The following is a 132,517-nucleotide window of genomic DNA, read 5'->3' as shown; positions in this document are numbered from 1 at the left end:
GAAGTCAGGAAAATGTGCCACTTGAGAAGAAAAGCCAGAGTCTTGATGTTAAACAACCCCTCAGCGCCAAACAAGAACTGCTATCGGAAGCTGAACAAAGGGGTCAAATATCAAGTGAAGCAGTGGAAAAGAAAACTTCTTGAAAATACCGTTCAAGAAATGGTAGAAGCCCATGCAAAGAACTTAAGCCATGATCTCTTCAAGAAAGTCACAAAACTAGCAGGTGATAAAACCAAAGTTCAAACTGCAGCCAAAGACAAACATGGTTCACTGAAAACAACACCAGAGGAAGTAATGAAGAGCTGGGAGGAATACTTCAGTAAACATCTGAACACAGAATTCCCCAGAGACTGTAATATACTTAACTCCATCCCGGAGCCTATCAACCCTGCTACAGCAAGTTTGCCCTTTTCAATAGATGAAGTTGAAGAGGCCATCAAGAAGCTTAAAAACAACAAAGCGTGTGGTTGGGATAAGATCTCAGCAGAAGTGTTGAAAGCAGGAGGACCCATGTTGAAACAAATGTTGTTGAAGATCATCAACACTGCCTGGGCTGAAGGAAAAATCCCTGAAGACTGGAGTAAAGGTCTAATAACCCCTGTGTACAAAAAGGGCGACAAACTGGACCCAGCCAACTACAGAGCTATTACCCTCCTGTCAATCCCGGGAAAGTATTCTGTAGGATGGTTCTTAACCGAATTCAACAGACTGTAGATAACCATCTGAGAGAGGAACAGTGTGGGTTCAGGAGTTCCAGAGGCACCTCAGATGCGGTATTTACAGTACGCCAAATCTTCGAAAAGGCTAAAGAAAGACGCATTCCAATACACTGGAACTCTGTAGACTTCAAAGCAGCATTTGACACCATATGGAGGGAGGCCCTTTGGAAATGTCTGCGATCAGTAGGAGTAGACGACAAACTGGTGAGCCTCATTGCAAAAATGTATGAGCAAACCAAATGCTCAGTCGTGGTAAATGGAAAGATCACCGATTGGTTTGAAGTCCTAGTTGGTGTTAGACAGGGATGTCTTCTCTCACCATGCCTATTCAATCTATATCTGGAGTTTGTCATGAAGGACATCCAAAATCTAGGCTCAGGTGTGCAGATGGGTGACATGTGCATTAACAACATCCGATATGCAAATGACACCACACTCATGGACTTTGAGAACCTGCAAATCTCCACTAATGAATTGGAAAAAGCATGCAGCAGCTGGGGAATGAAAATTAACCCCACAAAATGCAAGATCATGTCTGACGATCCAAGAGATATCATGCTGAACCAAATGCCCATTGACAAAGTAAATAACTTTGTCTTTCTGGGTAGTAGTGTGCCCTCAGTAGAAGAGGATATTAAACGTCGCACAAAGTTGGCAGCCTGGGCATTTGGTAGATTAAAAAATACCATCTGGTCTAACCATGACATCACCAGATCGCTGAAAGTAAGGATCTACCAGTCGCTCATCCTCCCTATTGCCACCTATGGGTCAGAATCCTGGGCGTTACGTGAATCCGATCGACACAGACTGGATGTTTTTGAAATGCGATGCCTTAGGGCAATGCTTGGAGTTTCACTACTTGACAAAATCCGCAACAATTCCATCAGACAGAGTGTCAACATCACTAGCTCCATCAATGATGTTATCTGCCGGAGACGTTTGATATGGGCTGGGCATATCTTCAGGATGCCGCTACATCGGCTTCCCTACCAAGCCTACATTAATGACTTCAGCAAGAAAAGACCACTAGGTCGTCCACCAACCAGATGGAAGGACCAAATTCAGAGGGACTTGGGAATGACCCCAAATGAAGCAAAGACACAAGCAACAGACATAACTGGATGGAGGAGGCTTACTCGGCAGAGTGCAAGGGGCCACACCGGCCTGTGCAGTTAAGTCAAGTTAACAAAAAAATATTTCAGCGAAATCCGGCCCACTCGGCTATTTTATAAAGATAATCAGATTTCCCTAGAACATGCAATAATTAGCATTAAAACCAAGTTGTTTTTACGCATTTTAAAAACACTTTGGCCCGATGGCGAAGGCCGCTGTGGTCGTAAATGTTGTTCCAAGAGGAGGAGCCATAATGAGAAACCCCGATTTTAAATTCCTGATTAGAATACCTTTCCGTGGGAATCTTACAACCAGTTAAAAAAAGCCACTTGACAGAGAATATTTGGCAAAATTATTGAAAATAAGCCAACAATTAAAGATACAGGCTGTATCAAAATGATTGATACCATCAGTATTCAATGGCTATGAAGAAGACCACCGAATAAAAATCCAACACAAGACTTAATCATTTTGAGGCTCATGTTATCAAAAGACATACAACCTTAAATTCAAGCATTTTTAAGAGGATCTATGTTGCATTTGAAAGAAGCAGAGTTTTTAGTAAATATCAAAACTGATGAGTACCGATCATTTTGATACAGTCTGTACGCTCAACGCGCTTGCCTGACTTTTGACGTATTGTTTAGGACAATTTCCGGCTCTATTCGCCCTCTTTGCGGAGAGCGAGATATTCCTTTATGTGATAGACTACTATCCTCTTTGGCATATATGGTCAAATAACATGAATTGGTTCTGGTTCCGACTGTGTGCTTTGCGCATGCGCAGCATTGGTAGCAACGAATCATCTTGTCAAAAGCGTCATTTTAACAATTCACAAGTGAAAACCTCTTTTATGTTGGACATGTGAAAGGCGGATTTTAACCGATCTACACGGACTAATTTGTGAGTATGTCGTTAGCCGCAATGTTTATTGTTTTCACGTTAGTATTAGTAAGAGATTTGGAATTTGTTTGGTGGATGATATTTAAAAAAGAAATACTGCAAATACATGACCGTTAAAATTATTGGAAGCCCCTAGACATTTTTTACTGATTCTGTAACATATTAGAGTTAAAAGATGTTACTTGATATTTTGGCAAATAAGAAGCAGTCTTGGTACGGGATATAAATTGTTTTTAAAAGGGCGCTTTCTGATCCAAATCTTCATCCCTCCACTTTTCTCAAAAACAAAAATTGAGATTTTTAAACCTGACTACATAATTTTCGTTTAGCACAAATATAGCCAAATTGAATTTCATTCTGGTGTACCAGAAAAAGAATTTCTACACATTTGCATATGTACTAGCGTTACACACATAATCATGCATAACTCGCAAACATTAGAATCAACTGAAATTTTGGGATTATAATCTATGTTTTTTGGATTTCTATTGAAAAATATCATAAAAGGATCCTAGGATCGCGGCATACTCTTTAATGAAGGCTTAAATATTAATATTTCATATTTTAATAACTAAAAAGCTTGTTACACTTATTTGTAATATATAATGTAAAAGACATCATTATACTACTGACTGGATAAACAAAGCATGGCCCGTGCCGATGTTTTTATACCATAGTGAATTAGATGGGTGCCTTACTTTTAATTTTATGATTTAGCTCTTATTCAGTTATTGTTCGTATTGTTTTCCATTTCCTCGTGTTGTTCATTTAATATCGTGATCGTTGCTGTTACGCAACAATAACATAAATAAAAACTTTAGTCTAAATCACAAACCCATTCGAAAGCTACTTCCAACCGTTATCCTAAAACAATGAATGCCACAAACCTCAAATCTAACCCGTGAACACAGGGTGCAGATCGAGAGTATTCCGGCGTTTTATGCTTCTTGTTGATTTCGAACCTCAACAACAAGAAACAGCAACAGCAGTAAATACAATTATTTACTACATTTGCTGTCTATTCTAGTTGTTGTTACAGCTACTTGTTTGTATCCGTTATTGTCATAGATGCTATTGTTACTACTGTTGTCCGTCTTGTTGCTACTACAAGATCATTATTTGGTTCTTGATTTTTTGTTATTGTTGACTACCTTGTTCTGAATTATTACTAGCATTATTGGGTGATTGGTGTCAACCTCAATGTAATTGATACCGTACTCTATTCCATTTCAATATCAAGTTTACTAACAAAAATCAATTCTTTGGCGTATTTGCTGTCTGTCATAATTGTTGTTGCTGCTTTTTGTTTGTATCCGTTATTGGCACAGATGATACTGTTACTAATACTATTTTGTTCGTCTTGTTGCTGTTACAAGATTATTAATGTGGTTTTTGATGCTTTTTGCTGTTGTTGAATACCTTGTTCTGAATTATTATTAGCAATAATTTTATGATTATTGTCTTTCTTAATTTAATTGACATTTTATTCCATTTCAATATCAATTTACTGACATAAATAAATGACATTTCATATTTCAGATCATAAAATCATGTGGGTGTCCCATGTACGGAACAAGTACAACATAATACTGATGCTACAGATTCTGTGTATTCTGCCGGGTAAGTACAATAATCTGTAGAATAGAAACTCTGTGGTATCTCATATAATAGTCATATTGTGTAAACGGTATGCTTAGCCTGAGTCGCTCGGCCTATCTCGAACAAAATCGCCATGCGTAGCTTTTGAAAAACGAGAGGATTAGCCGTACTATCACGGCAATTTTTGACACGAAGATATACATGATATAGGGATGATGACGCTGTGTGTCATCGACCCGAACTCAAATTGTAAAATGTACATAATAATACACGTTTAGCAATCAGATAATTTTAAGCTATGGTTATTTATAGGTGTTTACAGTTACTTAACCAAAGAACTATATATATCCTGTAACACGGTAAAAAAAAGGGGGGGGGGTTGTTGTTGCTACCCCCTAAATTTCAATTATAAACGTCAGATATCGTTATGTTTGCTGCCAATGTGTAGTTATGGGTCTCTTCTATTCAGTGATATATATATATATGAAAAGCTCTGTTGCAAAAGCCCTTACATCCACTTTTGGCCAAAATTGAGTTATTGACATGACATTATAGTGTGGGTAAAATGCACATTTTGGTGGTTGTTTGACCTTCATACCACTTTCCCTTCCTGAGATATCGTATATTTCCCGTTTGGGATATCTTAGGGAATTTCCGGAAATATGAACTTAAACTGAATATAGAATTGTTTTGTTTTCATTTTTTTGATGTATAATAGTAGCCTGGAATGTTCTTTACCTATTAAAACCAAAAGGAACTGTTTTTGGGTCACTATGCTTGAAAAAAATGTAATTAACAAAAGGTATAGCTTCGGAAATACTCAAAAAATGCCATTTTCCCGAATTTAATTAAAAAATCATAATTAAAAAAGTAAATGAGATATTTCAATAATTTTTCTTTTTGATTTTGAAAGCATTAGTCAAGTTACATAAAGTAGTGCAAACAAACAAAATAAATAATAAAATAAATAGGAAGGCTTGAAAATTGTACCAAGCCTATTCTTTTAGTTTCTATTTATCAACACTTTATCCAATCCAAAATTGAATCAAATCGAACAAGTAATACTTGCACAATTAAAAAAATCATAATGCATTTTGATCCCTTGTATCCCAGGGCTCTCCTAGCAATAGGTCTATACAAATCGCTACTCTTAATATGCCCCAAAATATGTAATTATTTCTCGTTCCTCTTACAATTACATTTAGAGTAACATTGCTTCTCATAATGCAATTATCACAGTCCATTGTGCTATCAGGCAGATTTCCCAGCAGCTCCCAGCACATTATTAAAAGACCTAACTGACTTTCTTGTTGTTGTTGTACTAGAATAAATTCGCATTTGTCATGTATTTATATGTAATCAAAGTAAATGATTACATTAAAACTCAGGTACGCCACCTAATGTCGATATAATGTCATACAATTAGAGCGCCCTCGCAAATACATTTTAACGTGTAAATTAATTTGCACAAAAGTAAAGATAAAAAAGATTTCACTGAATATAAAAGGAAATACCAATATTAAACTAAATATCAACTGCACAAGAGCTAAAAAAACAAGTGGTGGAAATTGTGAATTTTACTGTAAAAAACAAAGTAGTAATAGGTGAAAATTATTCGGGTCTTGTTACTGTGCGCGTCAATAAAGTCCCACCTTACGCTCGCGTAAATTTTCGCAAGTCAAGCATTACGCAAAGCGAAAGTAGCATTCGTACTGCCGCCAACTGGGTTCATGCCATTTTACCGTATAATATTGATACACACTGATTCTTTTTATTTTTCTTCTTTTTTTTTTTGCCTAAATAAATTTTAGCTTAAGTCATTTTAAAGCGTTTTTAGTAAGTCTGATGAAAACCATTATTGGGTTGGTACCAATCCCTTCTCTTAGTAGGACACGAGTCAAAGCTCATATAAATGACAAATGCATTTATATGCAAGCCATTCTGTCCTTTTGAAAAGTTATTTGGAAAATGTATAAATAGAATGTCTTCTTTAGCAATGCCGTCTTGAAATTAATGATTCATTTCAATCGTGTTGCGCTGCTTCCCCGTGGTATAGAATTTCTCTCTTTAAAAAAAAAATATAATACATATTTATTAAATATTCAAAAGGCTTATATCAACAAACAGTGGAGTTTAATATATTTTAGCCTTTCAGCAAAATCATTATCTGGCCACGGCGAAGAACCACCACGATGTGTTCAATTCCAGGAGTCGTATCTTAATGTCTTGGAAAGAACCACCATTTATAACATACTGAAACGGGAAAAGGTTGTTTTGATGTACGAATGTTTAGCTCGTTAGCGTCTTTTATAAAATAATAAAAGGGATAGGCCGCTGATATAGCAGCCGCTGATATAACATCCGCTGATATAACATCCGCTGATATGAATAATTAATTATAATCCATTATCCGAAGCAATAAAACATTCGATAATATCAAAACCTCTCACGACTATTGAAGCATTACACATAGACTTATGTACTTGTTTGTAATAAGTCATATTTTATTCATGCAATCACATCCTGTCAATTACAAATTTAAAATTAATATTAAATTGCTCGTCGGCTGGCTTTACCGAGGCAACTCTGTTCATAACTCAATACATTAGTGTATAGAAATGTACATATTTTCAAACTGTAAAATGTTTCAATATATTATGATTTTTTTTAAATCCAGAAGTTGAGGGGCTGTTTATCTTTCCAAGGTGATCCCAAGTATATCAGCCACCGAAAATCAATGTTTTGTAGTAAAGTTGTGCAAGTAAAAAGCACCTTCTTTGGTAATTCGAAAATACTGTTGTGACATGATGCTTACAACGCGTCAAGGGCGAAGTCTTAGTTTGCAAATGCCGTTTGTTCTGTTCAAGTTCCTTGTTGTAATCTCGAGATATGTTTAGTTAACAGCGAAAGGGTAAAATACATGATAGCGTCAAGTTTATCAAGAGTTCCTTCGTGAAATCAAAAGAATGCATTGATTACACAACAATGCAATTTTTTTACTGTTTTATCATGATACAGGTGTAATGATTCTCTTTTGCCACTTGAAACAGATTAAAGATAAATAAATATTTCACATTCTGCTGTAAAATTAAATACATGTACATGTCAATGATTTTATCATGGTAAATACTGTTGTCACTCACGACATGTTAAAAGGCAAACAAATAGTGCACACCCTGTTGTAAAATTAAAATCATGTCAACGAAATATTGCATATCGTATACGTTTGAAATTTGACTTAGCAATTGTTACATAATCATTTCTAATCCAACAAATGAATGTTCTTTTATTAACTGCACTGCATATGTAGTTGGATATAACCATGATAACATTGTATTACATTTTCTAAAAAGTGGCACAAAGGGGTTTTCATACATTTGTGTTTAGTGAAGCAGATCTCTGGATTGCCGAAACCAAAATGAATGAAACAAATGGTATTTGAAAGCTAGGACTGCTTCCTTGACGTTGATATAAGCATCATTTCACAACAGTATTTTCTATTGCCAAAGATGGCGCTTTCCACTTGCACAATATTTGAGACAGGCTGTATGTTACAGCTGATGTTAGTATATAAAAGATATGACCCCTCCACACTCTCATCTTAGCGATCCCCCTTCCAATGAAAATGGCAGTGCCCCAAGTAATATAAGAAAATGCAAAGGGGATGGGTGACAAAATGCGACAATTACCATTTATTTTGTTAGTTTTGCATATCAAGTCATATTTTTATTGTAATTTTGAAAACAAAGTACAAAATATGGTTCAAGCATGCATCTAAATATATTTATTCACCAATAATTTCACAAGAAACAAATGATAATGAGACAAATTAAAAGGGAATAATCAGATATAATTAGGGTGATCACCTAACTGGTGCATGCTTGAACCATGTTTTGAAGCTCGTAGCGCGTCTATTAGTAGGTTACATAGTAGCAATGAGATGATCATTTTATTCCTAGCTGACTTCTGACAGATGAGTTGACTTATGGCCGAGAAATTTGAGTTGATGAATCTTGACTCTAGCAGGCAGTGGAGTGGTGTTGGTCAGATTGTAGATGGTTTCATTTGGAATCCGATCCACACGCTTGATTTTTAACATGACTCTGTAGCAATATGTTGCAAAGGCATTGATCTTGTTTTCCATGTCCTTGGTGATTACCTATGACTCGCACCCGTACTGAAAGACAGTAACTCAGGTTGTCTCAAACAGCTTGATTTTTGTTCGCGCTACTTATACGTAAACTGCTATTCCATCTGCACAATATACGTTATTTTCACGTGAACAAAAAGTTAAACACACAATATAACACTTCTCCGGCCAACTGCTTTATGGGCCCAGCGGTAATGGATAGGATTAATAAACAACAAAGTAACGGTCCCAATGGAGCCGCGGAAACTAATTTTCTTTTTATAAGGCAAACGAAATTGTTGTTTTTTAATGATGATTTTTACAGATTTGTTCCCAAAATCAATGTTTTTCACTTAAAATTAATATTTGGTTGAAAGACTAGTCTTAAGTTGATTGTCTAATATGTCTAACAAGTATCCAGAAGTCAAAATTGACAAATGTCCCCTAATTGAAGAAGCATTATTTAATATTTAAAAAAAAATCCGACCGCCCAACCCAACTTTTCTATTTTTCCCACTTGAGGACAACACAACAATTTTTTTTTTGCCTAATGCATAATTGCATTCCGAAAGGAGTCTCTTGTCGGTAAATCGTGTATCGGTACCCTTGAATATTTTAATCACTTAAAAATGTTAATATTGATCCTGCCATCCCAGCAAACACAAAAACGTTTTAAAAACGTTTTAAAAAAGTTATATTTCGGCTTTTGGTTTTGGTAAAAACGTTTTAATAACATTAAAATGTCGGGTTATATGAAGGTCATGATAACGTTTTAAAACGTTTTGTATGAAAACACCCTACAACAATATTTTTAAATGTTTTCAAAACATGTTATTGTAAACTATTTTTGCAAAAATTTTTGCCAAATATTGTGTCAATACTTATGGGAATTGGAATGAGCGTTTTGAGCGTTTCGACAGAATTTTTTGTGGGACATGAGAGCACATCAGACATATCGAATTGAATTCTGAATACGAAAAATGTCTTTCTGATATCAAATAATTTTCATTTTTTTGAAATTCACGATATAATACAAATTTTATGACAAATTTGCTATTTTTCACATTTTTGATATATAACAGTCCCCGAAGTAAATTTATAAATCTAATGATATATTCTTAAAGTGTATGTAGCTGGGAGGAAAAGTTGACGATCAATTGAAAATTTTGACCTTTCATATTGAAGATATGGATTTTTTCCCCAAAAAGACGTAATTTTTTTGGGTGTTTTTGGAAAAAATCCATATCTTCAATACGAAAGGTCAAAATTTTCAATTGATCGTCGGCTTTTCATCCCACCTACATACACTTTAAGTATAAATCATCAGATTTATAAATTTTACTTCGAGTACTGTTAAATATCGAAAATATCGATTTTAATCATTTGCCATAAAATGTGTATTACATTGCGAATTTCAAAAATCAAAATTATTTGATATCAGAAGGACATTCTTCGTATTCAGAATGCAATTCGATATGTCTGATGTGCTCTAATGTCCCACAATAAATACTGTCCAAACGTTCATACCACATCCCTTAAATAACATTATGTTAAAATGTTTGAACCCAGCAAACACAGAAATGTTCTAAAAATGGTGTGTTTTTTTTCAAAAGCTTTTAATAACATTTAAATGTCATGAAAACGTTTTTAAAACGTTATTGAAAATATTTTTGGCAAACTTTTTTCGCAAAATATTTTTTCAACCTCAAAATTATGTTTAGAATGTTTTGTATCAAGTTTTCAAGAATGTTTTTGGAATGTTATTAAAACGTATTTATACCCTTTATATAACCCGAAATTTAAACGTTTTCTGTAAAACATTTTTGTTTGCTGAGCAGTAGATTATCAAAAAATGTTTTTTAAGGTTATGAAACTGTTTTATACTTTTAATACCTTTATATAACCCGACAGTTAAACGTTTTCTGACAACATTTTACGAATAGTGTCGAAAGCGTTTTGTGTTTGCAGGGATTTCACTTGTTATTACTGTTATATTTTAATGCATTGGAGATATCAGATGTTCCTTGATTGAAGGTAGCCCTTCTTCTCCGCCACTATCTCTCTTCAAGAGAATCAAACTATTAATCTACAATCTAAAATAGAATTCTTATTCATTTCCATGCTTCTTTATTTCTTTTGATATTAATAAAATATTGTTTGTAAAACATCCAAGAAAATTGTTTTTTGTTATTCTCATTGTTAATTTTTCTTGTTATGCATTGTTAATTTATCAATCAGAAACTAACGGGTATCCATGCAATTTGATGAAACTTTATCAACATTCACACCTTCAATCGCGTACGTGTGGAGACGTTAGACAGGATAAAGATGCACGCCAAAATTGGCGTTGGATTTTGCCGTACTTCGATCCTTGTCAGTGCACCAGTGTCATATACGGTGGATGGGGCCCGAACACAATCACACCTAAGCGACTCTTTAAACCGATTTACGTCGACGAACCTTTAATAACGGATAACGTCAACATGATCAGGAAACATTATAACTTGAACTGCACGGGTAAGAATATAAATTTACCCCCAGTATATTCATGACCCACCCCTTTTGAAAAACAAAATGACAGCCCTACGTGACAGCGTCAATTATACTAAAATGGTCTATAACATTGGTTAGCGTCTCTCTGTAAAGCGTAATTATCTTACATGTAATGGAGAAGGAATCACGAAAACATGTAATTTTGACTTTCTTTCTTTTCTTTCTTTCTTTCTTTCTTTCTTTCTTCTTTCTTTCTTTCTTTCTTTCTTTCTTTCTTTCTTTCTTTCTTTCTTCCAAAAATATATTTTCTATAAAAATTATTATCCTAAAAAATATTTTCTTCGAAAATCGGCAAAACGTAAACCAGTGCATCTCTGAATCTTTTTACCATATACATTACATTTAACATTACAGAATGCTAAAAGGGTTGGTGTTTTTTTTTACTTTAGTAATAGCAACAATAAAATATCAACCAACATGTTTCACTAGAAATTATTTTATATTTGCTAATCAGGTAACGAATACCCTGCATCGGCGTCCTGGCTCTGCCCTGCAAACCAAATAACCAACACAGATGCTGGCCAGCCAACCGCTATGATTGTATGGGAAGACACAGTGGCTTCCGATAACTCGGGTAACATGCCAACAGTTACCTGCAATCCGCCATCGGGAACACATTTCATCATAGGACAAACATCTGTGACGTGCACAGTTTTGGATGGTTACGGGAACAGTGAAAGTTGCTCATTTTATGTTTATGTGCATGGTAAGGTTTTTGTAAAGATTATACATCAAGTTCAATCAAAATAAAATAACATAGGCAATTTTGTTGTAAAAACAATAGCAAACGAAACATTAGCGCCAATCCGGCGGGTGGGGGGGGCAATGCCCTGAATTGCCAAACATTGACGCCCATGAAACCAAATATCTCTTTACTACCTCTTACTGTAATCGTTAATTTACTACTGGAAAAGTCCATGATGAGTTGAAGATTCCAAAAGTAATACCTATCTATAAGAAGGACATTCATCACGTGTTTTTCAACTATCGACCTGTTTCTTTTCTTTCATGTTTTCCAAAGATTCTTGAAAGACTAGTGTTTAACAGATGCATGAATTACATTAATAAATATAATAAATGAAAAACAATTTGGCTTTAGTTCTAATCATTCTACGTATAGTGCAATTATGGAATTAGTTTATAAAATCAGTACTTCAGTTGAAAATAATAAACCTACAGCAGGAATATTTCTAGATTTGCCTAAAGCCCTCGACACAATTAAATACCTGAATTAAGAACCCACCCAAGTCCATGGAAAGTGGTTTTGAAAAAGAAAAAAAAATGTATATCATTGTAATTCCTTCAGTTAGATTGACATGGTCGATATGATTGATTGATTGATTTTATTTAGTTCCATATAAAATAGCATTATAAAAATACAAAATACATACATATATAATATAGGAAGTTTAAAATACATTACATATGACACTTGACAAAATAAAAGAAATACAATGTGAAGATATAAATACACTAGGAACCGGGATAACCCATAAAGTCAGTGTTTCAGGCTTATTTCAAATGGGGTCCCTATTATATAGAAAGATTCTCTGTTTGCCAAATGCTGGAAGACAAACACACTGACACTAACCTTCCGAATTGCACACAGAAACAAACACAGGAATTAGGAATAAAGAAACATAACAAAAAATATAATAGTCCTGTATAGGACTATACTCGGGGACAACTCGTTGGCACCCAGCATTTGAATGAATATGAACATAGCAGAATATTCTCAGAAATATTCCCGCAGCGTCGAACTTTAAAAAAGGATTCGTTTATTTAATAATTCTCTTTGGTGTTTTTTACTCTGGTATTGCAACACTAAATATCATCCAACATTTTTCACTAGAAACCGTTGGGTTAAATCAACAGCGTCTTCTATTGAATCTATGTGAATGTTGTATGTTATTCTGTATCATTTTGCTAATTAGACAACGAAGACCCTGTATTGGTGTCCTGCCCTGCAAACCAAACAACCAACACAGATGCTGGCCAGCCAACCGCTATGGTTGTATGGGAAGACCCTTTGGCTACCGATAACTCGGGTAACATGGCAACCGTTACTTGCGATCCGCCATCGGGAACACATTTCACCATAGGACAAATACCTGTGACGTGCACAGCTTTGGATGGTTACGGGAACAGTGCAAGTTGCTCATTTTATGTTCATGCTCATGGTAAGGTTTATTTAATTTCTGATTCTAATCCCGTGGCTAGGGACGCACCATTCGATTCTCGGGGGAGTTTTGGTCAGGTGGATTATATTTTTCGCTACCTTTGGCCGGATTTTAAAAAAAAATTTAATGTATACCTTGATATAATAAATGAAAAACAAGTTGGCTTTAGGTCTAATCATTCTACGTATATTGCAATTACGTTATTAGTTGATACAATCAGTACTTCAGTTGAAAATAATAAAACTACAGCAGGAATATTTCTAGATTTGTCTAAAGCCCTCGACACAATTAAATACCTGAATTAAAAACCCACCAAGTCCATGGAAAGTGATTTTACGAAAGAAAAACATGTACATCATTTTAATTCCTTCAGTTAGATTTACCTAGTCGATATGATTGATTTTATGTAGTTCCATATAAAATAGCATTATAAAAATACAAAATACATACATATATAATATAGCAAGTTAAAAATACATTACATATGACACTTGACAAAATAAGAAATAAAATATATACAATGTGAAGATAAAAATACACTAGGAACCGGGACAACCCATAAAGATTCTCCGTTTGCCAAATGCTGGACGACAAACACACTGACACTAACCTTCCGAATTGCACACAGAAACAAACACAGGAATTAGGAATAAAGAAACATAAAAAAGAAAGATATAATAGTCCTGTACAGGACTATACTCGGCGACAACTCGTTGGCGCCCAGCATTAGAATGAACATGAACATAACAGAATATTCTCAGAAATATTACCGCAGCGTCGAACTTAAAAAAAAAAAAAAGATCCGTTTATTTAATAATTCTCTTTGGTGTTTTTTACTCTGGTATTGCAACACTAATTATCAACCAATATTTTTCACTAGAAACCGTTGCGTTAAATCAACAGCGTCTTCTATTGAATCTATGTGAATGTTGTATGTTATTCTGTATCATTTTGCTAATTAGACAACGAAGACCCTGTATTGGTGTCCTGTCCTGCAAACCAAACAACCAACACAGATGCTGGCCAGCCAACCGCTATGGTTGTATGGGAAGACCCTTTGGCTACCGATAACTCGGGTAACATGCCAACCGTTACTTGCGATCCGCCATCGGGAACACATTTCACCATAGGACAAATACCTGTGACGTGCACAGCTTTGGATGGTTACGGGAACAGTGCAAGTTGCTCATTTTATGTTCATGCTCATGGTAAGGTTTATTTTAATTTCTGATTCTATTCCCGTGGCTAGGGACGCACCATTCGATTCTCGGGGGGGGGGAGTTTGGGTCAGGTGGATTATTTTTTTCGCTACCTTTGGCCGGATTTTTTTTAAAATTTTAATGTATACCTTGATATGTATATTTTTTTACTTATCAGGGAGGCTTTTTTTTCATCTCACTAGTGGCAATTTTTTTTGCTCACTAGTGGGCGAAGTTTTTTTCAAAAAACTCCCATGCCACCCCTCGAAATATAATGGTGCGCCCCTTACCTAGTCTTAAACTTTAACAAAGTATCGTGTCAATAACTGAATAACGTTACACGCGAAAGTCTTTCCTTTGCTGACGCTTTGGAAGGTTATAAATATTATATTATATTTATATATACTGCGCCAAAACGTATCCTTACACTTTTTTAAATCTAATCCTGCACATTATGACACCACATTGAATACAATGCGACCTCAGATAAAGTTACAAGCAATTGAATAGACGAATGCCTATATTTTAGCGTTATTAATATTTTGTCATCCATTGGCATCTAGTTTTGGCCTAAAAGGCTGTTATTACAATTTTTAGTGCACATACACACTTGACATGTGGAATTGAATGTTTGTTTTGCAAAATTCCACGACTGGTCTGGACAGAATCTGCATAAACCGCACAGGCTAAATATTAATTGGGGTGTATCAGGAGATGGTGTAAAATAATGGTTTGATAGAAAATGCGCTTTCCATAAGTTTACATATAGTGCTCATAATGCAATGAATTTGCCTAAAATGGCGGATTCGGGATCCTGAATTTGAGCTTTGGTTGCGACACAATTTCGAACGTTATGCAACATTGTTCTGTTATTATCAAATTTATAGGGGTTTGGGTTGATATTTCGTAAACTAAATTGTCGAAGCAACTCGAACCATTAAAAATTTATTAAATTGATATTTTATTAAATTAATGATCCATTGAAATATCTCCTCTACGTAATCGTTTTTGTTTTATACCCAGTTATCAACATCCGCCGATAAATCGCGTAGTTTTCAATGGACGGTGTTACTATGTAATGCACCAAACGAAATGCTTAATTATTAAACGTTAGCTCTGTCAATTTGATATCTCCATTTGTAACACAAAGCATAATGAAACACCATTTTTTCTTTCATTCCCCTGGCCTCCTTCTTAGCCTTTCTCTTCCCTTACCTCCTGTTCCCCTCCCCTCCCTTCTTCATATTCTCACGCCCTTCTCCACTCCATCTATCCTTGTTCTCTCAAACTTAACCCCCTCTTTATAATACTCCAACTCCAACTCCAGGACACTCTAGTTTTCCCCTCCCAATGGCGTTGTCAGGGTTGTTCTTTTATGAGGGGGGGGCGAATTTCAAGGGGAAACATTATTGACATACATGGGTTAAAAATGCCTAAACCTTAAAATATCAAGGCGGCCAGCATCCAACAGGGGAGGTCGAGAATAAGGAGAAGATGTCCCATGGGGGAGCTGTCCCTCCCCCTTGGTTACCGCCACTGCACCTCCCTGTCCACTTCCAATGCACCCTCCTCCTCCCTACCCATTTCTTACCAGCCACAACCAATGACATGTTCTATTTAAAAATATATGTACCTACTTTACTCTTCCAGAAGTATGCTACTCAATTTAGTAAATACAGACCATTTTACCGGAATCGCCGTTGAACTTTTTTTAAGCATTTCGCAAAGTGTTTGTACGCCGTGAGCACTAATGAGAAACATCCTACCGTCGCGTCCTTTATAATATGGGTGTCTATCTACGGTGTACCATCTTCGCCAATTTCCTTTTTTAATTTCCCTTTTTTTAATTTCCCCTTTTTTAATTTCCCCTTTTTTAATTTCCCTTTTTTTAATTTTCACTTTTTATTTTAATTCCCCTTTTTTAATTTCCCTTTTTTTATTTTTTTAAATTTCCCCTTTTTTTAATTTCCCCTTTTTTTAATTTCCCCTTTTTTTATTTTTCCCCCCTTTTTTTTTAATTTCCCCTTTTTTTTTAATTTTCCCTTTTTTTTTAATTTCTCTTTTTTTTGATGTGCGTATAATGTTGCAGCTAGTGGATTCATGTTAGTATACCGCGGGGAGCATTAGCCTTAGTCAAAGCTTCGTCCGTACTTTATATTTGAACACAGCTGTCCAACATGGATAGCGCTCGCATAGCTTTCTATTTTTTTTTATATCTTGGCCTATAGTGAAGACAAAAATTAAAAATTAATGCTAGAATTGATTGTTTAATGGTTGATTACTGCTGTTTTATTTTACAAATCAACACAAAAGTTAGACATTTTATACAGTTTTTCACTATTTGGTGGCATTTTCAAATTTCCCTGAGCAAACCCCGACATAAGATGAGTTTTAACATCTTTTTAAACATAGTTACATTTTTAGCAGTTCTAAAATATATAGGCAATTCATTCCATAGACGTGGAGCTGCAATTTCAAATGACTCATGTGCTCTTATTTTGTTTCTTGAAGAAGTTGCATGTTTCCATTTCGAAGAGTAGGCGTACGAGTGGGAACATAATTTGAAAGATTAAGTTCAGATAAATATGACGGTGCAATAGGCCTATCATTATTACATTTATATACAATCAACATAAGTTAAACAACAATTCATTGGAACACATGAAGCCAATGCAGTTCCTTACCAGTGTGTTATTAGTTTGTGAGAAAAATGCAAAAATAGTCACTTAGGCCTATAATAGTCATAAAATAGCTCTATTAAATAGTACGAATATGCCGTCCCTTTACATGGCAATTTTAATGGCAATTTTAAAACATTTGGCATGTGCAAAGGAGGGGGGGGGGCGAAGATTTTGTTTGGCAGGCCGAGAAGGGAAGCAACCAATTTCTTTGGCACGCCTTGGGAAAATTACACCCCCCCCCCCTCACGGGCCGGGATAAAACCACTGCGATTTATATACTAGTATTCTTATGGTTTTCCCGTGACTTGAAATAAGTCTACGGCCCTAGCACACAGGCAGGGCTATGACACTCTATTCACGTGGTTTCTTTTCCAACGCTAAAAGATTACGAATTTTGGTGGTTTGTAAATGAAAAGTGTCCGCACTATCGATTGATTACGTAACTGTTATGAATAATTTATTAGTTTTTCAATGCAATCGCCTCGACCCATTAATACATATTATCTGTATTTATCAAAGTACTTGGAATAGCAATCTGGTGAGTTCACTGAACTACGCCCAAATACTGATGGAGTTTTAATGGCGCTAATCCTCTCCATACACAGATGAACAAATACAATAGGAGAAGGTCAACACATATGACCTCCTATAAGACATGTTATATGAGATGTACAACAACCTGAATATCATAAAGATCAGTGTTCGTTTGTGCATATGAACTGCATATTTACAATACTAAATATTACTCGTTATATATTATGTCAAATATTGGTATTATGACAACACGGTATATACATTGTATATAAAACGACTAATAGTATACATTGTATATAAAACGACTAATAGATCCTACTATCATGGCGTCAGGTCATTGGTTCATCATATCCCGTATGTTTCTTAAAATTCATTCATATTTGAGACAAATTTCTGTGCCCATTTTATAGGCGTACAGGTGGATCCGGTTTTTTTTGTCATTTTCATTTCTTTTTGATGAAAGAATTAAGGTTTTCCACTGCACGGAGGCCACTATGTGATACTAATTTAATGCTATTTGTAAATGAATGCGGATTCCCGGTTGTTGTTTTTCCACAGTGTGACATCTGTCCACCCATCCAGACAACATCATCACATAATAAAACGTCTGTATTTTTACGATGAGTAAATATTAAACCGAACTTTGCCTTGGAACATTGTGTAAGACGGTGTAAGATTTTGTGGGCGCCCTCAACATTATTATCCTCTTTGTATTCGTAAATGACATGGCATAGACTGTGTGAATTCTATGAAGACTAGGGGCCTACTTATACATGGGGTCATATCCATGGACACAAGTAACGATAATTGACAACACGATACGCGACTGTATTTAGGGAGGCTAACCACTAATAATTAATAATGCCGGGTAGGGCCTACTCCTGGGCGACTCGTGTGGGCAAGGACGCTTAGGACGGTGACCAAATGAGTCTCAAATTTCACCGGGGAGGGGGGGGGGGCACTCAAGTATGATAATGTAGGCCTATACGCATGTGTGGCCAACTTTTTTAAACACCCCCCCTAAAACGAGTTTTACCCTACCAGCAAATTTAGGATCAATAGGCCTAAGCTAACTTAATACACTAAAGGAAGTTTTGGATGAGAAAACGGACATTTTGATGAGAAACGGCCAAAATGGTGAGAATTTAAATTTTCTCATTCTTTTGGATGAGAAACTTCCTGGTGTGTGTGTCAATCATTATTGTCTTATTAAAATCCGGGACTTTGGTTGACCTGTGCTAGACTCCAGCACATGTTAATGACGCAAAGACAGTTGTGGTAACACCATGGTCGCAGACCTGCAAAAAGCTCAAAAACAGATAGTAATGAAACCAGTTTTTATTTTCCTTGCTCTAGCGAGTTCACAGAGAAGGTGTTTCTAGTACAATGCAGCGTCGGACTCTAGCTGAGAGCGTAGCCTGAGTCCAAACGGACTCCAAGAAGGGCTCTCCATACACAAATGAACAAACACAAAGGAAAGTAGTCTCCTCCGTGACCAGCTTGATTTCGATGGAGCGAAACCAAATTGGCTGCAGAGGAGACGGGTAATTTTGCCATGCAAATGAGGTGAGTGCCCTCTCAAGAATAACTACTCTCTGACACAGGCTCCGGCACGCGTTATTTCTTTCTGCAACCATAATGGGCCGCAATGCGATAACACATAGTACATACATGTAATTATAGGCCTATGAGGCTAGATATAACACGAGTTTATTACCATTATTATTTCCTCTTACTTAATAAAATAAAAGCAATCGATAGAATTAAAATTCTACAACGGTTTACCTGGGGTTCGAACCCACAATCTATGTATCCATAGTCTAATGCCTACACGACTGTGCTATGATTCGTTGTGCCAGAAAGGTGTTTGTTTATGATACTTATTGATTACGGAATAAAGTGCATACACACAATATACTATTACTAGTATATTAGTACTAATAAATACGTATATAATCCTTACCCTAACCCTAACCCTAAACCCTAACCCTAACCCGAACCCTAACCCTAACCCGAACCCTAACCCGAACCCTAACCCTAACCCTAACCCTAACCCTAAACCCTAACCCTAAACCCTAACCCTAACCCTAACCCTAAACCCTAACCCTAACCCTAAACCCTAACCCTAACCCTAACCCTAACCCTAACCCTAACCCCTAACCCCTAACCCGTACCCTAACCCTAACCATAAGACCCTAACCCTGACAATAATGAACCTTGCCTCGGACTATGCGGTTAGTGATATATTGCGGCCCATTATGGTTGCAGAAAGAAATTAAGCCTCCGGCACAGGCTATATCAGTGGTGTAAATAATACACACACTACACAGTGGGTCTGTCCATATACTATATCCATGGTCTGTCACACGTATGAAGACTACAGTGCGTAAAGACCAGCATACGCAGCGGGAAGCGAGCAAATTCTTGGACAACTACTGAGTATGTGTCTCGGCCAAGATTCTGCTTTTGAGAAAATAAAAGGGGAATTAAAAAAAAAAGGGGAAAAGAAAAAAAAAAAAGAGAAATTAAAAAAAGGGAAATTAAAAAAAAAGGGAAATTAAAAAAAAGGGTAATTAAAAAAGGAAAATTGGCGGAGATGGTACACCGTACTATCGCACTACATTTATTATAGTCCAGGAGCAGCAACCTCAAAAAAATGACTTCGTTCATCCCCCACTACATACAAGGTTTGACACCATAGGTAGTTAGTATGGCCCCTCTAGATCACTGCTAGGTAGGTAGTGGTCTCAAATTGTGGTATCACTTTTTTTTACAGGTAATTTTATATATGGACGTATAATCGTATAAAATCACAAAAACAAGGACAACATTAAGGGGTAGGGGAGATATAAATTCCCATTACTCAACTTTTACTCGTGATTTTGAATTCATTTTGGCATCAATATGTAGCTAAATGATTTTACTAACTTTCTAGTATTATTTTTAAACAAAAACAGTATATAGTCCATAAATGAGTGGTAATTTGATTTTTTAAAACCATATGTGTAAAGTTTGACATTGGCCTCAAATCTCACAGCTATACCACTTTATATTTTCAAAAATAATTCAGTTTCCATTTTTAATTTTTTTAATTTAAATGTTAATGTTTTATTTTGTTTTTAATGTTAAACATATCAAGGGAAATATTATTGTAACAGTTCCAATCATTATAATATGTATGAGTTCGTTGCGGTGTCTGTGGGACGAGGTGTGTGGGGGTGCTGGGTGTACATAGGGTATGTGTAGGGGTGAGGGAGGAGTGTGTGTGTGTGTACATGTCTTAATATGTCACTGCACTGCACCAACTTCCATTTACAAAATCCGTTTAGTTTCCATTGATGTAATATTTTGAATATTTATGTGTAGGACGTGAGTAACCACTGGGAAAAAGACCAAAAATGTTTATAAAAACCAAAAAAATCAACAAAAACTGATGTTGATTCCCCTCGTATATCAGCATAACATAGAAAAATATTAAGGGGTAGGGGAAAATAAATCATCAGAACTCAATATTTTACTCATGATATTGACTTCATCTTGGTATTAATTCTATTCAATTCAATTCAATATGTACAGGGTGTCTCAATAAAAATAGGCCCTGTAGATCGGGGGACATAACTTAAAACATCAGCAGTAAAATTAAAACTTTCTTGCAGATTCACAATCCATGAAGTGTCTTATATAGATTGGTGCATAAACCATCAAAATCCGTTCACTCGTCACTGAGATAATTGGAAAACTACAAATAGACTCATTTTTGGACCTTTCCAATGGGAATACACATTGACAATAATGTGCTGTATTGTTGATTAGAATGGAAGAAATTAATGAGGTTTAGGGTTGACTAAGTACTCTCTAAATGTGAAAGAGTGAAAAACAGCTCAAAAAGAGTGTTTTTTCCACTCCTCCTTGGAGCTGTATGAGTGACCACTCCTTTTAGAGTGAAATTCACTCTTCAAAAGAGTGAGGAAATTCACTCGGGAAAAAGAGTGAATAAAATCACTCTTTAGGAGAGTGAATTTCACTCCAAAAGGAGTGGTCACTCATACAGCTCCAAAGAGGAGTGGAAAACCACTCTTTTGAGTTAAAAGCTCTGAAATAAAGAAGTAAATGAGACTGACAAAAAATAATCACAGAAATAGGCACAAAATGTTCATTCATTCATGTATTTTTGTGAGCAAAGGAATTACAACACAATAAGTGTTATTACATGTTAATTAAGATTAAAATGGTAATTTTGGCATGATTAAAAGCTTAGTGACGTAGAACTATAGGCCTAGCATCACACATAGTTGCTAGATTTTAATAGTGGGTAAATTTCCTAACCATAAAGAAACTTTTTTTTTGCTTAGTTTAGAAATAAATAGACCAAGTCTCTGCTTATATTTTATCAAAATAAAATGCTAAAAGTAGCTACATTGATTGAGAAGAACTCCGATAAGGAAAATCAATTATTCCTATTGTACTAAATTTAAATAGAAATATCAACTTGAAATCACTCCACTCACTCACTCGGTGATACCAACCGGCCATGTGAACCAGGGTGTGACGACATACCTCATTACTGTATATATTCCCGTAGACCTTAATAAGCGGACGGAACCGGCGGGCAACCGGCGGTCGAGTTTTGATTTGATCCCTTAAGTACCTAACAGATATTTGATAATGGTTTGTTTAACTGAATTAGACAATTGTTTGCATCAACTTGGTATGGAAGATGAACACATTGAAGACGGGCAAATCACGGCGTCCAGTGCGTGGCGCATGTTTGATGACTGGAATTGCGAACCTCAGAACGCAAGATTGAATAATGAAGAAAGCCGGGTTTCAGCACAATGGTTTGCAGGATCATGGGTCGCTGCAACTAATGACGCCAACCAATGGATCCAAGTCGACCTACGCGCCGCAATGTGGGTTAGCGGTGTGATGACTCAAGGAAGATATAGCCAAGAACCTTTTCAGATGGTAACCAAATTCAAAGTGGTATATTACATCTATGGATCTAAATGGAAACACTTTAAAACGGCTGATAACCAAGAAGAGTTGGTATGAAATATAGAGTAATATATTTACCATTATAACAAAAAAAAATACATATGAAAGAATATCTTTTTGTAAGAAAGTCTTTATAGGAAAACTAATCACATTCATCAGCATCAGCATTGATAGCATACCACTGTCATTTGCATACAATTTGGCAGCCCACTATCATTGTATTGATATCAATTGAGATTCACTGTTAATTATTTGAACACAAGTGGTTTATATTTTGAAAAGTAGTGTGGGTAATCTATCGGAATTGTTCAAAGTGTATCTTTATTCATTATGATTCATTTAATTCACTGAGCAAAGTGCATTAGTCAAGATAACCACACGAGACCGTGGAGTAATCGCATTTACTGCATTGGTATTGTGAACATCTAGGTACAAATATCTTCAATTAAAACGCAGTCAATCCAATGACTTGTCAGTAAAAACAATCACTGCATAAGTTAACTACTGTTTACTTACTGTATTGATATAATCGACTGCCTTTCAAGTATTATGATGCGCAATTCAAATTAGGCTCTTCACCGAGTAAACCAGGCTTCTAATTTATTGAGTAAAATATGTGTCATACGACGAAGCAGTTTTGCCGTTAGTATTTATAATGCCTTTCAACGCCTGTTCAAAGCATTACTTTTTCTATTCAGGTATTTGATGGGAACACCGACCAGGACACCGTTGTTACCAACCTCTTTCCTTCATCTGTTCGAGCGACTACGATCAGAATAATACCCACTGAGTGGATCGTCCATATCAGCATGCGATTTGATCTCTTAGGATGCGAAGGTGAGTCAATATGGTTTGTGGTGATAGCTCAGAAAGATTCTGATACGCCTGGAAAATATTGACATGTTATATTTGTTATTTAAACACAAGTGTCATTTAAACGAAATAATGTCATTTCATATCACTTAATGAAGAAATTAAATTAAGGATTTTGTAGTTGCTGATTACCGTTATTTATTTTTTATTAGTATTGCTATTATTATTATTATTATTATTATGTCTAGTTATCAGCGGTATACCGGACAAAATGCCAAGGTGGGCAAAATCAAAAGTTCAAACCTACCCACTACCAAAAATGACTTTACCAGGAAGTATGCGCTGAAATGGGCTAAAAATAAGGATGAATGTGACCTAAAACAGGCCTAACGAAAGATGACATCAAAATTGGTCAATTTGGTCCCGGTATCTGGGCGGCCGGTATGCCATTACTAGTTATACTTATGTTGGCAACATTTCAGGGCGTTCGTCGGACTGGCTTGTTAGGAATCTGTTCATATCTTAAAACAAAGTAGCCCGTCTACGACGTTTGGACGTTCGCCATGTTTCACACTGCATAACTTAAAGTGTCAATGTTCCTTTTTTTCCAGCACCTCAAGAGTGTTATGACATATTGAACACATATGGAAGAAACACGAGTGGTATTTATTGGATCTATCCCATTATAAACGGTACCTCAACACCAAAACATATTCAAGTATGGTGTGACATGGACACAGATGGGGGAGGCTGGACGGTGAGTCTGTTGTGTTAATAATTTAAATCAAAATCGCATTTCAATGCAGATTCATGAATAATACACTTCTGAAGTGTCGCGTTCCAAGTTTCAAGATTGTAATTTTACCTTTTAACAATAAATATAGGAGGAATGGTTTTTAGAATGAAAGATATTATTCTGATTAAATTGTATACAATTCATATTCACAATACAGTTTGCAATATTCCAGGGAATATTTCATACGCCACTCCACTTTTTGACCCCACACCCCACACACACACAGTTTGTCACTTTTAAAACTGGACCTTCGTGCTGGTCTAATCAACTGAATATATGAATGCAAAACCCACCCAAGTCCATACGTTGGCCAAATTGAGTTAAGCATGGGAAACTGTTGCTATAAATAGGCATGTCATATGTATGAAAGAACAACTCAAAATCATCCTCTGTGTCTATTGAGCATGTGAAAAATAGCATGTATGAAAGAACCACCCAATTCCATGATTTGAGTCTTGTAACACATGGATTGAAATCCAGTATGTATAAAAGTCCACTTGTAACATATTCATTGCTGGAGAGTGACTTTTGAAAAAAAAATGGGTTTAATAAAGGAAAGTGTGTGGTTTATATTACATGGCAGAATGCTTGTCAACATTATACATACCGGTGTGCTTTATTTTGTATTATCTTACTAGTGGTAATCTCATTCCAACATTGTTGTCTTTGTATATGATTCAAAAACCACCCAAGTCCAAAATTTAAAATGAACCCCACGAAGTCCCTGAAATGCTAATCGTCATACCTAATACAGGTTATTCCACTCATTTGCACGTAAAACCAGGTAAATCTAACTGAAGGAATTAAAATGATACACAGGTTTTTCTATCAAAATCACGTCCCATGGACTTGGGTGGGTTTTGTATTCATGTATTCAACTGCTTGTAACGTTGCTTCTTACAATCACATTAGATTCAACATGTTCAACGGGGTGTCAAAATACGCTGGATTAGATGGTGAATCTTTTAAACAAATAAGTTTACCCAAACATTGTGTGCTTTTAAAATTAGAATTTATTTTTTTCCAAGTAAAATTTTGGCGCAGTATAGATTCCTGTAATGGGATAGCTATAACATTAACAGGTTACTGAATACGTCAGTGTCCATATCAGTTCAGATGGAAAGGTTGTAGTTGCACCTTATTCAGCAATTGTACCACGTGTTTTTTTAAGGCATTTTGTTTAATACAATCAAGAAGGAAATTATTAAGTGATGAGCTTGAAGCTTCTGCTTTGGTACAGTGCAATATGTTTATACTTTAATGTTTTGTTTAAAATTCAGAACTTTTCCATTCACTATTCATGGCAATATTTGACATTTTGTCCGAGAAACCTGTGATATATGCAGTTTAAAGTTGCCCAGCTTTAATTCCTTATATGCTGTGCAATATGTTATAAGTATTTTAACTTTGCGAAGAACATTTGAGCCAAGATGACAAGATGACAATGATTAACATGTGATTTTTGATATCATGCAACATTATTTTGACATTTAAAAAGATTTAATTTATGCATTGCCTTTTTTTGGAAATATTCCACGAATATTCAACTGAATTTTTTTTAGCCAATAATTATTTATGCAATAATTACAAATATTAACATAAAGATATTTACAAGTTCTGAGTATCATCTTTGCAAGGTTTCGTGTAGTATTTTCTCATTTGAACAAGACCTAATTAATTAAACGTTTTGTAAGAAACAGATTGTTCAAGAAGAATGAAAAGGATTTCTCTAAACAAAATAAAAAGCCCATTAACATGTTAACAACTGGTGCGAATTGTTTTGAAAGATCTCTCTCTCTCTCAAACTTGGAAGTTAATTGACACACGCGTTATGCAATCGCTCATTTCTTCGCAATCAGTCAGTCGATTAAAGTAAAATCACCCTAAGTGCAGAATAAGAAGGACCACACGATATAGTTTTTGCATTCTAATGCATATTTCTCAACTTATATCCAAATCCATATATCCTGTAAATTTTTGCTGGGACACCCAGTACATATTAGTTTGGCTGTTGTGGAATCATGGAATGTATACATATATTTGTCTAATTCCAAATGGATGATGGTAGTCCAGCTATATTTTCTCCATCGTGTCGTCTGTGGCGTGAAACTCAGAGTAACAACTACTATTCAGTAAAGTCTACAACGTATACTTAAATGGATACTCTAAATAGTTTCATGTGTAGATTTGTTCGTGTGATTATCCAATTTTTGATAGACAAATCCAAAGTTTTAAAACTCTAAATTCGAAGATTTAGAACAGCACCTCAATACTATAGACCCCAAAATGGATCCATCAAATTATTGGTGTACCGTAATACACACACACCAATATTTGAGCTTTACCTCGAAGCATCCGTTACACCAAAACCTCGGCGTAATAAGAACACTCTTATACAGAATGCACAACATAGTGACTGAAGACATCTTCAAAAATGAAGAGGATAAAAGAAAAAGAAGAGCCCTTGCAAACTGTTGTTACCCAATTGACAATCGCAAAGGTAAAACAAAAAGTGCAAAATAAAGCAAAGAAAGGCATAAACACCAGCAAATCAGATAGCAATCCGTCTAAAGGAATGGTCGTCATCCATACATAGAAGGACTTTCAGAAAAACTTCAATACCTTAAAGAGCTTTATAGTCCATCCCAAAGATAAAGGAGCTCCCAACGGGACATTTGAGGTAAGCATACAAAAAGTATGTGGACTGCATACAAAAAGTATGTGGACGAAACAAGCAGGGCCTTTGCAACAAGACCTCAAGAACAGATGCCGATAAGGTATCAAGCAGCAGAAATTACACCAGAGCAAAGAGGAAAGAATCAATGACAGAACGAAATAAGTCCACCACATTTCTCAAGAAAACCATGATATCCACTGGGAGGGGACACACATCATAGACAAAGACTCAAATCAGTACACCAGAAAGATCCACGAAGCAATATTGATTCGCAGAAGAGGTGAACCATGAACAGAGACATTAAAATGTATTCTTTTGATCACGTATTTAACTCACTGATCAAGCACACATCACATCGTAGGAACGAGGCCTACCAGTTCCCGCATAAGATGCAGTGGGCATGGAAAGCACATGTGATCACGGTAGCATACACCCTGCTATCAAAAGGTAAGAAACGTGAGTTTTAAATTTTACTGCGTTTAAAGCGATGTTTCACTTTGTGGTAATTTCATCTCCTTGATATCTAAAGTCAGGTGTTTCAGCGACGTGTTGATGGTTCAGAGGATTTCTACCGTGGATGGGTAGATTATAAGGCTGGGTTTGGTGACCTTGCAATAGAACATTGGCTTGGTAATGATAACATTTATTCCCTAGTTAACAATGGCAAGACTTACGAGTTGAGGTTAGACTTAAAAGACGGCGTTGAATGGAAGTATGACTTGTATGCGTCATTTGTCATCAGTGACGAGGCGGACGATTACACATTGACGCTTGGAGTAAATATTGGCGGAGGAGGTAAGATGATGTGAACCTTATTTGTTTATTTGTTTATTTATTTATTTATTTATTTATTTATTTATTTATTTATTTATTTATTTATTTATTTATTTATTTTTTTTTTTTAATTATTTATTTATTTATTTATTTATTTATTTATTTATTTATTTATTTATTTATTTATTTATTTATTTATTTATTTATTTATCTATTTATTTATTTATTGAGCACTTTTTTCAAAAGATAGTCTTGAGTAAAATGTTGTTATTTATTTATTTATTTATTTATTTATTTATTTATTTATTTATTTATTTATTTATTTATTTATTCAATAATTTGTTTATTATTTTGGCAAGGTCTGGCAGACCCAATATTGAACAAGCCAATAAATTGACAGGATTGCCCTTACAATTAAATCAAAACATTAATAGAAAAACATGTACAAGCAAAACATTTATCAATGGTATAATTTAGGGAAAGACGTATCTTTTCTGGTTACTAAACTAGAGCCAAACGGAGAAAATGCAGGCTGCTCTGTTTGGCTCTGTTTTTTTGTTTTACTCTGTTTGGCTCTCTGTTTGGAAATAAAGTTATTGTTCTTCTCTGATTCACTCTCTGCTATGAATAAGCATCCATTTTGTGTTTCAATTTTCTTTGTAACGTATTATTTATCTCTGTTATCTCTTTAGTTATCGTTATTTCGTTTGTAACTTTTTTGATTCTCTCTTTATTCAGAAATAAAGGCCCAAAACATTTTCAATTTCTATATGAATTATTTTTTCCGCTTTGTTTCAGTCTTTGTTATGAAATACCCCCCCCCGCCCCATTTAGTTAGTAACTAATTGTTTCTCTCTGGTAATAAAATATCCAGATGACAGCGTATTTGCATGTAGGGGTGGTGTGTATGGTACCTGTGTAATTTCTAGTGTTACTCATATGAATCAGAAAAATAACAACAATGACATGGCAGAAAGTGTAAAAAGTTGCAAAAGAAATAGAAAACAATGGATGGCAGGGGGACGTTAAGCAGTTATTACTCTTCTATAATTCACTCTCTTAGGAAATAAGGGGGTTTCCCCTAGCCTTATTTTTAACACCATAGGTGCGTGTTTGTGAGGGTCTTAATTGGGTTGTCCTGTATCGTACAAAGACCGCAAAAAGTCAAGAATTAATTAATTAAAGCACACAGATGGAACTGTTACATCAGACAGGTCAGAAATTCTGCAAATATGTGCAGAGTTCTACCAAGACCTGTATACTTCAACAACAACTCAAGAGAAAGGCAAACCAAAAGACACCAATACAAGCGTTGAAGCAACAGAGGTACCTCCAATTCTACACAATGAGGTAGAAGAGGCCTTAAGACAAATGAAGGACAACAAGGCACCAGGCATTGATGATGTTACACGTGACATAATCAAAGCCGGGGGAGAGGATGCAATACTACAGCTCACAAAACTTTACAATCAAATACTGGAAACAAAGAAGATACCAAAGAAATGGAAAGAAGCTAAAATTATTTTACTTCACAAAAAGGAGGACAAGGCAGATATCAAAAACTACCGCCCAATCAGCCTTCTTTCTCATGTATACAAGATATTCACAAAAATCATCCAAAGCAGAGTAAAAGCTACATTAGCTACCAAAATCAACCCAGAGAGCAAGCCGGTTTTAGGGGAAGATTCTCAACCACAGATCACCTACAGGCGATAAATCAACTGATTGAAAAATCAAATGAATACCAGCTCGATTTATGTCTTGGTTTATAGATTACCAGAAAGCATTTGACTCCATAGATCATACGGATATGTTTGATGCACTGAGGAAGAGCGGAATAAACGAAAACTACATCTGTATCTTAGAAGATATATACACAGATGCCATCGCCAAAATACACATAGATGATGTTTCCAAGAAGGTGAGAATAGAGAGAGGAGTGAGACAGGGAGATACATTATCACCAAAGATTTTCACAGCAGCACTGGAAGAGGTTTTAAAAAAGTCTAACCTAGAGAGAAAAGGAATCAGCATCGACGGGGAGATATTAACAGATCTTAGATTTGCAGATGACGTTGCACTAACAACAACATCGGTGAAGGATATGGAAGACCAACTGAACAGCTTGTGCAAAGAAAGTATACATGTGGGACTACAAATGCACAAAGGAAAAACACAGTTTATGACAAACTTTGAGACAAAAGAAACAATCACAATAGCAAATCACCAGATCAAGAAAGTGCACAACTATAAGTACCTAGGACAGACCTTGAGAATGGATACCAACACAGCTGAAGAGATCCTAATCCGTGTAAAGGCAGGTTGGAGATGCTTTGGTATGCATAAAGAACTGCTGACAGATAAAAACATACCACTGTCACTGAGGCGAAGAGTTTATGACCAGTGTGTGCTAATAACTATGACCTATGGTGCAGAGACTTGGTCAACAACAAAAGAAATGGAACAGAAATTGGTAACAGCACAGAGAGCTATGGAAAGGAAAATGCTCCACCTCTCATTGCGTGAGAGAGTCAGACATACAGAAATCAGAAAAGTAACCCAAGTCAAAGACATCTTGCAAAAGATTAAAGAAACAAAATGGAGATGGGCAGGTCACTTATCAAGAACTGACGATAACAGGTGGACGAAGAGACTTACAGAATGGCAGCCAAGGACTGGAAAAAGGAGAAGAGGAAGGCAAAAAAGACGATGGAGAGATGACATCACCACCTTCATGAGTACAACAGCTTGGGCATCAGCGGCTAGGAACAGAAGGAGATGGAAAATGCTGGAGGAGGGCTTTACACAGCAGTGGGTGAAACAGCCTGATGAGTATCGTACAGAAGTGATGTTCTCGGTGATCCTGTGCTGTTATTTTACCAAATGCTTGAATATGTTCAGTATTTGTCACAATGTATGGGTGTGCGCCGTTCTGTTTTGTTTGTTGATGCTTGTTTGTATATATCAGAGTAAACATTCGACTATGGTGCGAGAGGTTGCGGGTTCGAACCCTGGCGGTGCCTAGTACGCTCTCGTGGAAAAATTGAGTCAGCTTGAAATTCCCCTGGACCAGGAACTTACTGCTAATTTGTCTCGTTATAACCCGTACGAAACTCGGGGAGCTGATCCTGGTTGCGAAGGATATTTGTGGAATGTCTAGGGTGTGCGCTCTTGAAGCAGCAATGTCCCTGAATTGTTGTTTAATGGTGTATGGAATGATGTGGGGCCGTAGTGGTCAGCGGCAACATGTAAAGTGTGCTGAGGCTTGTGGATCAACGTATAGGCGTTTTTTTATATAATTGTGGGATTTGTCTTGACGTCATCTGAGATTTAAAATTTATGACATGATGACACAATTCGTCGTCCGTATTCCATAGTGGCGTATAGTGGGGGCACCGCGAATAAACAACTTTTCGAGAAAATCGGGTTTGAAGAAATGCCAATTTAAAATCGAGTTGTGTAAATCAGACATTCATTATATTTTGTAAATGATGTGAAATTTCTGTAGTAAACTAAATAGATTTTATTGTTATATATTTTTCAAAAGAAATAAATACATACTATTGCTGGCAAACTGAAAATAAAACTATACGTCACTATGGAAAACAAACAAAACGCAATACCCTAACCTAACGTTAACCGTACGCCACCTCGGTCGCCGTGTAATCCATATGGCGTTACTTTTCGTCGTTCGTATTCCATAGTGGCGTATAGGTCCGATACGTGTACGCCACTATGACATACAATGTGTTTCATTTTTGCCGATATTTCATAATTATAAAATGTGTATAAAAAGTGGCGTATGGTCGATACGCCACTATGGAATACAAAAAATGTCACTTTGTAACTATACGCCACATTTAATTAATTAATTACTAATTAATTAGCTAATTATGACTGATGAGACTTAGAAAAATGAAAGAGAACATCATTAAAAACATATGTGCTAATTTTCAAAAAAATGACCAAAAATCACTATACCGAATTAACCGAACTTTTGTGTAAGCAAGTGAACATAATAATAACACTACCACCACCACCGCCACCACCAACACCACCACCAACAACAACAACAACAACAACAACAACAACAACAACAAGACTTCAAATCTCGTTCATATGTTTCCCTTTTCTGCATTGTTGGGGTCCCTTGTGATTGATAAAGGTTCATTTTTCAAATCCAATAAAAATGAAACTCGTGCAGAAGTATTTTCATTCCTTCTCAGGAATGTTGTTCACTCTGGTACTGGTGTTTCTAGATGTTTTTAGAACCGGTAACACTCTTGGCTGGTTTTGATGACGTCACCAAACATTCTTGTTGCCCAGTATTTATGACCTGGTCATAAATTTTGCCCAGTCTGTAAACCTTCTTGTTCATGGTGTATTTCAATTTATTTCGGAACCAGATTGCTTCCTTTAGCTTCCAATGATATGAGCCTCCTGCCACACAATAACGTGATTTTCTCGAGCAACATGTTCTGTAATGGCTGATTTGTGAATTTCTAAAGCGGATGCTTTTCTTTGAGACCTAGTGAGGCTCTTGCACTTACATGTACTTTCTCACTTTCTGATTTCTGATTTGTTAATCTAGTCTCAAACACGCGGCCTGTTTCACCGATATAAGTATTGGAGCAGTTCTTGCGAGGCATCTCGTACATAACTTCAGCTGATTCTAATCGCGTTTGTCTTTGGGATGCACTAACATGTTACGTATTGTGCGGTGAGCTTTTATGCTGGTAGATAAGCCATGTTTCTTAAAAACTCTAGAAATCGATCATGACAAAGGGCCGCTCCATATACAGGATGCCCACTAGACCTTTACTCATCTCCTTACTGTCTTTGGAGGGCCTTTTCTTTGTTTAAGGATTCTCTTTGTCCGCTTTGACCACGCAGGGCAACCGCATCTGGTAAGGGCTTGTTTTTTGTGTAACGCATCCTTTATCTGATCTTCAGTTTCAGTTACGATGGTGTATTTTCTATTGCCAGATAACTTTGTGCCATACTCATTGGTATCCATAATTACAGTGGCACGTCCTCTGTCTGCACCTATAATCTTGACTGATTTTTCTTTCTTGGTTTAATTCGAGTCTTTCCTCTTATATTAGATTTCGGGGGGGGGGGATTGGTTGATTTTATTGCACTTACGACCTCCAATCTGAGTCGTGCCGCAACTCCACTAGACAACTTTCAGCACGTTCTTTCACATGCTACTATGTACTCGCTTATTATGGAGCGATCTATACTGTCCAGGGGTATGGCATAATTGAGGCCAATACTAAGAGATTTATCTTGCCCATTAGTAACTGTAATTTGTATTTAGAGAAAATAACTACCCACCGATTCACCTGGGTTCCGCTGAGGTCTAATTCATCAAGGGGACTTACAGACTGGACAAAATGTATGACCAGGTCATAAATACTCGACAACAAGAAAGTTTGGTGATGTCATCAAAACCAGTCAAGAGTGTTACCGGTTCTAAAGACATCTAAAAGATAAGTACTAGGGTGAACAAGATTCCTGACAGGAAGTGAACTATTTCTGCATGAGTATCATTTTATTTGATCTAAAAAAGAACCTTAATCAATTAAATGGACTATGAACAATGTTGATGAATCCGTTTCAAGAAGCGTCGTTTATTATTATATATGTATTCTAGTACTAGTACAATGGACGAATGTGCCTTTCATATTGACTTGAAGTTGTATTTAGTCACATTTTATAATATGTTTGTTTTCTCCAGCGGGTAATTCATTCGCTGCTCAGAATGGACAGGCATTTACAACACATGACGCAGATCACGATGACTATGGTAATAATTGTGCCGTCGAATTCAAAGGTGGTTGGTGGTACGGGTCCTGTCATAAAGCCAACTTGAATGGACTCTATCTTAATGGACCGTATTCTAGCTATGCTGATGGTATTGCATACGTGTCATGGAAGGGTCTTCAGTACTCATTAGCTGTAACGGAGATGAAGGTTCGCCCCGCAGCACCTTGAAACCACCCCGCTACAGAGCTCCATATTAATTAAAAAAACACAGAAATATGATTATGTCAAAGTATTGTAAACAATTTAACACTTACCTCTAAATTTCTTAAAATTAACCTAAGCTATTGCGAGTAGGACAAATCCAAAATATAATTAAAACAGTTAATTCCTAAGTCATTTTAGTCCCCATTCTTAATCTCAGAAATTTAGAGAATACCAAATTCCCAAATTGAATATCCAGTTCTACTCCTGTTGAAATGTATCAGTAATGGCGCTGTTTAATTGTTGTGGGAACTGGGGATGGCCGTATGCAAATGTTGTGACGCAAACGACTCACTCCACAACACAAACGACGCATTTTACGAAGGAAACGGTGACTTGAATCTGGCTTTTAAACGGATATTTTTTTTCCGGAGATTTTCATTACTAATCAAAAGAAACGGGACAATTTCATGTTACTGAGTTACATAATCAGTCCGGTCCGACTGCCTGATCATGAAATACTGCCGAATTTGACAGACTAAGGACTAAAATTGTTCATAGTGATTTTATAAAAGATCGGTGGAAATTTTACTTTGACACACATGCGCTACACGTAAGCTGACAATTTTTCACCGGGTGAAAACAAATTCCACCGGTAGGGAAATAATATAAATAACAAAATAATTTCTAAAGGTTTTTAACAATTTGATTTAAATATGCAAATTACCTTTATTTTAACTAAAATTTATGAAAAATAGTACTGATTGTACATCCATTGATAATTTTATATATTTTACCTACTTCTTTACTCTAAACCAATACATAACGGTATATTAAAAGATGCTCTATTTGAAATAGAGCATTGCATTGTAGGATACGATGTTGCCTGCGCAGGCAACATGCTGCCTGACTCGTCAGTATTTCCTGATCAGGCAGTCCTGACTGATAATGGTCACCTCGTTAGCAAAAAAAACAAAACAAAACAAAATAAGTTAATGCATTCCGTGAAACTGGGGCTCGAACCGGGGGCGCATTGGTGCTACAGACTTCCACTGAGCTTCACGGGGATATAAAAAAGCTCACTTCCTTTATCATTTTTTTTTACTTCTGTAAATATGACTTTTAACCGTTTAAGCAATATTGCAACAAGTCTATAAAAAATATATTGATTAAATATTGTCAATGACTGTATCAGTCCATCGATCGGTAATAAGGTAGATGATGGCCACATTTTGCGAATTATAGATACAAACTGTCAAACTGCAGTTAGTCCTTGCAAATTCTACCAGCTTTATGCTGGTTTCATACTACTGCGCATTGCAGACAAACGGACACAATAAAGGCTTGGCATTGGTTAAAACCCTTGCCGCGGCAGGAAAGTATGCTGGAGGCTTTATGAGTTGAGGCAACATATAGGAAAACATCGACAAAAAGTGCATTTCCGTTCGATATGCGAGGTAAATCACACAACTAGCCCGTGAATAAATCTGTATTTTTTTTGGTTTAAGGTGCGTGACTAGAACACATTCTTAAGGCCCATCAGTCAATCATTCCTATTCAATGTTTAGAAGTCAATTGCCGTACAATTTGGATTCAAAGATAAAAATGTGTGTCCTAGTTGCACTACATTATACTGGAGAAGAGAGGAAGGGTATAGATTAAACATAACACACGTATTCAGATCAAAAGCATGTGTTTATACGTTTGTTGATATATCATAACACAAGTGTAGAGATCAAGCAAGCAGATCATGATGCAGTCATGTCTACAGTAGAATTCATCTCGACCTTTGCAGGACTTAACCCCATTAAAGGCTATTAAACCAAGATAACACTCATTGGAACAGCTCAACTGATTAAATCGGATCTTCTCTGGTTGTGCACAAGTGTCTGTTTTCATGTGCGATATCGCAATAAAGCTGGTATTATAGCTTCAGTTGGGTAACCGATTATAAAGGAAACGAAAGGAAACAATGGTATGTGTACCTTTGTTCACGAAATGAGACAATGGTCTGCTTTTTGTAAACCAGCATTCTTGAAAATGAGCAACATTATGATTGTTGACTTAACACGGTTTGGAAATAATTTCTTCATATTTTTGGTGTTATCTGTCGTTTACAAATCCTTCCTAAAACACAAAAGTGCGACCCTCTCCAAACACCTAAATTAGCTAAAAATTTAGGACATGTTACAAAACTATATTGTCTAGAATTTTAGAAGAGTACTTTTAATATTGGCCGGTTATTTTTCACACAGCGACATTAACTAGGCAATGTACTATTACCTATAACATTAACTAAAACACCAAAGTACGAATATTTCCAAACATCTAAATTAGCTAAAAATTTAGGACATGTTAAAAAACTATATTTTCTGGAACTTTAGAAGAGTACTTTTAATATTGGCCGGTTATTTTTCACACAGCGACGTTAACTAGTCATATCCCCATACTTTTAACGTAGGGCTATTTGTAGAGGTCACGCGTCAATTGGAAAGAGCACTGTGTATTGTGTATAGGAAAACGGACAGTAACTGCAGTATGTCACACATGTTTGGGGTTTCTGTAACACTTTTCAATCTCAATCTAAATACAGAGGTCCTAAACACTTGATTTTTTTAATGAAATACATGTAAAGTGATAGAAGAAAAAAGGTGATAAACAAAGCATGAATGACATGTAAATATTCTGTGAAATAAATATACTATTGCGATATACAATAACAAAATGTGTGTCTGCCGATAAAAAGCCGTCTTCAGTCACCCCTTCATCGGCTTCAACGGCCCAACTCCTGCATTTCACACAAAATAATTATTAACAACAATACCCTAAAAGGTTGGTGTCCTTGATCGCGTTGATATGATGAATAGTTCGAACATATTACATGTATATATCTTACAATGACAGCAAGAATCGTTTTACATTAAATGTTTTACTGTTTTTAAACAGTAACATGTTTAATATTTACCTTTAGTAACGTTACCCATAGAAAACACATGGACATTATTGAAATTGATGTAAAAATAACAGTTCACCAGATTTGATCTTCATATTTTCCAGAATGAAACTTAGAAGGACTGCCTTTGATTTATAAATAAAAAGTAGTTTGGAGATTTTTTTATTTTTGCCGATTTTTCAATTCCAAGTACTGCCAATTTATCGGTTTTGACCCATATTATAGAGCTAACCCAAAGCGTCCACAAATATGACCTTTTGACTTTTTATTTTCTTTTTCACTATTCAAACATGTGTACAAGTTGTCAAATATATACTAGTATTTATCATGTTTATATAAACACATCCATTGCGTTTTTGGTTGAGACTGTCAGCAAGGCGCTTTAGTAATTAAATTAAGATTTATATTGTAATTGTATATTATCATATAATTGTAATCAATCAATTTTGATATGTATTGCATAGTAATGTGCTCATATTGTGAGTGTGAAGTTGTTGTGGTGTTGCTCATTTTTGGTGAGTGGTTTGAGAGGTTGCTCATTTTTTAGGTCATTTGAGATGTTGCTCATTTAGATAGGTGTTTTTAAAATAGATACTGATCACTGCATCCGATGCTTTTAAATTATCTTCTCGTTGCTCATTTCTTGGGTGAGTTACATAATGTAAGGTGAAAGATAATACTCGCTGTATGCAAGTTGAAACAGAAGATATAAGTTGCTCCTTTTGGTGAGTGTTTTGCAGTTGTAGACATATACTATGTATTCTCTGATGCAATACAATACAAGTTGTATCAGTGAGAAGCAAAGGTGAAAAAAGTTAGTTTATGAATAAGAATAGCGCAAGAGTACAGCCAAAAATAGCTTTAGTTCATATATCAATCATAGCTCAAGCATAAAAGAAAACAAAAGAAAAAAAATATAGATGTTTTATTATTCATTATTAATGATTTATGTCTCTACGAATGTATGTGTGCAGTAAACAAAAAGAAAATATTTCGAATATGAATCATTACAATTGAAATGTTTTTAAAAATGGTAAAGTAAATGTATTGAAGTGCAATAAAACAAAAGAATATGTAATTGAATGGTGTTGATATACACAAGAAAAGATTTTGATTATATAAGGTAATTATATAAGGTATTCCAATATTTCAGTGTGAATAAAAATAATGTCGGTGTTTTTCCAATACTGACTTATCAATGTTTTCAATTTATTATGTTCAATGTCAATATTTCTTAATGTTTTTGACATGAAAAGCGAATCCAGTTGTACTTTTCTGACACGTCATAATCTGATTGAAAACGGACACACAACTACATCCATATCGGTGTGATCATATAAGTTTTAGTATCACATTACCTAGTAGTACCAATGCAGGTTACCAAAATGATTGATACCACACAATATTACAATAGAAAACTGAAGGCTAATAAATGTCGACTCGAGTCATCAGATTGCAAATATTTCAGTTATACCTGCATACTATAATGTGCCAGTATAACTGTGTCACCACAGCCCGTGATTGGTTAGTACTCGCGTATCTGGTGCCTTCATTGGAGAAAAGGAATCGCAGCAAATTGCGAAAAATTAGGTATATAAGATTGATTATAATATTATGCAATAACTGTGTCAATACTGAAATTGACTGGTACATGATAGGTACATGGTAGGTACCTGCTAGGTACATTATAGGTATGATGTTTGCAAAGTCATTATGTTGACTTTGTGTTCAGTGTTTCTTTTTCATGGTGTCAGTACGGTGTCTTAAATCTATCGATATTGACGACACTGAAGTCAAATTGTTAATGTTACAAAAGCTTAAAATTAAAAAAATCTTGAGAAGGAAACTACTATTTATATTGTACATATCTCGTCTTGTAAGAAAGAAAGTGTTATGTTATTCATATGAATATGTTGTTAAAAGATTGAACATGTGATAAGATTGTAATCAGACAATGTGTATCAACTAACGCTAATATTTTCAGTTTTATTTGATAGACACCAAGGGAAAAAACAAAACTCTCACAATTTGTTTAAACATTTCAAAGCAGACTGTCTGCTATGTAAGACCCAATGTTTAATGAGGACATCCTCTTGAATGAAAGGGACCTATGTAATAGTACAGAATGTTACCTGGGGAGAGGCCTTCTTCGGCGCGAAATACTTGGTCACAAAATAATCCACGACATATCCATCAATTGCATTATGAGGTAATTGCCTAATACGCTAGACTTGGGTTGTTTTGTTGGAATGGGAGTACCACTAGTATGATAATACAAAACATAGCACACAGGTATATATTTATGTTGATAAGCACCACCCTTTAAGTGTGTTTATTGGGCATGTGAAATCCAGCATGTATGAAAGAATATCCCAAGTCCAGGACTCGTAATACAGTAACATATTCATTGAAATCCAGCATGTATATATGAGAGAACAACCCATTTCAAGCACTTGACACATTTATTGCTGGAGAGTGACTTTTGAAAAAAAAAATGTGGTTTATTAAATGAAAGTGTGTGGTTTATAATACATTTCAGAGATTTAAGTAGTTCTTTTATATATATAATAGGTCTATGTATAAGGAACAATTTCCCATGCTCAATTTGGCCAATGTATGGACTTGCGTGTGTTTTGTATTCAGTTATTGACATTTTAAAAGTAAAAACACAAAAATCTAAATAGAAGCGAGCATCAAATCAATCAAATATGTTAAGTTATAATAAGTCATTAAGTAAAACGTTGAGTCGTTATTTACATTTCTCATACATTATCACAAGATATTAAACATTCTGAATTGATTGTGGAATGCCCTTTGAATAAGTTTAAGCTGTATTTCATTAACCTGATATGTTGTGGCATACTATAAATATTATTCAAAAGAGGCGAAAATACAGTGAGAATTTGAATAACTCTCCGTAGGAATCTTTCAAATAACATAGAAACTCACTTTCAGAGAAAACAGGCCAAACATTCAAGATACGCTCAACACCCCAGCAAACACAAAACGTTTTCGACATCATTCGCAAAAGGTTACAAAAGGTTGTCAGAAAACGTTTAAATGTCGGGTTACATAAAGGGTATATTAAGAGTATAAAACGTTTTCATAACCTTAAAAACATTTTTTGATAATCTACTGCTCAGCAAGCAAAAATGTTTTTTCATAAAACGTTTAAATGTCGGGTTATATAAAGGGTATAAAACGTTTTAATAACATTCCAAAAACATTCTTGAAAACTTGAAACAAAACATTCTAAACAGAATGTTATTTTGGGGTTGAAAAAATATTTTGCGAAAAATGTTTGTCCAAAATATTTGCAATAACAGTTTAAAAACGTTTTCATGACCTTTATATAACCCGACATTTAAATGTTATTGAAAGGTTTTGAAAAAAAAAATTAAAGACATTTCCATGTTTGCTGGGTGAAAAGATTTTAACATAATGTTATTTAAGTATTGACAACATATTTGGCCAAAATGTTTTCAAAAACATTTACAATAACATTTTTTGAAAACATTAAAAAAATATTGTTGTAGTGTGCTTTCATACAAAACGTTTTAAAACGTTCTCGTGACCTTTATATAACCCGACATTTTAATGTTATTAAAACGTTTTTACCTAAACGGAAAGCCAAAATATAACTTACTTAAAACGTTTTTAAAACGTTTTTGTATATTTGTTAATGTATTGAGTAATATAAATGCTTGGTACATTCGCCCTCTTTGACAAAAGTGAGGTATTCCTTGTTATTAGCGACAGATTATACCATTTATGCCTAAATAACATGTATTGGTTTTGGTTCTAGTTATTATGCTTCGCGCATGCGTGGCGAATCATCTTGTTAAAAGCGTCACTTCAGTGTTCTGCTTAGAAACACTTCACAACTGAAAAATATATTTTATATCATAAATTAGGAAGACAGATTTCAGCCGATTTACATAGCTTGAATAGCTTGAATATAATTGTAAGTACCGTATATTCAATGTATTCAAGCTGGTATAAGCAGAAAGAATTTAGACATTTGTTGGTGAACGACATTGTTAGTTTACCAAAATGTTGTTTGATTTATTATACCATGGTTACTGATTGTAATGTAAAAGTGTATGTTTTGTGTATGTGGTGGTGTGTGGGGGGTGTTAGGGGTGGTTAGGGTGTGGGGTAGGGGTGGGTGGTGTTGTGTGTGGGGGTGTGTTTGTAAGCTACGATATGCCCGAACGTTTGTCCTTTTTGTGTTGCAATATTAGCATGAAATTACATAGGGTGGGGATTGTGGGTGTTAGGAAGAAATAGTATTTCATGAAATTCTTTTAACATGGTAGTCATGTAAAGAGCTCCTATAAGTCCGAGATGACAATGACCATTATTCAAAATCGAGTGATTGTATTACAAATCTGTAAAATGCGTTGGTAGCAGAATTTATTTCTGCACATTTTGATACCTCATTTGTAGCAATTGGCTAAATTTTATTTAGGAAACAGATTCGAATTTATTGTTTTGTCTTATTTTACCTACGTGCCTTCACTCTTATTTCGCCAATTAAAAAAGTCTTAAACAATCTTAATCAATCTTAAACTCGTGTTAGTTACGTGGTCCTCTCGTCGAAATATTGGTTAAGGGCCCTTAATTTTCTTGTTGTTTAAGGCTCAAATCAATTGTTGGTTTAAACTTTTAACCAATAAATGCATATAGCACTTTAACCAGCTTCAAGTTTAAGTGCTTAACCAACTAGGTTGTTTAAGGTCTTTTAATCAATATTTGCTTAATAACTCTAAACAGATAATGATTTATATGTTCTATTTTATCTAAGGATTGTTTAAGAAATACAACTGCTTAATCAATGGTTGTATTGGATTTAATATGCTAATGGATGCCCGGAATGGATGCAAATATCATAGCACGATACAATTATGCAATGGTATACAAAATGCGTCCGTTTATAGGGCCTATTTGGCAGTTCTTGTGATTCTTTAATATCAGCGTTCGCTCTCTAACATTAATAATAGAACTATAACAATTAAAAACATTCTCTTATCTTCAAATTTCGGCACAAGTTCCAGGAGTCCCCAGGACTCCAGTGTCGTTGCGACCCACTCGTCCGTCATGCTTGATTAGTTAAAACAAGTTAATTTGGTTGTCGCCGCCGCGCCGCGAAGGTCCGGTGGAAGGTACGGAGTAATGAACAAAGGATCGTACTCGCAACTATTTGATGCAGCTTTTTACTTATTTACATATTTTGAGGTCAAAAACGATTCAAGTTTGTTTGCTTAAAAATTAATTTTTATTTAATTAGGGTTAACAAGCTTCAATATACATTTTATTACATTAAAATGCAACTCGGATACTCATCAACAACGGCATACATTTGTTTCCGTAACGCCGGCTGTTAAACAGGTAAAGTACAATTCCACTAAACATTACACAGTTTAACGCCTTTTAACGTAACAAAAAAAAAGTTTAACAGTTTTTTAACATACGTTAAATTTTTCAGATTAAGCGCAAAATCACGCCTTTGAACATTAACTGTTTAAAATCTTAAACCTTTCTTCTTATACTTGGCGACTGTTAACTGCCGGAACAAGAGTGTTAATACAGATGAGTAAGACCCAAGTTGACGAGAATCATACCCGTAATGACATTATCTCCAGAACTACTGAGCCGTATTTTATAATACGGATTAAGGGGGTGCACCCCTAATTTGACAATTATAAACGTCCTATACTGTTATATTTTGATACCAACGTGTATCTACGGGATTCTTCTATCCAATGATACCAAACGAAGTAGGCTACAAACAGTCCGCACACTGACATCATGTGAACCGGAATTTGACTCAAAATGTGCCCCTGGGGAACCGGGTGTTGGCCGGGACGCTTAATTTCCTTCTGGGTTAGGGTTAGGGTTAGGGTTAGTGTTAGGGTTTAGGGTTTAGGGTTTAGGGTTAGGGTTAGGGTTTAGGGTAAGTGTTAGGGTAAGGGTAAGGGTTAAGGATTAGGGTTAGGGTTATGATTATATTCGTATTTATTAGTACTAATATACTAGTAATAGTATATCTACCAAAAAAACGTTGACAACGTAAAGAAAGCAGCAAGTTTAAAAAGCCCCACCTCGGCTCACTTTTTGAAACTTGGTCCCATTTGTAAAACGTACTGAATTTCTGGGACTGATTTAAACTTGATCATAATATTATCAACTTCAAACATTTCCAGATGTGTTATGTGTCTTTAATGTGCCGATGCGATATTAATTTGTAAGATCAGAAAGGTTATAATCTTGCTCTTGCATGGTAAGCCAACATCCTATATATGTTTTGTTTTAGAATATTAATTTCATGATTAATGATCGAATTAAATGAATAACCAGTAGGCATATAATGCCAGTCATGCTATTATTAAAACGTTATAACTTGTTGGAAACGCTGTATTTTGTTTAAAATAAATAAAATAAAAACGCCGATTTTGCTGTTGATGTTCAAAATGGGACCAAGTTTCAAAAAGTGAGCCGAGGTGGGGCTTTTTAAACTTTCTTTTTATGAATGAAGCCGAGTAGCTCCAAGCTTGAAAAGTCATCCGGTTACGAAGTTCTCCATAAGACGAATAAAGCGAAAAATAGAAGTTTGAATAATATTATCCTTGATTTATGACAATAAAAAATACGAGTTTATGTAGCTAGACCTATAACTAAAATGTACGTGGTTTTTTGTAGCCCTGGGGCAATCTAGTTGGATATCCAAATTTCGCCGTTTGTGGTTCTTTGTAGCCCTGCAGGCAATCTAGTTGGATATCTCTATTGAGTATTCCTTTGGTATTCCTTTATTCTTCAAGCCCTGTCCTCTATCGGGGCTAATTTATTGTTTAAGCTTGTTGGATATCCATATTTCGCGGTGCGTGGTTCTTTGTAGCCCTGCGGGGCAATCTAGTTGGATATCCAAATTTCGCCGTTTGTGGTTTTTTATAGCCCGGCGGGGCAATCTAGTTTGATTTCCAGATTTCGCGGTTTGTGGTTATTTGTAGCCCTGCGGGGCAATCTAGTTGGATATTTCTATTTAGCGGCAGTTGTTGGCGGTCTTTCGCGGTTTGTGGTTATAATTTTCCGTATCCTTCAAGCCTTGCCCTCTATCGAGGGCTAATTTATAGTTAAAACTTGTTGGACATCCATATTTCGCGGTGTGTGTTTTTTTATAGCCCGGCGGGGCAATCTAGTTGGATTTCCAAATTTCGCGATTTGTGGTTCTTTGTAGCCCTGCTAGTTGGATATTTCTATTTAGCGGCGGTTGTTGGAGGTCTTTCGCGGTTTGTGGTTATAATTTTCCTTATCCTTCAAGCCTTGCCCTCTATCGAGGGCTAATTTATAGTTAAAACTTGTTGGACATCCATATTTCGCGGTGTGTGGTTTTTTATAGCCCGGCGGGGCAATCTAGTTGGTTTTCCAAATTTCGCGGTTTGTGGCTCTTTGTAGCCCTGCGGGGCAATCTAGTTGGATATTTCTATTTAGCGGCAGTTGTTGGCGGTTTTTCGCGGTTTGTGGTTTTAATTTGTAGGATATCCATATTTCAATATTTGTGGGGCAATCTAGCTGGATATCCAAATTTCGCGCTTTGGGGTTCTTTGTAACCCTGCGGGGCAATCTAGTTGGATATCCCTATTGAGCGGCGGTTGTCGGTGGTCTTTTGAGATTTGTGGTTTTAATTTTCCCTTTAATTTCGGGCCGCCCCCTCCTCTAAATCCCGAGGATGCTTTTCAATAATTTAAATTATACGGTGTCAAAAATTACTATTACTTGGTATGATAATTTATCTTACCATGTTGACTTATATTGTTTGTTAAGGCAACTTTCGTGGTTTGTGGTTATAATTTCCCTAAATCCTTCAAGCCTTGCCCTCTATCGAGGGCTAATTTATAGTTAAAACTTGTTGGACATCCATATTTCGAGGTGTGTGGTTCTTTGTAGCCCTGCGGGGCAATATGGTTGAATATTTCTATTGAGCGGCAGTTGTTGGCAGTTTTTCGCGGTTTGTGGTTTTAGTTTGTTGGATATCCATATTTCAGATTTGTGGTTCCTGTCCTGGGGGCAATCTAGCTGGATATCCAAATTTCGCGGTTTGTGGTTCTTTGTAGCCCTGCGGGCAATCTAGTTGAATATCCCTATTGAGCGGCGGTTGTCGGCGGTCTTTTGAGATTTAATTTTCCTTTAATTTCGGGCCGCTCCCTCCTCTACATCCCGAGGATGCTTTTCAATAATTTAAATTATACGGTGTCAAAAATTACTATTCCTTGGTATGATAATTTATCTTACCATGTTGACTTATATTGTTTGTTGAGTCAACCGGACGTGACAAAATATCCTGCTATGTAGACATTAATTTGTTGCTAAATTTGGCATAATAATTTATTTCGCGAAGACGACATCCATTTTGGTATGTCGACTTAGCATGATAATTTATCTTGCCATGTTGACTTGTTTGTTCAGTTGTCTTGGCGAGATATTTTATATCGTCATGTTGACATAATGCTGATAATAAGTCGACATGGCAAGATAATTATCTTGTCAAGTTGTGTCACATAGACGCTTCCGTACTATATATGCTTGATAAATGTTATTTGGATATTTTTTCCTGCTGGCCTTCCATACTAGCGGAGCAATTTTCCACACCTACAGAGTGTTTGTAATCAACCTACCGGGACGGTATGACAATTGTCATGTTCTACGATAGCTGAAGACGACAGAGGGTCAGGTCTCTAAATCGATTCAACAACCATTCATACATATCACAATCATGTTTTATTGTCCTATTATTATGCGAATTTGCCCGTGGTGGGACAAAATATATTTAAATGAGAATAACAATGAGTAAAGTCGTATTGCATATCATATAATACCTGATCTAGTTTCTTGTGTTATTCAGATTTCTTTTGATCCTTGATGATGTTGTATCACATTATGCTGTGTGTTTAAATAGGCCCTTAACACAATAAACAATTTCCCTGAGGATCAAACAACTTTATTATATAAATGGATGCGTCGTCCGATAAGAACAAAAGAATTGTGAAAAACTTGATTTTTTGGCTAATGGGGCTCAGAATTTGTATGTAGGGTATTTCAGAAACTGCTAGGGTATATTTGGAAGTGAATCTGAAAAAGTAGTGTGAAGGTAATAACCAGGTAGACCCGTAGCAGTGTCCAAAAATTCTGGATCAGTATGATTTGCAGCTAATTTTCGCTATGAAATACCGCGTGAAATGGAAGCAAAAATATTTGTTTATTACGAACAATGATTGACTGTAGGATTGGTGGCCCTTTTGGAATTAATGAGTTGTCAAGATATTACATATGGGACTGTAAATAACATTTAGCATGGTTTTAGATACATTTTGTACCCAGCGAAAAATAACATCGAACAATAGAAGTCAAGTGTTTTAATGTTAGGTGTAAATATAGTCTCGCGGGAGCATCTGTTATTAGTCTTCTTTATCAGTCTTTTTTTTTTAAACTTGCTGGTCACGGCTACCGCGTGACTCTAATTGTGTGTATGCACTTTATTCCGTAATCAATAAGTGTCATAAACAAACACCTTTCTGGCACAACGAATCATAGCACAGTCGTGTAGACATTAGACTATGGGGACATAAATTGTGGGTTCGAACCCCAGGTAAACCGTTGTAGAATATTGATTATATCGATTTATTTTTATTTTATTAAGTAAGAGGAAATAATAATGGTAATAAACTCGTGTTATATCTAGCGTCATAGGCTTATAATTACATGTATGTACTATTTGTTATCGCATTGCGGCCCATTATAATAATAATAATAATAATAATAATAATAATAATAATAATAATAATAATAATAATATTTTTTTTTTCACAACTTTATTCCCTGTACTTGAGTCCGGTGGGAGGAGAAAAACATACAAAATGACCACCGGACCCCTTCACAAAATATTAAAATTATACAGTATATTTGTATATATCTACTTTTACAATTAGTATAGATTTAATAAATTCCATTTTGCCATATCAAATTGGGAGAAACATTTCTCAATTTCTTGATATAGACGTAACTTACTCTTGAAGACATTTAAATTAGGTTGCGATTCATTAATTTTTGCCCAGTATAAATAATATTTACCATATAAAATTAAAAAGTTAAATCTGTCTTTCTTCCTATCCAAGATGCCAAACAGAATCTCCTGTTCTGAAAATGATATATCGAGATTCAAAATTAATCTTTCAACATCATTCCAAAATTGATAAGAAAAATTATAATTCCAAAAAAGATGATGAATCGTTTCGACGTGAGATTTGCAAAAGGAACACAGATTTGACTGAACAATACCCATACGAGACAATAGTCCATTTACTGCTAGATATCTATGTAAAATTTTGAATTGAAAATATCTGAACTTAATCGAAGGTGTACAGAGTTTTGATATAGAGTTTTTTTTTTTCCATTCTAAATTAGCAACATTAAAATCTTGTGCCCATTTATTTTCTGATATTGGCTTATTAAATATTTTTTTGATACAAATATTGTGTATCAATTTACACACTTTGTTACTAGTTTTTATTTTGTTTAATAAATCGTCATTGCTGGATTTGAAATCAACATCATATTCTACCCTACAATTTCTCTTCCAAGGTATTGCATGAATCAAGGAAAAGTAGAAAACAAAATTACGGTCGGGTATGGTGAACTTTCTTTTAATATCTAAAAAGCTTAGAAAATTGCCGTTATTATCATATAAGTATTTTACACGTTGTATACCACAGTTGTGCCAAACAGAAATATAGATGATGGTATCATCCATTCGAATAAAAGAATTATTCCATAAAATTTGGTATGGTGATTTTGAAACAGAAATGTTAGAATCGTATGTGATTTTTAATTTCAGTTTGGATCGATTTGTCTTTCGGATTAATATTGCAATGAAATACGAAGTCACCACCCCTTGGTTTTAAATAAATGTTAAAAAATAATTTCCATTTTCCTTTATTATTAGAATCCAGAAATCTTTTAACCCATGCAAGTTTGAGACCTTTTATTACAGAAGGGATATGGCACATATTTAAGCCACCTGCTGAAAAGTCACCGATCAAGGTGTTCCTTCTAACCTTGTCCGGTTTATTGGACCAAATGAATTTATAGAGTGTTGATTCTAAATCTTTTAAAAACAATTCTGGAGGATTGGGCAAAACAGACATAAGAAAAATAAGTTGCAACAGACCTAAAGATTTCACAATAGCAATTTTTCCTGCCGGAGTTAAATCTCGGGCTGACCAAATTCTGAGGATTTCCTTTAACTTCTTAAATTTAGGTATAAAGTTTAATTCAAAAATATTTTTCAAATCAGGAGAAAATAATATACCTATCAGCCTAACTGGACCAGTACAATACTTTACTCCTGTTTCATCAATGTTGGGCTTGTCATTGCGATATTGACCGAGAGGAATCAATTCACATTTATCTACATTAATTTTTAAACCAGAGAACGTTTGGAAGTTTTGAAGAACACGTAAGCTTTCTTTTAACGAAGAAACATCTTCAATGAAAATAGTGGTATCGTCTGCATAGGCACTTACGGTAATAACATTATTATCAATTGTTATACCTTTAATTAAAGGCTGATTTCTGATAGACATATCAAGAATTTCGCTACATAAAATAAACAAATAAGGACTGAGCGGGCATCCCTGGCGCAAGCCGCAAGTAAGTTCAAAAAAGGCAGAGGCATAACCATTATTCATTACACATGAAGTTATTCCAGAATAAAATACATTTATCCATCGGATAAAATCATTACTAAAATTGAAATATCTGAGAACTTGATGCAGAAAGGTCCATTCTAACTTATCGAACGCCTTTTCAAAGTCAATCATTAGAACAAAACCTGCTTTATTATTTGAATTTATATAATCAATTATGTCGAGAGTAAGTCGGATATTTTCCCCAATGTATCGTCCTTTCAAGAACCCTGTTTGATCACTATGTATAATACTTGGAAGAACATTTTTTATTCGAGCAGCTATGCACTTTGAGGCAATTTTATAATCAGTATTTAAGAGCGAGATAGATCTCCAATTTTTTAAATGCATGCGGTTTTTATCTTTCTTGGGGATAAGTTTGATCACCCCCCTGCGCTGATCAACTGCAAATGCACCATTTTGAAAACCATAATTAATAGAGTTTAAACCCATTTCATGAATATCATTATGGAAAAATTTGTACCATTCAGCTGGAAAGCCGTCAGAACCAGGTGATTTATTATTTGGCATTTGCTTCAGATTATCAGAATATTCTTTCACCGTTATCATACCTTCACATGAATCCCTCTGATGTGCACTTAGCTTAGGACATACAGTATAAGGAGGAAGAAAATCTTCAATGTTGCATGAGGGTGGATTACATGTAGAATAAAGTTGCCTGTAAAATTGCATTTCCTCCTCTAAAATATCTTTTCTGTTAGAAAGGATAACCCCATTATTTGTTTCAAGTTGTGTAAGAATACCTTGCTTCTGGTTTCGTTTTTCAAGATTGATAAAATATTTAGAGTTTTTCTCCCCAAATTCAAAAGCTTTAGCACGTGATCGAATCATGCAACCTTTTACCTTATTTTTATAAATATCTTCTAGATCATTCTTTGCAACATCAATCTGCTGTTTCAAAATTTCCGATGGATTTTGAGAATATTGTTCTTCTAAACCATTTAATTTGATCATGAGATCGTTTTCCAACCTTTTACGATGTATGTTTTTACGGATAGAATATTGTATTGTTTCTGATCGGATACAACACTTTAAATACTCCCATGATAGACCAGGATTGAGGTTTTGATTACATTGTTTATGATCATGTATACAGTTCTTTACAATATCAATATATTCTTGCTCATGTAGCAGTGATACATTAAACTTCCAGAATCCCTGATCTCTAGCTTCAGTAAAGGGGCAAATGGATAAACTAATCAGAGAATGGTAACCATTTATATTTATTTCTTTATTTTTTTATATTTTTTTTAATATTTTTTTTTCCAGTGTACATTTTACAATCATAGTTTACTCAGGTAAATACAGAAATTTGATTTTTATACACCAGGTATTTTTAAATATTAAACAATACATAAACAGTACCAGCACACACACACACACTCTCACATACATATTTATGTAGCATTTGAATTGTCTAGCTTTTACAATAAGAACAAAATGTTTAGTTGAAAAGTCCCTTCCATACCTGCCATTTATTTTGATAAACTCGGTATTTTGAATCTTTTAAAAGAATGAATCTTTCCAATTTATGATAATATTCTATTTCCTTCTGAAGAGGGATAAAGGAAAGGGTTGAATTTTGGCATCTTGTTCTGTATATATATAACTTCGTTAGAATGAGAATTAAATTGATAGCACTATTTAGTTTTCCTAAATCTGTCCCGAAAAGAATATGATTTCGGTTGAATGTGATAGGTATACCGAGTTTTTGTAAACACCAGGTTTCGAGCTGAGACCAAATTGGTTTAACCTTTTTACAATCTGATAAAAGATGAATTATCGTTTCGGGTTCCTCGTTGCAAAAAGTACATATATTATCATTTCTTTTGCCAATTTTAAACATAAATGTATTTGTGGTAAGAATTCCATTTAAAATTCTGTACTGAAACCACCGTAATTTTGTATCCATTGTACATTTAAATGGCAACAAAAAGTATATCTTCCATTCATCATCTGAAAAGCTACTATTTAATTTTACTTCCCATTTTCGTTTTGCTCTTGGTATCTTTGAGGACATAAGTTGTTTACATATTGATCTGCAACCTTTTTTATCTTTTAAAATAAACGGCTTAGGATTATTGCAATAAATGTAGCGTTTTCCTGAAATAGATGCTCGAAATTACTCTTAATTGCGCAAATTACACTGTTGTATTCCAAAAAATTTAGCCGCAATCCATAATTTGTTTCAATTTCATGAAGAAAGAGAAAACGGTTTTGGTTAACATGGACAAGGTCAGAGACAAAATCAATACCTGCTGTCCGCCATTTTTTATCATTTATTTCTTTACCACCAATCTTAAACCATTCGTTTTCCCATAAACATGATCTTAACATATCATCAATTATATTAGGATTGTGTTTTTTCTTTACCTTAGACCAAGATAAAAGAACTTCTTTCCAAAAAAACATTTTGGGAATTTTTTGCTACTTTTAGTGTATAATTTGCGCCCTTTTCAAGATCATTAATATGTATACCAGTTAAAATAGAAAAAAAACATCAATCCTTTAGCATCAATACTTCCATTTACAATCCATGTACATTTCAGTGCTTCAAAGAATAAATCTACTTTAACCAATCTTAATCCACCTTCAGAATAATCATTTGACAATTGATCTCTACTTATTTTATCTCTTGTAACTTTCCAAATAAAATTATAGATTTTCTTTTGTAAATCTTTTATAAAGTCTTTTGACGGGTTAGGAATTGAAAGAACAAGGTGGTTAAACTTTGGTATCAGTAGGGATTTGACTATAGTTATTCTTCCAAAAACTGTCAAGTTTCTTTTAGACCAATGATGCATTACCTTTGTCACCGACTCCATAACCTTATCATAGTTCAAATTAACCATTTCAACCAAATTGGTTGAAAATTGTACTCCCAATGCAGAGAATTTTCCGTCTTCAACCCACTTTAGATTTTTATTTGTAATGCCAGGGTTTGGTTTTCTACCTCTAAGTGACCCAATATACACAACATTTGTTTTATCCTCGTTTATTTTCAACCCTGACAAACGCTCAAACAAATCCAGTGTTTTTAACGTTTGTAGTAAACTTTCATTACTTCCATTTAAGATCACAGTCGAGTCATCAGCGTATTGGGTGATTTTACAATTAATATTTTCAACTGTAATACCACATATATCAGTATTTTTCGTATGAGACAGCCCAACATTTCAGCACAAATTAGAAAGATATAAGGGACAAAGGGTCCCCTGTCTGCAACCTCTACCTAAATCGAATTGTTTTGAGGAATTTCCATTTACCAAAACTGAGGATTGACTTTTATTATAAAAAGTTTGATCCATTTTGTAAAAGATGGACCGATATTTAGAAAATCTAATGTTTTAAAATGAATTTATGAGAAACGGAATCAAACGCTTTTTCAAAATCTATAAGCAATAGCATACCTGGTTGGTCATGTAATTTTGTGTATAAAATTAAATCATAAAGTAATCTTATATTTTCTCCAATATACCTTCCTTTCATAAAACCTTTTTGATCATCATTTATTAGGCTTGGTAAAATCTGTTTCATTCTTTCAGCAATACACGATGAAGCTAGTTTATAGGTTATATTTAACAAAGTAATAGGACGCCAATTCTTTAAGAATTGTTTTGGTTTGTTTCCTTTAGGAAGGAGGGTAATAATCCCTAATCTCTGCGTAACTGATAATTCCCCTGATTCATATGAGTAGTTCAGAGAACGTAAGAGAAATTCTCCCAAGTCTTGAAAAAAAAAACTTTCCAAAATTCAGTGGTAAACCCATCAGACCCAGGACTTTTATTGTTTGACATTTTCTTCAAGGCAGTTAAAAGTTCGTTGTAAGTCAAATGCCCTTCGAGCTTTTCTAATTGATCTTGAGTTAATTGAGGTAAATCTGATCTTGAAAGATTTTGGTCGAATTCCTCCAAATATAAATTGGTGTCTTTACATTCATACAGTTTCGAGTAAAACTTAAAAGTTTCTTCCATTATTTGGTATTGATCTTTTATATCATCCCCGTTTGCATTGTGTAAATGAACGATTGCTTTATTTACACAGTTTCTTTTTTCCAAGTTCACAAAATATTTAGATAGTTTTTCTCCGTGTTCTATCCATCTTGCTTTGGATCGTAACATTACGCCTTCCATTTTTTCCTTCCTCATCTCCTCTAATTCGGACTTTTTAATTTCAATATTTTCTAAAACTTCTGTATTGTTTGAATCATCTAGCTCTTTTTCTAAAGTTTCTATATCTCTTTCAAGTATTTTTTCTTTCTTTTTTTTTTTTTTTCTGATGCATATTTGATCGTTTCCCCCCTTATCTCCATGAGCAATACTTCAAGAAACAGTTGTTCATTTATCGTAAACTCGAGGTCACTTGCAGGGATTTGATGTATATTATTTATGTTATATGGTGATACTGCATATTGTTTTTTAACATCACTAATTTTTTTCTTAATCCTATCTATATAATCAATATCTTTTAATAGCGTATTATTGAATTTCCAAAACCTTTCCCACGTTTAATAGGAGACACGTCGAGCGAAAGACTAATAAGAGAGTGGTCTGTTCGATATCCAGGGTCTATTTTAGATTTCACTAAAGATGTTGTAAGCTCTTCCGATATCAGAAAAAAATCTAATCTGGACTGTTTTAAAGGAGTTGGTTGACGCCATATCTGCGAGAGTTTGGGTTTTGAAGTCGCCACGGGTCTATCAATCCAAGTTCATTTTTCATTTTTAAAACAGTTTTTCTCGCTTTTGGATTATTTACGCGAATATAATTCGAGGTATCTAATTTTGGATCTTGAACCAAATTCCAGTCACCACATAACACACAATGGGCATTATCAAATGCTTCTATTACCCTTTTAATGTCGTGATAAAAGTTTGGCTTGTCATCATTTGGACCATATATTGATATATCTGTTATACGAACATTGTTAATAGATACATCTAAAGCTACCCAATTTCCTTCTTCATCATTTTGTGTTGTATGGACTTTAAAATCTAAATTGTTATTGAGAAAATGGCAACTCCTCTTGAATTTGAGGCAAAAGAGCTAAAAAAGCTTCACCTCCCATTCAGCTTTTACCATTATTTCCATATTCTTATCAAAATGAACATCTTGCAAACATAATATTGAAACACCTTTGTTACGCAAATAATGTAAAACATCTCTTCTTTTTTGTTTAGCATTTAAACCCCGGCAATTCATTGATAGAATGTTAACATCATTAGCCATACTTCAATATCTATAATGGTATCATGGAACACGTTTCATGAGGTAATTGTACATAGAAAACTCTAGACATACATATAAATTATACTTTGATAAATATGGCCACTCACCCGCACAAACAAACAGAACATGTAAAAAAAACAAAGAAAATTGGAACAAAATCTTGGTAGATACCCAAAAAACAAACATAAAGAAACTAAAAAAGTATCTACACACCGCACTCATCTCCGAGCCGACATGGAAACAGCATTTAAGAAAGGCACACTTTTTTTGTCTGATTTTTTCAGAATAGTAATTTGTAGCATGTTTTGTTTTTATCAATCAAGCTCCAGATATTACTCATTTTGTTCAAATTATTGTTTTTGTTCAAAATCATACATAATTTAAAGTTGCATTTTTGGAATTTGTAAACAGTAGTATGTACAATTGTACATAGGTTTCCTATTTAAACAAAATTTACCAGCAAATGTTACCTTTCTGCAGTAAACTATAAATGCATTTAAACCACTAACGTGGTGGTATGAAGCTATAGTATGAAACGGCCAATACATATCATAAAGTGGATAACATTGGAAACTAATTATATTACACAAGTACTTTCCTTTCACCAAAGGCATTCAGACAAGAATGGCCTATGATTTCATATTTTATTTTGTTTACATAATAATCATAGATTGTTATAACATAAACAATACATAATTATCATAAAGTGGATCCATTGGAAGCTATGTGACATAAGTATTTTCCTTTCACCATTGGCATTCAAACAGAAAATGATTTTACATTTTATTTTGTTTACATTATATAGATTGTTATAACATAAACAATACATATCACAAATTGGATAACATTGGCAACTATGTGACATAAGTATTTTCCTTTCACCATAGGCATTCAAACACAAAAAAGGCCTATGATTTCACATTTTATTTTGTTTACATATTTAGATTGTTATAACCTAAACAATACATAGAGTAGATAACATTGGAAACTATGTGACATTAGGTATTTTCCTTTCACCATAGGCTTTCGAACACAAAAAGGCCTATGATTTCACATTTTGTTTTGTTTACATTATATATTTTTTTATAACACAAACAATCCATATCATAAAGTGTGTGATGAGTATTTGCCTTTCACCATAGGTATTCAATCAAACACAAAAAGGCCTATGATTTCACATTTTATTTTGTTTACATATTTATATATAGATAGGTATTCAATCAAACACAAAAAGGCCTAGGCGTTTACATATTTGTTTTTGCATGTTATTTTGTTTGCATGTCATGTCTCCACCTGCAAATTCATGTCCAAATGTGCCAGCGTGCGATGCGCAACCCCTCCCTCCCCTGCACATTGATACATCAAGAATAACGATCAAGCATCACCAATTTGACCTCGTGCGCTAGTTGCAATGCCTGAATGCCTACATGTTCCAGTGCATGATGCGCAGGCATCTTCCTCTGTTTGTATTTATATATAGATTGTTGTAAAATAAACAATCCATATCATAAAGTGTGTGATGAGTATTTGCTTCTTTTATTTATTTATGGCTGCAGAAAGAAATTACGCGGCCGGGACTGGTATAAGAATTGACTTCAGCAAAATCCCCGGGAATTTAGGCGGGTAATGTACCCGGATGAGTCCTGGGAATGAATCGTAACTTACCCGGGGTTTTCTAATCAGTAAAATGGCTCGTGAACATTGCCGCGGTTTGTTTATAATGGACCGAGAAATGCCATGCACTTGGCCGTACTAGAGCCGAGGTTTGCCGTGGATATTAATAATCCACTGAGATTGATATAAAAAATGAATTGAATGTCTTGTGTTAATTTTAAATTAGAGCATTTCAGCAATATCAATCACACATTGATACATTAAAATGTGTATGCCTACATGCAAAGATCGAACATTCGCCACTCCCGTATTCTTAATAGACGTAATTCCATTGATTCGTTTCATTTCACATCTTGTCTAGGCCTACATATTTTTTTTAACATATAAACGCCGTGTCAGACAAAAGTCTTTAAACATGGCAAGTTACAAGTCAGCAAGAAAATATCTAAATCCGGCGATTCTGAGATCATCTTCAGTATCCAGGCCCCACATCATATAATTTAAGAACCGGGTGATCTACAGTATAATAGCTACGAGATCTGCCATGCTTTTGGTGACGAAGCCTCACTCCGTGGAATACATACCTGCCGAATTTTGAACCCGCATAACCAGATCGCTGCAATATTAAACCCAAGAGATCTAGGTGCCCAGGGCCGGGAACGTGGGCCGTGTATGGGTTTGCATCGGTTAGTATCAGCAATTTCGTCGGCTTCATTCCATAGTGGCGTATAGGTCCGATACGTCACTTAGGGATTCAATCATGTTTCACCGTTGTTCATCACCGTTTAACAACGATGCGGCCGCGTCGTCTGCGTGGTTTACTTCGCGCTGCCCGAGCGAAGTAAACCACGCAGACGCGCCGAAAAGAAAACAACGAAAAGAAGCTAAAGATCGTATAATTCACGATTATTTCACGGGGAAATGTCAGTTAATCATTGTCACTGAGCCTTACAAAAACTTCGATGATTTCTCTGTGAATATCATCAATAAAACTACAGAATAAAACGGCAAAATGTAGCCGCTATCTGAAAATACTGAATTCAACTTGTAAGCTTGCATACGCACAAAGGTTCCAGGCATGACGAATTTTACGCGCTCTCGCGTAACGCGTAGTCTCGCTCGCGTTCGCGTATACGCTACAGTAAAAGTGTGGATTCATCACGAATTAACAACGGTTGGCTCCTGTACAAAGGTATAGGAGGCGTTGTTGAATATGACATGTAGCGAGGTGTACGCCACTATGACATGCAATGTTTTTCGTTTTTGCCGATATTTCTTAATTAGAAAAAGTGGCGCATGGTCGATACGCCACTATGGAAAACACAAAATTTCACTTTGTAACTATACCCCACATGTAATTAACTAAATACTGATTAATTGGATAATTTTGACTGATGAGACTTAGAAAAATGAAAAGAACATCATTAAAAACATATGTGTCAATTTTCAAAAAAAATGACCCAATATCACTATACGCCACTATTGAATACAGCCGACGATTAGTCCTAGGGGGCAGGGTAGTGGGTTAATATTTTTCTCTGGCCAGATGTTTACACGGGACATGCACTTTTATACCTATAGTCCCCGTCCTACGTCCCGGTCATTCCCGGTTACCCGTGGGCCGGGGTTGCAGTTGGTATGTTTTTTTTTGGGTTTTTTTTTTTTTTTTTTTTTGCTTTAATATGCCTGAAACCCATTTTTCTTTTCAAACAAAAAATATGATGCATATCTCGGGTATTTAATTACCTAGGAAACAAAGAATATAAGTCAAGACCCATTGCAGCATTTCCAATATGAACCTATTTTGTGTTGTTTCTTGTGTACCAATTCAAAAATTTGGCCGATTTGCAGGAAACATTTTACACCATTTTAACTAAATTGGATGTATTGTGTAGGAATTATTGCTCTGTTTGCCCTCTATGACGAGAATAGGGCAATGGGGATCTGGTTGTGTTTTTTAATGCGCTTAACGCATGCGTAAGCGTTCGTAGCAACGAATTGCCTTTTAGCTTTGCTTGGTAGCACTTCACAATTGGAACCACCTTCATGTCTGAAATGCGGATATATTCCAATTTACACGGAATCGCTTCAGAAAATTGTAAGTATATAGATAAAAATAATATCCATTGTATTTACGTTAGAAATAATCGCATTAATTTTTATCTAAAGATTTAGACATTGTTCGTGATAATGTTAATTACCAAAAACATAAATGTTGTAAAGACACGAGTGTTGAAATTAATATGGATTTTCGGAAAAAAAAGTTCATGTTGTTTGAATTTCATGTTCTTGTTTGCTTTTATCTGGTTGCATGATTATTCTTGACGGATGGTCTGATCAGTAGCCCCATTCCCACTTTTTCCTCCATAAAAAATATAGAATTTGGTACAAAGGATCCCATAGTTAACTCATTTACACGGTGGAAATAAAACTTGATTGATATTTTAATTGTTTGAATTTGGTATTTTTGAATACTAGCGTAAAATTTCCAAGGGTGGGGGATGGGATCTTAGGCAGAAATAACATTGGATGACATCATGATGACCATCTTTTTATTATAGTAGTCACGTGAGTAGGTCCAATTCCAAATTATCATATTTTGGAAAATTAAAAGTCTTGGTATGGAATACAAGCGATCGTTTTTAAAATGACTTACACAGAATACCTTTTATATATGAACGAATTAATTTGATATACTTATTTAAGAAATTAAATTTTACCAATTTTACCAATGTAAATGGAATCACAAAGCATAAGATAATGATTAAGTTTATATTTAGCCGTTGTTTTTTTACCAATTTTACCAATGTAAATGGCATCACAAAGCATAAGATTATGATTAAGTTTATATTTAGCCGTTGTTTTCGCACCTGTTTGGTGATGTTACCTCTTGTTGCGAGACTTTAACCTTATATCAAAACATTTTCCTTAAATCCCAAAACCTATTGCATGTTAATTCCAATCTTTATCCTCCAATAATCAATACCGCAAAGTTAACCCTTCAATATAGGGTGCTGATCGCAGGTATTTCGTTGTTTTGGTGTTGCCATTTGGTTTAAGGTTAGCAACTATTTTAAACTGTTGCGATTTGGTAGTTCACAACATCATTCGAATGATAGTGAACTCTGGCAAAAAATGCAATGATCAATGCATAGCAAGTGTGTAGAAGATATCAAATATCACAGATATACTTTTGTAGGTCATGTGGTTCTAGTAAAGGGGACTGAAACAACAAAACGTACATAACTTACTAACAACAATAAATCAAGCAGGTTTTCAATTATATGATTTGTAGAATGAACCTTTGCAAAACATCAAAGTGTTATTCTTCAATAATATATTGGTTAAGATAATGAAAATCGATATTTTGGCAGCTTCGACCGCGTCTACCCTTAAAAACTATTTTTTTCTCAACGTAATTAACTTTGCAACATTTGCAGTTATTTTAAATTCGATATCAAGTAATTAAATTAATTGCATTTATATTTCAGCCCCTAACTATGTGGGTGTCTCGCAACATAATACTGATGCTACAGCTTCTGTGGCTTCTGTCAGGTAAGTAGGGCTACGACTGACAACTGACACACCTCTACGAATAAAAATAACAAAAACACAATCAAAATATAAACACCAACAAACCTTTTTTTAATGTGGATTCAATATCATTTTACTTATAGTTTGGTAAGTTATGCCAATTCATTTGTACTTGAATCTTGTGTGATGCATTTATTTGTCTATACCTCTATGTCGGTTTTATTATAATGATTATATAAGTATTTTATTAACATAACATGCAAAAAAGTACACACAATTTGGCCTTTGATCTTACCTTATTCTTGAATCAAATTATTATTATTTAAAACAATATATTGTGTGTTTTTTTCAATTAATAATACGCGTTAAGAAGTATCTTCTTAATATTTAATTAGCCCTAAAAGCTTTTCTATATTCTTCACCTTTTATTGCTTCAGAGCAGCGGTTGCTATGTCAACTGCCTACCAGCTTATATCAATAAGAACCTAAAAAGAAATATTTTGTATATCAGAAAAACCTTTTCCAGCTTGTTTTAAAGTAAATTTTTAGTCGTAACTAACGAATGATTAATTAATTCGTCGATGAAATGGGTCATGCTTTCCAAAAAAGTACAGTGCAAGTTTATTTTACATATTTTATTAATGAGTGTTTTTCTATAAATGGATTTAATTTGATTATAATGATTTGATTATAATGATGAAATTTTTCATAACAAACAAAAAATAGAAAAAAAAATAAAATGACCGGCTCTTAAAAATGCAGGGTTATTTTTCTTATAAAAGTGAACTTGATTTTGTTTTCAATGAAATGTTAATCAATACATTTCGATAGATATAAATGACAAAATTAATATAGACTATGCTTAACACTTCATTAGTCCTTAAAGCCCTTTATATTCTCCACTCTGTATTACTTCCGCAGAGAGGTTGCTATGTCAACGATCTATTAGCTATTTTTTATTTTGAAAATGATCTTAAAACCAAGCTTAATTATATTGTGCACCAGAGCAGGGTTTCTTTCAGTTAGTTTTAATAGTAACTTTATTCTTTAGTCGTAACTGACGAGCGATTAATGATTCACCAATGGAATGAATCGTTCTCTAATTTCTCTATTTGCTCACATCGTGGTGGTTTTTCGCAAACGAGTTAATCTACTCGTACTAGCTGGTGAAAGGTTGCTAAATGTAAATTCTGTTGATTGTTGACATGAAAGCCTTTTAACTGGACGTTTGAAACATCTTTTTTACCGGAAATAACACTTTAAACACGATAAATGCCAAGTTTACAATATAAAGGAAATAGTGTAACATGAATGAAACACATTTTTAATTTCGAGTTGGCATCGAAAATAAATTTAGTTTTTACATTTTCCAAAGAACTTGATCGACCATTGGTTTTCAACAGGAAAAAACATGTCCACACATATAATAGGCCATTTATATGAGTCAAACTATGGTTTTACAAAAGGGGAAGAGTTTGTGTCAAACAGCTACCCTTTAAATGTTGCTACGGATAATTTAGTTGTGAACAAAGGGTTAAACCGTTTGTTCCATCTTGATGCTACGTAGGCCTACTTTGAATAAACCTGTATACATACAGGGTTAAATTCGGTGGAAAAGGGCGGTACTTTTTCTTCCATTTTTGCTAGGGGGTACTGCTCTGCACCCCACCCCCTTCCAGCTGGCTACGCTACTATAGTTTTGATGCCTTATCTGGAGATTAGGATAAAAAACGCATGCTTTAATATGTCCCCGCATGTTACGGATGTGGTTATTTTTGGCAAGCTGAATTTACATGCAAGACAAAATATCAAATAGTGGGAAGTGGGCACTTTTAGATTATTCCTTTAAGCTGTAATGTGCTTTTTATTTGGTTCAAATCCGACATCCGGTTCCAATGCTACAGACAATAATAGTGACTTGGGTAACGCAAAATCTTGTCCTCTACCGTTTCGCCTATGTAAATGCATGTATGGCATTTGTTATGTATTGTATTGTTTTTACTCTGTGATATTTAAGGTTTTCAAGAATAAAACTCAATAAAACATATGATATCATTAGGATTTTTGATTTATTGGTGTTTTTGACTAAAATAATAATTATGTTAATAAAATTATGATTTGATGACCCATTATTTGCATAATTATGGCGTTAATTTAAAAAATCAGTGTTTCTATATATTAAATGCAGATTTCGCACAAAATTGTGAAAAATTGATGACTTGGCACCTTCCGCATATGTTTTGAAGGACTTCCAACCATCAGAATATATTGACATTTTGTAGAGAACACTTAGTTGATAAACCAAATGAAGAGTTTTTTTTCTATTACGAATTTTGCATTTTAACGATCCCGTAATCCTTTAGTAAGATTTTTTTTTAAAAGCTCCTTGTTTGAGTTTGAAGCTAGTCTAACACAATACACATGGAATTTGGACCACCGGAAGTATAAAAAGACTGCTCGCTAACTTTAACTTTTAAATCCAAGATGGTGACCGTTTCCATGGCCACCGATGTCCAATAACATATATTGAATCCATTTTTCAAAACTATTTTACCAGAGGAACATTTTGACCAAATATGAATAATGTCATGTGATCACTATTTCTCAAAGTCACCCATGTTTTACATGCATCACCTTAAGTTTGGAAACGATGATGCATCAGCACGGGCTGAAGCTACAAAGAATATATCGTTTTAGACCTTGAGCAACAATGTTTACCTCTTTTGTCTAACATGCAGTATGTACCAGCCGTGCATACTGCATGCGGTTTGCTGAAATCCAGGGCTGAAGCAGACTTGGTGTGCGGTAGGAGTAGCCACACCAATAGCAAGTTATGCTGGTTTCATACTTTCCTGTCGCTTGCCGCTTTGCCGCTTTGGAGATGATTTTGCTTCACTGCGCAGTCGCGTCAGAAACGCTAGCGGTGACCAGCGGCAAGCCGATATACATACATACATACATTAAATTCTTATAAGGCGCAATAACCAGATATATCGATCACTCCGCCGCTTTGCCGCGGCGGCAGCACCGCTGGTAGTTGAATCCAAGTCAACTCGGAGCGATGCAGCTCTGACGCATGAGAAACACGATTTTCGAGCGGTGCTGAGCGGCAAGAGTGGCGTGCAGAGTCATGCCGCTGCCGCTTAGCGGTGTGCCGCCAGCATTAGTCTAGCTGAAAGTTAGCATGCCAAAAGAGAACATGAGCATTTTGTGTGACCATTTGTCCTACACTACTTTTACGTGGTAGGAGAAGCAGTTTTTAGCGCAACGAATTGAAAACATACTCATTACATTTATTACATCTTCTAATCCTTCAAACATTTTGCATTTTCTTTCTTTTTTTCATTTCTAGAAAGCATGGTACCAGTCCGAGCCCATTACGTTTGTGAAGTTGGTCGTGAGAAGGAAGGCAAACGTTGGCGATGGGTTCTGCCATACAGCGACCCATGCCGATGTACACAGATCAGATTTGGAGGTTCGAATGCATACACACCTAAACGCACATTTGATCCGGGTTATGTTGACAATCCATTGTTTGGGGATGATGTTGAAAAGATTAGAAAGCACTATGGTCTGGATTGTACTGGTTAGTTTAGTTTAGTGTGACCGCAATGTTTTTATTTCAATATTTAAAACCAATATCCTTAAATTACCTTTATTTAATGAATTTAAAGCACATTATTCGCGCGTTTAATGACATGCTTCGCGCGCATATTTTGCCGGATCATAATGAATATGATAAACGTACGCTAGGATGCCACAGTAAAAAAAGCGCAAATAAAGCGCAGTGATTTATAGTGCGCTATGTACAGGCATAACGCCCAGGCGTTGATCCACAAGCCTCAGTACATTTAAAGGTTGTCGCTGACCACTACGGCCCACATCATTCCATAAACCATTTATCAACAAGGATGGTTAAATTGTATTTATTGTGATTATTTTACTTTTTGTAGCTCCAGAAATTGCTCCATGTCCTGTAGACCAAGAACTAGAAACATACAGAAACAAATCCTTTGCCATCGTGATATACCAGACTCCTAACGCTACTGATAACTTTGGGGAGGTCAGCGTAGTATGCGATCCGGAATCTGAATCCAACTTTGCTATTGGCAATACAACGGTCACTTGTGTAGCACGAGACGGGAGTGGAAACAGCGCGATGTGCAAATTTAAAGTCAGCGTTAAAGGCAAGACTAACTAATATACTTTTATTTACCAAATTTACCCCTACTTCCACACTCACGCCCCTGCTGGTAAAGCCCTGCAAACGATAAGCTTAGGAATTTCAACAGAGGACATTTACCATGAACATATCGAAACGATATACACCTGACACGGACCTCTATTTAAGTTTTACTTTCTAACTGAGTAATGCAATACCATTATCAGAGATTTTATTCACATTTTTACGTTGTCTGCAACATGCTATGGAAGACCATTGGTCCCTAGTGGTCCTTGGTTGGAGGATGTTTACTGCAGTGTTAAGGTTCCAGTTCTGTTCACCCCTGTATATTCTATCATGTCAAAAGTAAAAAGCAGACAATGTCTGTACTGTTAGCTTTGCTTTTAAGGGAGGTGTAATGAGCGTGAACCTGGTTTGGATGCAGAGGGAGTGTGCAAAAAATAGGCAGAGGTGGGAATCGAACCCGGGACCTCGGTGTTGTAAAACCTACTGCGTTACCACTGAGCCAACTGACAATCAGCTATGAGAAGATTGATAGTAATCCTTGATATTGCTGAATAGAATAAATCAATACTGATAAGTCTATTTATCTAATGTACGATGTTATTCAAATTGGCCTATAAACTAGGAATATAATGTGAAATGACTATCAATCGATCAATCAATCAAGTTGTCAAGTTATCAACAATCAATAATAAACCGACGTAGGCCTATCATGGAATATTACTAACTAGGCCTACTAACTAATATACCAAATAAATAAAATAAATAAATAAGTCAGTAAATAAATAAATAGGCATAGGCCTAAATAAATAAATAAATAAATACATAATGCAGAATGCAGTTAGTATTTTAGTTGCAAAATTCCAAACATTCTATTCACACATTCTATTATAATTTTCTGCTATACACGCAAAGGACCTGTGCTTTTAATATGTCCGCGCCTAATCAATATTGAGTCTTTCACCATGCTCACACACCATGTTAAACTATTGTATCCCTGCAAGTATTATCTACTGACCAAGTCCTACACCTCAATGAAATGGATGCTATAACGTACCCAATCAAGCGAACATATCAAGGTCATATCAGGGCGTTATACAAAGAATGGTCAAAGGTCAACGTTTCCAAAGAAGTATAGTAATAGATGTAGACACAAGCTTTCGTGCGGGAAACATAAACACATAGTCGTCAGTCGTGTGGTTTTTATGAGATTTGATACGGCGCTGAAGTCTATTGGCTGTCCCAAAATCAGTACCAGACCCGGTTTCCAGACGGCAATGTGTGTGTTGTTACAAAGAATGCAAACTCATTTTATCAATGAGTGAACCACATAGAGGAATACGACATCTATCGTGAGCCAATCTGCATTCTGTTGCCTGCAAAAGCCGACGATCAGGTAAAAATTCTAAAAGCAGCGTGACTAGATATTTGCGTTAATTTTATGATACGTGTAAAACGCATTGAAAACGCCAAATTGCAGTCATAAAATATATAATATTAGTAAATCACCCAATCGAATGTTAACGTAGGTATGTGGAAAAGAACTGCAATAACAATAACAAACTATGTGCCCAAAGAGTTGTCTTTGGCATGTCGCTTTTTTGAAATATGACCAAAAATATCAAATTTTGGAAAAACGCCCCAAAATTTAAAACAAACACGAACCTTCCAAAATAAATATATATTAGCACTCGGCGGCCCAGTCACTACCTGCCGCTGTGATTTGGGGTAACTCATTGCTACCCCTCTCCAGATACCGGAACTTCAAGGTCGCTCATACCCCAGCCCTTAAGACATTGAGAATTAAATCAACTTCCATTGATCTAAAACCTACGGAAAGAACGAAATCGTAAGTTACATTTTTGTGTTTTGATCAAGGAAAGCACGACGATAGTTTAAATGTGTACTCAATGGGAAGTACGTTGCTAGTTATCTTATTCGAGAACGTTTTGTCCTTTCTTGAACGATTTCAACGAATGGCATCTTAAATGCGAGATAAAATATGCAGTTATTGGCTGCTGATTCCAAATGTGATGTATCAAGGGAAGGAACGAATGTGCTAACCATGGAGAGCACGAAAGACCTAATTTTTTTTGGTGTTTTGGGAAAAAAATCCATATCTTCAATACGAAAGGTCAACATTTTCAATTGACCGTCGGCATTTCATCCCACCTACATACACTTTAAGTATATATCATCAGATTTACAAAGTTTACTTCAAGTACTGTTAAATATCAAAAATATCAATTTTTAATGATTTGCCATAAAATGTATATTAAATTGCGAATTTCAACAAATCAAAATTATTTGATATCAGAATGACATTCTTCGTATTCAGAATGCAATTCGATATTTCTGATGTGCTCTAATGTCCCAAAATAAATACTATCCAAACGTTCATACCCCACCCCTTAACTATTTCAACGAATGCAGTCTTAAGTGCGACCTTAAAAACCTTGTCGCCGATATTGTACCCTATATAAATCTACTTAATTGCTTCACAGATCATGATTACTTTGATAAAATTTGATAATCTAAGTTCACTTTCTTATATATTAGATTTTTATTTATGTTCTGAGTCTGCTTATTAAAGTTTATTGATTTCTTTACTAAATTAGATAATTGTTTACATCAACTTGGTATGGAAGATGGGCGAATTAAAAACGAACAGATAACATCGTCTAGTGCGTGGAGTAGTACGAATGTTTGGAATACCGGTCCTCAAAATGCAAGACTGAATCATCAGGAAATAGCTGGAGTAAATGCAGGATCATGGGTGGCTGCAACCAATGATCTCAACCCCTGGATACAAGTAAATCTGGGTGCCACTATGTGGGTTAGCGGGGTGATGATTCAGGGAAGAAATAGTGAAATAGTCATTCAGATGGTAACTCAATTCAAAGTGGCATATAACATTTACGGCTCTGAATGGAAACACGTAACGACGGTGGATAACGAGGACGATTTGGTAGGAAATATAAATAAATATAACAAAATATTATTGCGTTATGAAATAATACACTTTTTGGATAGAAATTGTTTATAGTATAAAGCTTGTCATAGTGACTGCACACAACCGTAAAGATTCGCCTAATGGTACACAAGGGCTCATTTGCCTAATTTTTACATGAACAAATTTAAACAAGAATGTTAGAGTCCGTGCCTTGTTTGCTTGTGTGATTTCTACAGGAGTTCACTTAGAATGTGTCTAAAAATCCACGTTTGCCTAGGGATCCCATATGCCCAATTGGGCGAATCTTTAAGTAGTTCTATAACAGTGTGCATTTCATAATTTGGCACATTTGTTAAATATTCCAAACAACAAATTATTTTCTTAAACTATTCATGAATCAGAATTTTTTAACGCTTCAATATGACATTTATAATGTCCCTTTGCAAATGGACTCACGAGGTTTAATATCGCCAATTATCTAGATTGCACGGTTAAAATGGCAGTGTGCCAGCCTTCGAAGCTGAACTTATAATATGGTAGGACGAAAATTTACAAACAAACAAAACAATATCGTGCGGATGAATTTTGGTCATGCTACATCAAAAAGGGCACATAATGAGAGAAAATATTAAATTTTGACTATAACTTGGTCAATATCCGTGATTTTAAAGCAGTCTTTTCGTAGTTAATCGTCGTATTTCCATGCATCGCCCGGACCTATTAGTGGCGTATTATCACGAGACATTGTACTATTCCTGGCTTTTCTTCACCTTAGTATATGTATGATTTGGATAGTCCACTTTGCTTCATACTGCTATAACTCAATAATTCAAAGTACGGGTTTTCTGTTCAGATTTTTGAAGGCAACACTGACCGGGACACCATAGAAACCAGACTGTTTCCTTCACCTATTCGAGCAACTGTCATTAGGATACTGCCCATTATGTGGGTCGACTATGCCAGCATGCGATTTGACCTTATAGGGTGCGAAGGTAAACCAATCAATTCATCTATGAAAGCTTAAACGCAGTAACACTGAAAATTACTAAATATATAGATACCTTCACTTTTCATATTAAACGCTTCACATTTAGCAATAATGCATCACAATGATGTTCGGCAATTCTAGAAATCAAAATATTTCCTGCAGTCATCTTGTGATTTAATTGAGGTAAACATCGGTAAAAGTTTGAAATCGAACTTCTGTCATTTGAGGCTTGTCCTTCAACATGACTGCAATTTCAACTGTCAAACTGTTCCGATTGGTTAACTCGGACCCTTAGCATCACCAAGTTAATACGTTCGGGCTAACGCTTTGTTTCTTTAATAATAGTAGCCAATGTATCTTTTTTACAGCACCTCAGGATTGTTATGAGATTTTGAACACACATGGAAGAAACACGGGTGGTATTTATTGGATCTATCCCATTATAAACGGTACTTCTACACCAACACCTATACAAGTATGGTGTGACATGGACACAGAAGGGGGAGGCTGGACGGTGAGTAAATGTTCTCGGTTTTCTTTAATAATCAATTCACAGATTTTTAATGTTATCAAACAGTACACACGGCGGCAACTTCATAACCTCATTTGTTCGACAGAAAATTATTACGGATTGGTGAACACACATTGTTACGAAAACACAGTGCTGAAAATTTAGTCGGCAAAGACGTTATATCAAAATAGCTCTCATTAGAGAATGAATTTGGAAAAAACCTTCTGATAATTACAAACACTCGCTGAGCAGCAAGACCTTCCCTCTAAGCGTTTATCCGATAAGCTGATTATTTGTTTGTTGACGTTTGCTGACGTTAGTTCACAATTGTAGCTATAACAAATTTGGTGATCGTGACATTTTTTCCGCAATAATCATTTACATTATTACTGTCTGCTATACTCATGTGTCAAATTTCATCTGTGGGCTTAATACGGAAATTAGGCAAAAGCTGATTCGGGCATTTTAGGGTGATTTCCAACAAACCGTATTGTCAGGCTCATTTTTGATATATATTGTTACGTAATAGCAGAAGGTTACGGCGGAAACAATTACCGGAAATGCATGAGCTAAGTTGTCATCGTCCTGCAAAATAATCATAATAGGATGATGAATACTATATATATATATATATATATATCTGTCACGTTTCAAGATCACAATTTCACCAACAAGCAGTACGTACCGCATTAAGACGTACATTTTCAGCTAACGCTTCTGTGGTGCAGTCGTTTTGTGTCACGAATACTAAACGGCTCATTAAAAGCATACTCGATAAATTTAGAATTTTATACTGCGAATTTTTGACACCTCATCTTCTTATTGATATCTAATGACAGGTGTTTCAGAGACGTGTTGATGGTTCAGAAGATTTTTTCCGTTACTGGGCAGATTATAAGGCTGGATTTGGTAATCTGGCAGTAGAACATTGGCTTGGTAATGATAACATCTATGCGCTAGTTAACAATGGCAAGACATATGAGTTGCGGTTAGACTTATATGACAGCTCTGACTATTCGTATGACTTGTATGCGTCATTTGTCATCAGTGATGAGGCGAGCGATTACACATTGACGCTTGGGGCACATATTGACGGCGGAGGTAAGAGCATAAGAATCGTGTGCGCGTGTAGGTTATAAGCTGAGGGTGTGCTATTACAGGATGGGTTGACAGCGGACCGCGGTGATTTTTAGAGGGGTTTGATCCCAGCTAACAATTTTACGTTGTTAAAACGTTGTCTAAAAGTTGTATAAAGTGGAAAAAACGTAACATATGGACGTTGTAAGTACGTAAATCTGTGAACTCGCATTTCGTGTAGTGACAACGTTATTCACGGACATTAATGTGATCGCCGAAACAACGTCACTACGACGTTACATCTACGTCCGATAATAACGTTGTCACAATACGAGTTCACAAATTAACGTAATTTCGACGTCCATAGATTACCTTGTATCGGGTTCAGACCATGCCATTTATACGGCGTTGTAATTACGTGCTTTATACGTCGAAACAACGTCATAAATTTGCGTACTAACGACGTCCGTAGATGACGTTGTATCTGGGTCAGTTCGTGACTTTTAAATACGTTTTAATCACATGCTTTATACGTCGAGACAACTTGATTATGACATTTAATGTATATTCACATACGGCAATGATCAATCCCTAAAAAGGAGAGCTTATGAAAATTCAAAGTTTAGAACTTCAGGAATAGAAGTCTTTACTCTGAGTTTCACGCCTAAAGGCGATCGTCAGACGACACGAATTTTGGCTGAACAACAATCTCCTTGGAATAGAAGAATTTACATTCCATGGTGTAAACACCCAAACTATTCCATGTCTTTTCAGATACGTATTTGTGTAACGTTTTTTGAACGTATTATTCAAACGTTGTCACCAGGTATGGTCAAACACATTGCATCAACGTCGAAACAACGTCATTACAACGTCAAAATGACGTTATATTAACGTTCAAAAATTAACGTCGAAAATAACGTAGTCACAACACGAATACGAGTTCACAGATTTACGTATTTACAACGTATTATTCAAACGTTGTTATCCGGTATGGTAAAACATTGCATCAACGTCTGGAATAAAACCTTATCTCCTCACGTGAACCTATAATTATACGGTATTACAACGTTCTAACGGACTTAATGGGCACGTTTGAATAATATGTTCCCAACTTCACATCGAAACACCGTCATAATGACATTATATCAACACCCAAAAATCAACGTCGAAAATAACGTAGTCAAAACACGAATACGAGTTCACAGATTTACGTATTTACAACGTATTATCAAACGTTGTTACCCGGTCTGGTCAAACATTGCATCAACGTCTGGAATAAAACCTTATCTCCTCACGTGAACGTATTATTATACGTTGTTACAACGTTCGACCGGACTTAAAAGGGACGTTTGAATAATACGTTCGCAACTTCACGTCAAAACAACGTCACTACAACGTCATAATTACGTTCTATCAACGTCCAAAAATCAACGTCGAAAATTACGTAGTCACAACACGAATACGAGTTCACAGATTTACGTATTTACAACGTAAATGACAACCTAAGCGTTACGTCAGCGAATGTCGTGAATACGTATGTGTCCGCCATATATATGACGGTAGGCTTATTTTTGAGGTCTATGGTATTTTCCATAATGATAATTGTGGTCGAATACAGTATACAGCGAGGGATACAGCGAAAACACACACAAATGAATAGGTAATGGTTAATCAAAGATACGAGGACACAAATAAACACCAATGATCAATAAATGATAATAATTGATGCAGTTGGATATGCCGACTTTGTGTGAGATAACAAATAAAGCACAAGACGGAATGCAAATGGGGTGTAATAAACATCCAATGAGGGCACTGGTAGAGTTATATTGCAAAAAAAATGCCAGCTCCGCGACCCAGAAGTGTTAACCTGTACAAATAACAGTGAACAACAAGAATACATGTAATAAAAGAGCCCAGGAGATATTGAAATTACTATGCCAATATAGGCATACAAATTTAACAAATCAAGGAACACAAAGTACAGGAGTAGGTAAGGTTCAATAACAAAAGTATAGCAGAGCCCGACAAAGTTTAAACAAAACTGACAGGGATTCACTGCTCTTTTAATAGCAAACACTGCAAGGCAAGTTCAAATTAAAATTTTAGTTAGCAAGACAACGCCTCAAAACTAAATAATAGTGTAGTCAAAAATCTCAATTCCGTGACCATTCTCTGGCTAGTAAGGTTTGACGATTGATTTGACTTCCATGGACTATTTAGGAAAAAATTAGCCCCCATGTCCCTCGCGAAAATCCCGGCATTTTTCGCCAGGGCCAAAATCCAAAATGACCGCCGCCACCATTTTGAAAAATTAAGTTTTGAAATGAGCACCTATAATCATGTAGAAAGACACCTTTTCGGGTATGTCGAGCACAAGGATTCCGATTCTGACATTAGTGTGACATTACGGCATCATTTTCACCCAGAAATCGGCACCATCTTGAAAAAGTTAGTTTTGAACCAGAAGACCTAAAATTGTGTACAAAGACACTTTTTTTTGATAAGTCGACCACAAGGATTTCAAAGCTGACATTACTTTGACATTAAAACCTCATTTTTACCCAAAAATTACATTTACGCTCTACCAAATGGGGCCATCTTGGATTTCTGGGCAAAATTTATGTTATAACGTCTAATTAATGTCAAATTCGGATTTCTTGGAGTCGACTTACCCGAAAAAGGGTCTTTGTACACGATTTTAGGTACCCTGGTTCAAAACTTTTTTTTTTCAAGATGGCGCGGGCGGCCGCCATCTTGGATTTCTGGGTAAAAATTAGGTTAAAATGTCAAAGTAATGTCAGATTTGAAATCCTTGTGGTCGATTTATCCAAAAAAGTGTAAACGATTTTAGGTCCTCTGGTTTAAAACAAAATTTTTCAAGATGGTGCCGGACATCATCTTGGATTTCTGGGTGAAAATGATGCCGTAATGTCAAACTAATGTCAGAATCGGAATCCTTGTGCTCGACATACCCGAAAAAGTGTCTTTCTACATGATATAGGTGGTCAATTCCAGCGAAATCTTTCCACTTTAAAATGTCATTAATAAAGGAAATCACGTTATTGATGGAGCATATCATGTCACGTCCAATGTGCTCTCTTTGTGCATATAGGCCTTTACTAGCAAGTCATACCAGGGGACAAGTTATGATAGCTTAAATGAATTGGCGTTACCCACGAATTCAAAGATAAAGCACCATATATGTCATTAAATGTCCTTCAATCAAAATGAACTTATTACCGTTAGAAAGACGTTTGCATGATCTCTCATCATATGTTTGGCAAACGATTGAATTCCACCAAAGTTTGTGGACTCTAGAGGCCATTAAGTCAATTTGGCTAATATCAAAAATAAAATGATCGTTCTGAAAAATGTTAAGTGAATATGCCATAAATGAATATATCATGAAACGAAGTTTCGTTCTATAATTCTGAGGTCCAAGTGATTATTTTATGCAAATACGTTTTACCCATAAAATTCCATAAAATCAAATTTGACGTTACCCACGTATCAACTGTTACCCACGAGTCCATCAAATATAATTGCCATAACTTAAATTAACATTTAATGACTTTGGACACTGAATTTAGTTTGACAAGCGCTTAATATTGTAAATCGTAAAAATACTTTCACCGCTTTAAAAGAGAATCTACGACGGTTTAAACTTTTGTTACCCACGAATCCCGAATAGATGCCAACCTTGAAAAATAAGGAGATTGTTTATTTTAAGTTTAAATCAGCACATATTCAAGCCGTGGGTATGCTATAATTTTGACAGTACTTACAGTTTATACACCTAAGAAACGCAAACCCCAAACGGTGCTATAGTACTTATAGCTTTACCCACGAATACGGCGTTACCCACGAATCCAAGGATTTTCTCGTAAATTATATGTTTCTTATGCCTCTTAACATTTTGCAAACATGCGAAATAGGTTCCAAAACAGTCCTGTTTAATAGCGTCCTCTTGAAGGTATACTGAAGCTGTATCATGAAGTTTTGATTGATTATCCTAAATTACCATTTTTTGAGTAAATGCAATTAGTTAGAGAAACGGGAATCAGTGAAACACAATGGAGGAATAACCGCATGGTGGTTTCCAACCTTCTGTAATGTTTTCTATTTTGCCGCTTACCAATACATACCTTCAAATATGTGTTACCCACGAAAATTTTGGTTACCCACGAATCCCTACTTAAATTATAGTTAACAATGTATTGATAGTGTTTTCAGTTCATAGGAACTGTCAAACACGAGTTAATAGAATATTGCTGCATGACAATATGGAATGATTTTACTAAAATAATAATATAAAATTGTTTGCTGTCTATTTGAATTTGACAACTTCATTATTCTCAAAATTTTTATACCCAAAATGCCATAATGATCCATTCTAAATATTCCATGTAGTCTGTATTTTGATTAAAATTCATTTTAGTGCCATTGCAGCCTGATTTATTGACATACGGAAAAGTATTTTTTATTTTTATTTAAAAAAAATAATAGGAATTGCTATTTTCCAGACGCTGTTACCCACGAATCCATCCGAGATCCTCATCCTGCGACGAGATACAAAATCTAACTTTATATTTATATGAAGCATTTATTCTAATCTTTCGAAATAATACAGTAATGTTAAATGACAGCCACTTTGGAAAGAGTTCAAAGAATTGACACAATCTTAACTGTACACCTGGTTCTTTCTTAAAATGTGTAATAACCAAAATATTTCTTTGTAGATATATGTAATAAAATTCTATTTTACGTTCAAAGTCTTCACCGATTTCTAGTGTATATGAGTCACACATAAAATATTGAAAGATATTAAAGAAAGTGAAATTTTATGGCGTACAACAGGGTGAAAAATGCTTTAATTCGTGGGTAACATGCATATGCGCATTTAACACTTAATTTGGTCTAGCAAGAAAAGTTATTTTTCAATCCGATGGCACTTCCACCTGATGATTCACTAGACATGATCGTCTCATTTGATAAGTCTAGAATTGAAAAGGAAAACATTTTCAAAATGGCCCCCAGAGAAAATTTTGGCCCGCTTTGGCTGGAATTGACCAGGTGCTCAGGCTCAAAACTTAATTTTTCAAAATGGTGGCGGCGGCCATTTTGGATTTTGGCGTCTAAAAAAAAATGCCGGGATTTTCGCGAGGGACATTTTTTTTTTCTGCATAATCCTTGGAAGTCAAATCCATCGTCAAACCTTACTAGCCAGAGAATGGTCACGGAATTGAGGTTTTTGACTACACTATAAGCAGAATTAAACTTTGTATTCACACCACAGTAAAGATTCCGCTGGTAATCTCTTGGTCGGGATGGTTAATTTTTTAGCGTAACCCGACCTGACTGTCAAAATGTTCTTATCATCTTATTACGCTCACTGTTCAGTGTCCATGTATCACGCAGAAATGGTAATGATTAATCCCCATTCTAGAAAAATACAGCACTAATTTTTTGGGATAAAATAATTATTATCAAGTTCTGCCAAATGAAATAGCTCAATCCTAATCATTCAACTAGTTCTAACTGGATAAAGATAAACTTCACTATTTTACCAATTTCTTGAAAAAAAAGCCAAAAACATGCATTTATGGCATATTTTCTGACAATCGAGTCACACAAAACCAAGACTTGAAAAAAGTCTAATCATTTAAAATCTTGAGTATAATTATGTTTTGATCTAATTTTCCATGTCTTTTCCAATAATTGGAATGCTTAATCTGAAATTTGTACAAGTACAAGTGTTTGGGCTTGATTGTCACAGCAGACGAAAAACACCCTAAAACCCACGTTTTTGGCCCTTATTTCCAAAAATTGACCAAACTTTCAAATTAGATTCTAATTGCTAACTAAACGATTAGGATGTAGCTAAGTTTCATTTGGCAAAACATGATGTTATTTTTAATGCAAAAAAAGGTTCTGTATTTTCTTGAATAGGGAGTAGTATTCATTCTTTGTGTAAAAACAAAGAAGAGAACACAACAATAACAAAACAATAGATTTTCAAATCTCGTTAAATACTACATTTATATCTTCTTTAACAAACGTATTTGACCTACATCACCTACATTTGCAATTAGTCACATTATTATTACATCACATTTTTACTTATGCTTGTTTTCCCCAGCGGGCGATTCATTCACTTCTCATAATAGCATGGGATTTACAACACGTGACGCAGATAATGATGTGTGGAATAAAGGAAACTGTGCCCGAGCAGTAAAAGGTGGTTGGTGGTACGTGGCCTGTCATCGATCCAACTTGAATGGACTTTATCTTAATGGAGGTTATACTGCTTCTTATCGTTGGGGTATAGAATACGAGGCATGGAAGGGTCAAAAATATTCATTAGCTGCAACTGAGATGAAAGTGCGCCCAGCTCCTTGAAGGCTTAAGATACGATTTCTGTTAAATTAAATTTATTTATTCTTTGCCAGATATTGTAAGATATTGTAAGTAAGTTTCTGGTCACTTTAAGCCAAAAAATGAATAGAATAAAAAGCACAGTTTCATTATCTTAGCACTTAACAGTGGTATTCTATGGTGGATTTTTAAATCAAACTAGCTCTGCTGTTGTGAAAATACAACGACTTTATCAGAATCCAATTAGTGGGCTGCCATTTTTTTTCGGAAGGGGAGGTTCCAAATATACTGGGGGTCATAGAATGTGTAGACAAAAAATATGGGCGGGTGTACTTTTAAACACCACAAAAAGGGGATTATAGAATTAAAATGTGTCCACAATCTTGAGTTATATAATTCGAAATGTTTGCGCGCCCCGTGTGCCTTCTTTACACTTACGATCGAGATTAGAACGCACTCCGCGCACTTTCTTCGCTCTTAGGTCTTGATGCACTCGGGGGGGGTTGGGGGGGTTGTCATAAAATTTTCGACCCAAAATAGGGGTGGGGTCGTAAAAATTTATCCCGCTATAGGGGGTCATAAAAATTGACTCCGGTCCGACATATTTGGGACCCTCCAGGTGTTATTCAGGAGATGTGTAAAATGACAAAATATGCAAACAAATATGCCTTTAATAGCATGACTTAATGTACATAAATAAGGCAAATGCGTCATGGGATACCAGTAACGATAGTTTATATGTTAGAGAAGCAATGTCATTCCAACAGGTCAAAAATTGAACACTGCGTAGTCTCGGCTTAGATTAAAGGAATTGGTGAGTGATCTTGCTCGGAAATTGTGTTACTGGGTTTCTATTAATGGATGGGGGTTACCTTCCAAAAAGTTTGCTCGGCTTAAATGACTCATAACACTGCTTATTGATATATATATATAATTTAGAATGACGTCCACGTAGTTGGGAACAGTCCTTACGCTAATCGTGCTTTTCGCAATCCGTAACTAGCGCACGCTTATGTGACTTTACGCGAGCGTGAGTTGGGACTTTATTGATGCACGCAGTAACAAAAGTCGAATATAATGTTCGTCATGTGGAAGCCTTTGTTATAAACTTTAATTGATATAAGTATCATCCTCATAACACCTAAAATAACAAAGCGCCCAATTGGACGCCAAATGCAAAGGTTGGTGACCACTATGTGGAAGCCCTTGTTATAAACTTTAATTGGTGTACGTTTCATCTCCATAGCCCCTAAAATAATTGGGCGCAAAATCCAAGAGTTAGTGACCACTATGTGGAGACCCATGACCTTTGACCTCTGGGGCTGATGTTACTGCAGGAAATATCTAAGGCTCATAGACCAAGCATGATCCCTGAGGGCGCTATAGCTCTTGATCTCTGAGGTCATGGGTACCATATGATGATGCAAGGGGCCATGGGCCATCAGTATACCAAATATGGGCCCCGAGGCTACTTTGGAAGAAGAAGAAGTATAAAATCTCAACTTTTTTTTTTTTTAAGTGGATCACGAATCGTATAATGTACCACTCAAAAAACTATAATTACGAACCTTAAACATTGTTTTTATTGTATATGAGAGAAATAAATAAGATAAATAAATGTTACATATGTACATATCCGTGAAAAATATCTTGAGACCTTCTTTTCTGTCGCCTACATTATTCACTTCGTATTTAAAAAGTTAAACTTAGTTTGAAATTTCCTGCGTGTGGTGTTACTAAAAGTGTATGTTATGGGATATAATTATACATAAATACATAATTAACTATTTTGTTTATTATTTAAAGATTGCTCTAGTTGTACGACTATCCCGAATTGTTTTTTCTTTTGCCAAAAGAACAGTGTAAGTTTTAAAACTAACCCTAGTCTTAAACCTAGTCATCAACCTAGCTCTAACTATTAGTCTGGCTAACCTTATTTCGTTTTGAAATAACGGACGTTATTTCATATTCGACATAACGAAACACCGACATTGCGAACCTTAGACTTGGTAGCAGTTTATTAGTAGCTAGTAGGCATGCTTTATTGATGTATAATAGTTCCACTGGTTTGTAAAAATTGTAAAGGTTTTCCGCCCTGTTTTCTTCAACATTATCTTCTTGCCGTCCATTTTCTTCCGCCCCTTTTTTTTTGCCGCCGCTTTCAACGCGCATGTCTGCCTTTTTAGGTATTCGGTAGGACAAATTCTTGTTTTATTCACCCTCTTTGACGAAAGCAAGGTATTTCTTATAATTTATGACCAGCAACTACTTCAATTTCAGAGGATGATTTAAGGAAGCCCCATCATGCACTGTAAAAGTGTTATCACTAGAGTTTCAACTGCCACTTTACTTTTCAAATCCCATTGAACTCTGTGCAAAAGATGTTGTTTTAAAATTGCTCGTGTGTCATTATTACTTGGTCGATTTCAGCTTTAGAATATCGACTGTTGCGTTTTGAAATAAAACAAACCAGAAAGTGATGTATGCATGAAGGATAATTCACACCTTCTGTAGATAACATAAAATGTGAAATCGACCAACCTTTTGAAGGAGTTTTTATTGTAAATATATCTGTCCAAATTCAAATTTAACCATGCACGTGTGTATGCAGTGGGCGGGCAGTGGTGTCATGTTCACTCACACAGCTGTGCTAACCGCAAGACTCGCTGGGAAGTGATTTAAAAATCATCCTCTGCTTCAATTTATTCCACGTTCCAATGTTATGAATTGGTCCTGTTCTTGGTCATGTGCTTTACGCATGCGTAGCGTTGGTAGCAACGAATTATCTGGCGAAAAGCGTCATTTTAATTGTGCTTGGACTTCACAACTGTAAACCTCTTTTATAACTGGAATTTGAAAGACGGATTTCAACCAATTTGCACGGAATAGCTTAAAGAAGTTGTAAGTATACATCCTTAGTTACATGTTGATATTGTTGGTGGATGATATTGTTAGTTATAAAAATCAAAATGTTGTTTATCCAGCTTGAATTGCATTTTATTGTTTGATTTTTATCTCTGAAATATAAAAAGACTTTATTTATTTATTTATTTATTTTATTATTTATTTATTTATTTATTTATTTATTTATTTATTTATTTATTTATTTATTTATTTATTTATTTATTTATTTATTTTAATTTTGTGAGCTAGTTGTTGTTGCTGTTACTTTGTATTGGCTATTGTCATATATGCTACTGTTGCTACGCTGTTGTTTGTCTTGTTGTTGCTACAAGATCGTTATTGTAGTTGCTGTTGTTGATGTTTGTTTTTTTTTGTTGACTACGATTTTATGAAATATTATAAGCAATATTTTTGTGATTGCTGACATTTTCAATTACATTGACATAGCAAATTTTGTTACAACTCAAGTTACTTATTATTATTTGAATTTTATATTCCAGATCCTAAAATAATGTGGGTGTCCCACGTGGTGAACCAGTACAACATAGTATTGATGCTACAGATTCTGTGTATTCTACCAGGTATGTATACACCTTACAAACACCCCCCCGACCCCAAATACAGACAACCAAAATGATACACCATGTACACCGCTGGAAAATGTACAAATATAATGTCTTCTTGGGCAATGGCGATTTTAAGTTAATGATTCTTTTGATTTATGTTGCACTGTTTTTCTGTGCTATTAATATATTTTGCCTTTATCGTGCTAAGATAATGTTTTCCTTTATTGTAGATACAATTTTTCAAAAACAAGAGGTTAACAGGCTTATATGACATCATACAACGAAATTTACATATTGTAGCCTTTCAGCAAGGGCATTTCAGTCATTGTCTTAAAGCCCCAACAAAGAGCTACAAAGTGTCCAATTGAAGACCTGAGGGCAAGAAGACCGTAAGTCCACTTGGCCCCTCAACATGTATACACTAAAGTTGCGTATAGTTTCGTATAGTTTGGTAATGTTTTATACATGTTCAGGGGCTAAAACAAATCTTTCACAACCTTTGAGGTTTTGACCCTGGGACATGTATTAAACATTATAAAGCCCTAAGAAACTATACGTACCTTTAGTGTATACATGTTGAGGGGCCAACTGGACTTACGGTCTTCTTGCGCTCAGATCATGTCTGCAATTATCTTGAGGCTTTGGAAAGTAGGACCCAAACTATTGATGGTACAACAATTTCTCTTGTCATTTACGATTAAATAATATATTTGGCTTTAAAACATATTGATGTTTTGAGAAACTCGTTGCCAATGCCTTTAACAAAATAATAAAGTAATAGGCCGTTGATATAGCAACAGTTAATATGAATATCGTAATTCATTATTTAAGGCAATAAAGACTATAAAACCCTCTTAAGACTAGTGAAGCATTACACCATTATTTATGTACTTGTTTGTCATAAGTCTTATTTTATTAATACATGTCAATCAATAATTTAAAATTAATATAAACATTGCTCGCAAGCTTGCTTTATCGAGACAAATCTCATTGTTTTTAAAATCAATTAAGAGACCGAGGGCTGTTATGTTATTTGCAAGGGGGTCTGAAGTATATAAGAGACCTGAATTTTATGTTTTATAACCCTTTCCAATGAAAATGACAGTCCCTCAAGCAATGTAAAAAATACAGAAGGGGTGTAATGGGACAATTGCCGTTTATTTTATGACGAAAATACAAAGTGGCTCATAGAATGTATCATAGGAGATTGCTAAACATTAAAAATACCGGTAATCTAATTTCCATGGTCGGAATATATCACTAGTTATCCTCCTGGATCCTCCTGGGACATTGGCATTTAGCGGTGCTTGCACTTTATTTAAACAGTACAAGTTTGCATGTCCGGCACTGTTGACTTTATCCGCAGAGCCATTAGAGGACAAGTTGGGGTAATAACTTGACAAACTGGTGTTTAATACCTTACACCAATATTTTCCTGTCCTTTAAAGGTCTGAAAGTCTAGGTTAAATACCACTAATTATGTATTACACGTGTTTCAATGGGAAAATGCCTAATTTCGGGTGGAATTTTCTCATATTCAGAATTCTCACAGTTCAATGCCACCAATATCAGGTGAAACTATATGATTTAGATGCCAAATGATCAAAAATTCAACATAGGTTGACCTGAGACTTTTCTTGTTTTAACGCACTGAACCGTAAACACCTTAAAATGACGAAGCTGAAAGTTACAATATGATATTTATTTATTTATTTATTAAAACCATATTTATACAGGGTTACCCTTCAGATGAATCTGCTATTACAGGGGCCCTGTTAAGGCGACTATTTACTAAAAACCGAAGCCGTGCGTATGAATTTTGGTACTATTACATCAAAAATGTCATATAATGAGAGAAAATGTACCATTTTGAAGCATCAGACTCTAAAAAGTACTGTTTTGGCTATATAACTTGATCAATTTCAGCGATTTTAATGCGGTCTTCATCGTATTTCAATGTATCGCCCAGGCCTATTTAGTGGTATTTAACCTCTAGCCTTTAATATCCTGAGATTGAAGTTCATCATCAATATCCTCAGCCACAGTATGCAGGTCAGTTTATAGCTGTATTTTTCCTCTTAAGTTATACAGTACCATTCCAGAGGAAAAGGACACAGGATATTCTTTCCGTTGCCATTCTGCCACTGTACATTTTTACTTGAAAGATAAATACTTTTAGGTTAAAAAATTGTTTGGCAAAAATATTCCCATCCCAAGGTGCGAACCCGAATAACAGGTGTGCCCTGCAGCCACGTGCAAACAAGAGTGAAAGCCATACTCTATACTGGGGTAAACTTAGACAATCCTAGCGGAATTAGATTAGACGTGGTGACACTTTTGGAATTATTTGTCACGTGTTACCGTGTGACGACGTCAATACACCCCACCCCATGAAAGTATGCACTGTTAGTATAATGGTCAGCATGGTCAGGGCAGTTGAAACAGGCATGTTGTGTAGGGAGATTGGTGCGCATCAAAGTAAGGTTTAGTGACGAGGCTGGCCAAGAAGACAAAGAGAACAGTGTACACCTGTCAGCATTGCTAATGATCAACCTTTACCTCTTACCATGGGATGGGTCAAGTTTTGTGGTTTGAAAATTTACTCACTCCCCGTAATCATAACGATAACACATCTTCTAATTATATGAACAATTTGTACTTTGTTTCTTTGTAATTTCTAGAAAGCATGATACATGTCCGAGCCGAATACATTTGTGAAGTTGGTCGAGAGAGTGAAGGCAACATTTTGCGATGGTTTCTTTTGAACAGCGACCCATGCCGATGTACCAAGGTCAGGTTAGGAGGTTCGAATGCATACACACCTAAACGGATGTTTGATCCGGTATACGTTAAATATCCATTGATTGGTGATGATGTCGAAAAGATTAGGGAGCATTATGCTTTGGATTGCATTGGTGAGTCTAGTCTAGTGAAGAGATGACCGTCAAAAATTGTTTATTGAAATGCTTCATGTAACAGCGCATGGCACATTAATGTCTAATAGACTTTTTACCGTTTCATTTTAATTATTTTTAATGCATGATGCGCACGTATATTGTCGGCAGATGACGAATTATGATAAACTGCCGATTGCATACCAGAATCAATTATAATCATTGTAATTTTATTTACTGTTTGAAGCCCCAGAGATTGCTTCTTGTCCTGGAGACCAAGACATGGTAACAGACCCAGGCAGAGCCACTGCTATGGTCGTATACCAGACTCCTAATGCTACTGATAACTTTGGAGATGTTAGCGTATTGTGCTATCCGGAATCTGGATCCTACTTCCCTATTGGTAATACAACAGTCGATTGTGTAGCTAAAGACAAGAGTGAGAATAGCGCGAGGTGCAACTTTGAAGTCAACAACAAAGGCAAGTCTTAATAATATGTTTTCTTACGCATCATTACCCTACCCCCACACACATATTGTAAGGTACACGGTGACCTTAAGATTTTCAACAGAGGACCTTTAACATGGACCTATATCTAAATGAGGACGTTTGCGTGTCCAAATGACATACTGCGCCTAACCGTATAATTCCCCTATACCATAATACGATGCAGGTTCCTATACGTATTTTTACGTTACGTGCAAAGAGACTACGAACGTTGGAGGTTGGAGGATGAACACTGTTATCGAATGTGGTTTTCAATCATTATTCAGTGTATATATGTGAAAGCCACATAGCCGTAATATTCAGAAAAACAAAAGTTCATTTGATAAAAACAGCTCTGGCCTCTTGCAAATTATAGCTAATAGGTTGTTGCCAATACATTTAAAAACATCACCACATTCGTTGCGACTCACTTTTTATGGGAAACCCTGTAGGTTTGTATAGATTTGGGTCGATAACAAACATTATGTTTTCTTTTAATGGAAAAAAAATAACCATTTTCGTAATGCCTCACTAACTAGTTTTTATTGAAGAAATTGCTACATACCGACCATTTAAAGGGCTTTTTAGTCACTCTGATTAAAGGGGGCGCAGAACCTAAAATAGTTGCCTGACGGGTTCTTGATATTTCAGGCAAGTTTTGAGGGTTACAGGCGCAGGAGTATACTTTATATCATGTCTATAGTACTTGACATTTAAGTAGTGAAAAATCAATAAAACAGTCAATAAATCCTTTTTTTTCCTATTGTTTATTGTTAAGTTCGATGGAGCATATCTCAATAGTGGCACTGGCGACATCCGGGCTCAGTTGTGGCGAGGAGTCACATATACGGTCTTCTCCTTGAAAATTACTTTCTTGCATTTAGAATGTACATATTTACAGCTACAGAAGAAGGACAATTGAATAGAAGGAGCCATTGCCTATTCACTTCAAACACTTGTCAATGAGCACGAAAATTTAATAATTGAACTTAGTACCTTGAGAGCTCCCTGAGTTTAATAGTGGTTGAGAACATATAAACGATGTATAATTTACAAACAAATAACATTAACCTTAAAACTTTCTTTTTATGCAGACAAAGAATCACCTGAATTTGATTTTTGCCCATCGAACTCAGTAGAAAGAGACACAGATCTCGGACAGCCCACTGCCATGATTGAATGGTTAAAGCCAATGGCCCGTGATAATTCTGGTGACGTACCTGCCATTACGTGTACTTACCCGTCGGGATCAGACTTTGCTATCGGGGAAACGACGGTTGAGTGTCTAGCAGTTGATAGCAGTGGGAATGAGAAGGATTGTCAATTCGATATTAACGTTTTGGGTATGTTTGTAATAAGTTTGAATTATCGCTAGACGGTTTCAACATAAATATTTACCTTGAATGAATGCTTGGAATAGACAGGTATCTTTGTTTATACCCAACTTGATACGATTATCATGTTGAAAGATATTTAACTTATTTACGTTTCTTCCCTAGCTGTTCCTTCTGAGAACTGTTTTGCCAAACCGCATATTCATACAGAAAAGCAATGCGTTGGCTTAGAGCGAGACTATTTGGGGCTATTTTTGTGAGGTTTTACCAATTCCCTTTCTCTTTGAAAATTGGTTATCATCCGTATCAACTTTCCTTTCTAAATATAATTAGTTAGACCCATAGAAAAAGGAAAATTGAGTACAAGCAGTAAGTTCCTATATCACTTCAAGCACTAGTCAACATTTTTAAAAAAGAACAAAAGAACAGAAAAAAAGGCAAACACCTATATGTTCATCTAAAAGCCTCCTCACACTTCACCCCATACCATTTCATAAATCATGTAACAACAAAACCTGGAATAAACCATCGGAATAAACCACCGCCAGGGTTCGAACCCGCAACATCTTGCACTATATTCGAACGCATTATCAAAATAATTTATTTGTCATTGAACCGAGTATCATCTGATAGGCTTGTCAACGGGCAATTTAAAATCGAGTTGCGAAAAGTTTTTTGATACGTTCATTGATTTCTCAAAAAGGTTCAAATGAAAGCCAATATTAGGGGCTAATTCTTGTATCACTATGAAAGGCCTGACACCAATATAAACATTTGTTTCGGTGACCCAAGCTCATGGTCATTTCCGCCCACGCCCTTTTTTACAGATGGCCTGGAATTTCATATTTCGGTTTCAGCGATTGCCCGAAAAAAGGTGGTATGTTTTTGAAAAGCCTTTCCGTTTGGAATGTAGATAGTTATTGTTACTATTACTCTTCGCGATTTTAATTTATGCACTCTTTAGCCGGCAATTTTCAATGCATTTTACATATTAGAAATGTCGCTTGCATAAATACCGATATTATTAACAGTATCGTTTTTGTTAACCAAAATACCATCCACATTAGTTCCCAAGACTTTGATGAAACCATAGATACCAAATCGGACTGCAGATTTTAAACTAGAATCAAACGAACTAGCGTAGGCCCTCTCAAAATGCACTTCTTTAATATATCGCGTTGTGATAAAAATGACTGCTTTTCCTTGTTTTTTATAAGAAAGCTTTACTTACCTCAAACTTCATCTGAATGTCCGTTGCTGGTTGGTATTATTCCGATTATGCGATTCTCATGATTTGGGGCTATTTAGCATACATTTGACCAAATATTTGCCCACACAATGATCGAATATATTCCAAAAATGCATTCGGTGTCACATTAACGACAAGGTTATGCCAAGATGTGTGAGACTTGCTGACGCACGGTTTTTCTACTAGCTATTCAAACCTATGACAAATGTGGCTGGTTTGCGATTTTCAATACCATTTTCACCCTCATGTGTACATACGCACGCGCTTGAAGACGCCGCATAGATGCGCGAGCGAAACAGTCGTTTCAACGCGTTGACGTCACTGCCATATCGGGGTGAAAATGGTATAGGTAATCTCTCTAAATGTAAAAGAGTGAAAAACTCACTCCCCAAAAGAGTGATTCACTTAAAAACCACTCAAAAATGAGTGAAATGTGTTTTTAAACTTTAAAACCACTCAACAAAGAGTGAAAACTACTCTAAAAGAGTGAATTTCAACTCGTTCAAGGAGTTAAATGAAGGGCAACACATTTTTTGAGTTGTCCTTCATTTAACTCCTTGCAAGTGTTAAAATTCAAGAGTGGTTTTCACTCTTTTTTGAGTGGTTTTAAAGTTAAAAAACACATTTCACTCCTTTTTGAATGGTCTTATAAGTGAATCACTCTTTTCGGGAGTGAGTTTTTTACTCTTTTACATTTAGAGAGAGATGACTATAAAACCTCAAACTCGCCCCTCGATAAAGGTTGGCAATTGAAGCAGACATCAGTTTAGCGAACTTTGCCTGTTTAATGCGATGCGAGTGAAAAAGCGTTGCCCGGACTGTGAAGGTTTCTGCATACCGAAAATGGGTTTAGGTTAGGTCTATATCACACAGTGTCATCGTGACATCTGACTAAGGCTACTGAAAATAGCCCCGATTAACTCGGTTACTGACCTCGCTGTGTGTGAGTCGTGCATTGTACGCCATAGGTCATATGGTTTTAGACATACCTTCACGATTGGCCTATACACTGCGCTATATGATATAATTCGGCACATATACATCAGAATTATTGTCAGTTTTTGGCTCAAGACGCACGCTACTTTCTCAATACGCAAGCTAACGACTATCATATCTGTTCAAAATATGTATTCAAGTGCAAGGAACCACATCTGGTTTCTTTATACGACATCATTTACGGGAGATATTCATCATTTTCTACCTCGGTATCCAAAAATTTTCTTGTCATATCAAGCTCGTGCATAGTGTATCGATCCCGGATATTTATTTTAGTATCTCTGCTGACAAAGTAATTATTAGCCAGGCGATGTCGGTGTGTATCATGGCTTCTAGGCCCTATGATTTGTTTTTCGAAAAGAAAGCCTCATCCCGGAGCCTAATCAATTGAGAAGGGACTGGATTTTGTCATAATAATATAAAAATTAATACTTGTCGTCCATAACAAGAAGGAATGCCTCGCGATTTTTTGATATCCAGTCATAGTATTTTAATTGATTACACTGAACATGCAGCTATATCTCTTCTACATGTAGTGAGTACCACATTAGATTGTGTTTACCTGAAATAATAAGCGCTGCCTCCTTGAAATATCTTATGCCAGCAGCTTTGATGATCAAATATCATCTACAACCAGGCACCTGTGTTCAAGGCCTTTCTTTTTTCTATTGACCTCATAAGAAAGGATTAGAATTATCAGAATGCCGTCCTTGACCTGTTTCCACACATTATTTATGAGTCGATAAGGGACAGTGCTACCGTTTTACTTCAGCGAATACGTATGACCACTACACAGTTAAATGGCCTAATTGTGATCTAGCGGGCATTTTAAAAACACGGTCCCTGAACACAAGATGACTGCGTGGGCATATTTCCGGGCAAGGAACAATAGAGACAAATTGCCTGGCAATGACGTCACATGTAATCCCAGTCTATAGTGTGATCAGAACATTATAGGCTGGTGGTCATTTATAGTACGATCAGTACAAAAAGTCCAATGCTATTTTTAATGTATTTTCTAAAATTAAAAGAACCACTTTTTAGCGGGATTTTTTGTAAGTTACACAGCTGAAGTTGTGAAAGGGTTGAAAGACTACAATATTACGGCTTAAACAAGAATTTGTTTGTTTGGTCTTTATTCCTATAGCCACATCCCTTAACTAACCACTAATTGCAATAGAAGCTATTTATCACCATTCATTTCAAAAAGCATAATTAATATTACACTTCAAAAGTTCCCGAAATCCAAGAAGTGGAACAGTGCTTAATTTGCATATGACCGCTTATACATGTGAAATGCCAAAGTTGGTCACACTTTGTAAAAAAAAATAATGTATTGCTCTCATCATAGGATTCAAAAAAAGTATTGTTTAACGTTTCTCCGACATACAGTTCTCGAGTTATAGGAATGATTCAAATTGACAAGAGTTCCATTGTTTTGTATGTTTTGTTACATAGCGTTTATAACGTAAAAAAAAGTTAAGATCACAGGGCTCAATGGATTTTGATCTTTAACCAAGGTAAAAAAAACCATCTCAGATATGGCAAACCATTCTTTTTTTCCAAATGTTCTTGCAAGTTGAGTAATCTGAGAGCATTTGTTATCAAAATCTGAGAATTTTCCTATGTTTTGCTCTTCTTCTTCTTCTTCTTCTTCTTCTTCTTCTTCTTCTTCTTCTTCTTCTTCTCCTTCTCCTTCTCCTTCTCCTTCTCCTTCTTCTTCTTCTTCTTCTTCTTCTTCTTCTTCTTCTTCTTCTTCTTCTTCTTCTTCTTCTTCTTCTTCTTCTTCTTCTTCTTCTTCTTCCTATACGTGCATACCTCAAATTGAGTATATTGTCGCACGAGCTTAACGTGCACATTTTTTTTACCTATGCACGATCCTGTAACCTAGGATTGATTGCAGATATCAGAACCGGGGATGTTCCCCCTTCTCTTTTCGAATTGCTCCGACACTTAACGTGCACAGGGTTTGACTATTCCTGTACATGGGACCAACGGCTTTACGTGCACGCGTGACTTCCGAATCAAGGACGAAGCACATGCACTACCTATATCTGCACGTGATAAGCAGTGTATGGGGCGAGAATAAATTCTTCCATTAAATTCTGAAATTAAATAACTGAACCTAATTGAAGGATTCCCGACCATATAGGAACTTTTTGGGAGGGAAGAGAATTTTCACCTAAGGCAAGCCCAAGGCTCGAACCCTCGTCGATCGTATCTCCCGGCCGGCAGCGCAACGCCTTAATCATTATTATTATTATTATTATTATTATTATTATTATTATTATTATTATTATTATTATTATTTTTTTATTATTATTATTGTTATTATTATTATTATTATTTATTATTATTATTATTATTATTATTATTATTATTATTATTATTATTATTGTTATTATTATTTATTATTATTATTATTATTATTATTATTATTATTATTATTATTATTATTATTATTATTATTATTATTATTATTATTATTATTATTATTATTATTATTGTTATTGTTATTATTATTATTATTATTAACGGCATTTATAAAGCGCTGTACAAAACAAAGCAAACTTAGGAAATACAAAAGCATTTAAAACAATCAAAACCTTAAAAAAATACACACATAGCATAATTAAAGAAATAATGTACAAAGCAATGATTACCATCCTAAGATAAATACCAAAATGAAAACAAACCTTATATAATGTACCGAATTAACCACTCGGCCATCTCGCCCTCTCCAATGGAATCCAAATGTTGATATCTCACCTTTTCCCCTACAACTCAAGAATTCTATATTGAAGATATGTCCAACTATGATTTTTTCTGAATTACATGGAGAAAATACTTGGTTTTATTAAGATTTGACCAACTTTTAAATTTCACCCGCTGCATAAGTGGCTATTTTGGGTTGATGCAATTTAGGCACTGTTCCACTATGGGGATTTTCAGGGACTTTTGATGTGTTATTAATTATGCTTTTCTTAATGAGTTTAATTGTGTTAGAGAACATAATTTTATGTACAAAAAATAACATTACGTTTCAATTTTCTTTAATTTTGCAGACAATGAATCACCCGAATTTGATTTTTGTCCAAACTCAACAGTCAGAAACACAGATTCTGAGCAACCCACTGCCATGATTGAATGGTTAAATCCCATTGCTCGTGATAATTCTGGTGAAGTTCCTACCATTACGTGTAATTATGCGTCGGGAACAGACTTTGCTATCGGGGAGACTACGGTCGAGTGCGTAGCAGTTGATAATAGCGGTAATGAGAAGGATTGTCAGTTCGATATTAACGTTCTGGGTACGTCTGTTTGTAAATAACTTGAATTTTTTTAATCTGTGTATTTTTCTTGAATATGTACTTGAAATGATATTTAAACAAGGAAACAATCTTCTTAAGACAAGTGGTTTCTTTTGAGAAATAAAAATAAAAAGTGTTTATTTTGAAATTTTAGTACCGCATTTGTTGAATAATGATGTAACATACATCTCCTCATGTGTCCCTACTAAGACCTGCTTTAACTTGCATTTGCCAAACTTCAAAATCAAAATACAGAAAAAACAATCTGAACTACGTCTTGCATTGTTGGTTGCAACATGTATTGATCTGTTGTCACCATATTCACATACCAAATCATGTATTCAAATGAGGAAGAAAGGTAAACAAAGGACAGACCCAAGAGTACAATAAAAACTGGCGATTGTAATCCAATAGTTATTAGCATCTCCTGGGGAGATTCCGTCTAACATCCACACGCAAAAGAAAACCATGGACATTATAATAGCACCAAGCATTAAGCTTTCATTTGTTTTGTTTTTTGTTTTGTTTTGTTTCTTTGCAGACAATGAATCACCAGAATTTGATTTTTGCCCATCAAACCCGAAAGTACAAAACACAGATCTCGGACAGCCCACTGCCATGGTTGAGTGGTTAAACCCAATGGCTCGTGATAATTCTGGCGAAGTTCCTACCAGTACGTGTAATTACCCCTCGGGATCAGACTTTGCTATCGGGGAGACAACGGTTGATTGTTTAGCAGTTGATAGCAGCGGAAATGAGAAGGAGTGTCAATTCGATATTCACGTTTTGGGTACGTCATTTTGTAATAAATGCAAAAAAGGGAAAGCCCTATCTTTGGCAATTAGAAAATTGTTGTGACATGATGCTTACATCATCGTCAGGGGACCAGTCCTAACTTCCAAATACCGTATGTTTCATTCATTTTGGTATCGGCAATATTTGGTTCTGCTACATTAAACACAAATGTATGCAAACCCTTTTGTGCCACCTTTTGGAAAATTTAATAGAATTATATTATATCCAAATACCTGTACAGTACACTCAACAAAAGAACACTCATTTGCAGGATTAGAAATGATTATATAACAATTGCTTAGTAAAATTTCAAACTCATACGATAATTAAATTCATTGACATGTACATGTATTAAATTTTACAGACGAATGTGAAATATTTATCTATCTTTTAATCTTTTAATCTGGAAATGAAAACAAGCAAGCAGAGCAAACGGCATTTGAAAGCAATGACTGCACCTTTGACGTTGCTGTAATCATTATGTCACAACAGTATTTTCACATTTCCAAAGAGATCGCTTTTCAATTGCACATTTTTGAGACTGTATATTTCAATTACATATAAAGAGAGTGGTGTCCTATCTGCTGTGCCCCAGCAGGACATCAATCTATGTGAGACATTAAAAAAATATGAAATGCGAAGATCACAAAATGATACATGTCTGAGAAAATATTTAAAAAAACAAGAGTTGAAACTCAGGCAAACTGGCACTGTGATATTTTATTTTCGTTTAGAGAAAAAAAAAGATGCCAAAGTGTCTCCTGTGATTGAATTATTCATACCAATTTTGACAAGATGGCCACGTGAAAAGAGGCTAGGCCTACCGTATTTCAACTTATTAAGGTCCTTTCCCCATAAGTCCCCACTATTAAAGAACTGTGCTAATTTTGTAATGCTTTTTCTGTTGAAAATTGATGATTATCCGTATAAAATTTGCTTTCCAACATTTAGAATGTATAATTATCTACACTCGGAGAAGAAGGTCAATTCAATTCACTGGTCAATGATCACGACAATTTAATCTTTAAACCCAACTTTGAAAATGTATTTTTAGACGATTCATTTTGGCATTTGAGCTAGACAAAAATGGAACACCAATGTTTGTGCATGCTTGGCCTCCATGTACATCTAACATCCTGAATCTATCTTTATTCCTCGCATTATTAGGATTTTGTTAGTTTGACCAATTATCCGATATACAGTTCTTGATATACAGTCAAATTTTGGTCTCTATACGATGTCAACAGGGGTAAAACATGCTTCGATGTTGATCAAAGTGGAACAATTTGGGACCACATTGAACACTGAAACTCCGAGAATTTTTGACTATTTTTTACCTCATGTGAACCCCAAAAGTTGTCATGTGACCCTTATGATTATAACGCAAGAACTGTACACCGATCAAACTATACTTTTCTGAAGCAAAAAATAATAAGAGGAATAAAATTACATGTCTTTGTATCCATATTTGCCCAATTTTTAAATGTGATCCCTGCATTAGAGGCCATTTTAGAACTATGCAAATTACACGGCATTTTTCCACAACGTCCTTGTTTTGTAATTTTTTGGATATGTTGTTCAGGAAGGTAATGTTTGAGACATGTTGTACGAGAGTCTCAAGCAAGCAAAAACATCGGTGTTCCAATTTGGTCACGGTACTTAAAATAAATAACATTAAGCTTTTATTGCTACGATTAACTTGAGATTATAATCTGCCGTATAAGTGCGAGTAAACTGCAGTCTCCGCAACCATTGATAGCTATGCTGAAACATACTCTTCGTTAGAGTTAGTTTTGTCTCCACTGTGTATAGGTCATTGCATCCACTGTCATTACACTGAAATCGTTTTACAATGTTGCTTTGTTTGTCATTTTTTTATTTGTGTTTTTTTATTCATTGTTGTGTATCATCGTTTGGCACAAGGTGTTCTTTGGTTTGAATGACAATGGAATTCATTGATCGGAAAGAATTTTCTCTGACAATTCAGCTGCGTACGGTATAGACGAATCCAACGAGCCAAGTGATGGTCAGAATTTAGTCGGCCATGACTGGGTCCCCGGCGCACCTAGCTGGTGTTGTGACTGCCCAATTGGGTGGATTAAAGCCGCTTAAAAATCGATGTTATGTTGAATTGTCTACGTGTAACACGGGTGATGAAACGTTGCATATTTTAGGTGGGATATAGCTTACACCCAAAGGGACCCAGCTATGGCTGCCTTTGCGTCTATAGAACAATTGCAACCGCGTTTAGTTTCACCGTCACCTTATGTCACATGTGCGGTAGACACTTTATCAGCTGACTTAGTTTGGGAGAGAGCCTTGTGAATGTCCAATCGCCTGATGATGAATCTGATTTAAGAAGTGAAATTGTCACTCATCACACCAGTAGATCGGATTATAATCTCAAGTTCACAGTTATTTTAAATACCTAGATGAATGAAAATCTTCACAATCGTACTTTGATGATTTATTGATTTTGCAGACAATGAATCACCAAAATTTATTTTTTGCCCATCAAATACGACATTAAGAAGCACGGATCCGGGACAGAACACTTCCATGATCGAGTGGTTAAACCCAATGGCTCGTGATAATTCTGGCGAAGTTCCTACCAGTACGTGTAATTACCCTTCGGGATCAGACTTTGTTATCGGGGAGACAACGGTTGATTGTCTAGCTGTTGATAGCAGTGGGAATGAGATGGAGTGTCAATTCAATATTACTATTCTGGGTACGTCTGTTAACATCCCTTAATTTTGTACTAATATTTCAAAGGCTGGTGCAATGCTAAAGTTTATAATTTCGGACGCATAGTAAACTGAGTTTCAAAATGTCAGTTCCAGCATTATTCAATTTCAAAATAATGTTTTAAACTACTAAGTTACCATAACATACATAAGTTTTACTATAATGCAGAAAAACTTTGACGAGCGCGTATTGTAAGGATACATCGCGTATTTACCATGTTTACTGCGTTGCACGCACTTGTCTCTGATTGGCTGCTGAGGCGATCTGTTGTTGCTGAGCGGAAATTTATGAATGAACTGTGCGCCGTACGCGTTGTTAGCGCCGAATTTGCAACATCACGGTAGTCGCGCTCGTCAAAGGTTTGCTGCATTTTAGTATAGTACTTCCTCGTGTATGTGGCGCATAATGTGACGTTTGCTGTATGTCCCTTAATTATATTTAAATACCAAAGTTCCTGTTGTTGGGTATTAGGTTGGACTAGTTCTCTCTTTTTTTTAAATCTCAATCTACTGAACTAAAACAGATATTTGGTAATGGTTTGTTTACCTGAATTAGACAATTGCCTTCATCAACTTAGTATGGAAGATAAGCGAATTGAAGAGGGGCAAATCACAAAATCGAGTTTGTTTATGGAAATTTGTTGAAATTGCGAGAATCAACATGCAATATTTCATCATGAAAAAAGAGATGGGATTGCAGTACGATATGTTTATTATAAGTACTTGGGCAGATGTCTTACTTATTTGTAGCGCAAGTTCCCGTTGTTGGGTATTGTATTCCCGTTGTTGTTGTGACTTGTTTTCTTTGTTTTCTCAATATGCAGTTGGCTAAAGTATATTATTGTTGTTTTTACACTTTAATTAGACAGTTGTCTACATCAACTTGGTATGGACGATAAACGAATTGAAGACGAACAAATCACAGCGTCCAGTGTGTTTAGTAGTACGTGGAATACCGATCCTCAAAATGCAAGATTGAATCGGCAGGAAACTGATGAATTGGATATAGGAGCATGGGCCGCTGCAACCAATGACGTCAACCAATGGATCCAAGTAGACCTACGCGCCGCAATGTGGGTTAGCGGAGTCATGACTCAAGGAAGAAATAGTCATACATTTTTTCAGATGGTTACCAGATTCAAAGTAGTATATAACACCTATGGATCGGAATGGAAACACTTTAAGACGGCTGATAACCAAGAAGAGTTGGTATGAAATTGAGAGAAATATAATTATTATTAAAACAAAACATTTTCAAATATGAAAGAATAAGTTTTTCACTTGCATATTCCGACCAGAAACCATGTAGGTTGATCGACGAATCGACAAACCATGTTTTTTATTCAAGAAATCGGGTTTTTGGTCAATATATGAGGTTATTCACCGAGTTATTCACCGAGTAAACCAGGCTTCTAGAGTAAAGCACGTGTCATACGACGAAGCAGGTTTGCCGTCAGCATTTATAATGCCGTTCATCGCTTGATCCAAGTATGATTTTTCTGTCCAGGTGTTTGATGGGAACACCGACCAGGACACCGTAGTTACTAACCTGTTTCCTTCATCTGTTCGAGCGACTACGATCAGAATAATACCCATTGAGTGGATCGAACATATCAGCATGCGATTTGACCTCATAGGATGCGAAGGTGAGCCAATCAGTAAGGTTTGTGTCGATAGCATTAATATATCATGGGGTGCTGGGTGAAAACTGATATGTTTTAATATGCGTTGTGTAAGCAATAGAATGCCATTCCGCATCACTTAATGAACGAATGTATTACTTATTTACGATCAAGGTCTTTGTAGTTGTCGATTAGCATCCTTAAACCTCAACCTATAAAACTATATGATTAGTTTCATTTTTGTATATGTCCCTATGGTTCCCATGAGTTTGAAATGTCGAATGATGCAAAACTTAAAAATGATTCCATTTTATTAAGTTATTAAGTGGCCAAGGTACATTTCTTTTCCAGCACCCCAAGATTGTTATGAAATCTTGAACTCATATGGAAGAAACACGAGTGGTATTTATTGGATCTATCCCATTATAAACGGTACCTCTACACCAGCACATATGCAAGTATGGTGTGACATGGAGACAGATGGAGGAGGCTGGACGGTGAGTAAATTGTCTTCTTTTGTTTATACTTTATTTATTTAGATTCATGATTAATACGCCTCTGAAGGTTTAAGTTTGAAGGTGAGGATTATAATTTCACCTTTAAACAATAAATATCTTACTGCAAGTAAAGGGGAAATGGTTTGTAAAATGGCAGACATTATTCAGTAAATATTAAATTCAATACAATTCATATTCATAAAATAGAGTTGCGAAAATAAGTCGTTTAAAATGGATATTCCAAAAAAAACACTGTAAGCGAATGAGTTTATTCGAACGAGATAGATTTGTCCTTAAAACTATAGTGATGTCATGAATTGAACATGGCTATCGTTGTAAGCAGTTTGTGACAAAAATGTGGCGTTCAGCTTGCAACGTGCTCCTGCCAAATTTTCTCCGTCGTGTCATGACGATCGCCGCATCCTTTCCCGCATCCACCGATGGCTACAAAACTGTGCTACTTTGTGGGAACTTCATCTCATTGATATCTAATTGCAGGAGTTTCAGAGACGTGTTGATAGTTCAGAAGATTTTTACCGTTACTGGGCAGATTATAAGACTGGGTTTGGTGACCTTTTAGTAGCATATTGGCTTGGCAATGATAATATCTATGCTCTAGTTAACAATGGCAAGACCTACGAGTTGAGGTTAGATTTAAATGACGGCTCTGAGTGGAAGTACGACTTGTATGCGTCATTTGTCATCACGGACGAGGCGGGTGATTACACATTGACGCTTGGAGACAATATTGGCGGAGAAGGTAAGACCAAGTGAATCTTATGGGAATGTATGCTGCATAAGGTGATGGCATGTTAGTATGTGAATTTCATTGATGTTATCACAGCAACCGTAACGTTTTAAACTGGTTATATACGTTGGGTATGGTGTATTGGGGTGTAGGGTCGTATCCATAAAGATATCCCACGAGGGATACAGCGAGAACACACAGATACATAGGTAATGGTGAATCCATCAGACGAAGACTAAAAAACAAAAATGATCGATAAATGATAATAAAATGATACAAGAAAATACATTTATGGAACAGTTGAAAAAGAAAAAGTAATGAATAAAACTTAATGTGAGAAGTAAAAACAACAGATGGTATGTAAATGGAGGATAATAAACAGCAAACGTAAGCACAGAAGTAGGTAAAGTTAGATAGTACCAGCTACACCGCTCAGAAGTGATAAGCTGTAAATGTAACAGGAATGCATGTAAAATCAGCCATAGAGCAAGTGTTGAAAATTACTATTCCAATATAGCCACATAAACTGAACAAATCACGGAACAACATATGTAAGAATAGGAGTCGGTAAAGTTCGATGACCTAATATTACCGATTTAGCGCCCATGGTAGTTTTAACTAAACATACTGATACACAGTTCTTTTAACAGCAAAAACGGCACGGGAAGTTCAAATTATTTTTTTAGTTAGCAAAACACTACCTTAAAACTAAATAAGCAGCATTAAGCTATGTTTTCACACCATGAGACCAGGCTTAAACAGTAAAGTTTTGAGCTGATTACCTGCTTGGCCGGGATGGTAACCTTTCGGATTTTCATACCGGACAAACTGTCAAACTTTGTACGCTTTGTAAGAGAGAGCGAAAAAAAGAACGCAAAAATAACAAACAAACAAATATTGAAATCACATTAAATCTATAACTATAACAAGAAGCCTATTTGACATTCATCATTATTATTTGCAATTAGTCATAGTATTACGTCACATTGTTACTTATGCTTATTTCCCCCAGCGGGCAATTCATTCGCTTTTCACAAAAGCCAGAAATTTACAACACGTGACGCAGATAATGATTGGTGGAATAATGGAAATTGTGCCGGAACATGCAAAGGTGGTTGGTGGTACAAAGCCTGTATTGGAGCCAACTTGAATGGAATGTATCGTAACGGAGTTTATTCTGCTGCATCTCGTGAGGGTATAGAATATGAGTCATGGAAGGGTAGTAAATATTCGTTAGCTGTAACTGAGATGAAAGTGCGCCCAGTACCTTAAAGGTCCGTAACCCGATCGACAACATCACCCCCCCGATTTTTATCATTGTTAATGAGTTTTGGTATCACAAAATAGATCGTATTTTACTTATTCCTATTCTGAAATTTGACACTCCAAGTCGATGTATTTCCGGAGAAATCGAAGAATTCATGCTTATTTACCTCCCTGGGTGGCTACCAATTTCTGGAATTCTGGACAGGCTTATCGTAGATAATTATAGTCTCCTCAACAGCTAGTTTGGTTTCGCGTCATTCACATTGTATGAAAAAAGCGAACCGCAATAACTGCTGAAGAGACTTCAGATCAACAACGTTACTTTAAAGCTTTGAAAATTCTTCTGAAATTAGAAGCTGCCCGCGTGGCGCAGTTGGTTAGAGCGTCGTATTGTTGACCCAAAGGTCCCCGGTTCAAATCCCGGTAGTGACAGGGTTTTTTTCTGCTCCATTTTTTAAACCCTAAATTATTTGCATTCATTTGAAATGTACATATTGCAAGGGGAAATATATTTGGTTTCTTTTTTTTCTGAATCGGTACGAAAAATCTAAATTTCCGTTCATTACGGGCATTTCCAGTATTGTCGTCGGGGCATTTCTGTTTTGCTTTGTTATTGAGCTCTATTGCCATTTGCCATAATTTATATACAAAAATCATCATGAACGATATACAGACGAACACGAAAAGACTGGTTGTGGGGAAATGTCACGGTAGCTAGTATTGGAATGTGTACCTAGTACAGTGGAGCTTGGTTAATGTCAGTGCAACCACGCACGCATGGTCAGTCGTGAAGATTCCAGCAATAAAATGAATACTCTCCTCAAATCTGGACTCGAATCAGGGCTCCTCATAACTACAATTGAACGCTCCTCGAACTGACCTATACGGGGATATACATATCTCACTTAAAATAAGACTTATTAAATAGGAATAAGCTTAATAAGCATTATTTCAAATATTTTAACTAATTGTTTGTATAATAAGAAAACTTTATTTTGAACAAAACCAAAATTTGTACTCACTATTGACGGGTTTGCATAGGCTATCATAATGGTTGATAGGCATCGTTACTACAGTCAATAGAGAATACAAGTGTTGGTTTCGTTCAAATCTGATGGAATTAATTTGTAGGGTCATTTTGTATGTATTACACTATATTAACACAATCTCTAGCCGTAATTGCTAATTTGATATTATGTACAGCTAACTGAGGTTGACCAAGGTTGACACCCAGAATCTTATTATGTGCCACAATAATCAGTGAAAAAAAACCAATTTGATTTGATTTATTCGGGTTTTGACAACCCTGGATAACCCACGAAAGACTCTATTGAAGCTTATTTCCATTGGGGTCCATTTGAACACCGGGACGGTTGGTAACAGTCAGGGGTTAACACCCTACTCTTTTCGAAACTGGCTGCGAAATACATTTACAGGTATGGCTCTCTGCACACGGCTTAACGTCCACTCCGAAGGGCGGAATATTTTCATGATTCATTTACCCAATTCTAAAGAAACCATAGGGATAGCGGAAGTCTGAATTTAATCTACAGAAGTTGCCAATTAATTTCAGACATTTTTCCCCAAGTCAATATCCCAGCAAATCTCCACCGCCGGGAATTGAACCTAGGACCTCATGCACTAAAGGCAAGTACCCTAACCATTGCGCCACGCTCTCCCATGAACAAACAAACAATGAAACCAATTAATTGTTTTCATTGATTGGGTTTTTTCACTGATTAATGTGGATCATTTGCCAGACTATACTTTGTAAAAGCCAGTAACATTGAACCGCGTCTGTATATAAAAAGTAAGATGGCAATTAATAAATAAATGTGAAGAATACAACGTACGTTTTCTTGTACCTTGTGCATTTTTTGTCATCTGCCTAAGCCAAGAGATTAAAAAAGTTAAGGGGGTACTACACCCCTGGCCAATTTTGTGCCTAGTTTTGCATTTTTTTTCCCAAAAATTATAGCGCATTGGTAACAAGTAAGATATGGATATTATAGGGGCAAGGACTACAACTACTGCACTGACAATTCAGCAACTCAAGTAGTTATTGATTTATTGATCAAATACTGGTTTTCCCTAATTTTTTACTGTAACTCCACAACTGTTGTCTGTGCTGAAATAAAATTTCCAGTGCCGTAATTGTAGTCCTTGCCCCTATAATACACATATCTTACTTATCACCAATGTGCTATGATTTTTGAGAAAAATGCAAAAATAGGCACAAAATTGGACAAGGGTGTAGTACCCCCTTAAATCAAGTTTAAAATGTCCTTCGTGTGGTGTGAGTACAATCCTATGTGTCATTATCAAACAGTGTTTGAAATCACTCAGAAGTGAAAGATCTAGAAACAGTAAAAAATCGATTTGCAACACAATTTACAATTTACAAACATCAAAATGTACACATTAATTAATATATCACATTCATATATCTATGTACAATTTTAAAATAATATATTACTACATCGAAAACATGTTAAAAGAAAACAATTTAAATCAAATTTATAACGAAGTCAAAAAGATAACAGTAGTGCATGGTAGGGAAGCTCACTTATTATTCTGAAATTAATTGGATACATCTTGCACATTCTTTTGGGTGACTGAATTATGTTGAGCATATGCAAGCTAAAATGCACTATATTAAAAGTTAAAAAGACACTGATGAAAATCAGTGGTCGCACTGGTGCGTTTGCTGACCTGATAAATAAGACGTGCCGCACGATGTTGCAGCTTTTGCAGACGCTGAACATCAGAAACACACAAACCCCCAAGCAAAGAGTTGCCATAGTCCAGCCGAGAAAGAATCAAAGATCTCACTGCATGTGCACAAGTAGAACGATCAATATAACGACGAATCCTATTTAAATTTCTCAAATGAAAGTTTACACTTCTACACAAAGAGCTAACATGATTTTTCATTGCAAGGCTATTATCAAAAACAATGCCAAGATTTTTAATGGAAGCAGATGGGGCAATCACAGATCCACCGATTTTCAAATCAAGGTGAGAAGCTCTGTCTTCAAATCGTTTAACTTAAGCTTGTTTGCAAGCATCCACGATCGTATTTCAGCGATGCAATAGGTAAGCCTACAACGTGCATCAGCTGTATCTTCCTCAGACTTAGGATTGAAACTAATGTAGAGCTGCGTATCATCAGCATAAATGTGATAAGCCACCTGAAAACGCCTGATAATATTAGCGACCGGTTGCGCATACGCTGTGAAAATCGGTGGACCTGCGACTGACCCTTGTGGAACACCATACTTTAACGGATGATTTTCAGAATAGTCTCCAAGAACACAAACCCTGTTACTACGATCCCTAAGGTAACTATTAAACCAATTCTTGGCAGAGCCTGTTATGTTAAACTCCTCTGCATTCGATCAACAAGAATATCATGATCTATTGTATCGAATGCAGAGGAAAGGTCCAAAAGGACCAACATTATTGCTTTACCTTTGTCAAGTTCATTCAACATGTCGTTTTTCACCCTAAGGAGAGCAGTTTCTGTGCTATGGGAAGCTTTGTATGCTGACTGATATGTTTCAATGAGATTGTTGTCCTGGAGATGATTATTGAATCTAGAAACAGCCGGATACTCCATGATTTCACCTAGAGTAGGGAGGTTGGAAACAGGGCGGTAATTTTTAAATAAATCAGGATTGAGAGTGGATTTTTTAATCAAAGGTGTGACAACTAGTATAGGAGGGAAGCTCAATTAAACGACTGGTAAGATAGGGCAGTGGGCTATTCTTGAATCGATCAGTTTTGGACCGGTATGGTTTGAATTGTGCTCGTTTCCGGAGTTGCATACTTGACCTAAACTCAGATCAGGGGAACCACCTTGAAAATATCTCAGAGCTGCTAGCTTTGATAACAAATTCCTTGCAGATATGAATTCTGCGGTCCACAAGAGACTGAAGGTTGAGGATATCCAATCAGCGCTCGAAATAAGACGCGTCCTTGCGTCAAATACCCGTGAAAGTAGGCGTGGACCCGCAAATTTCCTACGGTACGGGTCCGCGTGACCCATAACAATTGAACCAAGTAAAGAGCAGATAATCCTACTTTTGTTGTTTCACTGGAAAATCTGATTCACATAATACGTACAGCTCCCTAAGTACACTTTACTTTTAGTTTCCCGTCAAGTTTTCAACCCGAATCGCCGTAGTTAATTCTCTCTCTTAGAATTTCAAAGGCAAGAGTCCGGGGTCAGACCCTTGAAAATTGGTGAGGACCCTTGACATTTCCAAGGCAAGGGTCCGGTGGACTCTTGGATTTTTGTTCCTATTTCGAGGCCTGCATCCAGTGCATCAGAGTAGGTTGTATAATCTGAGGAAAGGGTGCAACAGCATGTATACGCGCTTCTGAATCCTCTCAAAGCGGCTCACCCGCTGTCGAGATGAGGCCAGCACTCCAGAGTGGTGCAGCATAACCTCTGTACAGCATATTTACTTGACCCTCCCACTTCAAATATAAATACGCCTTTCTTAACTTTCTTAATCGTCCGCAAGTGATGGACGTCCACTTTTTTTCTCATCTGTGAGGAACATGCAGTTTGGAAATTGCCGTAGACAGCCTTCATTCCATGATATATTTTCTGGGCACTGTAACCCTTCAAATGCAGGAACTTAGTCACAAGGTGTGCCTCAATTTTCTCCATCTTGCACGTTATGGGGTTAGTGCTGTAGATTACTGATAAGAATGTTCACAAGGACCAGTAATAACACTAATACTATTTAATTGGTATAGCTCATCCCCTTCTTGGTAATTTCAAAAGCTTTTTTTATATGATGTAAAACCTTGAGCCGTTTTGTTTATTATTAACAATCAATGTATGCGCAATTCTCAAAACGACCTCTGAAATGGGACTGATCTGCAACTATTGATTTTGACCCGTTTGGTATTGTTTTGTATGGAATGAAAAAAAACGATATTATTTTGCCAAAAGTACAATTTGAAGCCATTTTGATAAAGTCAGAGCGTAAGTTCATCTGTTTTGCCAATAACCAGATTTGACCAAGGTTGAAAATGGACTTTTGCATAATCATCCATCTTTGTTATATGTAAATATTCTCCTTTCATCAAAGGTGATTTGTAGGGACTCGATTGGTGAACATTTGAGCGGTTATCGCACCATAGCTGAACAAGTTCGGGATGTATGAAAAGGTCCCGCAATAGGGATATTGACAATATTCTTATTAGGTGTATCACCCCGGTGGGAAAATTAATCTTTATTGTATGTTGTTTTCATTCATTTGACACCATCCGGGAGATTATACTCCTGTTGACATTTCATGATATAAAACTGACCCACAATATTGACCCATGTTTTTGAGGAGTGTCACCCCCTCCCCCCCCCCGATGGAGTAATTATCTTTATTAATAGTAGAGGACCAGCCTGTAGAGTAGTGACTAAATCATAGAACAAAAGTTTGAGAGTCATTTTGGGATCTTTGATTGATTCTGAATAAATTTAGCTTGGGCTCACCTCCTGAAACTTCCGGGCATTCCGGGGAGGGGCCAATCAAGGTCACATGGGGGTCAAATTTTTATTAAAAAATCCTACACGAGCGTGACGAAATTTGATAGAGTCAGACATAATAGGCATACATCTTTAAGCGATAGTTTGTAAATATAGTTCAAAGACGAGGAGCTAGTGCAAAACCCCGATTTGATTACCTTGCGAGGGAATCTTTCAACAAGTTTGAAAAATTCACCATCATAGAATCGTTGGCAACATTATTCATAACAGACCAACAATTCAAGATAATCTCAACGCCTTTTGAATATATTTACAGTATTTTTACACAAATTCGCTCTCCTTTCGCCCTCTTTGACGAGAATGATCGTGGTATTTCTCACCCTTTGTAACAGCCGTATTAAGGTCATGCTGCTTTATAACGATTAAATAGCAGCTAATAACATTAATTTGTTCTGATGCTGTTTCTGGTCTGGTGCTTTACGCATGCGTAGCTTTGGTAGCAACGACACATCTCGGCAAAAAACGTCATTTTAACTATGCTTGGCAATGCTTCACAACTGAGAACCTCTTTTATATCTGAAATTTGGAAGGATGATTTCAACTAATTAACAAGGAATAGCTTGAAGAACTTGTAAGTATGTTGTTAGCTGTAATGTTGATTGTATTCACGTTAGTATCCGCAGAAAGAGGTTTTTTTATAGAATTATACATTTTTCCTTGTGGATGGGTTTCAAACAATAAAAACGTTGTAGAGACACGAGCATTGAAATTAATTTGAATATTTTGGAAAATTTTTATCCAACTTGAATTGCATGTTTGTGTTTGATTTTTTTATATTTTTGAGGCGGTGCTACTTGTTGACATAAGTTTCACGCATACAAAAATTTGCAGATACTTTTGAGACTTGCCCCTACAGACATTTGAATGCCATATTTGGAAAGACTGGACATTCTCCTTTCAGAAAATGTATACGTTTACTATAATGATAGGCTCTATAGTTTGTAAATTATGAGTGTTTCAATGCAAAATGATGCGCGATCCTTGAAATTTACGAAACGCAAAGGAACACCACTTCATGACACACGGCCATATGTTTCTTGCTGTTTTCGAACCTCAACAACAAGAAACAGCAACAGGAGTAACCACAATTCTTTTATGTATTTGCTGTCTGTTTTCTGTCCTTATAATTGAATATATGAATACAAAACCCACCCAAGTACATACTGGCCAAATTGAGTTATGCATGGGAAATTGTTGCTATAGAGGCCCTGCATCAATTTATCGATTGGCTCCAAACAAAGGATTTGAACCGGTGTCCTTCACCGTAGTTATGGCGGAGAGCAGTTCATTCAATCAAATGTTGTCATCAACCTATTTGATCGTAGTGCAGGGTTATGTGTGTGAGACGAACTGTCACGGTAGATTGCAATCATGCTTTTGTTGAATGCATTTGAGTAGTCCGCCATATTTACGGGATGATACGTCACATGAAAGGCCTATATACATAGACCAGTCATATGTATGAAAGAACAACTCAAATTCATCCTCTGTGTCTATTGAGCATGTGAAAAATAGCATGTATGAAAGAACTACCCAAGTCCATAATTTGAGTCTTGTAACACATTGATTGAAATCCAGTATGTATAAAAGTCCACTTGTAACACATTCATTGCTGGAGAGTGACTTTTGAAAAAAAGGGTTTAATCAAGGAAAGTGTGGGGTTTATATTACATGACAGAATGCTTATCAACATTGTACATACCTGTGTGCTTTATTTTGTATTATCTTACCAGTGTTAATCTCATTCCAACATTGTTGTCTTTGTATATGATTAAAAAAACCACCCAAGTCCAGCATTTAAAATGAACCCCACGAAATCCCTGAAATACTAATTGTCATACCTAATACAGTTTAACCCACACATTTGCACGTAAAACTTACCAAATTGACCTGGTAAATCTAACTGAAGGAATTAAAATGATACACATGGTTTTTTCTCAAAATCACTTCCCATGGACTTGGGCGGGTTTTGTATTCATGTATTCAATTGTTGCTGCTTTACATGTCTGTATCTGTTAGTGTGATATATTGTATTCTTGTACTGCTGCTGCTCGTCTTGTTTATGCTACAAGATCATTACTGTGTTTCTTGATGTATTTTGTTCTTGTTGTTAACTACCTTATTCTGAATTATTATTGTTTTTATGATGGTTGTTATCTTAATTGATGACCTGAGCGCATGAAGAACGTAAGTCCACTTGGCTCCTCAACATGTATACACTAAAGTTGCGTATAGTTTCGTATAGCTTGGTAATGTTTTATACATGTTCAGGGGCCAAAACAAATCTTTCACAACCTTACATGATGTTTTCACCCTGGAACTTGTATTAAAACATTATAAAACCTTATGAAACTATACGTTACTTTAGTGTATACATGTTGAGGGGCCAAGTGGACTAACGGTCTTCTTGCGCTCAGGCCTTCAATTGTAATCGATATTTGTTTCCATTTCAATGTCAAATTACTAACATAAATTACTGACATTTTGTATTTACTGACATAAATTACTGACATTTTGTATTTACTAACATAAATTACTGACATTTTATATTTCAGCCCCTAAAATAATGTGGGTTTCCCATGTGTTGAACCAGTACAACATAGTACTGATGCTACAGCTTCTTTGTGTTCTACCAGGTAAGTAGACCCACACGCCCACATTCACAAAATCTTTCACAGAATACACATATTCACACATAGTGCTGGAAATAAGTCAGGCCCATGGGTTAGAAATTTACTGGCCCTGGTCAACTATTACAGACCTGAACTCAAATCGCACAATGCACACATAATACAGGTTTGCAATGTATTCCAAGAATATTGAGCTGTAGTTATTGTGCGTACAATCACTTAAGTGGGTACTACACCCCTGTCCAATTGTGTGCATAATTTTGCATTAAATTATAGCGCATTGGTGACAAGTAAGATATGTATAATTATTATAGGGGCAAGAACTGCAACTACTGCACTGGCAATTTTATTTCAACGCAGACAACAGTTGTGGAGTTACAGTCAAAAATGAGGGAAAACCAATATTTCATCAATAAATTGAGTTCATTTGGTCGACGTATCCTTGAAGAGTTTGAAAGATTTTACCCTAATTTCTTAACAGAAGGTGAGTTATTCTTTCTCTACATATTTTCTAAACCTTTATTCTTTATAGTAATAATTTAATCTTGGTTCATGTTTATTAAACTCATGATGAATTCTTGAACATATACCTGCTTTATGCAAGGAGTTAAATAGTGCCAGGCCAGATAGACTGCCTGTGGGCATTTTATGGACCATGCACTGACCATGATATTTGTATCCTATTTTATTTTTACTTATTTTCACTTCATAAAGTTTCCTCGTGTGAATATATGCAACTAACCAACGCTGTTAGTGCAAAGAAGTCATTTATAGCAACAGATAAAAACGTGATAACCAGAGTCTAGGGTTTCTAGATAAGGTTAAAACTTGCAGTAAACATACGCTTGCTGTGAAAATTATATATAATGATATAATACTGTTTTCACTTTGGGAGAAATGTACCCGAGGTCAAGGGATGTTCATATGACCGCCCCCCCCGCCACCTGTTGTTAACTTGTCTATGGTGTCAACACCATAGAAATGCTAGCTGTCAACCTTTGAATTGAAAGTTTTAAGGATAGGTACACGAAATGTGATGAATTTTCAGTGCAGTAGTTGTAGTCCTTGCCCCTATAATATACATATCTTACTTCTCACCAATGCGCTATAATTTTTGGGAAAAATGCAAATTAATGTATAGTAGGAATCACAATGCAAATCCATCCACGTTATCTCTTTATTTCATTGTGCCCTATAGTTTAATTTGACGTATAAGTATAGTTACGTAAGAAACACAAATCACTACCCATTAATTTGCGTCAAAATATAAAACTGGGAAATGGCATTGTTTTACATTTACCTTTGTAGTAACAGTGCTTCTCATAATGATGCAATGCAATGCAATTGCCATATCTGGAGATTTTTTTCAATCCATAAATAGACCTGACTGACTTTGTTGTTGACTACTCACATAGTAAAGGCATACGGGGACGTGCCGCTCCTATGGGTAGGGTTTCCACGACATGGGTCTAGGTTTGAGATTTTCTGTGCCATTTGTGAAAAACAAGCGGGAAAACATGTTGCTTTTACTATTTTCAAGCTCAAATCCTAAGATATAGGTCCTTATTTCCTGAAAATCTTTAGATATGGGTCCCTATTTTCGCTAAAATTACCCTTAGAATTGGGTATGGTTCGAAGCCCCCCCCATGATGCACCCTCGTAACATTTTAACTAGGGCATTTTAAATCGACTTTCGAAAAGTTTTTTGATACATTCATTGATTTCTCAAAAAGTAAAAATCGCAGTTTAACAAATAACGGTTCAAATGAAAGCCATTATTGGGGGCTAATTGTTGTATCACTATGATAGGCCTGACACCAATATAAACACTTGTTTCGGTGACCCAAGTTCATGGTCATTTCTGCTCACGCCCTTTTTTTACAGATGAGCTGGAATTTCATATTTCGGTTTCAGCGATTGCCCGAAAAAGGTGGTATGTTTTGAAAAGCGTTTCCGCTTGGAATGTAGATAGTTATTGTTGCTATTACTCTTCGCGATTTTAATTTATGCCCACTTTAGCCGGCAATTTTCAATGCATTGTACACAATAGATACGTCGCTTGCATAATTACCGCTATTTTTAACAGTATCGTTTTTGTTAACCAACATACCATCCAAAAGAGTTCTCAAGACTTTGATGAAACCATTGATACCAAATCGGACTGCATGTGATGAACAGATTTTACACTAGAATCAAAAGAACCAGCGTAGGCCCTCTAAAATGTACTTTTTTTAAATATCGCGTTGTGATAAAAATGACTGCCTTTTCCTTGTTTTTTATAACAAGGAAAAGCTTTACTTACCTCAAACTTCAAACGTAGTGCTGTCTCAGTGTCCGTTACTGGTTGGTATTATTCAGATTAAGCGATTTTCATGATTTAGGCCTACTTAGCCTACATTTGACCAACTATTTGCCCACACCGTGTACGAATATATTCCAAATATGGCGCTGCATTCAGTATCACACAAACGACAAGGTTATACCAAGGGGGTGACACTAAATTCACGGTTGTTCTATTAGCAACGCAAAACCTATGAAAAATTCCGCTGGTTTACTAGCTAGAAAGTGAGGCCAGTTATCGATCCGTTATGAATAATTCATGTTCGACCCTTGGATCATGTTAATTGCTATTGGCAAATAACAACGTTGTTAGTTTTGCGAACTTTGCCTGTTCAATGAGAGTATAGCGCGCCCTCAATACATCTGGGCGCAAACCAGGCGAAAACGATCCAGTTTAATGAAATGGCGGACGGTTATTCCTATCAGGCACCAGTGATATGTTTGTTTCAAAGAAAGTCTACTAATTTGATATGAAATGACATTTTGCAATAGCAAAGTCAAAATTAGGACTTGAGGTCAATAACATGAAGGAAATACGTGACAGAGGCAAGGTGTGAAACACAAGTAGTATTTGAAGTTAAAATAACCTTTGATACCCGACCTGACCTTCCATAGCTTTCCATCATGGCGCCTTATTCGTCTTTATGTATTTCTATATGCTCTCAAGTAAAATAAAATACCAATATGCACTAAGCAGACAGAATGTTACTTGGCTCCCAGCATGAATTATTGATTTTATACGGAGGTAAAGAAATACACAGTTGCCTGCAAGCCGTGCACCATACTCCAAATACTTCGGTAAATCTGAATAATGGTCACATGTAGACATATCATGTGTTCGGGAAATCACGTGGCAACATTTTAAGATTTCAGACTTGTTTACTAGTTAAATTGTCATTTGTACTGTTGATTATTTATCTTTGTTAATTAATATATCTTTTAAATGCTGATAAATCGTGGTTGGCTGCCCATATTATATGTTAAATTCAATGTTTTATGAATATAATTCTACCACGCAGAGGGGTCACACAGCATAATTTCACACTACACGATTTAGCTAGATTTGGAGCTCTGCACTTCAAATTCACGTCAATTTCAAAGTTTATACACTTAATATATTTAATATAATACTTATTTTTTGTTATAACAAACTGGAACACGAAATGTACTAGCTTATTACCTATACAGAAAGGGGATTTATACACATTCACTCAGCAATTTGACATGCCTGGCGCATCAAGACATTCTCTGTCTGGATAACATGACTGTCGGCCTCAATACCAGAGAGTTGATATTCTTGAGAGGGCACTCTATTCACGTGGTTTCTTTTCCAACGCTAAAAGATCACGAATTTTGGTGGTTTGCAAATGAAAAGTGTCCGCACTATCGATTGATTACATAACTGTTATGAATAATGTATTAGGTTTTCAATGCAATCGCCTCGACCCATCAATACATATTATCTGTATTTATCAAAGTACTTGGAATAGCAATCTGGTGAGTTCACTGAACCACGCCCTAATACTGATGGAGTTTTAATGGCGTTTAATGGCGCTAATCCTCTCCATACACAGATGAACAAATACAATAGGAGAAGGTCAACACATATGACCTCCTATATGACATGTTATATGAGATGTACAACAACCTGAATATCATAAAGATCAGTGTTCGTTTGTGCATATGAACTGCATATTTACAATACTAAATATTAGTCGTTATATATTATGCCAAATATTGGTATTATGACAACACGGTATATGCGTTGTATATAAAACAAATAATAGATCCTGCTATCATGGCGTCAGGTCATTGGTTCATCATATCCCGTATGTTTCTTAAAATTCATTCATATTTGAGACAAATTTCTGTGCCCATTTTGAGGCGTACAGGTGGATCCGGTTTTTTGGTCATTTTCATTTCTTTTTGATGAAAGAATTAAGGTTTTCCACTGCACGGAGGCCACTATGTGATACTAATTTAATGCTATTTGTAAATGAATGCGGATTCCCGGTTGTTGTTTTTCCACAGTGTGACAACTGTCCACCCATCCAGACAACATCATAACATAATAAAACGTCTGTATTTGTACGATGAGTAAATATTAAACTGAACTTTGCCTTGGAACATTGTGTAAGACGGTGTAAGATTTCGTGGGCGCCCTCAACATTATTATCCTCTTTGGTTGACCTGTGCTAGACTCCAGCACATGTTAATGACGCAAAGACAGTTGTGGTAACACCATGGTCGCAGACATGCAAAAAAGCTCAAAAACAGATAGTAATGAAACCAGTTTTTATTTTCCTTGCTCTAGCGAATTCACAGAGAAGGTGTTTCTAGTACAATACAGCGTCGGACTCTAGCTGAGAGCGTAGCCTAAGTCCAAACGGACTCCAAGAAGGGCTCTCCATACACAAATGAACAAACACAAAGGAAGGTAGTCTCCTCCGTGACCAGCTTGATTTCGATGGAGCGAAAACAAATTGGCTGCAGAGGAGACGGGTAATTTTGCCATGCAAATGAGGTGAGTGTCACCCCCCTGTCAATACGTCTGGGCGCAAATTTAAATAACAATACGCTATTTACATATGAATGCGGCTTCATGCTAATGTCTAGTGCCGCTTCCAGGCCTATTCCGTGGTTATACTAAGATGTGTAAGACTTTCTGACACTATATTCACGGTTGTTCTAATGGCTATTCAAAGTTATGACAAATTGGCTGGTTTGAGTTGTTATATACCATTTCACCCTGATGTGACAGTGACGTCACGTCAGTATAAATCTGGTTTCATACTACTCTGCCGGTTGCAATGAGCGGCGTGGCGCACGCGCATTGCAGACAAACGGACACAATCAAGGCTTGTCATTGGTTGAAACGCTCTGCCGCTTGCCGGGTGTTCGTGATCGCGCGCCATTATCGTGATGATCGGGGATTCCTTTTTTTTTTATGAAGGCACCAGCCGAAATGTCCGTTTTCCAGAATGCAATGAACATAACTCTGTACTCCCCCGGGGAGATGATGTATTTTGCGACACTCATACCCCCCTGGAATAGTGCATGGTTGGAAAGAGGGAAAAAGGTCTATACGAATTTTATTAGACGCAGCATCACTCGCTGGAGTTCGATGGCGCTGGTGTACACACGCACGCGCTTAAAGACACCGCATAGATGCGCGAGCGAAACTGCTGTTCACAACGCGTTGACATCACTGCCACATCGGGGTGAAAAATGGTATAGGAATTAGATGACTATGAAATTTCAAACTCGCCCCTCGATAAAGGTTGGCAATTGAAGCAGGCCTCAGTTTAGCGAACTTTGTCTAGTTTAATGCGATGCGAGTGCAAGCGCCGCTCGGACTGTGAAGGTTTCTGGATACCGAATATGGGTTTAGATTAGGCCTATATCATGTCCTCTAGGCCATATAATTTATTTTGGAAAGGAAAGTCTAATCTCGGAGCCTATTCAATTGAGAAGGGACTGGATTTTGTCATAATAATATACAAATTAATACTTGTCGTCCATAACAAGAAATAATGCCTCGCGATTTTTTTGATATCCAGCCATAGTATTTTAATTGATTAAACTGAACATGAAGCTATATCTTTACTAGCTTCATGCACTAATTTGCAGACCCGCCCGGCCTTCTACATGTAGTGAGTACCACATTAGATTGTGTTTACAAGAAATAATAAGCGCTGCCTCCTCGAAATTTCTTATGCCATCAGCTTTGATGATTAAATATTATCTACAACTCGGCACCTGTGTTCAAGGCCTTTCTTTTATCTATTGACCTCAAAAGAAAGGATTAGAATGATCAGAATGCCGTCCCTGACCCGTTTCCACACATTAATAATGAGTCGGTAAGGGAACGTGCTACCGTTATACTTCAGTGAGTACGTATGGTTACTACGCAGTTCAATGGCCTTATTGTGATCTGGCGGGCGTTTTAAAAGTACGGTCCCTGCCTGCGGCATATTTCCGGACAAGGAACAATAGAGACCAATTGCCTGGCAATGACGTCACGTGTAATCCCAGTCTATAGTGTGATTAGAACATAGGCTGGTGGTCACTTATAGTACGATCAGTACGAAAAGTCCAATGCGATTATTAATGTATTTTCTAAAATTAAAAGAACCACTTTTTAGCGGGAATTTTTGTAAGTTACACAGCTGAAGTTGTGAAAGGGTTGAAAGACTACAATATTACGGCATAAACAAGAATTTCTTTGTTTGGTCGTTATTCCTATAGGCTGATCCCTTAACGTGAAAAATTATGTGTACAAATGTACGTTAAAGCCTTAAGTAGGTATGTCACAGTGGCTGCACAATAATTCTGCTACACTGTGCATGCAAGCATAACAGTGAATTGAAAAGGGCGCGCTTCAAATTTGGCAAATTTGAGAAAACACCCATGTCGATAAATGCATTTCCTCATATGATTCATTAATCCAAATTGTTTAAATTTTTTTCATCGGGTCCTCAAAAATTAAAAATTGTTTTGTTAAAGTGCTACTGCCTGTTTTTATGGATTTTTGAAGATCGCTCATAAATATGTAAATATAGGCCTATTGAAGTAAAGGGACCTACCACCATTTAGCTGAAATACTATCTAATCTTTCTTAGCATGTACATTATTTCCGTCGATAACAAATGAAGCACTTCCCTAAAATTAGTTGAAGCAAAACATTAATCATGATATTTTAGGGAGTAATTTTCCAAACCACAATAGCTCTAAGCCATTGTGTGTGTCCAAAGCCATACTATTTTTGTATACGCGGTACAGTAGAATAGCTATTCATTTTACCGATTGTCCTCCCATGTTAATCCAGATGACAAAATGTTAATTTAAAGTCTCATTGCAACTGATTTTTTATTTTTACTTTTCGGACTTGGCTTTGAGTAATGGTGACACATACCATGTTTACAGTAAAAATGAAAATTATATTCCAGACACCGTCAAAATGTCAAACTTTTTTATTTTTTTGTATTGATTTTAAATAATTAACTGCAGTTCATTTATTCAACCTCATAACAGGATCATACTTAAACAATTTATGATGAATGAACAGACGTTCATTAAATATTGAAAAAAAAACCAAAATTTCTCATGCCTAATTTGCATAATAATATCATAAATACATAATTAGCTGTAATTACCTAATTTGCGTAATTAATTACTTTTTGTGTATTTTTTTGTTATCAATTGAAATAACTTTGTATACATGTGTGTGCAAAACAACGCACCTTTATATCATGTACGGTTTTCTATTGGCATCAATTTTGCATATTAATTAGCTAAACATTTTTTGAGATTTAATTTGTCTGCAGATTGGCCGAAATTGCTCAAATAGTATATTTGGTTAATTTATTATGATTATTCAATGATAGATTTTTTAATTTTGTTTTCTGTTACGAAGTCAGTAAAGATAGGCATTTAACATGTGATATTTAAATTAACGCTGCTTTTTCAAACAAACGTCCAAATAAACCTTCAAAATCTCGAAACGTGCCAATTTTGTCATTACAGCCATTTGTGGCAGGATTTCATTCCATCTACGAGCATCTTTAAATTGACACTACATCACAATGCATTGACCGATTTCAATTCTGTTTTTTGATTTTTGATACTTTAATAAAGCTCAATAATGTAGGAACATTAAATAACATGTTTTTGCTGCCATTATTTTTGAGGTGATATGCCTCCTTAAAGGCAATATGGTTCTCACCGGATGTTCTGCTCAATATGAAAAGATATACTATTTTAACCTACTTATCAATTTCAGAGTACATATCCTTTACAATAATGTTTCACAAGAGCCAAACAAAAAACGTGCATTTTACTGTAGAAACATAGAGTGGGCTTGACTAATTAGTTAAAAGTTATGCGTAAACCACGAGTAGGAGGTTAGCTACCATTTTCATTCTACCATTCTACGATTATATTAAGTCTGATGAAAACCCTTAGGGGTTGGTACTTATCGCTTCCCATAGTAAAAAAAAAAAGGGTTAACCTCATATAATTAGAATATTAGAATGTATTTTAGTGCTTCTGTCCTTTTGAAACCGACTCTCGATAAAGTTCTTTGAAAAATGTCGAAACAAAATGTCTTCTTTTGCAATGCAGACTTGAAAATATTTAGTCATTTCATTCATTTTGCTTCCATGTGTTTTAAAATTCACCGTTATCCTGCTACAATATTGTTTTCTTTTATTGTAGATAATATATTTAAAGAGAAAATATTTTATGTATAAAATATTTCAAAATTTGAAGGCTTACATGTCAAACGACAATGGAATTTACAAGAGCCAAAATAATCAAGGTTGGTATTTCAACTGCAAATACGAATAATTAGTGTAATGCATCTTTCGAAGCAATAAAACAGTCGAGAATTTTAGGAGTAATGAAGCATTACGAATATACTTATGTATTTGATTGTCATACGTTATATTTTATTCATGAATGTCAATCGCAAATTTAAGATTATTATTAAATTGCTTTTGAGCTTGTGTAAAATCCAGGTCATTCAGCATCCTAGCAGGATACCTGCTTGACCGACGTGGGTAGGTAACAATTCCAGTGTCAATTCCAAAAGTTGATGCTTTTTTGAAGTCCACAAAAGTGACTGTCAAGAGAAGTTGGTACTCCTTGAAGCCTTCCATAATCCTCCTCAAAATGTGTATTTGCTGAGCACAGCTGCGACCTGATCTAAAGCCAGCTTGATTGGTTCTCAGTAAAGGATCGATGTGAGGTCGGATCCTGTTCAAAAGGATCATGTTGTACACTTTTTCGGCAATGCATATAAGCGAAATACCACTTTAGTTTGTCATGAGAGATAGGTCGCCTTTCTTTGGAAGAGGAATGACGACATTTGTGACCCATTGACGTGGCGGTGTCAGCGTTTTGAATACTTCCATGCAGAATTCGATAATCATATCTATCATGCTATCTCACCCTCCCTGAAGTGCTTCAGCAGTTATAGCACAGTCCAATGCTGCTGCCTTGTTGGTCTTCATGGCTGCTATTGCTTCGACTACTTCTTCACGAGTTGGGGGCTCAGTGATGATAGGAAGATCTTCAACAGCAGGTGCAGGATGTTCTGAAACTGCTGTGCCACTGTCGTTGTTAAGGAGTGAGCTAAAATATTTCTTCCATTCCTCGAGCAGTTCATGGTCTCTGGTTGGGGCTGTGCCATCCCTCTTCTTGACTTTCACCCCTTTCTTTGAACTCTTCCCAGAAAGCGAGTGTATGATTTTCCAGGTGGGGTGTAATTCCCCATCTCGTCGGCCAGCTTCAGGTTTTCCATCTGCTTATTGAGGGTAGCAAGCTCGTCAGCTTTATAAGAGTTGTTAAGGCTGGTGTTAAAGTTCCTCCATCTCTCTCTAGCTTGACGAGACTTTGAAATGGAGTACCGCTTTTTGGCCTCATCCCTTTCAAGTTTAAGCCTGATGTTTGAATCTGATACTCAACTTGATAGTCCACATGGCTCTTGCTTTCCAATAACTTTCTCAGCAACTTCACGAACCGCTGTTTCTTAGGTCTCATACATCTCATATATATCAGAGATGGGCGTGGCATCATCCATGCTCAAGACCTGGAATCTGTTTGACAGCTCCCGCTAAAATTCCTCCTTTGTATCAGGATCCTGCAACTTCTTCCAGTTGAATTTTTATTATTAAAATTATTATTGTTGTTATTATTATTTTATTATAATTATTATTATTATTATTATAATTATTATTATATTATTATTATTATAATTATTATTATTATTATTATTATTATTATTATTATTATTATTATTATTATTATTATTATCATTATTATTATTATTATTATTATTATTATTATTAGTATTATTATCATTTTTCATTATTATAATTATTATTGTATGCAATATAAAGTTCTTTGAAAAAATGGCATTCATTTTGCGCTGTTTCCATTTGTAATATAAAGTTGCACTGTATCGTCTTAAACAAAACGAAAAAAAACGATTGAATCCATTTGTGGATATATTTATATTTTGCTTTTATTTGAATTAAGATTAAATTTAGTTTGCAAGTGCACTTACATGAAAAATGTATTGTACGAGTATTTACTGAGCTCGTTGTTAGGGTTCTTTTCCACTGAATTATAAAAGATAATAGGCTGATGGCAATTCATCATTCAAAGCGATACAAAAGTCGAAACGCTTTTAGGACTAATGAATCATACAGTACCATTATCATAGTTCATGTTTTATTCATGCATTTGAACCGCAAACCTACATGATCAATTAATATGACACTGCTTCTAAGCTTGCGTTACCAAAGCAACTATGCTTAGAACTCTTGAAATACAACCGTACGTATTTTCAAGACACTATGTTCTAAATAGTCAATGATATTCTAAAAACAAATCCATTATCTTAATTTAACTTTAATTTGTATGAACCCTTTCCTATATCAACAACTGCAAAATGATACAATTTAAAGGCATATGAAAGCACTAATATAATTGTACTCATAGTTCAACAATCTGAACATGAATTTAAATCATAACCCATTATATTTTAGCGTTTATTTAATACTATTACGGTGGTACGGACTACTGATCTACGGTTGCGGGTTCGATTCAGGGCCGTAGGCAGCTTTCTTAGTCAGAAGGGCAAAATTAAATTTCGGGGCAGAGACAAAAAAATTGCAGTTGCATCATACAATACATTATACCGGTTTTGTATTTAGAGAGGCTTTATTGGGACGATGCGCGTGTAGCGCGCAAAAGTGTATTTTGCACTATTTTTGCCCATGATAGCGATGAAAAGGACTTTATTGTGACATTTTATATTTTACACTATTTTGTCCCATGATCGGGGTGAATTTTGGTGGAAAGAAAGAAAGAAAGAAAGAAAGAAAGAAAGAAAGAAAGAAAGAAAGAAAGAAAGAAAGAAAGAAAGAAAGAAAGAAAGAAAGAAAAAAAAGAAAGAAAGAAAGAAAGAAAGAAAGAAAGAAAGAAAGAAAGAAAGAAAGAAAGAAAGAAAGAAAGAAAGAAAAATGAATGAATGAAAGAAAGAAGAAGAAAGAAAGAAAGAAAGAAAGAAAGAAAGAAAGAAAGAAAGAAAGAAAGAAAGAAAGAAAGAAAGAAAGAAAGAAAGAAAGAAAGGAAGAAAGAAAAAAAGAAAGAAAGAAAGAAAGAAAGAAAGAAAGAAAAAAGAAAAAAGAAAGAGAGAAAGAAAGAAAGAAAGAAAGAAAGAAAGAAAAAGAAGGAACGAAAGAAAGAAAGAAAGAAAGAAAGATGAACTATTAAAAAAGACTTTTCGCGTATATTACTATACATACTTTTAATTTCGTAGTTCATGAGGAAATGTCCTTGTTGTTCTTATATAAGATGGTTCTCCATGTGGACGTTAGTTTACTGCTAAAGTGCTTATAACGATTTACACGTTCACTTCAACCTCTTGACACTTTCGTAGTAGTGTTCTAATCCTTTTTGTCTTTCCTCTTCATTTCTAGAAACCATGATACATGTCCGAGCCCAATACGTATGTGAAGTTGGTCAAGAGAGGGACGGTAAACATTGGAGATGGGTTCTGTCACACAAAGATCCGTGCCGATGTACCAATATTAAGTTAGGAGGCGCAAATTCATACAGACCTACACGGACGTTTAATCCGGTTTACGTTCACAGTCCAATGATTAGTGATGATGTCAACCAGATTAGGGAGCATTATGGATGGGATTGCACTGGTAAGTTTAATATTATACCGTAGCCACAATGTTTATACATTAACTGTTAGAAACTGGCACATGGTGATATCAATATCTTATAACCTTATTGTCTTCTACCTGTCGTGATTCGCTGGCATATTTTCGGGTCATCATAAATGTGATAACCTACCGATAGGATACCACTGGGAAATGTAGTCATTGTAATTGTATGTACTTTTTACTTTTTTAAAGCTCCAGAAATTACATGTCCTATAGACCGACAAATTGAAACAGACCAAGGCAAAGCAATTGCTATGGTTGTGTACCAGACTCCTGATGCTACTGATAACTTAGGGGAGGTTAACGTAGTGTGCGATCCGGAATCGGGATCCTACTTTGCTATTGGTAATACAACGGTCACTTGTGTAGCACGAGACAGGAGTGAGAACAGCGTGATGTGCGAATTTGAAGTCAACGTTAAAGGCAAGTCTAAATAATCATACTATAATTCACCAGAACCTGCTTGTTTATTTGTTTGTTTGTCCATCTTTCCGCCTCTTTTCTCAGAGACTAGGGGTCGCACGTTCCCCAAACTTGGTGGGTGCAGCTTGGTATGAGGAAGAACAAGTTTATATTTTTAAGGTCAAAGGTCAATGACGGAGTAAAGTCCAATTGAAGTCGAATTTCAAACACATTACATAGCAAATGTAGCCATGCCATTGTGTTGACCTTAGACTAACAAACAACAGTTTCCACAGTGACCTTTTCGTCAGACCTACGGATAAGAGGTCATAGGTCAAAAAAGGTAAAACTCTTAAATCGCTCCTATGGAGCTCAAACTTGGTGGGTGTGTTAACCTTGGACAAACAAACAAAAGTTTCCACGGCGACCTTTTTGTCAGACCTACGGTTAGGAGGTCATAAGTCAAAAAGGGTAAATATTTCCAATTGCTACTATGGAGCTCAACCTTGGTGGGTGGATGTAACTATGGCCAAGGAAGACAAGGTTTGCATTCATTAGGTCATCCGAGGTCAAAGGTCAGGTCAAATTTCAAACTGAGGACGAAAGTCAGGTCGTATTGCAAAAACCTGCAATTGAGCTCAGCTGTGAGGACAGTGATCCCAGCCAACGGACACACCCTGAGTTTGAGATCTGCAAAATTCAATAAACCATGACAACCGAGAACCGCGAAATACAGGTAATCGCCTAGTGTTTTTAATGCACCAAATGGGACCCCTAAACCGACACTCACACACCTATTTGCAAAGACATGCAAACGAGGACCTTTTTAACCAGGACATTTACCATATACCTATCTAAACGAGGACGTTTAATGTACACCTAACACGGTGCCCAAATCGTGGACCTCCGTTTATGTTTTACTATATAACAGAGTAATTACCAATACCATTATACGATTTGGGGTTCTTATATGCATTTTCACGTTGTTTGCAACATGCTGGTGGAGAAAGAGACCGAAGTCGTCCTTGGTGTGAGTAGAGGGTGTCCACTATTATCAAACGTTTATTCAGCAATTTTTAATACATCTTTATAGCTCTACTATAATAATTTTTTACAAACAAAAAAGATCATAATAATAGTTAGACTTTCCATTTTATGTTCATTATACTTAACTGTCTTAAACAGATTTGGAAATGAACACATTCTGTGCATTTTCAACGATTTATCTAAGTTGATTTCGCACGTGCAAAATCTTTGAAACTGGCAAAATACGTGACCTCGAACTGGAGAGTGCTTTTGAATAGATCGACGCATACTGCAGTTACTGTCCGTTTTCCTATACACAATACACAATGCTCTTTCCATTGACGCGTGACCTCTACAAATAGTGTATGTTAGAAGTCCTTTATATTTCCTAGTTAACGTCACTGTGTGAAAAATAACCGGCCAATATAAGTATTCTCTGAAATTCTAGAAAATATTGTTTTGTAACATGTCATAAATTTTTAGCTAATTTAGGTGTTTGGAAATATTCGCACTTTGGTGTTTTAGTGTACGTTATAAGTAATAGGACATTGCCTAGTTAACGTCACTGTGTGAAAAATAACCAGCCAATATTTAAAGTATTCTCTGAAATTCTAGAAAATATAGTTTTGTAACATGTCCTAAATTTTTAGCTAATTAGGGTGTTTGGAAGTATTCGCACTTTTGTGTTTAAGGAAGGATATGTAAACGACAGATAACACCAAAAAATATGAAGAAATTATTTCCAAACCGTGTTAAGTCAACAATCATTATGTTGCTCATTTTCAAGAATGCTGGTTAACAATGAGCAGACTATTGTCTCATTTCGTGAACAAAGGCCACATACTATAATTGTTACCTTGCGTATGCGTTATAATCGGTTACCCAACTGAAACTATAATACCAGCTCATTGCGATACCGCAGGTAAAACAGACACATGTGTTGTGTGTATTTAACCACCAGAGAAGATCTGATTTAATCAGTTGGGCTGTTTTCAATGAATGTTAACTAAGTATAATAGCTTTTAATGGGGTTTAAGTCCTGCAAAGGTCGTAGTGAATTTTACTGTAGACATGACTGCATCATGGTACGTCCAATCACTGCATTTGGAAGTCGCATTCTCTCTATTTCTCGATTTACGCAATTGGCCAAAGATTCAGTGTTGGTGAATTCTATTTCTTGTTTCGAAAGGGGGGAGGGTGGGCATAACAAAGCATACACATGATATGCACAAATATGCAAACATCTATGAATATAATACCAGTAACTAGATTTTCAAAATAGTACTAAAAATAAAAAGCGCGATAAGGTCGAGTATAACTATATTTTTAATATAATAAAATGTTTTTATTCTAGTAGATAACCTTGGATATGAGTTTATTTGTGATATAGTGTTGTGGATGGGGTATATGGGTGTGTATTAAAACCAAACAAAAATATTCCTTTAGGTCAACATTTGAGTTTTTTTTTTTCTTGATATAGCAATCCCAAAAGGGGCCAAACACTGGTCAGGACAATGCAGTCATGCATCCAGCGCCATGTTGTCTTCTAAGCTTAACAGTGGCAAAGGACACACATGACTTTAAAACATATTATGTAAGAAAAATAGCATTAACCTTTAATGTTCTCTTTTTGCAGACAATGAATCACCCGAATTTGATTTTTGTCCATCAAACCTGACAGTAAGAAACACTGATCCCGGACAGCCCACTGCCATGATTGAGTGGTTAAACCCCATGGCTAGTGATAATTCTGGTGAAGATCCTACCATAACGTGTAATTACCCGTCGGGATCAAACTTTGCTATTGGGGAAACGACGGTTGAATGCGTAGCAATTGATAGCAGTGGGAATGAGAAGGATTGTCCATTCGATATTAACGTTTTAGGTATGTCTGTTTGTGATGAATATGAATTACCGATATAAGGTTTAAATGTCTATATTTCTTTGAATTGTGTTTGAATACATGAGGTGAAATTTGAGGGGTTATGCGGAGAACAATTACGTTGTCGTTGAACCCAGCACCAACGGAGCTTCTGAGTTTAATTGTGCTAAAGAACAGTATTATTAAAAATTATTATGCACAGAAAAGTAGCATTAATTTTATGTTGTTGCAGACAATGAATCACCCGAATTTGATTTTTGTCCAAACTCGACATTAAGAAACACAGATCCTGGAGAGCCCACTGCCATGACAGAGTGGTTAAATCCAATGGCCCGTGATAATTCTGGTGAAGATCCTACCATTACCTGTAATTATACGTCGGGATCAGACTTTGCTATTGGGGAGACGAACGTTGATTGTGTAGCAGTTGATAGCAGTGGGAATGAGAAGGAGTCTCAATTCGATATAAACGTTTTGGGTACGTCTGTTGTAGTGAATTTGAATTACCGGTAGAAGGTTTTTTATGTTTGAAGGCATAGGCACTATTTAAAAGGGTAATGATCAGAATAATTTAGTCGTTATTGAATCCAGCAGCATCTGAGCTGATTTTAATTTGGTAAAGAATATAACTTCAGAATGTATTATGCACATGTACATATGCACAAAAAAATAACATTACGCTTTGAATTGTATTTTCTTTTCTTTTGCAGACAATGAATCACCCGAATTTGATTTTTGCCCAAACTCGACGGTCAGAAACACAGATACTGGACAGCCCACTGCTAAGATTGAGTGGTTAAACCCCATTGCTCGAGATAATTATGGTAAAGTTCCCACCATTACGTGCAATTATGCATCGGGATCAGACTTTGCTATTGGGGAGACGTCGATTAATTGTCTAGCAGTAGATCGCAGCGGGAATGAGAAGGAGTGCCAATTCGATATTAACGTTTTGGGTACGTCTGTTGTAGTGAATATAAATTACCAGTAAAAGGTGTAAATTATTTATATTTTCCTTGTATGCGTTTGAATGCAAAACGGATATGGCCAGTATAATTTAGTCGTCATAGAAACCAGCACCATCGGAGTCACTGGGTTTAGTTGTGTATCTATGGTATCACTCAAGGTGAAATAAATAGACTGCAGAATCTGCAAAATCGTGCTGTGTGTTTGATATTCTCTGTTCCTCACTCAATTGGTACCTCCAACCTTCTCATTCAATTGCACTGGCTTCCAATCCAGGGCCGAATTTTTCTGCTTTATGTTTTCAAGTGGTCTTAGGACCGTTCCCCTAATTTTCTTTGTGAGCTTCTTACAACCTATGCTCCCGGAAGAGAAGGCTTGAGATCTTCTTCCGATAAGACTCTGCTTAGTCAGCCTAGGGCACGTAGAGCAGCTGGTTTAAATACCTTCTCTGTCTCTGGCCCGAGGGAATGGAATAAACTCCCTAAAGCCATTAAGGAGTCTCCATCAATTCCAGTTTTCCAGTGAACATGAGAGCTGCTCCCCAATATGGCTGCTATTCTTAACCAGAAAACATATTCGAGGTGGGAAGATTGCATCGTCTATCTGATCCACTACCAAAATGACTTTTATCTGGACCTATGCGCGGGAAGGGCGCAAAAAATATAATGCTGAAGTAGGCCAAAATTGTGACCTAAAAGAGGCCAAACGGAAGATGCACATCACCAATTTGGTCAATTTTATCCCGCACAGTGTCATCACCCCGATATCTTCATGGCAAAAATCGCCATGGTAGGTTGAATCCACTGCCACATTTTGTTCCGACCTTTGAGACGCATAATGAGCCGAGGGACATCCGACTACTGACAATAGCCTGGTAATTGACCTCTCTGTGTGTGAGTGAGCATGTATACACCATGGTGATATGCTTTTAGACTGCTTGCACGAGTGAGTGCAGCTAACCTACAGTTCGGCACATAAAAATCAGAAATATTTGTGTCAGTTTTTGAGTTCAAGACGCAATGGTTCTTTCACAAGAAGCAAGCTATCGACTATCATATCCGTTGAACACGTATATTCAAGTGCAAGGAACAAAATCTGGCTTCTTTAGACTAAATAAATTACGGGAGATATTCATCATTTTCTCTCCCGGTATTCAAAGAGTTATCGTCTGAATATCAAATCGTACATAGCACATTCGCATGTATTTGGTACGCTATTATATTACTAGTTATACTGTGACAACATTTCAGGGCTTCCGTCGGAAGGGCTGCTGAAGAATTTAGAACGTTCGATGTACAAAATAGCATGTCTCGAACGTGCGGGCGATATTTTACACATTGCTTAAGACGTTAATAAGTTGCTATGGGACATTTTCTTTTCCAGCACCTCAAGATTGTCATGAAATCTTAACCACATATGAAAAAAGCACGAGTGGTATTTATTGGATTTATCCTATTGTTAGCGGCACCTCTATACCAACACATGTGCAAGTATGGTGTGACATGAACACAGACGGGGGAGGCTGGACTGTGAGTCTTAAATGTTCCTTCTTTGTACATATTAATAAATTCACATATTTTAATGTATTGATTATTGATGAATACTACGTCTCATATGTATTGAGAATCTATACATACACATTGCGCATCTACGACTGTTCGTTCGTACACACGACTTTTATACGCATATACCGCATAAGGGCATATATGTACTCAACCAATTTTTGCGCGGTGGCGGTATGTGTCGTTAATACTATATTCAGTCATCTGGTCACACCCATTTTTTGCATGCAATTAGTCTGGCTTCGAAGTCGGAAGAACGAGCAAACGAGAGAAACCACCAAAACGTTTTTCGATAATTGGATAACCTCTTCCACAAAAAATGCGGTACGTTTTTTCAATCACAAAGTGGGCTGAGAGCGCAGCATAGTTACCAAACATAGGTATAAAACATTTTAACATAAGGCAGATATTACACCGATGACACTTGATTCACACCCTTGACAATCACACTTTTCACTTCAAAAATCAGAATTTACGGTAATTTTGTCTCAGGTGTTTCAGAGACGTGTTAATGGTTCAGAAGATTTTTTCCGTAACTGGGCAGATTATAGGGCTGGATTTGGTGACCTTGCTATAGAACATTGGCTTGGTAATGATAACATCTATGCCTTAGTTAACAATGGCAAGACCTACGAGTTGAGGTTAGACTTAAATGACGGCTTTGAGTGGAAATATGACTTGTATGAGTCATTTGTCATCAGTGACGAGGCGAGTGATTACAGATTGACGCTTGGAGAATATATTGGCGGAGTAGGTAAGGACATGTGAATCTTCTGTGTGTGTGGACTACATAGGCGTTGACTGTCGTTGACCCAGCAAATACAAAAGTTTAAAAATAGTTTTAAAGGGGTTATATTTCGGGTTTTGGCTTTGGTGAAAACAATTCAATAACATTAAAATGTCAAGTTATATAAAGTTCATTTAAAAGGAACAAAATTGTAAAAAAGAAGAGAGCGGGAACAAGTGTTGAAAATCACTTTGCCAATATTATGCAGACAAACTGAAGCAAACAAGGAACAACAAATGCAGGTAGTAAGTAGAGTTTGATGGCCAATATTTACTAATTCCAGATTTCTTCTGAGACAAGCAACAAATATAAGATATAAAAAACCCATTCCTACTACATTAATCTGCTGAATAAAGAGTATTAACTTGTTTGTTGGTGACTCCGTTTTGTGCCCTTTTGCATCTCTCTGCTGTCTTCCATGCCACGTTGTCTTGTTTCATATTGTCTGGTTTAAATGAATATTTTGTTTCTTTCGTAATATTTGTTATGTCTTGTATAATGCAATTTGGCCGTTTGGCTGCGATGTTGTATAGCTTAATACAATTATATCATATCATATCATATAACAGAACATTTTAGCTGGTAACCTCTTGGTCGCGCCGGGTTCGGGCTGGTAAATTTTCAGAGTTACCAACCAGACCTGGCTGTCGACTTGTGGAGGCTTATTTTATTCACTGGTCAGTATTCCTGTATCAAGCAGAAATAACGATGATCACGATGATAGCACATTAAGTAACCAAAATGAGTAAACAAATGAAGCCTACATTTGCAATGCCAATTAGTCACATCATTGCGTCACAATAATACTTACTCTTGCATTTCCCAGCGGGCGATTCATTCAAATTTCAGAATACCCAGGCATTTTCAACACGTGATGCAGATAATGATGTGTGGATTAGAGGACATTGTGGCCGAACATGCAAAGGTGGTTGGTGGTACAAGGCCTGTCATGAAGCCAACTTGAATGGACGCTATCTTTATAACGGAGGTCGTTATGATTCCGGTAGTAAGGAGGGTATGGACTATAGATCATGGAAGGGTTCTAAATATTCATTAGCTGCAACGGAGATGAAATTACGCCCCGCAATGCCTTAAAACACAATTTTGACTTGATGACAACAACCGGGATAAATGTACATTTAAGGATAATGGGTCGAGTATTTATTTAACAATACGTGTTTTAAATTGATTTTTGAGGGATTAGTGGATGAGCTAGCTCAAAACTTTTCAACGTGATATACACTGAATGGTCCTTTCGCTTGAAAAAAGTGTTTTTAAATTCTTTGGTGAAGGGTTGGAAAACATCAAGTTTTTTGAACCCCCTCAAAAGGGTGGATTTTTTATCCCTCTTTTATGGTCTAAATTGTTTTATCCCCCCTCCATCTGCATGTCCTAAAATGAAACCAAAATATATGTTATTAACTCATTAACTAAAAATGACCGTTTGGAGTTATTACTTATTGCACCCATACTAGTGTTGCACCCAGATTGTAAAGTGCTCAATTTTGTTTGATTTGAAGCACGATATTACACGATTGAATACTTAAAATTCATGACCGCTCCGCTCGCAAAAAACAAATGCCTCTGACTTTTACCCTCATTTGTTTGTCACTCTTTTTAGGACCCATTTTTATTGACCCCCTATATTTTCCATCCCCCACCAGAGTAATAATGAAGACTCCCTTAATAAATCCATATTTCCAGTTATTTCCTTATTTTTTATATTTGTATACGTACATATCAAATTCCTATACAAAGTTTGACACCATATATACAAATCTCATGAATACAAATACTACATGGTCTCAAGAAGAAAAAGGAGGGAAATTATTTTTCCCGGATACTGGCTACAGACCTGTCACCACGAACCCGAAGGGTGAGGGGTTGTATGCCTGTAGCAAGTACCATGTACTATTTGTTTTATTACACCTCATACATATTAATGAGATAATGGCACCAATTCATATCTATGTCACGGCTGTGTAATTGCCATTTCAGTCGGCGCCTATATATCGTCATTTGACTATTTTAAAGGGGGTAACCCTATTGGTTTTGGATATGGATTGTCTTTAAAATTACATATAATATCAAATATTGTCCCCTTTATGCAGCTTTGTGAAAAAAAACCGAGAGCATTTTCTACGTAAATGTGAATAAATAGCAAAATTTGCAACCCAATACTTGGTATGCGTGAATTGCATTCTGGGAAGGCAAGCAATAACATGTGCCGTAATTCCCCGGCGTTCGTCATGTGCCACGCGTGCGTGGTTGCACTGACATTAACCAAGCTCCACTGTACTTGGTACACATTTCAATAATACGGTGACATTTCCCCACAACCAGTCTTTTCGTGTTCGTCTGTATATCGTTCATGGTGATTTTTGTATATAAATTATGGCAAATGGCAATAGAGCTCAATAACAAAGCAAAACTGAAATGCCCCGAAGACAATGCTGGAAATGCCCGTATTGAACGGAAAATTTACATTTTTAAAAACTCTTTTTCGTACCGATTCAGAAAAAAATTCAGAAAAAAAAAGAAAGCAAATATATTTCCCCTTGCAATATGTACATTTCAAATGAATGTAAATAATTTTGGGTTTAAAAAATGGAGCAGAAAAAAAACCTATCACTACCGGGATTTGAACCGGGGACCTCTGGGTTGACAATACGTCGCTCTAACCAACTGCGCCACGCGGGCAGCTTCTAATTTCAGAAGGAATTTTCAAAGCTTTAAAGTAACGTTGTTGATCGGAAGTCTCTTCAGCAGTTATTGCGGTTCGCTCTTTTCATACAATGTGAATGACGCAAAACCAAACTAGCTGTTGAGGGGACTATAATTATCTACGATAAGCCTGTCCAGAATTCCAGTATTTAAGATTTAGAAGTTTAAAATTTTGAGTTCAACGCTTGACCTTTGACCTTTTTGGTAATAGCTCAAGAACGGTACATCCTATATAGATAGGTAAAACTATACATTTTCTGAATCCTTATGAGAGGATTACATTATAAATATTTTCGACACAATTTCATGTGTCTAGTTTGAAATTTGTCCCCGTGTAAACTTTAATGACCTTTCTCTCACCCACGGGACAATTTTTTGTTTTGGGAACAACAAACTTTGTGTACTAGGGACTTTGAGGATTACGAAGAAATAGGTTAGACAAATACATCATCTGGGTACATGGGAACAATAACTGGGTATTAGACTATTAGACTATTAATAAACTTTAGTCATGCTTTACCGGCAATATCAATTCAAGTGTTTTATAGGGTGTCTGTATTAGATTGAAATCTAAAAAAAAAAGTTCAGTATTTAGATTCTAACCATTATACATGTTTACTTTCAAATTATACAGAAAGCAAATGCATAATGCCTCTATGTATATGTATAAAGTTAATGTAGAAGTGTATAAAAGTGTTACAATGTATACTATTTACAAGATAAACGCATAGAAAAAGGAATTTAAAAATATTTAAAACAAATTATGGAATGTAGACAAATGTTGACAAACAAAAGGAAACTGACAGGTCGATATTATGAGTAGATATAATTAGTAACATATTTGCGGCGTGAGTGAAAAACAATGCACCAATTGGCAGAAGCTTAAGTGTATTAAACATCTGTATGCTATAAGTTACGTGAATAAAATATTTGGGAACACAATTTGGAATATCTTCGTCTTTTTTTTACCGATGTACCTTGACGAAATACGAGTAACTTCAGTAATAAGCCCCTTCTGCATTTATATACCAGTATTATACACATGACAACACACCGACACAATGAAAATCTATGACAAGTACCTAGAAACGATAGAAATATTCAGAAAACATCGGACACGGTGTGTCATATCCCTGCTACCCCCTCTATAGGTACCGCCATCTGAACGTTATAACCTTCTGAGGATTGATTCTTTGTTAAGCCTTTTGGGTGATGCCAGTTGAAATATCAACAGATCAACAAATAGGGTACATTTTGGATTTTTTTTAGTTTTCTTATTTTTAATATTGAGAAGTTGTATAACATGTTGAAAAGAAAACATTTCAACGGAATGGGGTATTGTTTCCTGTTTAATTTTATTATACATTTGACATTTGAGAAATGGTTTTTCATAAAGGATGCAACATTACAAGGAGTTGATCAAAACGATGAGATATATCAATATATTTTGAACGGCAAACCAGATAGAGTTTTAAGAATCGAACTTGTACAAAACTATGAGAAAGGTTGTCAATGAGTAAAGATGCCAAATATAGACATGTATATAAATGCTTTAAATCTTATACACATACACATGACGAAGCCAACTTATATACTATATAAGCAGCCCCCCCACTCTCAAACAAAATAATTTCTTAGTTCTGTTTAAATACGTAAAAAAGCGCAGCGATTTAGTGAGCTACGCACAGGCACAACGCCTAGACGTTGATCCACAAGCCTCAGCATTCCACAAATAACCATCGCAACCAGAATCAGCTCCCCGAGTTTCGTACGGGTTACAACGAGACAAATTAGCAGTGAGTTCATTGTTCAGGGAAATTTCAAGCTAACTCAATTACGTACACATTTGGTAAACACCTAAATTTGGGTTTGTAGCGGCCTTTCTACTTCTGAAGTATTTTTCCTCAGTCCATATTTTACCTGACATAATACCTAATCTAAGAAAAACAGTGAAGATTTTGGATTCGTTTTAAATTGTCACAGTGACTTCGAAAGTTTAATTTGATTTGGCAAACCATTCCATATATTTGGACCGTTGTCAAAATTGATTTCCCCACTTCATGGGTATTTGAAAATCAACCTTATTTCTGATGTTATAATTGTGATTTTCCCGATGAATTGTAAAAATATCATTTAAAGAGAGTGGTAACATACCATATTTATATTTGTACATACAAATAGCATATCAAAAATATTGAGCACATTAAAATTATCGAACAAAGGTTTAGATGGGCATAAGTACGAACTGTTTGAGATTGTTCTTAAAGCACGTTTTTGAAAACGAAACATTTTATTAAGATATATATTTTTGTTGGAATTTCCCCATAACAGCAACCCATATTTAAATATGGTTGAACCAGTGAGCAATATAGTATTCTTAGGTAAAAACGATTTGAGTTTGTTTAAAACGCCAGTATTCCTAGAACATGTTTTACATACATTTTCAATTTGGGTTTTTTCCATGATAAGTTTCCATCAATTGTGATTCCCAAGAACGTGGCCTCTCCCACACTGCTTAGCTTACATCCATCGAGGTATACATCATAACCATCTTCAATTTTATTCGTTTGCATACGTGTGCCCAAGTACATTAAGTTCGTCTTTTAGCGTTCAATGACAATTTGTTTGCTTTAAACCAGTTACAAACTTCCTTTAACTCAATATGTATAGTATTATACAGTACAGAAACATCTTTATGCGAGTAAAACATTGTAGTGTCATCAGCAAACAAGATTGTATTTAACAAATTTGATGTGTAGCAAATATCGTTCATATAAATAATGAATAGCAATGGTCCAAGAATAGACCCCAGTGGAACTCCATTGCCTGTATTTTAACGGTAAGCTTTCTTAGCCCAAGGAAGTATTTGCCTAAACGTGTGTGTGTGTGGGGGGTGACATTTGTGTCCCCCATCCCAAAGTGGGAAGGGGTCATGTTATTCTTGCCCCTCCCCTAGGGATTGACTTCCATTTCCATGTGTACAGGCAGCTAAACGAACCAATAGGAACCAATAGAAATACGCCCTGCAGTGAAACACGTGGCTGTATAAAATGTACCGCCGGCTGCTGAGTGACTGCTGCTACAAAATATACTGAATTTATAGTCCGCGAGCGGTGAGCGATTAGTATTTGACCGTTAAGCTCGCTTTTCCAATTCTATTGGCTAGAAACTAATCGCTATTTTATAATAGCTTAGCAATGTAATAAAAATCAGCTCAGTATGAATGCCTTTCAAAATCAGCGGGCAAATCCTATCTACCAAAAAACGTTTCAAAACGTAAAAAGGGCCCAAAGTTTAACAATTCTTTCCTATGTAGCTTTTCACCCTTTTTAAAACTTGGTCCCATTTATTCATAAATAACATTGAGACGGGTCATAATAATCTTTATACATGCAACAATCAACATTTAATAGTTTTAAGACTGTTCAAAAGCGGTGCAATATGACGTAGGCTATGTATTATCAAGAACATTATAGAAGGTTTATATTTTATTATATTGCGTGTTTATAAAGAGTAGTGGAGTATAATACTTAGGAAATCGACTGTCCGTCAATCTGCTGCATATAGGCCCTACATCTCTACATAAGGCGCAGAATCCAACATGACGATGAAAAATTTAAGAAAGTGAGTATAGAGGTTATCCACCAAAAAAAAACGTTGACAACGTAAAAAAAGCAGCAAGTTTAAAAAGCCCCCACCTCGGCTCACTTTTTGAAACTTGGTCCCATTTGTAAAAGATACTGATTTAAACTTTGTCATATTTATCAACTTAAAACTTTTCCAGAAGTGTTATGTATCTTTAATGTGCCGATGCGATATTAAGTTGTTAGCATTCTGGAACGATCAGAAAGGTAATTATGTTGTTCTTGGCCAATATCCTATATATGTTTAGTTTTATAATAATTATTAAGTTCATGATCTAAGATTGAATTAAACGAATAACAAGTAGGCATGTTAATGGCAATGATGCTATTATTTAAACGTTAAAAACACCGATTTGCTGTTGATATTCAAAATGGGACCAAGCTTCAAAAAGTGAGCCGAGGTGGGGGCTTTTTAAACTTGCTGCTTTCTTTACGTTGTCAACGTTTTTTGGTAGATTTTCTTTCTTTTTATGAATGTAGCCAAGCAGCTCTAAGCTTGGAAATTCATCGGGTTATGAAGTACTCCATAAAACGAAAAAAACGAAAAACAGATGTTTGAAATTATGTTATCCTTGATTTATGACAGTAAATAATTTAATAAAACTTTATCAGCCGTTTATTTTTAAAACTTGCTGGTCACAGCTACCGCGTGACTGTAATGTTAATAGGGATACATATACATTTTAATATACTTCAATTATTCAAGGCAACTAAGAAAATGTAAATATGAACAACACATACCCAATGTTGACGATGCCAGCGGGACACAGAGTCAGTCCGATTTACTTCAAATTGAAGCTGAGAAATGCGTGTATACATATGTAGCAAGGCGTATAGTACGGTTTGCTATCATTTACTCATCAAGGCGCTCCACCGTTATTATAAGGACTATGCTAATAATGTAAAGATTGGCATGTAGACAATAAACCGTACTTGATTGACAGAAAGTACTAAATTTGTACCTATTGCGGTTTGGTGGCACTTCTCTTCCAAACGCGACCAAGTCATGGCGGCCCGGTGAACAAAATGTGCATTGGATTAACACGGGAGTTGGGATAAGATTGTAGATTCCCTTTCTCATACAAATGCATGCTCCCCCGCAAGTAGAGCAAGTACTAAAATCAGAGCTTTTATATTTTTTGATATATGACGCTAACTAGTTCATCTTGTATACCCACAGTACAGCGCTACTAGTACAGGTCAATTACCTATGTGAGTGCCCCTGTGCTGTGTGTATACATGTAGTTAACAATAACTGCATGATGCAAATGTTATGCTTGTACTTATTTCTATTGGGCTCTGGCTGCAGGAACTCTTAAAGGGAATATGATAATACAAAGATGCAGTTAAATTGTAAATGTTTGAGATTTCGTATGCTAAGGGGAGTGATTTAAGACCAGTTTCTATTAAAATCCGATTTTTGTTTTCAATTTTAACTACGGTGTATGACATTATTGACATTTGACCTAAGCACCGTGGAAAAATATGACAATTGACTTTTTATTCCCTGTGATGAGAGGAACAACTTGAGATAAATTACAACAACGGTGTGACTATTTTTTTAATATTGTGACCTTCAACCCTTCGTGGGAACCACATGGGGACATATAAAAAAATGTAATCCAATCATATTCTTATCATTTCAGGTTTAAGGATGCCAATAAACATTGGTTCCACTAATGTAGGAATAGCGCCCTGTACTACTTGCCTTTTTATGGATTGATTACGACAAATTCTTGCATCTATCTGCCCTCTTTAACAAGAGTGCGGTATTTCATATCATTTATGAGAGACTCCAACCATGTTAAAATAACATGGACAGGTTCTGGTTCTGGTTATGTGATTTGCGCATGCGTAGCGTTGGTAGCAACGAATCGTCTCAGCAAAAGCGTGATTTTACTCGTGCTTAGTAACACATCACAACTGAAAACCTATTTTCTATATGAAATTTGGAAGACGGAATTCTACTGATTTACACGGAGTATTGTAAGTATATCGTTAGCCGTAAATGTCCATTGTATTCACTTTAGTATCAACAGTAAGAGTTGCGGTACTTTTTTATCTATTTGTTGATGGATGATATTGTTAGGTACAAAAATTTAAATGTTGTAAAGGCAAGGGCATTGAAATTAATTTGAATTTTCTGAAAAACTGTTTAAATTGCATTTTCTTGTTTTAGAGAATTAGTATCGGATGGACGCCCATAATAATTATGTTTCTCACTGATCCTGTGAAAATTAACTTTTTTTGTGGCTGTGGGTGTGTGTGGGGGAAGTGGAGTGGGTGGTGGTGGGTGGAGGGTGTGGGTGTGTGTGTGTGTGTGTGTGTGTGTGTTTTGGGGGGGTATTTATCGGCAAAAAACAAGGTTTCTCGGTCGATAAACTTGGTTTATCAAAAACTACGACAATCAAATTTTAAAAAAAAGCTTTTTTTTTCGATTGAAAAACCCGTTTTATCAAATCGGAAAACCAAGATTATCGATTCTATTGTCATAGTTTTTGATAAACCTGGTTTATCAGCCGAAAAAAACAAATTTATCCAAAAAAACTCTGACAATCGAATTGAGACACATGGCTTTTCGATTTGAAAAACCTGGTTTTTTTTCGATCGAAAACTAGGTTTTTTGATTGTACAATATACTTCCCATAGACGTTTATTAGTGGACCATACAACAGAGACATAACAGGTCTTAGAATGTGTTTAGGTTGATTTTGTTTGTTATCTATGCCCGTGCAACGGGGCATAGATATTCTATTTGTTGCGTTTAGTCTTCGGCTTCTTCTCCTCCTCCTTCTCCTTCTCCTTACGACCACACCTTTACTCTCCTCTAGCTCAATAACTAAAGTATCCTTGGGGCCCATACTTGGTACAATGATGGCCCCTGGCCCCAGGAAGTTTCTTAGGTTAGTTTCGACCCCAGAGTTCAAAGGTCATGGGCTACAGGGGGCAATATGTGTAAAATTTCAAACAGCTCTAGCTCAAGAACTACAACGCCCTCAGGGTTCATACTTAG

The 132,517-nt window shown here is 35.8% G+C and overlaps 6 protein-coding genes across 6 annotated transcripts; all 6 read left to right on the top strand.

Annotated features, from left to right (window-relative positions):
• Nucleotides 1–29,421: 29,421 nt before the first annotated feature.
• Nucleotides 29,422–33,662, top strand: LOC140139032 (uncharacterized). Its single transcript, XM_072160814.1, has 2 exons — nt 29,422–30,502; nt 33,406–33,662. The coding sequence occupies exons 1-2, from the start codon at nt 29,422–29,424 to the stop codon at nt 33,660–33,662; spliced, it is 1,338 nt and encodes a 445-aa protein (XP_072016915.1).
• A 27,796-nt stretch (nt 33,663–61,458) lies between these two features.
• LOC140139031 (uncharacterized) lies at nt 61,459–75,305 on the top strand. The gene is made up of 8 exons (XM_072160813.1): nt 61,459–61,531; nt 62,079–62,312; nt 62,680–62,913; nt 65,531–65,880; nt 66,719–66,857; nt 67,222–67,367; nt 68,204–68,465; nt 74,587–75,305. The coding sequence occupies exons 1-8, from the start codon at nt 61,459–61,461 to the stop codon at nt 74,844–74,846; spliced, it is 1,698 nt and encodes a 565-aa protein (XP_072016914.1). The 3' UTR covers nt 74,847–75,305.
• Nucleotides 75,306–77,643: 2,338 nt separating this feature from the next.
• LOC140139030 (hyalin-like) lies at nt 77,644–92,937 on the top strand. Its single transcript, XM_072160811.1, has 9 exons — nt 77,644–77,723; nt 78,227–78,307; nt 80,974–81,207; nt 81,434–81,667; nt 82,768–83,016; nt 88,318–88,563; nt 89,105–89,353; nt 91,841–92,089; nt 92,930–92,937. The coding sequence occupies exons 2-9, from the start codon at nt 78,238–78,240 to the stop codon at nt 92,935–92,937; spliced, it is 1,539 nt and encodes a 512-aa protein (XP_072016912.1). The 5' UTR covers nt 77,644–77,723; nt 78,227–78,237.
• Nucleotides 92,938–92,977: 40 nt separating this feature from the next.
• LOC140139981 (ficolin-2-like) lies at nt 92,978–96,265 on the top strand. The gene is made up of 5 exons (XM_072161786.1): nt 92,978–93,314; nt 93,613–93,751; nt 94,079–94,224; nt 94,723–94,984; nt 95,985–96,265. Exons 1-5 carry the CDS (start codon nt 92,994–92,996, stop codon nt 96,242–96,244), a joined length of 1,128 nt encoding a protein of 375 aa, XP_072017887.1. The 5' UTR covers nt 92,978–92,993; the 3' UTR covers nt 96,245–96,265.
• A 5,997-nt stretch (nt 96,266–102,262) lies between these two features.
• Nucleotides 102,263–119,862, top strand: LOC140139029 (hyalin-like). Its single transcript, XM_072160810.1, has 5 exons — nt 102,263–102,369; nt 104,354–104,434; nt 116,257–116,490; nt 116,704–116,934; nt 119,576–119,862. Exons 2-5 carry the CDS (start codon nt 104,365–104,367, stop codon nt 119,860–119,862), a joined length of 822 nt encoding a protein of 273 aa, XP_072016911.1. The 5' UTR covers nt 102,263–102,369; nt 104,354–104,364.
• Nucleotides 119,863–122,174: 2,312 nt separating this feature from the next.
• LOC140139982 (ficolin-2-like) lies at nt 122,175–126,802 on the top strand. The gene is made up of 3 exons (XM_072161787.1): nt 122,175–122,316; nt 122,842–123,103; nt 123,963–126,802. Exons 1-3 carry the CDS (start codon nt 122,290–122,292, stop codon nt 124,229–124,231), a joined length of 558 nt encoding a protein of 185 aa, XP_072017888.1. The 5' UTR covers nt 122,175–122,289; the 3' UTR covers nt 124,232–126,802.
• Nucleotides 126,803–132,517: the final 5,715 nt, after the last annotated feature.

The sequence above is a fragment of the Amphiura filiformis genome, chromosome 18, assembly GCF_039555335.1.
Source record: "Amphiura filiformis chromosome 18, Afil_fr2py, whole genome shotgun sequence".
Lineage (NCBI taxonomy): Eukaryota > Metazoa > Echinodermata > Ophiuroidea > Amphilepidida > Amphiuridae > Amphiura > Amphiura filiformis.
The sequence above is the reverse complement of the archived record's forward strand: the minus strand, read 5'-3'. Positions and strand labels throughout refer to the sequence as shown.

What these genes read in the sequence shown, in the direction of transcription:
- LOC140139981 (XM_072161786.1), top strand. Translation starts at nt 92,994, where the DNA reads ATGGACGATAAACGAATTGAAGACGAACAAATCACAGCGTCCAGTGTG. An exon ending in TGACCTCATAGGATGCGAAG is followed by an intron (nt 93,752 to 94,078) that starts GTGAGCCAATCA and finishes TTTCTTTTCCAG; the next exon opens with CACCCCAAGATTGTTATGAA. An exon ending in AGACAATATTGGCGGAGAAG is followed by an intron (nt 94,985 to 95,984) that starts GTAAGACCAAGT and finishes TATTTCCCCCAG; the next exon opens with CGGGCAATTCATTCGCTTTT.
- LOC140139029 (XM_072160810.1), top strand. Translation starts at nt 104,365, where the DNA reads ATGTGGGTTTCCCATGTGTTGAACCAGTACAACATAGTACTGATGCTA. An exon ending in TTATGGATGGGATTGCACTG is followed by an intron (nt 116,491 to 116,703) that starts GTAAGTTTAATA and finishes ACTTTTTTAAAG; the next exon opens with CTCCAGAAATTACATGTCCT. An exon ending in ATTTGAAGTCAACGTTAAAG is followed by an intron (nt 116,935 to 119,575) that starts GCAAGTCTAAAT and finishes CTCTTTTTGCAG; the next exon opens with ACAATGAATCACCCGAATTT.
- LOC140139030 (XM_072160811.1), top strand. Translation starts at nt 78,238, where the DNA reads ATGTGGGTGTCCCACGTGGTGAACCAGTACAACATAGTATTGATGCTA. An exon ending in GATTCTGTGTATTCTACCAG is followed by an intron (nt 78,308 to 80,973) that starts GTATGTATACAC and finishes TGTAATTTCTAG; the next exon opens with AAAGCATGATACATGTCCGA. An exon ending in CTTTGAAGTCAACAACAAAG is followed by an intron (nt 81,668 to 82,767) that starts GCAAGTCTTAAT and finishes CTTTTTATGCAG; the next exon opens with ACAAAGAATCACCTGAATTT.
- LOC140139032 (XM_072160814.1), top strand. Translation starts at nt 29,422, where the DNA reads ATGTCTTGGTTTATAGATTACCAGAAAGCATTTGACTCCATAGATCAT. An exon ending in GAAACAGCCTGATGAGTATC is followed by an intron (nt 30,503 to 33,405) that starts GTACAGAAGTGA and finishes TGTTTTCTCCAG; the next exon opens with CGGGTAATTCATTCGCTGCT.
- LOC140139031 (XM_072160813.1), top strand. Translation starts at nt 61,459, where the DNA reads ATGCAGTATGTACCAGCCGTGCATACTGCATGCGGTTTGCTGAAATCC. An exon ending in CTATGGTCTGGATTGTACTG is followed by an intron (nt 62,313 to 62,679) that starts GTTAGTTTAGTT and finishes TACTTTTTGTAG; the next exon opens with CTCCAGAAATTGCTCCATGT. An exon ending in ATTTAAAGTCAGCGTTAAAG is followed by an intron (nt 62,914 to 65,530) that starts GCAAGACTAACT and finishes TTACTAAATTAG; the next exon opens with ATAATTGTTTACATCAACTT.
- LOC140139982 (XM_072161787.1), top strand. Translation starts at nt 122,290, where the DNA reads ATGAACACAGACGGGGGAGGCTGGACT. An exon ending in CAGACGGGGGAGGCTGGACT is followed by an intron (nt 122,317 to 122,841) that starts GTGAGTCTTAAA and finishes ATTTTGTCTCAG; the next exon opens with GTGTTTCAGAGACGTGTTAA. An exon ending in AGAATATATTGGCGGAGTAG is followed by an intron (nt 123,104 to 123,962) that starts GTAAGGACATGT and finishes TGCATTTCCCAG; the next exon opens with CGGGCGATTCATTCAAATTT.